The following is a 144,179-nucleotide window of genomic DNA, read 5'->3' on the forward strand; positions in this document are numbered from 1 at the left end:
GATATAAATTCTATCATTGACAACAAACATGTAACCAACGGTTTCGTTCTGTTTTGATCCATCAGTGTATCGTACTGCATTTTGGGAGAGAATATAGTGAAACATTTGCTGGAAGACACTTTGTGGTGTTGATTCTTTATTGTATATTGTAAGGTCAAACATAAAATCTATAAGATTGATGTGAACACGGATATATTAAAAAAGTAGGTGTGTCAACACCTAGAGGTACAGTACGTGGATGGACCTTCCTAAATTAGAATTCCCAAGGACTGAATCAAATTTTAAAACAATTTATTTGTTTTGTTTTTTTCCAATTTACTTGTCCTTCAGATTTTGTTCAATTAATTTTACTTTTGTAATTGCTAATTTTTTACTTGATTTAGTGATGACATACTGATAAGGTTTTATACGCATGAATATTATTGGAGATACATTCATTTTATTTTAGAAATAATCAGGATAAAACATTGCCAATATTTCCCATTTCATTATAACTGTCACCATCATTTTATTAGTTTTAGGAAGGATAGAATTACCAATTGTGTGAGACTATGACTTTGTGTGGAGTCCATATGTATGTAAACTTAATTTTGGATTGTAGTGATCGCAACAAAGCCATCCTGAAAATAATCAAGGTACTTTCTCTCTCTTGGGAAAGTCTGCATTTTTTTAGTTCTTATTTACAGATAAGAGCATTCATCATTATTAATGATGAAATGATATTTTATTGGTATATATCTATGCAATAAATTAATATTTAATTATTGTATCAAAAATATATTTACTTTAGTTACTTTACTCTACTACTGTAAGTGAAGATACCCGAGGAAAATTTTGTTTGTAATAATATTTTAGTTGCAACACTGCATTGAAACCTTTTCTACCCCCTATATTTCTGCTTATTGAGTGTGGGTTTAACCTTGAAATTTGAAGGTTATTGTGTAACTAGTCATAAGGAGGATTTTCAACCAGTGTAATTTTTATGTACCTGTTTTTTTTAAACGTTTTACATATGCTTAAATTGTTTTTGAAAATAAAAAAATTACTGCTGAGGAATTAAGTCATATTAATTACATCTGAAGATGGGCTGCCTTCAGCTGATGAAGGATCTGTACAAAAGATAACCTACCCTGTTTTGGTAAACTCACCAGGTTGGTCTAGAAGTGAACGCATTCCCAAATCAGTTGATTTGGAAGTCGAGAGTTCCAAATCATGTTGGCTATGAATCTGATGATTCTTCGTCTTCAGAATATTCAATTGCATACGAGGTTTCTGATATTAGGCCTGAAAAACCTGAAACAATGTCAAATAGCTGGTTCAATGTTGAAAAAATGTTTTGATACCGAAAAAAGTATCAGAAGGAAAAATGTTACACTTCGTCAACTTCATATCTGTGTGAAAAAAACTGCAAAACACAATGTTGTTAGATCACTCCTAGGTGCAACAGGGCAAATAAACACTACACTTTATTTATTTAGGTTGTCTGTGGACAAAAGAATGTATTTACAGACTTTGAAATTGAAAAACAACGAAGCAATTACACCTTCTAAACAATGCTGGACTCATGATTTGACTGTTGTCTTATTAGTTTCAGTGCAGAATGCACCAACTATTTGACTAACATCTAGGAAATTTGATGTAATTGAATATGACAATGAAACTAAAAGAGTCGTAGATATTTTTGATCAGATGTGTAGTGCAAATTTTAGTAGTAGAAGATGGAATTAGCAATTTTTAATAGGTACTAATGCTGCAGCAATTAATACATTTATTATATGGTCATTTTGTAATGCAGCTGGACGGAATTTAAAACAAAATAGATTTGGTTTTTTCCATAAGTTTGAAATCTAACTAGCCACATGCTTTATGGAAATAAGATTGATTACTAAATCTTTAAGGCCTCCAACAAAAATAGAATTGGTGTTACATGGAAATGGAAACCTTCCAAAATCTGAAAGAAACAAGGAAGATGTACATAATGTAAACAAAGTGACAAAAATATGCTCAAATTGTCATAATGAATGTAGAGATTTAATTGGTAATACAAGTAGATATAAAAAATTATCAATAAATCACATGTTCTTACATAATAATTTCTGCCCTTTATAAAAAAAAAATCTGAAATATCATTGTAATCCTTTATTTCATTTTTACTGATATGACAAAATTTAACTTTTTTAGAATAATATTTTCTACTTTGATTTTTTTTTAAAACATTTTCCTAATATTTCTGTAAAATAAATATTTGTGTGCAGTCATTGTTTTTGTTATAAAATTTACTATTTTTCTTTTTAATTAATAAATTTATGGCCATTTCACAATTAAAATTTTTGAATGTTAAACAGTAATCTGACTGAATAAACTCCAATTTAAGGTAAGATATGGACATAAATAATATTCAGTGATGACAAGCTTAGTATTTTATTGAAATACATTAAAAAAAAAAAACAGTTTAGTTTCATTTTGTATAAATGAAAGTAACGTACAGTTGACCCCACATAATGGCAAGCTTGTATGATCAGCCCTGCATGTCACTGCTGTACTATTGTTCTCTGAAACATTGACACACCATGATTACTCATCTCTTAGTAGCATAAACATGGTGCAACTCTGCCATCATCACACTCCAAGCTCACCACTAATTGACGGCAACTGTATATCTTAGAAGAATCTATGTTCTAACAAGATCCCACAAAGCTCCTCTGCAGGATATATTTATTATCATTGGTAATACTTATCACACAATTTCTGTGAAACACCAACTTTTATTCCAAACACACAAACCCTTCTGCTTTGTGATAAACTGAATACCAAAGCGTTAAATGCTACTTTTTATGTTTTTGCAAAAACTGCTGTCTGGAAAGTTGTTGCATAGTTCCAAACATAACTAAAATCAATTATAGCTCAAAGCAATGATGAAAAAACTGAAGTTTTGGATACTTGCCTACCAAATCTAAATAATGAAACATTTCTGAACCTAAACTTTATTTATTTCATTGATAAAAGAACTTTATCATAGAAGCATTTTGAAAAATCTTAATTTGAATATACAGTTTATCTTACAGATTATTTTTGAAAGATTGTATTTTGGCTACTTCTGTTTAATGAATTGCATGTAAAATATATGTAATATATTATCTGTGTTATCATTAATCAGTGATATGAATAAAACTAAGATGGTGGTTTTACTAACCTTATTTCAAGTAAATAAAATAACAAGTATGTCGCATAGATTGTTTAGACATATTATTTAGAATTGCTAGTAACCACTAACGTTGTGTGAAGACAAATAATTTTGAAAGGTTACATAAGAATAACTTGTCCAATCCAAATTGGCACAGATCTAATCTAGGCAATGGTTGCCTAGCTAGCGTGAGGCTACAATATGCTACTTGTGGAAGACAGTATAATACATTTTACGGTATGTAAACAGTATAATTTATTTTTACCACTAATATTAACTCGCTTTTGAACTATGTATGTGAGATTCATGGTACAGAACATTTCAGTCTAACTTTGAAGCACTTCGCTTATCCATTTGCTCTGAAAATTTGCGTACAGGTTTGCTCCTGATGACAACAAATTTTAGCAACATTTTCAAGTCGCTAAGATGGGCTGATTAGTAAAAAAAAATGCTCCTTGAACTTATGCAACCTCATTTACATGCATATTTTTTTAGTGAAAGATAACCTACACTGTTTTGGTAAACTCACCAGGTTGGTCTAGAAGTGAACACGTTCCCAAATCAGTTGATTTGGAAGTCGAGAGTTCCAGTGTTCAAGTCCTAGTAAAGGCAATTACTTTTATATGGATCTAGACATTTGATCATGATTACTGGTGTCTTTTGGGTTTTAATTAACCACACATCTCAGAAATGATCGACCTGAGATTGTACAACACTACACTCATACATATCATCTTCTGAAGTAATACTTGAACGGTAATACCTGGAGGCTAAACAGGAAAAAGAAAAAAAGAAACCTGTTTCGTTAAGTTTGTGTCTAAAATTCACAACCGAAGTTTTGGGAAAATTAAATACTTTTTAAACGGATCCAAATTTCGGACGAAAATCTCGAAAACGGCCGGTCCTAGCTCTCTGAAGAATTTTTTCGACCACTATGAACGATAACCCCAACCCGTGATAATATTTTTAAGTTCCCGCGTAGCGCCGTTCGGAGATTGGAGAGGGGGTGCCTATCTCGGCAACCGCTCATCCGATTTTCACGATTCAAATGGGATGTGGTATCAGCAGGTCGAGCGCTAACTGTTTAACACATCGGGTACACTCTTGATCGACCGTATCTTGGTTATCCGGAAATTAAATCGTTTAACCGTATGTTTTGATTGCACTCGCCCAACGTAAAACGTACCGATCCGATCTTTCACTAAATACTCTCAAAATTGTGTGCTAGCGCAGCTGTAAAGTATAAACTTATGAAGACTAAAAAGTAGAAAATAAAAAATATGTAAAAAAAATAAATTAAATTCCACTTAAATAAAACACACTGAGATAAAAAATAATTTTAGGACGGTATGTCAGAATGAATTTGACAAACAAGCTTTAATGCTAATATATAGGATTATGTGAAAGTCATAGCTACAAATTAAAAATTTGATGTTTTTTCCAATTTTTTCATATGCGTGATGAATGGCCTAAAGAGTGGGGTAGCGATTTAATTTTTGGATAACCAAGATCCGGTCGATGAAGAGTGTACCCGATGTGTTAAGCAGTTAGCGCTCGACCTGGCGATACACACGCCGTTTGAGTGGTGAAAATCGGATGAGCGGTTGCCGAGATATTACGGTGTAATAGGTTACGAAGTAACCTATGTAATAGATCATTATTAGGAACTAACATACCTGTAATAATCTTCACAGTAAATGTTGAAAATGGCCTCTACCAACAGATAATAAACACTTGTGTGCACGGTTTAACAAGTTCAGGTATATCTATGACAATTCCACAACGTTATTACTACTAATGCATGCCCTTCAGTTCATCAATTGTGTGTGGATTGTTTTGATGCACTCGTCCTTTCAACATTCCTCATAAATAAGTCACATGCTGACAAATCTGGTGACCACAGGAGCTATAAGCTTCTACTAACTACTTGCTCAGCAATAAACAAACATTCATGAACATTAGCAAGTGACCTCTCAGGTCACGCCATCCTGCTGAAAAAAGCAGTACTCGCATTCTTCTTCTGTCAGCTGTTGAGCAAAGACATCCAAAATGTTTGGATAGACATCTGTGTTGACTGTGAAGATGAAAAATATTGGGTCAATAACACATGGCTAGCACAGCCCATCACACACCTATCTTCTGGACATGAAAGGGTACTTTGTGTATTAGGTGCAGATTTTTGAGCCCAATACCTGCTTTTTTAGGCATTTACATATCTTGATAAATAAACCATCATCAATTATCATGTCGATATGATATTGATATAATACTCAGTTTATTATTTAAATTCAAGGCTGTAAGGCAACATAATCATGTTAATTTTAGTTATTCTGCAATTAAAATCAGTGCCGTGGCCAAAGTTTGGAACAAAATATTTTACCGCCTTGAACTACGTCAAAGATTATATGCCGAGAAAGCAATAAGTGACGTTTTATTTGAAGGTGAGATTGATAATTTGAAAAAAATATTCGGTAAAAATTAACGAGCCGGCCACATCAATTACGTGTAATACGAAGCTACTTGGTCATCACCATCTGCAGCAATATCTACCGTTGTTAGTTCTCTTTCCCTCATCGGCAACGCAAGGCAAGATGAAAATATTACCGTTTTATTTTCTTCGTGTACTGAGTTCAATTAATTTTTTTAAATTGAAATTTGTTCTTATTAATTATTCACAAACTACAAACATTTACTTACATAAAATTAACTTTTTTACGTTTTTTACAATTTAAATTGATTCATTACTTATATTTTATCTTTTGAATGACTTACATTTGTAGCTGTGTAGTTCATAAATTAATGATTCCCATGTTTAGGATTGCAGAACAAACGATGGTGGTATAAGAGCTGAAAATTTTAAATCTTCGAAATATCTTCCACTAGGAAGTTAATGCTAATCTTTTATGTATGCCTAAACTGTTTCATTGCGAAATAATATTGGCGTAAAAATGTTTTCACTCATTCGCAAGAAATTACGGTAGTCTTCCTTTTCATTTGTTACTTGAATTTCACGCAATAAGCGAATGTGAGAATATTCATCTCGCTTTTTTAGACGGTCTTTAACACAACGTTTACGTTTAACTGATTCTTTAGTCGCTGGTGCTATTAATATCGTTAAACAAATTTTATCACCTATGACCGCAAACCAAAATTAAACAGAACACTACTGCAGAAAGTAGTAAATATAAATATTCTCGGCATTATTGATCGTTTAATGTGTAGCAAGTGTAGAAACTGTATTGATTGTGTAAGCTCCCCTTGAGGTTCAAATACTAGTAAAGGTTTTTTTACAGATTTGAATACTAGATCGTGGATACCGGTGTTTTTTGGTGGTTGGGGTTTAGTTAACTACACTTCTCAGAAGTGGTTGACCTGAGACACATTATTCACATTCATAAACATCATCCTCTGAAGTAAATATTACGGTGTTTCCGTAGGCTAAACAGAAAAAAAATTGCCTGAAATAATAGTTACTATGTTCGTTGTTAGAGGTAGTAGTAGTACCATCAAATGCACATTGCTTATAAGCTGACTTTTAGTGGTGTAGGATAGTTTATGCGAGTGTAGTACTTTGGAATGCGTTTATAAGTTCGTTCTGTAAGTTCTATTAAATATAAAATGTTGTTACGGCCTTTTCTTCAGAATATTAAGACAATTGCCAATTCTACTCTTCCTAGTCGTGCGGCGTTATTTTATAATCAGGTAAAGAGTTGGGTATTATGCATTTGTATTTATAGGTTAAGTTGAAATGTATATTTTCATAAATTAATTTTGTTTTGATAATATCTCAGTTTAGTGCATGCTTATAACTGCTTGTTTTGGGCGTGTTAAAAATAATGTAATTGTCAAAATTTTTTCAATGTGTGTTTTCAACATTTTCTTCTTGTGTGGAGTAATTATCTAGTTTTGCATATTTGTAAAGCTTATTTTTCGTAAAAGATGAACTAAGGTAATATGTTCATTAATAATTTTAGGACTAAAAATACAGCTGATGTTAAGCAATAAACTGGTAAAAGTCTATGTGTGATGTATTGTCAGGTAAAACTTTGTCAATTATTGCCACAATTTGCGTTCTAACCAGCACCCAAAAGGTCAAAGCCTATGATGATAATCATACGTTTTAGGTTTAAAAATTCAAAAATTTTCAGTCTGAGATTAAAGTAGACCATCTGATGCTATGGTTACGTTGATTATATAACACCTGTTGTGAGATAGATTTACATACATATTGAATTTGAACTACATATTTTTATGTTCAAAATCCTTTTGGTCATGGAAAATTTACATAAATTATCATATCTCCTTGATTTATGCGTTTTGTTCTCATATCATACTAGAATAGAAATGTTATAACAGAGAAGAAAAAGATTTTAATAAAACTTGCTGCATGATCTTGTTAAAAAATAGTTTTACAGGATTCACTTGTATTCACAGAATGCTGATTCTTTATAATGTCCTTGTGTCATATATTCAATATGTTACAATACATTAATGTAATTTCAATTCTCTCAATAATTCCCCTATGGTGGGTTGTAACACCTATGACCAAACTATTCACCTAAGGCTCCTATCTGTTTCAGTTTTCTAACAAGGCCAATGATATGAGATAATATAAGAAAGTTCCATGATATTACTTTACAGTGAAGCTAATTAGAACAGTTTAGTTAAACTAATTGATAATTAACTTATTTTCAGTCATGAGTTAGGCAGTTAGTGATGTTGATAAATTTCATTTATAAACTTGAATTTTTTTTTGATTTTGATAAGTCAAAAGAATATTCTTCTTCATGAAATGAAGGTTTGTGAGTGAATTTTTTAATCCCAGTAGAGTGTCATTATAAACCTATGATCATTTCTTGCAGTAACTACCAACAAAATTTTTGAAAATTTAGAAAAAATTTGAGAATGTTTTCACAAGGATGTTGCCAAGCAATCCACAAACTTTGTGACAGAGTTGGAGGTAGCTATAGGGTTTACCAAGAAAATCCTAACTAAAAACTTGGTAATTTTGAGTAATTCTTGGCAATACTTAACATAATCTCATTGAAAACTTGGTTGAATTTATGTTTAAATGTAAGTATAGTCAATATAAAGAGATAGATAGTCAATACCACATGTTCTGTGCTATTAGTCATGTGTACGACAGATCACCTTACGAAGAGTACCATCAGTTATCTTCAAACAGCTGACTCAAGAGTTCGACTGTGATAATCATTAAGGTTAGTTTATTTGTCTCTCCACAAAACTAATCTTAACTTAAGGTCTCACTGTAACCTTTCTCCACAGAATGGATTAGCATCTAATAGGCTTGATAATGCACAAAACTGATAGCTAATTGATTAGAGTACTGGTAATGTGGTGTGGACTTTGACTTTACCAATGGGTCATCTACTCTCCAAACCTCTTTTCCAACATTTAGATCTTTCTTCCTAATTCTAAGTATATCTACTTTGGTATATTAAAGTTAGAACAAAACTGATCAAGGAATTGCTTAGAATTGCTGATGGAGAAACAATAATTGTCTTTAGAACTAAGTAAATTTAAATAGGAAAATTCCAGTCATTAATGAATTACGCTCTTTGTCAATGCTGCACAGTGTTCTCATATTTTCAGGCGTACCTTTATTTATCATTAAATTTGATGGTACTGTAATAAGGTAGTCAGTCTTATGTTATGTACGATATTACTATTAACTGTACCAGTCATGTATTATTTCTATACAAAGTCCTTCAGAAAGGATGACTATTTTTATGAATATTAGATAATTGTATTGTAAAATATATTTAATGTGTTTTATTTAGACTTCAACTAGAGAGAAAATTACATTATTTGATGAAAAATATTCAAGCTTATCAATATTAAGTTGTGTTTTTAATATACGATATTCAGTTATACCACGTCTACAGATGTCTAGTGGGACTTGTGCTGTAACAGGGAATGGACTTGTATTCGTTTGATTAAATTTTTTTTTTCTTTTAATGATGTAGGTTAATGTTTACTGACAATTACCTTGCAGGGCAGAATAATTTTTAATGGATCGAATTTTGTTACTCTTGAATACAATAATAGACTGTTATTAATCATATATAGTGATATCTAATATTATATTTAAAAAATGTACACAATAGGCTCAGGCAGACAGTTCATTAATAAATAGCATTAATTTAGTACTGTACACAGTATATATAGATGTATGTTTGTATATAATGAAAATAAAATTACTTTAAACTTTACATTTAACAGAAACATGTTTTATGTTTTCAGGAATCATACTTTGAATTTGCAACTTGAAAAAATCTCTTTGACTATAGTTTTTAAATTCCAGTAACTCTACAAAAGTACTGCAATTTCTAAAATCCCTGTTCATTGAGGGTTTTTTTGTAAAATTTACCTAGTAAAAATTAACACTTTGTATTGAATTTCGTTGCAGTACTTTCACTGAATTGATGTTTTGTGTATTTAATTTTTTCTCTAAAGTTATTCAAAATCAAATTTGTAATGTAGAAAAAGGGGTACTTACATATTAGTGCCACCGCAGCTACAGCTGCTGTTTAGGTTATGTTGGCTTCGTGTGCTGACAAATCGTACGTATATCAAAATAACCTAACTAAATATAACCTATGCTCGCTTCGCTTGCTAACCTCTTACGTATTAACGCCACCGCAGCTACAGCTTTATTTAAAAACAAAGTAGTCAATCTGATTTCGGTGGATTAACATTAATTGGATTTCGGTGCTATAACATTAAGGTTATATTATTAATAAGTTTTATATATTATGCATATTTAATGTTAATTATAAGAGTTTAGCGAGCGTAGGTTATATTTAGTTAGGTTAAACTATAGGTCAACATAACCTAAACAGCAGCTGTAGCTGCGGTGGCATTAATACGTAAGTACCGAAAAAGGTGTCTTGTAGAATATGCATGTTTTCATGAGAACATTAAGATAACATAATTTAGCCATGGAGCATCGTATTGTTATTTTTCTTTAAAATCAGTTTAATTTTACAAGAAAATTTTTAATTATGTTTAATTTTTTGTTTATAGAAAAGTCATTACTCAGCTTATGGAGCGAGTAAACCAGAAGGAGATCCTAAACAATATACAGATTATGAAATAATTAAAAATCCTGATGAATGGAAGTACGTTGAACGTCTTCTACCAATATCCCTTATTCCTGAACCACCTTTGAAAGAGAATTACCCATCTGGTTGGAAACCAGCCACTGGTATGTATGTTGGCTATAGTTTTTAGATTTGTCCTAGTTATTAATTTTCTGTTATAAATGAACCTTTAATAATTTTTGGGGAAAGGAATTGCATTGCTTGCAGTCAGTTTTGGTGCTGAAATGCTGTTACATAGATGTACCAGCTACATTATTGAAAAAGTACTTTTAAATATAAAACATATTTTTTAATATATTAAAGTACTTTTAAATATAATAAATTTGTATTTTTGGTTTGAATGCTGCTTGTGTTATTTATTTCAGTCATTTTGGTTTCAATTAATGGCACTGTCTCATGAATTGTTTATTTGAGAATGGATAAGAACTGTTGTTAATTTGTAATTCAGCTTCAGTATTGGAGCTGTGTTGTTTAGAAATAAATACAACTTATCTTAGGATAATCATGATTTCATTTTAAATAATACTTACTTTTGAATAACTGTTATTCAGTCTTGAAGGAGTGTAAATTTTACCGGAATAAAGAGTAGATATGTTGCTAGAAAACAACTTCACTAAAGATGTCTGTGAATATGTGAGTTGGATTAGTTGTTAAATGTTTGTGCTTTATTATTTATTTTATTGAAATAATCAATGAAGGGAGCGAGTGATTATTCCATATTTAATCAGTGGTAATATTATATTTAAAATAACTTGTAAGGGTCTTTTGTTCCTGTGCATCAGATTCATTTCTTTTAATAGATGACCACAATCTTCATAATATTATTTTATTTAAACTGTTTTCCTGGTTTTCAAGTGATAGAAAAAATTCCACGTTATTTAGCACTGAAGTTTGGAACATTCAGTATTGATCTTATGCTTCTTTACAATCATTTTCTGTAGATTTATTCTCTCATCAAAGAACCTGTGAACAGTTTTTCTCATATTAATTACTGGATTAACTTTTATTACATTTGAGTTATACAAAGATACTTTTTGCTGTCATTTGTTCACACCCAAAACTCTATTTATGGTTTTCACCAAAAGAGCTGTATTAATTTAATTTGAATACGTTGTTCTTCATATTAAGGTTTAGCCCATATTAATGTCTAATAAAATGCTTTTCCTTAGTCTAAAAGTGTAACTAGTTTAACATATGAGTGCTAGCAATTAAAGGTCTTATACTTCTGGCTATTTTTTTAGTGATATTAGAGCTTTGTAAAATCTTTTACTTAGAAGTTTAGTATTACCACTCAGAAGTATGATATTTACGTAGACATTTTCTGTTTACGTAGAAAAGTATAATATTACTTCTTGCTACGTGCATCCAACATCATTCAAGCTGTCGACATCGACAGCTTGGTGAATCTTGTACATTTCGCAGACATTTTTAGAAGTTTATGCACTTTCAAATAATGTCAGTCCATGTTCCAGTTTGATCCAAGACCATTAGATATTCAATCAGATCTCGCTTTACTTTGTTATCCTTGCTGTAACTGCATTCGAAGATTATATGTTTAATTGTTTCCACAGCATCACCACATCTTTCACGTATTGGAAATTCAGTCAGATGAAACTTGTATAAATGTTGTTGTATAATTATGACCAGTTGTGATTCTGGTCGTGAACATCTGCACTTTTCTTGTCATTACCTTGTAAACCATCAGATTGTTTCATTCCTTCTTTATGTTATAGAGTGTTCTGGCCTTCAAGGAGGATTTCCACCTTTCCACCCAAAGTATTTTTTGAAGATTCTCTTCTGCCTTGGTTCAAACCCATTGTCATTATTTCCATCTTCTCTGGCTTAGGTACTAGGGTTGATGCGATTGCAGCTAATTTATCTGCCATCTCATTGCCTGCTACACCATAGTGTCCTGGAATCCACTGGAAGCTTATATCTTTTATTTGTTTTGTGAAGCAGGTCATATATCTCCTTAATATAGCAGAAAAAAGGTGAAGGCTTATAATTAGAGATTGTGCACAGGGATGTTTTCGAGTTGGTCAAAATGCATATGTCACCCTGATGCAGATCACAGCATATCTGCAGCGCTGTGAGTACAGCCGTTAATTCAGTTTCAAGACTAGATGAAGACAAAAAAGGGACCAAATATTGCATATTTAGGTGTGGAATGTAAACCCCAGACCCTAAGAGACAGTTATCAGCCCTAAATGAGCCATCTGTGTAAATGTGAAGAAAATATTTAATTGTTGATTTTATCATTTCTATAGAGCTTTGTGTTAATAATTCAGTGTTCTCTTCCTTTGTTAGTTAGTCTGAAAGCTCATTGTTGGTGTTAGGTCTAGTCCAGGACCACGGAGGGGTAGTATTTGCTGGCGGAATATTCTCTAGATCTGTGCTAATGAGTTTCTTCATAAGTACATCCAGGGAGAAGCAAAAGGACTCTACATGCCCCTCCATTAGGTCGAAGTTATCTCATGGGGTGAGTGTGTGGGTACGTCTTGTTGCTCAGGAATTTTGTCCAGGTTTATCTTTTAATGAACGTCAATGGTTCAATATTGAGTTTGATCAGCAATGCTTCAATGGAAGTAGTCTTGGGGCATTGAAAGCAGTAAGGTCTCATGTCTGAATTTTACAGTGTCTAGTGGTTATCTGCGCACTGCCCCCACACCTCGCAGCCGTAAGTGATTTTGGGTCTTATATATTGTATGTACAGTTGTCTCATACTTTCTGTGTCACCACCCCATGATTTCCTGGTTACCGATTTCAATAGATTAAGTCTGCCAAATATCTGTTCCAGCACGGTTTCCACATGTCTCTTCCAGAGGAGTTTTTTGTCCATAGTTATAACTAAAATTCTTGGATTGCTATTATATCTCATTTTTATATCATTTAGCATTAGAGTTGTACAGAAATTTTTTAGCTTATATTTTTTTGTAAACACTAAATACTCTGACTTTGACGTTGATATCTTGAATTGCCACTTGCCAGCCCATGAACAAACCCTGTCTATGGCATTTTGCATTGTTGCCACCACTACACATTCCTTTTTTATTCCTTATTATTTATTCCTTAACGCAGAATATAATGACATCTGCATAAAATGACAGATTGGTATCCAAAGGGAAACTTGATTCCAGGTCATGCAACGGTATATTGAAAAGAGTCGGATTAAGCCCTGAACCTTGTGGTGTGCCGTTATTGATAATGCAGCTTTCAGAATTGTACTAGTTTATTTTTACCTTAAAGAATCTGTTATTCTGAAATGAGTGTAGGAACTGCAATAGTTTGCCTCATATGCCAATTTTTGCATACTGCAGTATTAAAGCGGTTGGTGAGACTATCAAAGGCAGCTTCAAAGTCGATCATTGCATCAATTGTCACTCTTTTGTTTGTTTATGCAGGCTTTGTCCAGTACTTGTTTCCTTGTCTTCTTAACGTGATATGTGATCATATAACGATTTATTGATTTGTTTGCATGCATTAAGTATTAATGCTTATTGTACATTATATTTTATTATTGTTGTTGTTACAGCTAAAGCTGAAGATTATCCATACTTTGTGGAAAGAACAAAAAACCATTTAGTGCCAGTTTATTTAAAAATTGACAAAAGAGGTACAAGGAGATTAACTAAAGTAAGACGTATATCTGGTGATATATGGCATTTAAAAGAACTGTTGGTAAAATATTTGGAGCATGTCAATAAAAAACCGGTTGGTGTAAGGGTGGATGAAATATCTGGTGTTATTACTTTTAGAGGTGATTATTGTTCTGATGTTAAAGAATGGTTATTAAAAAAAGGGTTGTAATTTATTTTAATTTAAACCAAAATTTATGTAAAATGTAGTGTTTTTCTTTATTTTATTTCAAATTAACATTTGTAAGTAAATCTTATGTAATTGTGTATGTTTATTTTTTTTTTGTAATTTCACTTTGTTTTGAAGTCTAGATTAATAGTGGTGCATAAAATGTCAGAATTACAAAAAAAATATGTATAAACTTGTTGAAATTTGGTTAAATTTGAAAAAAAAATTGAAATTAGATTTTTTAAAATCATTTTACAAGCCTTTATGCTTTAATGGGACACCCTATCTAATGAAAAGTGGTGCAAAAATCAGTTGCTTTGGAAAATTGTACAAAAAGGTGTTATGGGAACTACAGTAATATGAAATTTTTAACAAATAAAGTACAACTATTCTAATTTGGGTTGGAGTGCCAAGGGTCCCCCACCAGATTTGTGTGCTGAAGACTACACTAAAATTTAAGTGACATTGTAACAGCTTAAGAATTATGTTTTCTTTATTCAAATGAGATGAGAGTATATACAGAATTGAATATTAGTTTGTGATAAGTGGTTTTAGTTGAAATCTAGATCTGTAAGTGATTAGATATTTTAAAAATAGCCAACTTATTTCTAAGATGAACAATATTTAGGTGTATAAAAATTGAAAAAACTGCAAAGGAATTAAATCGTAACCAATGTTTCTGCATTTTCAATCCTCTTCAGGTTTGATACAGTATCTTTCACTAGAATTTAAAATAATGTATTACTGATTACATTTCGTTGATGCAGATAGATAATGGAGAGCGCATCCTTATGAATTACAAGATGGCATCCTTATGAATTAATCATCGTAACAGAAAGTTAAAGAATAAATCGCAACTCTGAATACAGACTGTTTAAAATTTTTATGAATAATAATAATATAGAAATAATTGTTACAGTCTTATAAAAAAAAAAAAAGGGCTTTGGGTATGCTACGTAGAAGCACGTATTTTTTCATGCTATTTTTTACTAACCAATAATATGCTCTATAGATAATTCACCATGTAAAGGTTCATTAGAGCCTTCTACATTATATGCTATGTAGTGTAGCAGTAAACACTTTGTAAAGGTATAATAATGTAACAGCTTAAGAATTTGGTCTCTAACATCTATATTATCACCAAGACCATTATTATATTACATGGAGATGTAATATAAACATCTGAGATTTCAACTGAGGTTTTCTCTGCCTACGATTAATGGTTTTTGGGACATTTCATCTGTCTTTCTATTTTAGAAGGGTATTATACAGTAATATATAATTTTTTTTGTCAGTACATTTTTATTTCCTTTTATGAAGTAAAGGAGTATTGTGATTGTGAAAAATGTAGGTTTTCAGATTTCAGTGTAAATATGCATTTTGACCATCCCTGAATCCATTTTGACTAGTTTCGGCGCGACGTCTGTGCGTACGTACATATGAATTTCACATAACTCGAAAACAGTTAGCCGTAGGATGTTGAAATTTTGGATTTAGGACTGTGTAACATTTAATCACGCACCTCCCCTTTTGATTGCAATCAAATGAACCAAAAGTTTCCAAAAAAAGCCCAAAATCCAACAGTTTTGGATTTTTTCTTAACTGCAGTAATAAGTCCTTATTGAGAGCTCTTCAATGATATATCGTAGGTGGTACTTATTTTCATTGGTTCCAGAGTTATAGCCAAATATAATTTTAATTAATAAAATATTTGGATCTTAAAAGGGGAAGGCACATCGATTTATATTGATTTATTAATATTATTAACTTCAGATTGTAAAAAAAAGTTTTACAGTAAATAATAATTTAATAATAAATAATAAAAAATATCAGAAGTTATTAATGAAATAAAATTACTTTTCATTTAAAAAAATTTGTATATGTAATTTAATAGACTTCCTTTACAAGGAAGTCACGTGGTGCCCACATCAGATTTTTTCTAAAGGAACATTTCTTGTATAAAAGAGGTGCTGTTACTAAATGAAACAGAAAGCCGTTGAAACTGGGTACAGGCATTTCCAAAATTATACTACTAAACACATAGAATTAAATAGAAATAAAATTAATTGTAGATATTTATTTTAAAAATTTTAATATAAATAACGCTGTAAAATTTATAAATATATTTTACAACAAAACAAATAAATAAATTCATAACACATAACTAAACATAATATCTAAATAAAAATGTAGTATCACATTAAGTTAATATTACAATGAAAACAAAACAAAGAAATAAAAAAAATTGCTACCAAAACAGTGTTACATAAACAATCACATGAGGACTATAAATAACATTAATTGTAATTAAATTAAAACAAAGATTTAACAAATTTTCTTATTGGTACAGCAAACTGAAACTTCAGTAAAAGATATAAAGAATATTTATAAATAAAATTCGATTAATAAATTTTAATAATGAAAATAATAAAGTCATGAATTTGGAATCCTAGATAAATAATTTAAAATGTATAAAATTAAATTTATGTAAATTTTAAATAATTATAAAATATATTCATTTAGACTTGTTTAAATATTGTATGAATTACAGTTCACAAGTTGATAATTACATGAATGAATCAATAATGTGGTTTATGGGAACCTCATCTCCAATTATGATGAAACTTGAAATTTTTGTTATTAGGTAAAAAGAGAGCAATACAAGTAGTGAAACTGGTCATCTCAAACATATATTATTATTATTATTATTATTATTATTATTATTGGTTATCTATATAATTTTCTGGAAATTATGTAAAACTCCTGCCTCATCTCAAATTTAGAATTTACTAATTATTATATTTACCTATTAAATTTAAATATGCATTATGTAATATCAAAATAAAATGTAATAATACAAGTCAGTAACAAGTAAAATTCAAGTCAGAAAAATTCAGGTGAAAAATAATCATTATAAAATGAGTGTAATGACAGTGAACATAGAGCCGAAAGTGACTGATTACGATTACTGTCATCTAAATAGTCACATTCAATCACTTTTGGCCCTACATTCACCGTTAAGAAAAGAAGAGGTTAATATCAGTACAATGATCAATATTTGTTGTTTTAATGAAAAAAATATTTAAATCAAATGAACCAAATATTTTATAAATGTTATTGAACTCTGTGCATGCATATGTTGCAAATAAACAGCATGCTTTTAACTGTGAGTTATATTTTGGTGCAAATTACTTTAGTTTTGTACTTTTTATTGTTTAGATATTTTATTAATTATTATTTTATAAAAATTATGGTAGACATATTTTTAAGAAACAGCTGACTATTGAATTCAAAGATGAAATTTTACTAATTCTGATATTAGACAATATGTATGATCATTTTGTTGATGTAATGAAGGTTGGGTAATTTTTTTTTTAAATTTAAATTAAATTTAATATTTTTCTTTGAGTCTATTTTTCAGTAGGTTTCAAAATGTTTTAGCAATTAGATGTATTAATTGAACAACAGCTGATGCATTTTATATAGTGCACTCAAAATATGTAAGTAAAAATTAAAACATTTAATCATTATTAAAGGTAACTCAATATTATTTTTTTAGCTACACTGCATGATAAAACCAAGCTTGCAATGTGCAGGAAAACTTCCCTCAATATGATGCATTGTTTATGTTTCTTTTTTATTAATATCATCTAACTGGCATTCTAAAATATTATCAGTTTTAACAATATTTGTTTTTATACAATTGTTAATAAATTTACCAATAACATTTTCTAATATTGCACCTAATCGGTCTTTTTTAAAGACTTCGACACCTCCCTCTTCTTCGCTATGTGTCCTGTAAAAATTATTTTTAAGAATTTTAGAAAAAAATCAGGTCTATAGTCAGTCATATTGGTATAAAAGAATTATTAAATAGAATACAATATAAAAAATGGTGGTAAAACTTTTAATTCATCTACAAACATGCAATCAATCACATTAACATACTAATTAGAAAATTTCTCAGATCAAAAATCATAATTCTTGATATCAATACCCATGAAAAAGGTAGAAATTTTAAAAATTTTATAAGAATTGTATGTTTTCCATTACTGTTAACTTAGCTACTTATTTTTACTGAATTAGAATCAAACAACTTTTATGAGTAACATCTTTTTAACTAAACGAGTAATCACTACTAGAGGTAACAAAGTGTAAACATAAAAAATGCTGTTTTTATAAAAAAAAGACTGATGGGATAAAACTGCAAAGGATGATGAATAATGTAATAAATATAGCATAAGCTGAATAATTAGCAAATATTCTGGGAATGAAAGATTATCAAGTAACAAAATAATTAGGGACTAGTTAAAAAAATATCTTTTTTTAATAATAATTGAAGTAAATTAAATATTATTATTATTATGTTTTATCTCACATTTTAGTCATCAAAGTTAACCCTATTTGGGAATTTTGTAACCTGTAGGCAGCCTAATGTAAGTGTTTACAAGAGGACTGGTAAAATAAGATGTTTTTTAAAGATGCTAATACAAAAATAAAAATTATAGCTAGATTTTAATAAATATATACTATACACAAATATATGTACATTTTAATTCCTCATATTCATGAGAGACAAAATAATGGATTTTAACTATAAAATCCTGCATCCTGAGCAAGAAGGTAAACTACTCCAATATATTCTAATGGGAAGACTATCCTTTTTCACTACTTATTTCTTCATCCTTAATCCTTTCTTCCCCATTATAAGTTCTACGGATGTAGAACCTATTAGGCTCTTCATGGTAAGGATGCCAGTATAATCTGTTTATTCAGTGTAATACTGAAAAGCCAGTTTAACCTGGGTGGCTGTTTGTGTGTGGGGGGGGGGGAGCCCCTTGTTGACCAACTCAAGAGACTTTTAGTGGCACAAAAGGCCTAACTGGTTAAGTGCATATCAAGTAAAGCTGGGTTTCCTTATCTCCCTTCCAATAACATGTTTTTAAATTAATAAAAAGTAAATAAAATTAAAAAAACTGCATAATAACTTAAATGACATTACCAGTCGCTGTCATTGTCTTTGGAATAAGTAGATGCCTGCCATATTTGTAATAAATTATCCAGAGTTACATTACGACATCTGTGCCAATATCCTTGCTGATTTTCATCGATCCAAAATTCTTCTTCAAAATGAATCTCATCTACATTTAGGTTATCTATCTGAAAACAATTTAATTGTATTTAGCTATAATAAATATATCTTGAAACTTTTTTTGAGAAATTGATCATTTACACTTGACCCAACATAGCAGTTGTCCAATAGTGATCTACTCCAGTCTTAAATTTTAAATGCGACTCCTCAATAGAAACCAATTAATATAGATACTTAGAACATTCAGTATGCAAAAGATAAAAAATATTTTTTTTGGAATCATTTTAACAATACTATCTTTCCAAGAACAAATAACAAAAAATATTATACAATTCTATTCACTTTGTAAACCTTCTAATGATTCTAAAACAGTTGTGTTTCATGGAATAAAATTTCCAATTATAGGAAGTTCATGTAACTAGAAATGGAACTGTTTTTAATTTACAGAAGACAAATGTTAAAAATTTTAGATACGTGGCAATAATGTTGCTTAACTCTTTGGACATCTACATAAAGCTTAAAATCAAACTTATATGCTAGTGATTAACAAAAAAACTATTTTTAAATTATTATTTTCATTTTTTTTTGTTCTAAAGGATATTTATTCTTTGATCGTGATTATTATAAAAAATGTTCGTGACTAATGTTTTAAACCAATTTTTTACAACTTTAACACAATAGTATTGCATCCTAATGTATCAGAAAATACACTTAAAAAGTATATAATATGATAATATTTTGGACTGTTCAAACGAAAAACTGCTTTTTAAAAGAATTAAAATATTAAACACATATGATGAATATTAACAATGCACCTTAATAATAGCAAAAAAGAAAAATATTACAGTTAATTTGTTAAAATTTAAAAACACAGAAAAACTGCTATTACGAGTATTTTAGATTTTGGGTGTTTATTTTCAACATATTAATAAAAAACATGAATGAATAAAATTTTAATTCGGTGCAACATCTTTTGAGTTGCAGAACAACCTCATTCGCAGGATAACAATAGTAAATGATCTATTTTGAATCTGGCTACACTGATTATGCAAAAGGAATTAAAGGTAATTTTTTTTTACAATTTATGCATGTTCTGGATTTAGTAAATAAAATAAGAGGAGCATTCACATACTTTTTATAGTGACTTGTTTTATGAAAATTAAAACGAGAACAAATTCGGTGAAATGACTGAATTTTTGTTTGATCATTTCAATGAAAAAAGATACAATTATTTCACCTACTGAAATCATTTCAGTAAGTGAAATATTCCCAAATTTTTATTAAGTCTGGGAATACATTTTCTTTGTGTCAAATACTGTGCTCACACATTTATATCAAAACTGTAAACTTTATACTATCATTTCTGCTCTGTAGTTATATTTAAAGTCACTATGTAGTAAAATCTTATAGAACTTTTCAGCTCAAAACTGATACTTCGTACTATTGGTTGTATGCACCCTTCAGAGCTTTTATATAATTGATGTTTGAATCAAAACTGGTACTTGATGTATGATGAAAATATACCTAACAGCAAAGGAAATTAATATTTCTAAATTTCATTGGCTAGGTGTAGGAAACAATATATTAATAAAGGAAAAAAACAAGTTAGTTAACTGCATACATTGTACTTAAAATATTATGAAATACATAAACATGCTCAATAAGAATACACTAAATAAATAAGTTATAATTCAAATTCAACACATTTTTTGACGATCAGAAAACTGCATCAGCACTGATGTTGACTACAAGAGCAACTGATAATATGATACAAATTTTGATAATGTTATATGTTTATTAATTTGGTTCGATTTAAGAGTTTCAATTAATCTTTATTGCTGACCATGATCCAACCATAGCAAATATAACCAAACTGTCCGCAGAATTTTTGAAGAAGTGGATGATGGTAACTTTCATAGATAAATTCAAATTAAACAATCTCATTCTGTTCTTAATTGAATAAAAATTCATTTGGAAGATACCAGAAATGTTGCAATATACAAACCAAGAAAAAAGCAGTAGAAAGATATATGAAGCAGTGACCAATAACCCAAACTATGAAAAGAAATTATGTTTTTATCTGTTAGATTATTTCAGCAATATTTTCACCAACCAATATATAATTGTGAAGATGGTAATTTTTAGAAAAGTGATAATTTTTTGCATTTTTATTTTGCAAATTTATCCTTAGTAAACAGTCTACTTGTATGTAATATTTAAAAAAAAAATGAAGCTAGTTTGTATCAGAATAATATAGTAAATAAATGGCAAAAAAATTAGTTCCAAAAAGTCAACGTGAAAAATAAACAACACACTAAATTATTAAACTGTCATTATTTAATCACCTGTCGTAATGGCTCAGGGATAATATTCTTCCAGCTTGTTTGTAGAAGGATTCGTTGACTTCCATCTACTGGATCTGAAAATTTTAATTTCATAACTACAAAATAAAACCTAACACCCAAAAGAAGTTAATATTCAAAGTTAATGTTACCGTCTTGTAATAATGAAAAGGCATTTAGTAATTTTAATTTTGTACTTTAAATTAGTTAAGGGAATTAATACTTAAAATTTGATTAAAGACAATATTTAGCAGTTTGGCTGTCTAAGCAAAGGCATACATTGTATGTGTGTATGTTAGATGCAATAATCTTATGATTTTAAATGAGATTAACATTTGACACCATTCAGTAGTAAAAACAGTGCACCCATTTTCAAGATCAAGCACCACATGCTAAACTTGAATGGTTTCTGTCACTATGTTCATTGAGCAGAACATATTGTTGGTCATCTTAATAAACCTACCAAAATTAAAAAGATACATACAGCAAGTTTATTGTAATGACTGAAGTCTTTGCTGCCACACATTACAAAATCATTAATTTTTTTCAATAAAAACGAAATAGGTTGTCTATCCTGAGTTACAAGATCACCATAATTCATACACACAATCAAAAATTCACACAATGATTAGAATATCATAAGCCACATGGCCAGGAAAATAAATAAAATTACTCTTACCAGGTGGCATTCAATGGATAAACTTACTGGTTTTAAATTGTATTTGTGTATATAAAAGTTTACACTATTTTTAATCAATTTTTAAATCACTTAAATTTTACTTAGATAATGGAATGTAGTTTTTTTTATTTCGGATATACAATTGGTGTAAAACAGAAATTATCACAAATTTAACATCAAATCATTCAAGCAATAAAAGTACATAATTAAAACAATACATATTCTTTTTCGGTAATAACTAAACTGTTATATCCATTGTAGTTTAAAATAATGGTTTTTAGAATAGCAGAGTGAAACAATAACTTATATACATTCAATTTAAAAATTAATTATACCCCGCGTTTTTTCAACTACTCGAACGCTGGTCTTATGCGATTCGTTAATTTCAAAATGTCTGTTCAAATCTGTTTGTAAAAATATTTGAAACGGACAGCGATAAACATGAGTGTAATGATAATGATACACCATCTTTTACATTACAAATATAACCTTACTCTTGTTCGTTTTTTTGTATATCATTCAAAGTTGCACAACTCGCGAGTTAAAACAATTTAACGTAATATTTCACAGCCAACTTGATCAGCCAGGAAATTGCATTAAATGTATAATTTCAGTTACCTTGCTACTTAAATCATATTTATTACATATAATTAACTAAAAGTTTTTATTTGAGCAGTTTAGTAATTATTTACTATAGCATCGCTATAATTATAATATCAATATGAGTTATTATGATTATTACAATATGATGTGTGTGAATAATAATAATTATTATTAAAATAAATTGCCTTCATATTGTAGAATATTCCTACTTTAAAAGTAGTAGTTTTTTAATTTTTATGTGTTATTGGTTAAGTAAGAAATAATCCTAAAGCCTAATAACGTCATATTGTTCTTAACGAACTCTTTAGTCTATTAAACGAACTATCGCTTGCGGTATATGGCACTTGTTTAGTGGGCGGGATGGAAGCTGTAGGGGTGAGAAGTTTGTTAGTTTGTTATTTATTGTGATAAACAAAAACGTAAGGTATTAATGGCTTATTACTCCCCAAGGACGACAACGAATCTCGTACTTGCTTTTTGCTAAAACGGCCAGTCGGTCTTAACGACGTGTTACAGTACGTTTCCACATTGTGCAGTTCACGCCGGCTAGGGCGTATTGCACATTGACAAGCTTAAGCGGTTGTCCTACTTGGCATGTTTTAACGTTAATCTTTTGATTTTAATTGTAAGTGCCTTCGTTAACGTAATACATCATTATTATCTGTTTTCACGTATAATCGTTGAATGTCGATATTTAGTTTTGTAATGATTTTATAAATATTTCAGAAGACATTCCATTTGAGTTAACCGATTATAACCTGTCAATCGCAGAAACGTGTTTAGACACTGTCGTAAAAATGAAACCTTACTATGACTTCGTTTCTAGGAACTATTCGTATATGTTCAATTTTGAAGAAGGATTTGAACATCAAGATACTAGAGTATGGATGACGAAAAATTGGACTTACGGTTTTTATTACTGTGGTATATATATGTTAATAGTTTTTGGTGGGCAACATTTAATGCAAAACCGCCCTAGATTCCGACTTAGGGGTGTTCTGGCTGTTTGGAATACGTGTTTAGCTTTATTTAGTATTATTGGTGCGTGTCGAACTCTTCCAGAACTTGTCTACGTTTTGAAAAATTATGGATTATATCATTCAATCTGCGTTCCTAGGTTTGTATTAACGTATTTTAAATCATTAAGTTTTCTTTTTGTATTATTTATATGGTTTATTGATGTTAAGAAGTTGCAGTTTTTGAAATCATTTTTATGATTTCAAAAATCATAAACTGGTTTTTATCAGCAACATGATTGAAGTAGCATACTGTATTTATCAATGTTATTTTTTTATTGCCAAAAATTTGTAGGCTTTTATTTGAAGTCATTTTTCTTTTTTAAAAACTAGATTTTACTTTCATTCAATTGAAATATTTACCCATTAATAATGTACTTTGCATGAATGCTGATAAAGGTGTAAGCCCTGAATTTGAGATGTTTTATTTTGGTTCACTAAAATTTTGTCATTTAATAACATTACCAATTTTTTAAATTTGTTTTTACTAGAATAAAAATAGTTTTAATACATGCTTAGTTATGATGATGAAATTACTGAAAATTTTTCTGTTAATTGTGGAAGACATTTACAATGAATTTTAAATTGAATGCATTATTTATCTAAAATTAAAATTATAGATGTTTGTTTGTTTTTTTTATTAAGATTTTTGAAATTTTTCTCTATTTAAGTTCTCTTTGTACGCCTAGTATGGTTAATAAATCGCATCTCTGTCGCATGGAAAATGAATGTTTAGATTTATATAAGAAAATATTTTTATTGCCATGACTAATTTAATTGTTCTCTTGTTTAACTTATTGTCTTCTAGTCTTCTGATAATCATTTCCCTTGTGTTCATTATTGTTTGTCATCTAGTCACATTTTTATTTTAATAAGTAATTTTGGGATTTTAACATTTCATTTTATTTAAGGTATTTAATAATTCAGTCATTCTATTTAATTTCAAACAGTCGCTTATGAAAAGTACACTATCTACCTTTATTAAAAAATTCAACAACATTGTTATCCAACAACAACAAACATGTAACACAGCACAATACTTTAGCATACGTGAAAAGAACTCGTTATACTTTCATTGCCATTTTTAATAAATCACTGACCTTTTATTTTCCCACCAGTTTATTTATAATAAAATTTTTTTTGCACAAACTGTTACTCCATTAATGAGCTCTTAAATCATTTTAATCAAATTAAAAAATGAATTTTTTACAACTTTATTTCATGTGAATAAATAACTCTGAAATGTACTCAAATAATTTATAGTTATGCCTTATTTCCATAATAGAGATTCCTTTTGTTTTGATTTTATTTATTTATTTAGGCCTAATTAATTAAAGAGGTTGTAATTAATTAAATAATTACTTTATTTTTTTTTAATAAAGATGTGAATATATATATATATATCAATCAGAATTTACTACTTTATTAATAGTTTTAATAATGTTTATTTATAGACATCATGTGGTAAATAATTTTTTGTCGTCATTTTACTATAATAGGAGATGACAGCTCCCTTTAGCAGAAGTTGATTCTAATATTTGCTGATTTTATGACAACAGATTTTCATTAAACTCTAAGACATAAAAAATAATGAAAAAAATGTTTCATTTATGAATATTTATTATATGCATTTTAACAATTTTTTTTTGGTTGATTATAACTTATAACATAAGCTTGGTAATGGAATGGAAATAATTCTGTAGTTATAGTTTTTAACTATTTTACCGTACTTTTTTTTTACCTATTAAAAATTTTCATTATTATAGATATTTACTTATTAAAAAATATTAAGATGCTACCGTAAGTAAAGTGTATGTTCAGTTGATATTTCTTTTCTTTTTTGATTAGTAATGTAATATTATGACATTTTAAATCGAATAAAAAATTTATTTTATTTAAAAATAAAATTCATGTGTTGTTTATGCCTGTAGATTTTTATTTATTGCATAAAGTTATACTAATCAAATGAAGATGAGTCTATTTTGTAAATTAATTCTTTTTTTTCAAATTTAATACCTTTTCTTTCACGTTATATTATTTTCAATCTGTCTGATGGTTTTGTCATTGGTCGTTTTACATATTGTGATCTGAAAAACTTATTAACTGCAATTGATTAACCCATAACTTTTGTATTTTATTAAAATATAATTATTATTCGATGCAAGTCAAATCATAAAAATCTACTATGGCTCTTTAACTGATGTGTACTTGTATTGCTCGTATTTCTTTTGGGATGCAGAATGTGCTCCTTCTTTTTTAAGAGTTATACTGCGTGTAATACATTATTTCATTATAATCATAGTGAGGTAAGCATTTAATTATAGCTAACTGTAACCATCTGAATTTTTCATGTTATTAAGAATGTTTTTTTTTTTTTGTTACATGATACGGTATTAATTTTATAAAAAATATGTTGTGACAAAGCATGTTTTATTGTTTCTAATGATCGTAAAAATTTCTACAGTTTTAAAATTCCTCAAATGAAAGTGTACATAAGAGGAAACAAAGTTATTAAATATTAATATTTATTCCACAAATTTGTGGTTAATTTTCTAAGTATTGATTCACTGTAAAAACTAAAATGGTATCAGATTCTTATTCTGTTACAAGAAATTTACAAACAGAACAAAAATAAATACGTAGCAGGCAACTGAAGCTTTGAAGGGGGTTTGTTTGTTTCTGTTGAGCAGACAAACATGAATAATTATGGTTTTTTTAATGATTTTCCAAAACATTTGTGCTTAAACATTTTAATCAGTGAAATCCATATATGTTGATACATTGAGTACGTAGTACTTATTAGTAAGAATGCATTTAAACTGAGGAACGGAATATGAACTAGGTAGGGTGTTCTGCATAGAGAAGAAACAAAAAGACATTTAAATAAGGGAAATAGTTTAATTTAATTTTTTTTTTTTTTTTTAATAAAAAATTCTTATTTTTATGGATTTGTGTGAAGTTAGTAATTCATGAGTTATAATTCTTTGGTTGATTTTGTTTATTCACATTACACAAGCTATTTAAAGTTTTCTTGCAACAATAAATAAAATTGTGTTACAGTAATTTATACATATATATTTCTTTACAGAAGTTAGTTTCTGTGTTACTACGTGTCTCTATAATACACAGCTTTTTTTATTTATAAATAGTTAATATTTTGTGATGATTAGGTATATTAAATTTATGAGAATCAATTCTTATTAATAATTAAATAATTTGTTTTGTTGTTTATATATTTTATATGCCATTAACATAGTATTGTTTGTATGTATGCCTTGTAACTATTATATATTAACAAATGTAGTGATTACTTATAAAAGAGAATTCTTGTTTTCATGTGATTGTATACAGGTTGTATGTGTGATTGTGTTTAATAGATCTCCTTTGTTTGTGTAATTTTATATGAATCTCTATTATATATTATTCATTAATTCATTAGTAATTAAGAGTTGTTTTGTAGTTATAATAATTAAAAAGTTATTAATTATTTTTTTCATTTAATCATTTATATATATTTTTTATTATTCTTCAATATTTTTGTCATTTTCATTTCAATGGTCGTCAGCCATAAAGATGGTTTGACATATTCATTGACTGTTGTACAAAATGTAGTCGACACCAAAGAGATGCCCTCATCTAAGAACTATGGTGTCGTATCTAGTTCTCTCTAAATCAAAAGAACATTTGTTGTAGGCTAATAATTCGCTAATAAATGTTCATAGAACTGTTTTACAGTTATTTTGTTTTGATTAATTTTTAGAAAATCCTATGTTATAAATCTTTTGTTGTGAATAAAATACGTAGTTATTAAATTTTTATATTTTTTTTTATAAGAATATCGTAATGTGGAAAAAAAATAATTTTAAAGCGATCTTTACATCTTCAAATTTTTAATTTGTATGGTATTAAGTATAACAGTCAATAATGTTAAAAATTTCTCTAATCATTATTCACTGAATCAAATGATGAAATGTCACAAAAGCTTTCTAATTTTAATAAGCGATTCTTATGTAGATTTATTTTACGTGTATCAACCATTATACAATACCGATAATTAATTGAAGGTCAACGATAATTTCAAACTGTAGTAATATTATAATTAAGTTTTTTTTTAATTAAAAAATAAAAATTATTTTTCTCATTAGTAACTTTTAGTGAAAACCCACCGGGTTGGTCTAGTGGTGAACGCGTCTTTCCATATCAGCTGATTTCGAAGTCGAGAGTTCTAAGGTTGAAATCGTAGTAAAGGCAGTATACGGATTTGAATACTAGATCGTGGATACCGGCGTTGTTTCACGGTTGAGTTTCAATTAACCACGCATCTCAGGAATGATCGAACTGGGACTGTATAAGACTACACTTCATTTACACTCATACATTTCATTCTCATTCATCCTCTTAAGTAATACCTAACTGTGCTTCCGGAGGCTAGACAGAAAAAAAAATTAGTGAAAGTTTATCTTACGTCGTATGTGGTATAATGTGTTTATAAATCATAAAACAATTTTTTTTGTGGACAATCTATGGATCGCATTATAAAAGATCCTTTCGTTCTTTCACCAACTTCGTTATTCACTCATTTTGAGAAAATTTCTTTTCTAGTGTTCATAGGTTTTCCTGAAAACCCTTGAAATTTTATGTGTAATGCATTTTTAATTAAACGGAAGATAAAAACTAATAAAAATTATTTAGATATGTCTCATATAAAAAAAAAACAAAAAAACGGCTTTAATCATTTTAAACGATCCTAACACCTGATGCAAGTCGCTTCTGAAAACGTCATAGCCTATCGAATTTATTACTCTACCGATTTTAAATAAATAATTACTCTATGAAATTTGTTAGCTCATAATAATAAAGTATTTTACTAGCTTTATTTAACTGAAAAGAATTTTTTTTAATCTGAAATAACTTACTGCACATAAAACTAAAAGGTTGATATCTAAAATATTTTTGTCGAAGTATTTTAATGAGGTATTGACGATTATTTTTAACGAAGTGTTTTACTTCGATTTTTGTAATTTAGCGTTATGTAATTGAAAATAATTGTATTCTTATCTGAAATAACTATTACTACACATAAAACTAAAAGGTTGATATCTAAAATATTTTTGGTTCAAAATACGTCCTCAAATTATTAAAAGATCTTTTAAAGGATCCTTAAGTTAAAGATCGTAATTAGTTTCCAAATTCTTGTTAGAAAGTTAACAAATATATATATATATGTTTTATTTTTTACACTTTTCAAATGGGTGACAAGTCGAATTAGTTTAAAAAAAGTAGTCTAAAAGAAGAGTATTATTCATTCTTTATTATTTTTTTGTTGAGAAAAATTTTTGATATTTAAATGGAAGGTTCTTTTACGGAATCCCACAGCCAGTTTTTTCAATTTTTTTCTTCCAAATCGGTGGGTATTTGCAGATAAATTATAAATAAATTTAACCAGACTTTTAACCTACGTTCGCTTCGCTCACTAACCTGTTTTTATTATTTCTACTCGTCGATTTTAATTCAAATATGGAATTTCCAATTGTACCTGAGAGAGGCCCAATATAGCATTGAGCTTACAATTATAGTCTAACCAAACAACCTACCGCTCGCTAACCTAGCGACCGTAGTTAGTAGATATTGTAGTTAATAGATAAGTATTCAGGACTATATTAAAAAATCTTCGATTTTTTAACATAATTGTTATGAAGGGATTTAATTTAGTATTTTTATTGGTAATTCGATTTTGTCATGCGATTTGTAATACAACCCGTGTAATTTACACGTATTACAACAATAAAAATAATTGAAACTGATTTTTTTGGGAACCAAAAAAATAAATTTTGTTATAATAATATATAAATGTTGCAAATACAACTTGCATTTGGTAGAAAAAACGTTATTGTCGAATTAATAATCATTTGGTGTTCTACCTGGCGGCAGTTTTCTTACGCCAGCGCTGTCTTCATCCATTTATGGCTCAGGGCTTTTCCTTCGTTTTCTTGTAATTTCCAATCTTGTTCTTTTAACTGTATCCTCTTCCTGTTTTCCTTTCCCCTTTTACTGTAGTTTGACCAAGATTCCACTTCATCTGATCAAACCATACGTCCTAACCCGTTTCCTTTTCTTTTGGGTACTTTCCGCATAAGTGCTCTGTTTTTTTTTAATCTTGTTCATTACTTCTTTATTGAACTAAAAATAAACGGGTTCAAAAAAATTGATATTTTTACGAGATAAAAAATGTATTCTCTTTTTCACTACAATATCGGGAAATGTCAGAAAATAACCAAAAATATTAGAAAACTTGTACGTTACTTGTCCTAATCTGACGTTGTAGCAAGCGACCTGACATGAATCGCTTCACTTCCGAAGATGGCTTAGCCTTCTTCAAGAAAAAACAAAAACACCATTTCAGGTTTTCTAAAGAGAATTAGGAGGGAAATGGTTTTCCGTGGTCTGCGTTACCGAATAAAATGTGTGTTCATATCAGTACGTCAAGATTTCAGAAATGCAGTTGTTATTTAGCACTACAAGTGGCACCTCCATTCTGTTAACCTCAGGGAACATGACTACGTTCAGTGAAAGGAACTCTTGATGGTACTACAGGTGCTTTACATGTACCACAGTCGAATAACAATGACTGGGACAGGAACAACAGGGTGTCCTATATAAAACGCAACCCAATCTTATATTGGTAGGTATTGAAATAATAAAAAGGCATGTGTAAACGTAAATGTAATTTTTATTATTACCATCCATTACCTTACATTTAGAGTAATTGTTGGAAGTGGCCGCCATCTTCTTGAATACAAGCTTCAATTCTTTTTACAGCGTTTCTTGCAACTTTTTTCAAAGTTTGTGGCTGGATATTTAATACGGCTTGTTCAATATTGACTTTCAATTGTATCTGTGAAAAATAACGAATCCATAACATTAATTCCCTCACGGAGAAATCGACGGAACCGTTGACAATATTGTAGCCGTTTTTCTTTGTCGGGCTCAAGTTGATGAACCGTTTGAATGCGATAAGGTCGTAATTGTAATCGTTTGGTCGCCCGATGAACAGTTGATTTAGACAAATTAATTTCAACAGACAAACGTCTGATCGATTTATTTGGCGAGGCGAGTAATCGGTCTTTGATTTCAATGACTGTATCTGTATTCAACACTGACGCAGATCTTTTGTGTTCCTTGTTATTAACAGAACCAGTCTCTCTAAATTTTGCAACTAACCTTAATACTGATGTTTTGTTAGGAGCTGTTTTATCTGGGTACTTATGGCGAAACAAATCTTGCACTGCAACCAGTGAATTACGGTTCAACAATGAAAACACCATCTTGTCTCTAGCAATACACTGAACGTTATGATTGCATTGTTGTTACTATCGGTAGTGTTCTACTGCGTCGCCGCGATGTTCTGATGTTGGACGAGTCCATTTCAGTAACGAGTAGGGCAGTAAGCTTGACTTTTGAAATTTCATGGATGAGTGATTGATGGGTGGCGTTTTATATGGGACACCTGTATAAAGCGACAAATTAAATTATTACAAATTTTTGTTGTGAAACTTTATTATATAGATTGTTCTGACTTTGCGTAGGATTAAGAAAATATATTTAGAGTTCAAATTTAAAAATAAAAATTTATATTTAGGTTTATTTAATATTAAACAATTCTTATCTAAGCTATTTAATAAAAGGTACAGTTACTTCATTGTCGAATTTAATTGAAAGTGCTATTTTAAGAATATTCAAAATTTTAGTGAAATATTTTTAAAATATTCGTTTTATGTAATAAATAATCAAAGAAAACTTTATTAAAATTGTCTTTTCGTCAAAATAAAAAATGTAACGATTTAAAAGAAGTTTAATTTTTTAAATTATTTATTACGTGAGGGTATTGTTATGCAAAACGGAAATGGAAGAGGGTTGGATTTAGTGACAAGTTTAAAATCAATAATATATGCTTGTTTACTTTGACCTAGTACCTCTTGTTGGTGAGTGATCTATTTTACCTGAACAGTTCATTGCTTGAAGTATCTCTACTAGATAATATCTATTCATGGTGTATTATGATACGACAGTATTTTTGTTTGATGAAAAAAAAATTAATAAAAAGTAAATGTTTTTATTTATTATAAACGATTTTAGATTGTTTTGTCATTATGTTTAAGGTTAATTGATATTATTATTTCTTTAAATTTTCGCTTTCTCACATAAAAAAAAACTTATCTATTGTATTATTTGTTTAGTGCATAACCGTGCGATAAGAAATTTAAAACTGTATTAAAAGTAAAAAACTAAAACCAGACTATAATATATATTGTCATTTAACTAAAATAATTATGTAAAAAAAAACTATTTTTCTTTGTTTGAGTTGCATTAGAAGTTTAACTGTTACATAATTCACTTATTGATTGATCTGTATTTTTTTTTTTTGGCAGTTAGTGTTTCTGTATTTCATTAACTTGGTTGCCTGTCCCAGTGTCGCTTGCTACATATAGCCTAGATACTATTTAAGAGGTATATCTGTTTCTTATTTTTTTCCGGCATTGACTACCAGCTATTCAGTTAATGAAATAACCGACAATTAAATTAAAATCCATTTAATCTGTATATTCTTCACGTATTTTTATAAACAATTTTTAGTTTCCAAACTTCTTGATCGGTAGATTAAATCTATACTAGTCGCGCTGGTTTCTTTGCCTGTTCAAAAATAATTTGAGATTATTATTTTCTTATTTTCTCTTTAATTTATTTTCTGTTAACCTAATTAGTTTAGAAGTTTTTAGACTTTTGATCCTCCGATTAGTGGCAGTTTTTTTTTTCAATGTTAGTTATTTTAGTCTGGATGGTTTAAAAAAAAATAAAATCTTAAGTACAATCATTTTTTAAATAGATTTTATTGTTTATTTATTTATTAGTTGATGAAATTACACAGAAGATTTGAATCTTGTACGTGGAATACGGAATTGGAATTTCTTGTAGGGTATTAAAAATGCTACGCCTGACCGGAATTGGAACTCTGAATCTCCGGATAAAAGGCCAAGACACTACCACCCCGTCTCAGAGATTTTTTAAGTCGATTTTCTTTAAAATTTTTATTTTTATTTAACATACGAGTAGGTTTACAAAAACTATAAAGATGAAAAACTTAATGTCTTAATAAAACTAAGAGAAGGAATATATATATAGTAACTAAATAGACTGCTATTGAGCGTAAGATAATCTTTTGTGGAATATAGGGATGTATTTAGAAAAAAAAATACGTTAGGTTTTTTTTAACTAATCTTTTTGAATTTTCATCGATAATACTTTGAATATTGGAGTGACGTTAAGCTATATCTATATATTAATCAATCCAAACAGAATTGTAATACAAACTGTTTTGTTTTGTCTAAAAACCTACATATCCGGTGAAATAATTATTTAGATAAAACGAATAACTTGGCCGCAAGTAATTATCGGTATTAGAAAATTAAACTCTTATCTTCCACTTGGTGCCAGACTTAACGGAAGCTGTCCTTTGCATTGTTTTTTCTCTCACAAATAGGCTATTTATATTACATACGTAAATATTTTTATCGATCATTTTGTAGTCATTTTATGAACAAATATCTTTATGTCAACGACCGTTCTATACGTAAAAGTTTCATATACATAGAACTACAGAATAAGTAAAAAAAAAACTGTGTTTATTCACTATTGCAGAAAAGTTACGTATTGTTTCTGAGTTAAGGAGCATGGAAATTGTATTACAAATAGAAAATTTGTGTCGTGAGTGGCGAAAGAAAGAAAAAATAGTTCTCGTAGCCGATAAAAACAAAGGCCCTTTTCGCCGGAAATTTGGTTAATTCGGTTTTTTACGTTATTCTTTTTTATTCTCTGGGTGAATAATCTATTTATTTCTTGACTGTCTTTAGAGAAAGAAGACGGTTACTTTGTACATTTCGTTTGATTTCAAATCTTATTTTTATTGTAAGTTCAAGTGAACTCTTTGTCTAGCGGATCGATTTCAGTGATCATTTCTTTATGTCGTAGTGGAAATTTCTCTCGTGGTCGCATTGTATATATATATTTTTTTAATTTCAAGCGGATGAGTTTTTTAAACTAAATTACACTGTTTAAATTGCCAAATTTGAAGATAATTAATTAATGTGCTTTTTTGACGATATAATTTCTCAATATTGGATTATTATTGATTTAAAAAGTAAAGTAAAACATCTTCCGGCATTATAAGAAGCTTTCCCTCCTATGTATCATTATATCGATTCTTCGCATTTTATGTTTTATCAAGAAATTTTTTTCTTTTGCGTTTCTTGCGTACGAGTTTTTGTCATACAAGCTGTATTTTCTTTTTTTTAGCCGAGTGAATAAAGATTTTAACCTCGAAAAAATTTACTACAGCAAATAAATTATTAGAATGGGTTCGGGAAAATATGTATAATAAAAGTGTGTCCTAGTGGACATGGATTAACTATTTAATTTTTTAATTAAGAAATTAAGGATAGTTTTTCGTCAATAGCGGCTTAATTTTTAATCTTTTGTAAGTATAAAAAACTAATCGATAGCTGAGAAAATTTTGCATAAAAAATTACCCGGGTACTTTTTTCTATGAGCAAATTTAAGGGCGCTATCGAATTTTACAATAAGCACCAAAATCGCTTTATAGCTATCATACGTAGCGTAACTGGAGGGCGCGCAATAAATAAACTTCCATAACTCTGTTCCTGTTAGAGGCAATTAAAAAATGTGTGGATTCATAAGACCCAAGGCTATAAATTAGCCAAATTTTCGAAGTATTTTTAATTTCTGATTGCCCGTTAATCCGGATCTACTATGAAAATTTGCAAGTTGTTGATACAACGACAAATAAATATACAATACAAATAAAACAACAAATTGTGAAAAATGAAAAGTCAATATACTGTTCTTGATCTTATTACCTACTCATTCCAAAAGAGGTATCTCTATATATTATTTAATAGTTTACCAACATTTGAAAATTGCATTTTTTTTTTTTAGAAAAAGCGTGTACCTTGGGTTAATTAATTCTGTTTTTTCAAATATAAAAATATTTTAATTGTTATTTGTAAGCTAAAACATGTATGTACTTAAAGATGGCAGAGATGGTTTTTCAAAAACTTTAATTTTTCAGTGAGTTTTTAAATGTTAGCGTACTTCGTAAACACATGAAAATGAAATAAATTATAAAAGGTTAATGAAAACAGATATTTCTATGCAACTTCGTATTTATGTAAAACTACTTCATTTATAAAGAGTTTCCCATATATTTGGTTGATTTTGCAATTTTTTTGTTGTTTGTGGATAAAACGTGTTTTTTTAAGAAAAAAAATACCTAGTTTATCGTCAATATTTTATTTTTTATGTTATGAAAAACATAATTATCAGTAAAAAGCCAGAAGACAATTTTGTATAAAAAAGCTCCTGAACACTTTTTATCTTCGAGTAAAGTTAAGAAATGATGGGTAAATTATTCATTTATCCATTTAGTCTTATTGTATACAAGGTATCTGGTTTCCAAGCTAGCCTATACAGCGCGATTTTGGTGCTTACTGTAAAATTCGCTCGTAGAAAAAAGTAGCAAAGAGGTTTTTTATGAAACATTTTCTCAGCTATCTATTGGTGCTTTTTATTTTTGCATGCGATTAAAAATAAAGTTACTGTTGGCGAAAAACTAAAACATTTTTTCTTAATTTGTTAAAAAACAAATTAAATAGTTATTCGTTCATGTCCTCTAGGGTGCACTTTTATATTCTACATATTTTTCCAAACCCATTCCAAAAATTTATTTGCTGTAGTGAATTTTTTCAAGGTTAAGGTCTGTTTGACTCTTTGTTGAAAGTAACAAATAAAAAGAAAAAAAAACACAATTTAAATTTACATTTCTTGAAATCTGTGTTAAATTACTTGTTACAAAAGACTTTCTTGCACGTACTTCCAGAAGTCGAGAATTCAAGAAAAAATGAAAAAAAAAACTTTTTTTCATTTTAATGCATTTTTTAATAGGTATTTTTATCGAAGATCATTAAAATCTGTGCTCACATTATTTCTGGCAGTTTTAATTGTCTATAATTAAGTACTTACGATAGTAAGTACTATTTTAAGTACTTACTGTCTTAACTACTTAATGTACTCAGTATCAAGTACTTAGTACGGATAGCATTTGTTAAAAATTACTTATGTTTCGTATTTCTGACGTTTTTAAGTTGCTTTTTCTTTTTTTTTTCGTTAAAAAATCTGCAACCAGATGCCCAGCAGCCCGCGTTACTGGGTATGTGGGGGTTTCCCGCACATAGTGCTGGGACCCACTAAACAACTCCCCTTTTGTACAGCAACCCGGATACCTTTTTTTTCTTTTTCCTGTTTAGCCTCCGGGAATTACCGTTCAGATATTACTTCAGAGGATGAATGAGGATGTTATGTATGAGTATAAATGAAGTGTAGTCTTGTACAGTCTCAGTTCGACCATTCCTGAGATGTGTGTTTAATTGAAACCCAACCACCAAAGAACACCGGTATCCACGATCTAGTATTCAAATCCGTATAAAAATAACTGACTTTACTAGGACTTGAACGCTGGAACTCTCGACTTCTAAATCAGCTAATTTGGGAAAACGCGTTCACCACTAGACCAACTTGGTGGGTTAGCCCGGATATCTTCTTTCTTTTTCCTGTTTAGCCTCCGGGAATTACCGTTCAGATAATACTTCAGAGGATGACATGTATGAGTGTAGTCTTGTACAATCTCAGTTTGACCATTTCTGAGATGCGTGGTTAATTGAAACCCAACCACCAAAGAACACCGGTATTCACGATCTAGTATTCAAATCTGTGTAAAAATCACTGACTTTACTAGATAGCCCGGATACCTGCCTTACAGCATAACTCACAGGCTGCTGTATCGCCTGCGGGTCTTCTCAGCTTTTTAAGTTGCCTGAGTTAAATAAAACGTTCAGTCACAAAATTCGATTAAAGTTATTTGATGAGTTATACTTTGCCAATATTCGTTATTCGGTTTTATTGCTCTTAGAATATTTTAATAACTGTATTTGAGATGTAAGAAAATTTCTTCACTTGTACTCGTATTTTTCAATTTTTTTTTTTTAATAAACTTTATACTTTACTTCATTTCAAATACATTTACATTTTTAAATAAATGTTAGGACATCGATATAGTTTTATAATTTTAATTAATAACGGTTCAGAAGAAGGTCGTGAAGGATATTTCAGTATAAACCTAATGTGATTTTTGTCAGTTTAATAGAAAAGAATAGTCATTTCACATTGAAAATTACAGTCGCTTCGCGTAAGATTAAGCGACTGTGGACCACAAATATGACCCACCGGTTTGGTCTAGTGGTTAACGCGTCTTCCCAAATCAGCTGATTTGGAAGTCGAGAGTTACAGCGTTCAAGTCCTAGTAAAGCCATTTATTTTTACACGGATTTGAATGCTAGATCGTGGATACCGGTGGTTGGGTTTCAATTAACAACCACACATATCAGGAATGGTCGAACTGAGAATGTACAAGACTACACTTCATTTACACTCATACATATCATCCTCATTCATCCTCTGAAGAATTATCTAAACGGTAGTTACCGGAGGCTGGCTAAACAGGAAAAAGAAAGGACCACAAATATGAAACCAACGGGTTGGTATTGTGGTGAACGCGTCTTTCCAAATCAGCTGATTTGGAAGTCGAGAGTTCCAGCATTGAAATAAGCTTTTATACAGATCGTGGATACCGGTGTTCTTTGATGGTTGGGTTTTTCAATTAACCACAAATCTCAGGAATGGTCGAACTGAGACTGTACAAGTCTACATACACTTCATTTACATTCATACATATCATACTTATTCATCCTCTGAAATAATACCTGAACGGTAATTCCCGGAGGCTAAACATAAAAAATGACCACAAATATATCCATTTATCGAACTTTCCTTGAAACTATGTGAATTATTGACTGTATTCTTTTCTAATATATCACAAAGATTCTTCCTACTCATAATTCAAATTATACCTGAACATTGCTATTAAAATCCCTAGTTACGTGAAAAAAAAATTATCATCCTTAACTCGATCAACAAAGTAATTAAACAAATAATAATGGCTGACATATTGAAACCGATAATACTTTATTTTTAATGTATTTTAATAAGTGTTTCTTAGTTGACATTAAATGTTTATGTAAAACATTTCTATGTTTGTATATTGGATTAAAACTTAGAAACCGCGGAGCCGATTTGAATGATTTTTATATTGTTATTTTTATTAAATATTAAAAATTGTCTTAGATAAAATTTTTCCGGATAATTCGTTTATTTGGTAAACAGTAAATATATAAAGGAGAGATTATTGTATTTTACAGCGTAATTTTTCGTCTAATATTATTTTGACTCGTTGACAAATTCACGTTCTGTAGAGAAATTTTCATGAGGGAAATTTGGAAAACGATTGGTTTTTTTTTAATATTTCAAGTATATAAGACGATGTAACTGTTATCGAGATGTAAATGATTTATTTTACAATTTCATAGTTAAAACAGAACTCATTTGGTTGGCATGAAGTAATTTCCTTCGTTGTAAGCTCTATTTATGTGTCGCACATAAAAATAGATTTTATGTTTCTAATAAAAAAGCTACATTTTGTGCAAAGTTGAAACAAAATAGCATTATAATTTGTGTCAGTTGTTTCAAATTACGTCTATTTTATTACTGTATACGAGTACATGATATCAAGCATCACTTGCTTAACCTGGTTTAAATTTTATATTTGTAGTTGTCTGTATTTTGCCAATTATTCACTCAGGATGCTTAAACAAAAAAAAAAAAAAAAAAAAAAAAAACTAAAATAAAGATTAAACCAGTTTTTCTTTAGTAATACAAATAACAAACATTTTATACTACTTTCCCACGATTTTAAATTTTTTTATTTCAAACTGGTTATGGGATTCCACCCCTGATGTCATAATTGTGTTTTTTTTTACAGTTTTTGTAGCGACGTGTTTTTCCTTCTCCTCCTTCCTCACGGGTTAATCTTTTAAAAATATTTTCTTGCTGGGGTTTTAGTTTTTTCGATTGATAAAAATTGAAGTAAATAAAATTATACAGTTTTGGTACAAAAACATTTTTGGAATTTTGATTTGTAGTTTCTTTATAAATAATAAACATAATTTTTTTTTTTACCAAGGAATATCGGATATTTTTGTTGTATCTCGTAAAATCTTTCCATAAAGCGGTTTAGTAGCTATGTTTTTTAATAACCCAGGCTTTACTTTAATATTAATTGACTAAATAAATTAGAATTATATTTTATCCTTGTAAAGAGAAGAAATAGGTTTAATAATTAATTATTGTATTTTTTTGTTGTTGACAAGGTTTGTATTATGATGAAGTGTATAGTAGTAATATAATATGTAATACATATTATATGTAATTTCATCGATTATTTGGAGGAATTCATTTACTGGTAGAGTCAGTAAATACTTATTCTTTCGTGGTTGCGTGGTACAATCTATAATAACGGTATTGTAGTGTTGGTGGTCATGTTATCATTATATTAATTGAGACCACTTTTTCTTTTCTTATAACACGATTTTGACCCCATTATTTTTTTTTTCGATTTTTCTCGGAATGTTATTAAATATGTGATACTTGTAATAAACTGACCTAAATTCACATGAAAATATAATTCCAGAAAAGAATCATAAATATTCAATCGTCTAATAAAATTTCCACTTGTAGAACTTGAAACTAATATATTGAAGAGAAATGAGAGAAACTTTATATGAAAATATATGAAAGAGCAATATTGAATATTATTCGTATACCATTTCGGTTTATATTTTGCTAACTTTTGGCAACAAAGCACCACTGCAAGAAAAAGCAGTTTATCAGATCAAGGTAAAATCCTGATAAGAATAGCATTACAGTTTATAATATTATATCACTAGTTTATATATTATAAGTAAAAAAAGTGATTATAGTCCATATCTAAAAAATAAAAATGTAATTGTTCGTTTGTTCAAAATCTTAAATTTCCAAAAGTTCTTCACCTATTGCTGTGAAATTTTGACATAACGTTGTATTCGAATACGCGCGTGTTTTTGTATATCTACTTTTTATATACCTAAGATGTCACATCTGTGACAGGTAAACAGATAAAACAGGTATATACCTGTAAACAGGTAAAATAGCGTTGCGCTATCTGTTGTCATAAAAGCAACACACACTATACTAAATACGAGGGCTATTCAGAAAGTAAGGAACGTTTTGGAATTTTAAAAAACCAAGTACAAGAAAAACTTTTTATTATATACATGTGAAAGAGGGACTAAAATACTACTTTTCAACATAATCACCATACAAATTCAGGCAGTTATCATAGCGGTGAACAAGCTTTGAAATTCCTGTGTCATAGAATTCTGCCGCCTGTGATCTCAACCACTCAATGACGCACCCATCTTGCACAAAATTTGTGGTAGGATAGCTTCTGTGAAACAATTTCAAACAATAAAGTCCGTGAAACTTGTGGGAAACAGAGAAAGCTCAGTTATTGTGAAACGGTGGTTTTCACGAATATTTTCGTCAACTTTGGAGACCAGATCGTCAGTCACAATGCTTGGACGTCCACTCTTCTCTTTATCGTGAACGTTTGTTCGGCCATTTTTAAACTGAATGCACCACTTCCTGACAGAACTCTCTCTCATTACGTTGTTCCCGTACACTTCACACAGTTCCCGATGAATTTCTATTGGTTTTAAGTTTTTTGCCGACAAAAAACGAATCACAGACCGCACCTCACAACTGGCGGGATTTTCGATTGCAGCACACATTTCAAATTTGTATATAAAAAAAACGGGCAGTGCGGAGATCTTCCCGTTGTCACGGCTGGACGCTGACTGAGGTGCCGAGCACGATCACACCAATATATACGCGATTGGCGTGCGCCTGGCGGTTTCAGGTGGAAACGTTCCTTACTTTCTGAATAGCCCTCGTATTTTACGGTTCCATTTCATTGTTTGCGATATGTGTGTCCGCTACAGACTAAAAAAACTACTGGACCGATTTACGCACGGGGAAAAGGGGGAAATAGAGAAAAAAGGGGAAAACGGAGAAAAGGAAATGTAAAGGGAACGGAAAAAAAGAAAAGGGGAAAGGGGAAGCAAGGAAAGAGAAATGGGGGAAAGGGAATATGGTAAAAATGAAAATGGGGAAAGGGCAAGGGGGAAAGTGAAGAATGGAAAGGTTGAAGTTCCGTAATGTTCATTTTGTTAATATTTTATCAACTTTCAATTGTGTTCATTTAATCTACATATATACTCAACTCTAGCATTAGCGAAGCATTGCCGGGTCTGCTAGTCTATACATGAAAGTAATTATTTTGTAAATAAGGATGCTGTAACTGTACGAAGTTAAAAATACGGGACATGTGTTTGTAAAGTAAGGTCCGTTTTGAAAGAAAAACAAAACTCAAAATATGAACAAACTTTATTACTTACGCATAAAAACTATACTTATTTAATATTTTTCTATATAGCTGCCTTCAACTTCAACACATTTTTGATACAGTTTCACTAGCTTCTTCATTTCCTCCTCAAGAAATTCCCCACCAGTGTTCGTCGTATTTATCAAATTTTTATGATGCAAACCACTATTTAAGGTGAAGAAAAATAAAATAATCGTTGGGATCTATGTCAGGGCTATAGGGTGGATGTTTGAGGATTTTCCAATTAAATTTTCCCAATCGCCTTATTGTGGGCGGGCATTGTCAAGAAAAAAACAAAATCCCGTGGGATAGTCTTTGTTTTTTATAACCCTTAAGATTTTTTACCTATCGGCATTCATTGTAGCTTCGCGATTACTAAATTCGTCAAACAAGAAACCCTTTTTGTTAAAAAAAAAAACAGTAGCCATAAGCTTTTTCACTGAACCTTTTTGTTTGAACTCGGTCCAGAAGATGAATGGTGCCATCGCATTCACTGATACCTTGTCTCTACATTCGAATAAGAAATCCAGGTATCTTGTCCGGTACAAATGTGATCAAATAATTGTTCTTCATTTTAGAAAACCACAAAAATTCATTTACTGCAGCAAGATATTTTTCTTTGTGTGTATCGGTTAACATGGCGCTCATGTTCCCACAATTTTTTTATAGCCCAATTTATCAGTCAAAACTTCATAAATCAAAGATCGTGAAACATAAAAAATTGTCAACTTTTTCAAACGAGTTTTCCTTTATCACTGACGGCTGGCCGAACGTTTTTCTTCATGAACGATCGTTGTCCCTTTTCGTTTGTTCCTGTTGTAAATGTTGACATTTAGAACATTTGTAAATGTCACAAATTCGCTTGTCAATTTCAGCAGCAGAATTGTTTTTTTTGACCTCACAAATATGATTATTCGGACTTAGCACTATGCGGGACTACGAATTGTAGCGTTCATAAATGGATTGAATACAAACAACTAACAACAAAAGATTAAACTATTGTCCCTTATATTGATTGAAATAAGAGATAAGCAAGCGCAATCTATTTCCATCGCATATACAGGCGGCAGAGTCAGAACTAACCTTACTTTAATAGCACGCCTGATATCTTACGGTTCGTTGGATTTAAATCTGTTGTTCAGCGTAATTTTAGACAGGTGTACGGTGGAGTAGATGTAACATACCATTTAATTACTGGATGGTTTCAAAAAAAAAAAAAGTATAAATCTTCTGAATGATCAGTATATCGTATATTAGATACCTTTCTTTTTCCTGTTTAGCCTCCGGTAACTACCGTTTAGATAATACTTCAGAGGATGAATGAGGATGATATGTATGAGTGTGAATGAAGTGTAGTCTTGTACATTCTCAGTTCGACCATTCCTGAGATGTGTGGTTAATTGAAACCCAACCCCACCAAAGAACACCGGTATCCACGATCTAGTATTCAAGTCCGTGTAAAAATATCTGGCTTTACTAGGACTTGAACGCTGGAACTCTCGACTTCCAAATCAGCTGATTTGGGAAGACGCGTTCACCACTAGACCAACCCGGTGGGTTATATTAGATACCTAAACCAGTGATTCTCAACCGTTTTAGCTCCACGACCACCAAAAAATAAAAAAAATATGTGTGTATATATATATATATATATATATATATATATAATTAATATTTCATTACCCCCATCAGCAACCAATTGAAACCTTGATAAAACTAGCTGTGGTAGTTAAATTTAGCTGTGTCGATAGCGACGAATATGAACATGCGTGTTTGAAGTGTACAAATATAAGCATTTGAAGGTTATAACTTGATTTTTATGTGCCCCTTGTAATTTGGTCTTCTTGCACAATATTCGCTGTGAGAGCTTCATTTTCTAACATGCAAGTGATACATTTGAACACGGTCGTACTTTCAGTAGTATAGAAGCGACATAAGGGATTGCAGAACGTCAGTTTAGTTACGAATGAGAAGCGTGCGTCTGGTGTTTTTAAGATTTTAAAAGCACAGTTTATTTGAAAATAATAATTGAAATTTCGGTATTAAATATGCGGTTAAACGTTATAACTGTTTTTTTTTTCATTAGATTTTTATGGAAAATGGATAAATTTGTGAAAAAACGAAGGTAGTCGTCTAACATCCAGTGAATCCATTGGTAAAAAGACAAGATATTATATAATGACAGTTATTTCAATTATGGTTTTACTTATTGGATGGAAAACCACAGTGCGTTGTTTGCTTTCAAGTCTTCTGCGATGAAAGCATGAAACCATCAAAATTAATTCGACACTTGGAAACTATACATCGGAATAGTAAAAACAAACCCTTGGGATTTTTCAAAAGAGATTTACATACTTTGAAAAATCAAAAAGCTTCTGTTTGTAAATCAAACTATATTGATAAAAGTACAGTTAAAGCATCTGATCTCGTAGCATTAAGAGCGGTTAATATGTCAGAATCCTATACGCTCACCTTATACTCTCACGGATATTTAATGTCAGCAGAAAATACACCACTTTGCGTAAGATGAGACTGTCGTTTAACTGTGCGCCACATTCTGTTAAGATTGCGTATGTTTTGCGGCCTTACGTCGCAAATTCAAATTATCCAGAAACATTCTCCCTATTTAGGCAATGACAAGCAAGTGATAGATCAGGTATCTATTCCTTCGGAGTATAAATATGTTTAACAAAATATAATATGTCCCTAGTTGTAGTATTGTTAGTTTTTGTAGATTAGTTGTAGTTTCTTAGAACGTTAATCTTTTTTATCCGTGAGGGGCTATTTGCATCCCTTATGGATTTTGTAAAATTTTTTTAGATAAATTTATTTTATTGTTAAGATTCTGATTAAGTTGTAAGCTGTACGTGATATTAGTTTTAAGTTTTAATGATATTATCAGTGATATTAGATTTAAATAATTTTTTAGCTTTGTATTTTTTCCCTTGAATGTGATATTAGGTTAAGTTTATATAGGGTATTAGTTTTTAATTTTTTTCTTGTACTTTAATTTTAATTTAGTTTTGTTCTGTTTTTAAATTTTTACCGATCAAATTATGTTTGATCCGGCAATGATAATGCGAAAGCGTTTTTCGCCTCCAAAAAGAAAAAATATGTATTGTCTGCTACAATTGATGCGGTTAGTGTTTTAATAGGTGTGGAAGAAGCAAAAAAATTGAAAAGATTCTTTCTAACGACACATTATCAAGGCGAATTGATGATACGGCTGCCGATGTTCGCGGTCAGCTAGCGAGTTTTTAGTATTCAATATGATGAATGAACAATTATGGCAAATATTACTCAGTTCTTATGTTTTGTGAAATATGAATGCATTAGGGACTGGTCAGCCAAAGAAAATATGTTGTTTTGCAAATCAGTGTTTAGTCATGCAGTAGGACAATTTGTCTTTTTGATGTTTTTTATGAAGCTACTAAAAACTATAACATAGATTGAACAAAATGTATCTCAGTATGTAGTGTTTGTGCAAAGGCGATAACGGGAAAGAACAATAGATTTCTGAAAAAATTAAAAGATTGTCTTATACCAAGGGCGGAATGGATGCACTGCTAACGTCACAGATTCTCTCTTGTCACAAAAAATATGGCGGAAAATCTCAAACAAATTTTTTGTAAAGCTGTAAAAATGATTTATTTTATTAAAAGATGACCATTAAAAAATAAACTGTTTGCTAAACTTTGCAATAAAATGGGCGAAAAGAAAATTTCTTCTTTTTCATGCAGAAGTAGATGGTTATCGTGGGGGGAAAGTAATAACCCGGCTGTTGGAATTATGGGATGATTATTTCAGGATAAACAAAGACCATTCTCAATGGTTTTACAGAATAATGAGTATATGACGTTGGCTTACTTAGTTGATGTATTTTCTCATTTGAATGAGTTGAATGTAAATTTACAAGGATGTGGTAAAAACTTTTTATTAACGACAAAGTTCACGCTTTCATTAAGAAGCTTTGGTGTTTGAATTATTTGCCTTGATAGCAAAAGTCTTGATATGTTTCTATTTACTTCTAATTGTATTGAGAAAATTTTGGATGAAGCGTTTGGATGGCATGACGATACATTTGCGTGGGTTAAAAATTATTTCTCGAAAATATTGGTACTGAATCTAGTCACAAAACCTTGTTGCAGCTGCTACTTTACCATTTGAAATTCATGACCATCTAATCGAAATGTCTGCTGATAAAACTTTACAACTACAATTCACATCTGAAGATTTATATACGTTTTGGCTTCCTCGTCGAAGTGAATATAGAAATTTAGTCACGGAAGCTTTGAAAATATTAACCCCTTTTGCCACGTCGTATCTCTGTGAAAAGATTTTTCGTCTGTGGTTGCGCTAAAAACTAAATATAGGAATGGTCTTTTATCACTTGGAAAACAATTTGCTTTTGTGCGTTTCTAACTTAGATCCATGTATATAAAAACTTTTAAATGAAAAACGAACGCAATCATCTCGTTAATCTATTTTCTTTACATGTAGAATTATAAATGTAACTAAAATTTTAATAATAAATGATTTTTTTTCTCATAAAATGATTTAAATTTTTTTTTACGTGTAAAATTGGCTAATTTCGTGACCCCCCCTTTCATATCAATGTACCCTGGGTGGGGCTAGCGACCTCCAGTATGAGAAACGCTAGATCGTGGATACCGGTGTTCTTTGGTGGTTGGGTTTCAATTAACCACACATCTCAGGAGTGGTCGAACTGAGACTGTACAAGACTACACTTAATTTACACTCGTACATATCATCCTGATTTATCCTCTCAAGTAATACCTAACGGTAATTCCCGGAGGCCAAACAGGAAAAAGAAAAAAAGGTTAAGAAACGCTGACCTAAAGGTATCAGTCATCCGGTGTAGATATTAGTAAATTTATTTTACGTGTTGTACGGATGAGCTTTACATTCATAAAAACTTAAAATTTAGGGCATAAAATCAGGCCGGGTGATTGTCTCTAACAAGTCGTCATTTCAAATCGTTTACTTTTCCCTACAAGTGTTTTTGAAATTTTTTTATAAAAATAACTAAGAAGCACCATGCTTTTTGATATGAACGATGTAAATGTATTAATCCTTTTTCTTCATTATATTTCTGTTACCATGGCAACAGGAATATAATTAAGTAAAATTTCTAATCATTTTTTTTAATGAATATCTAAAATACTTAATATTCTCGGAAACATAAGATAACGAACGCTTCTGGAGTACAGGAGGCAGAGCCCTAACCGGCTAGTATATATATACATATATGGGTGGATTTAATAGTATAATGAAGTACAATTTTTACTATAGTTGTCAATTTCTTTCAAAATACCTACTGCCGTTGGAGAGTGAATAACTTTTTATTTTATTTTATCTCTGTTGAAAAAATTCATCAAATATTTCGGAAATCAAAGATAATAATTTTTAAATATTGCTCGTCAAATTTTAGAAAGCATAAACTCATAGATGCTCATTAGTTCTACCTGGAATGTTAAAGTGAAGTTAACACTAAACGTAGTAAGAGGTGGTTGCAAGAAGCTAGTTGCCGGTCTAGTAATTTATTCTCACATGCGCATCAACGAAGATCTCTAAACTTTGACGAGTAATATAAATCTACATTTTGTGATGATGCTACTGTATAATAATTTATGGGGTTGGAGTAATACATCCTTATAGATACTATATGTCATTAATATTAGACCGATAGCTTTTTTAAATTAATTTATTTCTTTACAATCCAGTTATAAATTTCAATAATTTTATTTTATTTTTAAAATGTTATACTGAAATCTGAATTGGTTTTTTTAGATTCAAATAATACCACAAGTAAATTTTATTCACTGAAATGCGAAATTCATTTATGTGTATATATAAACAACATGGACGTTATATAAAAAAAAAACTTTCTTTGAGTTAAAGCTTGAACAAATTATTGAGGATATTTTGATTAATAAATACATTAAATTTCAAATTGCGTGTCAAACCGGTTTTTAAAATTGACATTTTAAAAATTAAATAAAAGATTCTAAATAACAATTTTTTTTTATATCATATTTTTTTTTAGTATCAACAATTTTTTAGTTCTTAAATTAATGAGAAAGAATTATCACTTCATTGATTTATGAACAAATAATTTTAGATTCCATTTACGTCTATTTTTTCCCGGCGATTTTTTTTTTTTAATGTTATAGTTTTCACAAGTTGTAGCTTAAGCGATACGTATTATTTTCAACGCATCCTAATCGCGCGTGTTTGTATGTACGTGCAACCTGAGTATTTGTCATATATGTATATATATATTATACATGTGTGTGTGTGTGTGTGTGTGTGTATGGCATGATGTATTTACAGTATAGAATTGTGATTTCAAATTAGGTCGTACGGTAGGTTGTGACAGTGACGTCGCGCTATTAAATTCTTTACACGTCAATAAACCACATTCACGTACATTTTTACACATACACGTAATGGGTACCACGATTCGACTTTCCGAAAATTTCGACATATCTTCGCGTTTCACATTCCCCAGACCCCAAAACTACCGTCAGTTCAAAAATTTATGTTTACGTTTATGTATATATGTTTCACTTTCTTGTGGACACAATCACTGCCGTAATTTTGCGCTAATCACTTTGAAATTCATACATAAAATATAACGACCCAAAATCTCGGTCGAGTTCGTTAATGGGAAAAATCGGATCGTTGGAAGGAGGGGGGGTGCTTTTTTCGAAAAAAAAAACAAAATACCGCCGTAACTTTTTTATTAAGTAAAATATCGTATTCGTTCAAAATTCCTACTGTTCTTTGGATAAGGGCCTAAAACTTATCTAAGTAAAGTTTTTTTTGATATCACCTACCATTGGCCCAGGGGATGGAAAAAATGGGGTTTTGAAGACACAAAAAATCTTATCTCCCTTCAGAGGCACAGTGTCTAATCGTTTTGAAGTGGTTGTTAGTCCTCTAAACGTTACCTAAAACTTTTGTCTGAAACAAGTTATGATATGACCAACCCTTATGACAAGGGACGACCAAAATGTTGCTGGAATTGTAAGAAGATGGGGGTGGTCGTATGCTAAATATGTGTAACTTTTTTCACATGTAATTATTGTTGTATTGAGTAAATTTGAAGTTTTTCTTAACCTTAAGGTGGAAATCTTTTTTATCCCTTACTTAGCACCGATGAAATCTACCTCCGCTTTCCGGTGTACCGAAAGGGATTTTTTTAAACACGTATGCGCGCGGAGATTAGTTCTTAATATTACATATGTTTATATATATTTTACACAGTATATTTTTAGTTTAAAATGTTAATGTAATTATCTTTAATAGAAAATTAATAATAAAACTATTCTTATTTATAGCTTAAAAGTTTCCTTTTTAATTTGCATAATTTTTAAACAAATAGGCGTAGCCTATCGACTGAACAATTAAATTTTTTAATTACGAAGTTCTTTATCTAAAGAAATTGTTTAAAATGAATTTTATAATGCATAAAAAATTAATAACCATAAAATACAAGAATAAATTAATTAATAAAAGTAATATAATAAGGAAATAATAAATAATACGCTTTCCAAGTACTCTGAAATAAATAATAAGTAATAAATACGCCAATTAAATAAGAAAAGTTATACGTTTCTAAACATAATTGTGTATTAAACTAATAAGTGTATATAAAGGAAATTGCATAAATAAAAAGGAACTGCGTACAGATTTAGGCTGTTATCAGATTAATTTTTATTTGGAATATAAAAAATTATAATTTCATTGCCTATAAAATTAATAACTGCTGTAAAATTTATCAACAGATTGAATTACGTATGCATGAGTTATAAAATAACTTATTATTTTAATTTCCTAATCCTGATAATATATATTGATTAATTTTAGTTAAAATAATTGGAGCTTTTATTAATATAAGAAATTGACTGCTATTTTAAAATTCGCACTAATATTTTCCCAACAGAGTTTTAATTTTGATGTCATAGCCAGAATCTCTTCCTTTGTTTATCCAAAAGATTTAAAAGATGTATTTTTTTTCTTATATAAATAAGAAAAATGGTTGCAGGATATGAAAACAGTCCAGGTCATAACCCAATCATGAATAATGATTGCATTACTTGTTTTGAGAAATCTTCATTTTTTGAGTTTTAATGGACCAATTTTTTAACTTTGTGTTGCTCGAAACGAATTGTTAAATACTTATTTCAGAAATTCTTGTCTTTTTTTGAGTAGCAAACTATTTAATTACATAACTGTTGAAGATATCGAATTGAATTTTTTTTTAATCGGCTTCCTGATTTAGAAAAGTAAAGAATATTTTTTTACTAAAATGTATAATCCATTAAGTTTATCGCAGATTTCAAAAAAAATATTTTTAATTCATAATGCTATTATGAATTATTATTATTATAGTATTGTCCTGTTGCTATTAAAAAAAAACAAAAGTTTTTGTTGAACGGGTAAATCTTCTCATTTCGTATCAGTATCCTCTCCCTTTTCAGCAGATTCACATTCCAATCAAACTAGTACTAGCCAAGAAGTTAAGTTCTACAATTGTTCGTATACTTCTGTACCAGAAAAAAAGTGCTTGCGCGCGTGTTTGTATATATGATTTCTTGTATAAAGAAATCTTTCAACCTGTATGACTGAAAACAACTGTATAATATGAATGATAAATGTTATTAGTAGAAACCTGGTACAAAAATAAATTCTTTAAAACGTGTAACAACGAAAAAATTGATGTACATGCATGAAAAAAAAATGTAAAAACGCATGAAAGGGGATCGATGTTCCATTTCGTGGGTGGATTATCTTGCAAACGATTTAAATTTTTCAGTAAGAAATTGTCAACAGCAGTTTTCTAGAACCGATTACATTTTTCATTTTTTATCAGTAGGCATATTTTTAATTTATCAATAAATATAATTAGTTATCCCTGCAGATAAATAAAGTAAAGAAAATTACTTCAAATTATAAAACGACCTAGTAATGAAATATATATATATAATTAAATTACTAAAATAACTAAAAATAGGAATAATATAATTTATAAATTAATTACCCTTTTATTTGTAAATTAGTAGTATACAGAAATCTTTTTCCTCTTTATTGGATTTAATAAATAGGGCCAAATTTATGATTTTGTAATTGCTTTAATGTTTTATACATTCATTCCGTTATTAACAACAGTCTTACTCCAATTACTTTTTTTACGGTTAGAAATGAATTTTGTAACGTGAACAATGTTCAAACTGACCCGGATTCGAACTGAAAACCTTCTAGATGAAAAGGACGAGAAACTACCACTTCGCTACAGGTGTCTGTAAATACAAAGATTTCAATTTAAAAAAAAACAAAAGAAACCGATTAGATGTACCAATCTACGGTTCAAATAATCATTCACACGATGACCTACTTGAATCCTACATCAAAGATGTTTACATGAAAACTAGCCGGTCAGAGGGGTGGGGGCAGTTCATTAAACTTACTCGTGCTTGTGAAAATAAAAATTAAACCCCCAATTTCTTCAAAGCAACACTTTGGTCAATACAGGACCCAAACCCGAATGATCTGAAGAATGCGGGTTTCAAAGCCTCCATCTTAAAAATAGTAGTTATAGTTGGTTCCAGGCAGATTGTATTTTACTCGGTCCTTAGCGATATCTGACAAACACCGCTTGGAGGGGACCGTACTTCGTTTTTCAATTTTAAAAAAAGTTTTTTAATTTTGTAATTTTTAGTCTGGTAACCGAAGGCAGGTGCAGCCAGTCGCGTCGCACCATACAGTTACGGTGGCTGTGTTGGTTGAGGCGCCGTGACCGTCGCACCTCTTAAGAAATCGAAATTAAAAGCAAAAACGAAATGAGTTTTAGATAATTATCTGAAGAGTATTTGCAAGCCCAAATCTAGTGAATATTTCATTTATTATTGTCTGAAATAGGGAAAATTCACATTCATTCTTCAACAGTCTTTTATCTTTCTTCACCCCCTTTTAATGTTGAATTTCGAGAAATCTAAAAATTTGTTTTTAGATATTCACATGTTATCGAGAAACTAAAAAAAAAAAAAAATAGTAAAATTGAATGTTTACCTCATTTTAACCCTTTAAATTTGAAATTTCAAAAAATCCTTTCTTACTATACACTTACACCGTAAGAAGAACGTGTATACAAATTTTCATCAATTTATCTTCAGTAGTTTTTGGCGGGAGTTGTATTAAACGGTTTAGATATCTTGTCTTATAGGTACAGATTTGGATAAAAATTAACCGATTGGTAGTTTCTCATTTGTCATTGATCATTTCTTAAGATGACTTAAACGACAGTTGACTAGATATTTATTAGTAAAAAAAAAATAATTATAATGCGTTCATAGTTGTAGGTAATTATTTCATTAAAAATATATACACGTCGGAGTTTTATAGCTTAGTTGTTCTCCATAAACATCTTCTACGTCATTCTTATCTTCCATAACCGGTATTTCCACTAATAAAAAAAAAAGTTGATATGTTATGTATTTAAATAAAGTAAAATGTATTTAAATATCTAAAATATTTGTGTTATATTTATTACCTCAGCACTCGTTAAATCATTAAAAATAAAGATTACTGAACGAATTTAACATATTCATGTACTTGCACTTGTTTTTCCATGTAATATTTATCTACAGAAAAATTGATTTTGCTAAGGGGAAAAAACTGGACTTGAACTCTATTAACATGTTTCATGTTTTTAAAATCGGCTTTATACGTATTAATTTTTTTTGTAATTTTTCCTTATCGTGTAAAATTTATTGTAAATTCATATTATTAAAAATTACCAAAAAAATTAAAATTTGCGGAAAAAACAAATAAAATTTATCAATTTTTATATTAATAATATATTATTAATATTTTACTTATTAATAATGAACCAGCTACCAGACAGCGATGGTATTTTAATTGTACATTCATGATGTTTTGATTGATATTCTGGTTTTTTTAATCAATAATTCGCACTGCGAGGATCTTTTCAACCGTAATAAAATTCTATATAAATATTTTGATTAAATATAACAAAAGGATTGAATTTATCTATGAAAAAAATAGTTTAAATTTAACGATCTGTACACAGATGAAAAGAAGTTAGAAATATACTAGAAATAGTGTAGCATTTGAAAATTCTATGCTTAGCTAAGTGTAAACGCATACGCGCGCGGGATCACTTATGTGCGTGTGTATATACATTTTTTTTCACTATTTCCTGCATGACATTATTATATTTCAACCAGTTTTTCCAACTTGCTACCAGATCTGGGTGTGAGTATAGGCAAATTCAATTACTGCTACCGGCTTGCCGTGCCTGCAGCTGCAAGTGTAAACGTACCGTAAACATGTAGTCCTGAACAGACTCAGGTCGACCACTTTTGAGACTTGTGGTTAATTGAAACCCAGCCGCCAAAGAAGAACGGTATCCACTATCTAGTATTCAAATCCATATAAAAGTATCCTTTACAAGGACACGAATCTTAGAGAACTCTCGACTTCGAAAATCAGCTGTTTTGCGATGACGAGTTTAAACCACTAGATTAATCCGGCGGGTTTTCTGCTTGATAATAATGAAAATATTCAAATAAATATTATTTTAATTATTAAATAACATTAAAGCCTATATATTTTATTGTTTAGCGCTTTCGTTGGATAGTCATCATTTCCAGATCATCATTAAAGTAATAATAATAATCATTAACATGGAAACGCTGAGTGGGAAAAAAATCATATGATTTATACAGCTTAAAAAATAATGAATTAAACTGGAATTATTTTCGTTTTTTTTACAACTTTTGATATGGTGATAAAAATATATTAAAGTAGAAGAAAGGATTAATTTTTGTTTCTTTAATGATTATTTTTTACTCCAAGGGGCTAGGGCCTCGATCTACGGCTTAAAATCTTCCGCGGGATGACAGGAATGTATCCTGAAAATTTGAAAGCCCTCGGTTGGTTGCTTCTCGTGTCATGGCAGGATAAACAGACAAACGTTTGCATTTATAAGAGTATAAATTATATTTCTATTTAAAATAGAAATCTTTTATGTTAACTGTAGTACAAGTATTCTTGAAATACCTGTACTATTTTAAAATAAAATAATCCTTGTAAATTATAAAATCACACGCGCACGCGCATATATATATATGTGTGCGTGCGCGTATATATACGCGCAGATATACTAGCAGACCCGTCGCGGTTTCGCTCGCGGTATATGATTATTCGCGTTTCCCGTCGTCGTCAGAAGATGTTTAGCCGGTCATGGTTCGCTTCATTCGCCCTTCCAATCTAGCCAGGCGCTCTGCCGCCTGGACCCTCCTTTGTTCATTAAACTAATGCTTGTAAGAATAATAATAATAATAAAAAATAAAAATTAAAGCCACTTCATTTTATAAAGACTATCGGTGTATTGTAATATCTTCACAGCAACAGTTTGGTGGTCAGTACATGACCCGTAACTTTGAGAGATCTGGGGGTTTCAAAATAGTCGGCCTCCATCTTAAAAATAATAGTTATAGCTGGTTACCGGGCAAAATGTATATTGCCCGGTTCTTAGCGTTACCCGACAAACACCACTAGGAAATGCCCGTACTTCGTTTCTCATTAAAAAAAAAAAATTTTATGTTTTTCGGTCAAGTAACCGGAGGTAGATGCAATAAATCGTGCCGTGTACAAACAGTAACAGTGACTTTGTTGATTTAGCCGCCGCGCCGTACACCGTCGCATCCGTTAAAAAATTGAAATCCAAAAAAAAACCCCGAATATGGTTTTTAGATATTTAACTAAAGAATTTTTGTAAACCCCAATCTAGTGAATATTTCGTTTAAGTATAGTCGAAAATGGGGAAAAATTTCCAACCGTTGTTCAAATTTGTTTTACCTTTCTTCACCTCTTTCAAGGTTGAATTCCGAAAAATCTAGAAACCGGGTTTTAGATATTCACATAAGATTACACACACCAGAAATCAAGTTTATATTTTCATTTATTACCGAGAATTGAAATAATAAAACAGTTTCAAAAAAAAAATTAAAATTCATTCTAACCCTTTAAACTAGGAATTTCAAAAATCTAGAAGTTTGTTTTTAGATATTTACGTAGAAATTACACACACCAAAATCATGTTGAGATCTTTATTTATTACCGAGAAAATATAAAAATAGTAAATTTCATTGTTATTACATTTTAACCCTTTAAACTAGGAATTTAAAAAAAATACTCTTAGTGTTTATTTACACTGTAAGAAAAACTTTATACTGGGCGTTGATGAATCAGGAAGGATTTGTTCTTTTATATATATTGGTGCGTGTATATATGTATGTATGTGATACTCGTAAACGTAGTTTAAACGAAAATATTAAAATAATATTTTTCTTTTTTATTAATATTGTTATAAAATGTGTGTGTACGTAAGTTGTTAGCCGGAGACTGATGTTACTTTCACCAATTTTAAATCGTCTCTTTCCCCTACTTTTTAGATACAGTATTTCCTTGTTTTTTTTTTTATTAGTAAGTGGTACATGAATTTCTTTATTTCTTACTGTCCTTGGTAGTCATTTTTATACTCACTTCTAATCATCTAATGTAAAATATACACCATTCAGAATAATAATGTAATATACATACAGAGTGACAATGGTGAACGGTGTATAGGTTCCCTTGTGGTGTTTATCAATTTGTGTTTCGGTTGGCGTTGTATACTGATTTAAAATAACAATTTGTCGGATTCAAATGAGTGTGTGTTAACCAGTTAACATTTAATAACTTTCCCTTGGTAAACCAGGCATTGATGAATTTTTAATGTAGAGATCGAGCATGGTATTTTCGGGAGTGATTTGTTTCTTGTGTCAGGTTATTTACATCCGTTTGATTACGATGTGTAGCAGATCGATATAATCAGTTGTATGAACTGCAAACAGCGATAAAAGTGTAATACGTTCTAATCAGTGTTTGAAACAAAAAAAAAAAACAGAAAATAATAAAACCATTAATTGAAATATGGTAAATTTCAAAGTTTTAAAATATAATTTCATTGCATGGAGATTGTGAGACATTGAATCAATTGTTTAGATATCTTTGTACTTTGCATCTCTATACTATTTATCCTCTCTTCCTTCTCTCTCTATATTTCTTCTAACACCATTAACTTGTAAGCAAGTTAATGGTGTTTTAGACATAGGATAGGCCTGAGGGGCTCCGCTATAGAAATTTATTCTAAAAAGGATTCCGCGAGACAGAATGGTTACGAATCTCTGCTTAACATATCAGTTTCCAAGCCCATCGAAATTCATGTAAAATTTGGTCGTAAAAAGTGATACATCCATTATGCTTATTAATAAGGAATGTCTTATTAATAAGGAATAAGGAATTAATAAGGAATGAACGGCAAAAAAAATACTGAGTTAGTGCTTCTTGTTTTACTATAATATATATAAACCCAACTATAATTAAAAAACTGGCAGATATAGAACAGGAAGATACAATTATATATTCCTTTCTTTTGTGATGCAGAACGGAACGTGATAATGGTTTATTAATTTTATACCGTGAACATTTTTGTTTCATTGGTCGCTATTGTGTCTTTTCGAGATGGAAAAAACGTTACCCGTTGCCGTATGACTTGACGGACACTTTTCTAATCTTTTGAGCTTTTTACAAGTTATTGGTAGAGTTGAATTTGTTAAACGTGCTTGAATAAAGCACCATAGTTCCAATATTTGCATGTAAAATTACATAATTTGTAATTTTACATTATGCAACGTTATTTATAACTTAATTCTATGTATTACGTTTTTTTTCCTTTTTATGAAACGCAAACATTTCGCGTACTATTTATTTTGTCTTCGATTAAAAAAAAACAGTATTTACGATTGTATACGTCTAGATATTTTTCTTCATTTGTTTTATGTGTTTTTATTAAATCTATTTTTATACGATATGAAATGTTTTACAAAGATGAAATCCTTGATATCTTCCGGTATAAGTGATCTTGTTTATAGTCGGAAATAGAATATTGCAGTTTTTATTTACATCTTTAATATACGTTGTCAGTTTATTTTAATTACTACCTTATTTATCCATACAATGTGCGCACAAGTATTCCTGGAATCGAGATTAGAAATGTATTACGTGATACATAGGACGTTGATAAGCTTTTTATAATTTTTAAAATACTATTATTATATTTTTTCTAATTCTGACTTTCTTTTATTAGTAAAACTGCTGCTTAACCTCTATTACAAGAAACTCTCAATTTAATTTAGTTTTACCTGGATTCTTATTTAGGCTATATTGTATAACAATTCAAATATATGCTGGAGGCATCGTATACATTGACTAAAACCTTTCTTTTTATAAAATTTTACAGTTTAATTCAAAATCACAGTTTATAAATAATATTAAATTCTTCTATAACATTAAACTTATAGTGCTTTAAGTTACAAAAAAATAAATGAAAGGTAATTCAAACATTTTTTTCAAAGTATTTCCTCAAATTATGTATTTTTTCCCCCTGTTTAGCCTCCGTTAAATCACCGTCAGGTATTACTTCAGAGGATGAATATGGATTATATGTGTGAGTGTAGTAAATGAAGTGTAATCTTGTACAGTCTCAGGTCGACCGTTCCTCAGATGTGTGCTTAATTGAAACCCAACCGCCAAAGAACACCGGTATCCACGATCTAGTATTCAAACCCGTATAAAAGTAACTGCCTTATACGAGGATTTAAACATTGGAACTCTCGACTTCGGAATCAGCTGATTTGCGAAGACGCGTTCACCGCTAGACCAACCCGGTGGGTCAGATGATGTTGTTTAATAATAGATAAGATTTATATGAATATAATAATGATAAGTTTACTTATTTTTTTATAGCTACGTACCCGGCTTCCCCCAGGTTATCTTTCACTTCTGTCACAATTATTGCTATAAATTTTTAAAAGTTCTTGTTAAATCGGACTGAAGTTTATCCCTGGTTAATTTTTGTAAGGAGAGTGTTTTATGCGAGATATAAAGCTGTCGTCCAGTAATTTTTGAAATTCCTCGATTTTTGCGGCTTAGAGGATTTGTTGGATTCGAAATATAGCAATCAATAATTTAGGTTATACTTAATACGTATACCAGAAATAAGATCAATGGGTTGACTAGTTTTAAAATTTTACATTTCCCACTTTTTTTAAGAGTCCGTTTTGTTATTGTTAATTTACGGAATAATATTTTTAATACAAAATAACGCCATGACTGTTTTATTTGTATTAATATATAATTTTTATTTAGGTATTTCTTAATAGATAAACAATACACGAAATAAATGTCAAAGAAAACATTTTTTTTACGATGATAGTTTTGGAATGAAATTCGTACTGAATGTTACTCGAAAAAAATCTGTATACAAAAAATTTTCGGTGTTTGGAATACATTGTGTGTATATTCTACGATGAATGTTAGGGGAAAAAATTCTGATTATATTTTTATAAAAAAAAAATCTGATACGTACACTACATGACTTCCTTTACGCCTATTAAATTACATATACACATTTTTTATACAATCGGAGGTTAATAATTATTAATAAATTATTATATTTAAATGAAATAAAAAAAAGTTAAAAAAAAGGAAATGAAGTCGGATTCGAACCGATGTGCCTTTCTCTTGTAATATCCAAATATTTCATTAATTAAAATTATATTTGTCTGTAACTCTGGAACCGATGAAAATAATTACCACTTATGACATATCGTTGAAAAGTTCTCGATGAGGGCTAATTACTGCAGTTAAGAAAAATTCCAAAATCAAATTTTTTTTGGATTATGTCCTTTTTTAGACACTTTTAGTCCAGTCGATTGCAATCAAAAGGGAGGTGCACAGCTAGATGTTACAACAGTCCTAAATCTAAACTTTCAACATTCTACGGCTAATCGGTTTCGAGTTATGCGAGATACATACATACGTACGTACAGACATCACGTTGTAACTAGTCAAATTGGATATTTTCGTTGAAATTTAAAAACTAAATTTTTCGCGATCATAATACTTCCTTTACTTCTTACCAGGAAGTAAAAATAATTGAAATTTAACAGAATGATCCTAAATTATAATAAAATAAGTAATTCAAACTGTTTGGAACATCATAAAAGTGCCAAATTATCAACATCAAATTAGTGCCATTTGGTTATGATCAACCGTGTTATGACGAACCCACTGAATTGGTCTAACGGTAAACACGTCATCGCAAATCAGCTGATTTCGAAGTCGAGAGTTTTCTGGTTCAAATCCTAGTAAAGACCGTTACGCTTGTACGTAACGGTCTTGGACCGTTACGTAAGATTTTGGATATCGGTGTTCTTTGGCGGTTGAGTTTTTCAATTAACCACACGTGTCAGGAACGGTCGACCTGAGATTGTATACTTCATTTGCATTCATACATATCATCCTCATTCATTCTCTGAAGTAATACCTTACGGTGGTTATGATCAACTGATAATTTTTTGAGTATTCATTCTATTGTTAGATCTCATTACTTTAGACCATGCACTTAAGAAGGTAACACACGTAATGTGGTAGTATAGTATTACAGTATCCCGTTTGTTTTTTTTTTAAATCGTAAATTATATAGATACTTTCTGTTCTGCGTATCAATCGGTGCACAAGAAAATAGTTGGTTTTTTTTCATTTCGTAATCACAGTGAATTAGTAATTCCTTTTTTCTACTTTGTTTTAGTAGTAGGTTTTAATTTCTTTATTACTTTGGGAGATTTAATTGCAGTCTGTTAGTAACAGCCATAATATTACGTTTTGTATAATCATAAACTTAAAAAAATTAATGAATTTGATAGTAATACATTTATTTTGAAAATAATTCAATAATAGATTTAAGTTACTGCAGAGAATTATTAGAAATATTTATTACTTAATTAGTAATATAAATAAAAACAAATTTTATTTTTTATTTTTTAATGAAGTTAATTTTATAATAACCGTATCTCAAACCGATTAACCAAAATATTATTAAATAAAAACATATGATTAAATTAGTGAATTAATTAATTGTACACATTCCGCCGCTACTGTGGATTTTGCAGTAGTTTATTTCGAATTTTCTCTATTATCATTTCCAATATATGACGTTTGAGATATGTCGATTGAAAAGTTTCCCATATACAAACTTTTCCGTGTCACATTCAGAAAATTGACAAATTTAATTCCAAAATTCTCTTCGTTAATAAAACAAAGTCTATATGTCGTTTGTTTTTATGTACTAGGAGACCTGGCAATGCTTCGTTATTGCCATATATATATATATATATATATATATATATATATATAGATTAAATGAATACAGTTGAAAGTTTGATAAAACTAAAACAAAAATGAACAAACGGAAAACAAAATGAACATTACGAAACTTCACAAAATTTAACCTTTCCCTTTTTCATTTTTACCATATTTCCTTTTCCCCATTTTCCTCTTCCCCTTTTATCCCCCGTTCCCTTCCTCTTTTCTTTTTTCTCCATTTCCTTTTCCCCTTTTTCTTTTTTTACATTTTCCCCTTCTTCTCTTTTACCTTTTCCGTTTCTTCCTTTTTATCTGCGCGTAAATCGGTTCAGTAGTTTTTTTTATTTTATAGCGGACACATATCGGAAACACTGAAATAGAATCGTAAAATATTTAGTGTAGCATGTTTTACGTTCAACAGATAGCGCTGTTTTTCAAAAAAAGCATGTTTTTACCTGTAACAGGTGTGACATCTTAGAATATAAATAGTAGGTATATAAAAACACATGCGTATTCGAATGCAACGTTATGTCAAAATTTCAAAGCAATCTGTGAAGAACTTTCGTAGATTTAAAATTTTGAGCAAACGAACATTTACATTTTTATTTATATAGATTTATTTATTTAAACCAGATTACACAGTAACAGCACAGTGACATGATGTCAACAATATTATGCATAGATGCCAAGGCAATTGTGCGCAGTCTGGCGTGTAATTGTAAATTTACCGGTAAATGTACAGTCTTGAACAAACTCAGGCCCACCTTTCCTGAGATGTGTGGTTAATTGAAACCCTACCACCAAAGAACACCGGTATCCACAGTCAAACATTCGATTCCATATAAAAGCAACTGCCTTTACAAGGACTTGAACCTTAGAACTCTTGACTTCGAAAATCAGCTGATTTTACGATGAGGATCAGTAGACAAACCCGGCGGGTTTAATTTCCCTTTTCTGAGATGTATTTAAAAAGTATTTCATATTTTTTTAAATGATATTAATTTATTGAATAGTTTAGAGATTACGTTATATTTAAGAAATTTATGTGGTTTTTACTAAATAGTAATTTAAATAGATTTGATATTGGGTTAAAAAGATGCAATCTTTGTTTTATTAAAATGTTTTCAATCTGACCGGAAAATTTTCGTGATTAATTTATGCCAGTATTGTTGTATACTACTATTTATTGTTTATTTGGCTGAGTCATTCACTTTATTTGTCATTTAATTTTATTCAATTTAACTGTATTTTATTTCAATGGAGTTGTGGGTTTCGTTTTCTATTGTTACCAATTTTTGTTGCTGTCCGTATTGTTTTTAATTTTATTATAAAAATGAGGGCGGTAAACAATTGACTACGTGAATTTATTACGTATATAAATAATTTAATACAATAAAGTAGATATACTGAATTATTTATTTATTTTTTTTGTAAGGTGATGTTTAATTAAAACATCACCAGACAATTTTAAGACAATTTCCTTCGTATTTTTTCTTAATTTTTGTCGTAGGTTTGATCCTGTTTGGACCGATTAAGATGGAGTACTCTGAATTAATAAGTTTTATATTTAATTTCCATAATTTTTGTAATATTTGAATATATCTTTCAGTTATTGTTGTATTTACGATAGAGGGTCAACTTCATTATGTAAACTTTACAGAAAGACTACATAAAATAGGTGCTGTGAAAAGAAAAATTATGATTTCTGATGGAATTATTCTCTAGCCTAGATGTGTGGGTATGAAATTTATCTATCGAGGTTTTCTATTAATTAGTATGCTCGTAGGGTTGCTGTAGAATTGTTAATAAAGTTTGATAACTTATTCACAAAACTTTGAAGTTGTATTTATTTATCTATTTTTTTTTTGTACGTATATACGAGTATACACGTACAAAAAAGTATATATATATATATATATATATATATATATGTATAACGTAATCCTACAATACGTATACAGTGCTTATAAAGCTATAAAATTCACTTTTTATACTCATTAATTTGATTTCTGTTACGATAGTATCTAATCAGTTTATAAGTTGAATGTTTAGGGGTCTGTTAAGCCGCTTCCCAATTATCCCTTCCCTTTTCAATCTGCCTACTATTACAGTAATTTCTCTTTTCCTTGTAATTTAAAGCTACCTAGTCTGTTTAAGTGGATGTCTCACCTTGTAATAAGATAGTTAAATGAAAACTCACATTCTCGTAGCCGTAAATTGCTATTGAATTTGTGTACAATTACAATAGCAGATTATTACGCTGTTTTGACTACTACTAGTATGCTTCAGGCAAACATTTGTTGAGATAATAATATCTCAATTGCAGATCTTTATTTTAAGCCGGGATTCGCATTAATAAAAATTTATGTTAAGTGTTGTATTTGACGGAAATATTTTCACAGCCAATTTTTTGAGATGTGAGCACAAAAATTTATGGTATTTGCCGTGCAACTTGAATTTGATTAGTATTGATACATTTACTACTTAACAAAGTGCTGTATTTAATCTTTCTACTCATTTTTCAACATTGGTTTATTGTCTGATTTATTTAGTGAGCTGTTTTTAGGGATGTTATGCTTTACTAATAATGAGTTTGAATGAGGAAGATATGTTAATAATAATGTAAGAATTCTGTAAGCGTCGACTGGTGTGGGATTCCAGATATAAAACGATGATTAATAATACTATGTGGTATTTTTTATTGATAGATTATTAATAAATATCTATTTTCATAATATTTGATTTTATTATAGAAAAAATGGAGGAAAAGTTTCTACTGAAAGTTGATGGTATAGCTTGTGATTTTTTACTTGCTTTATTTTAACTTACAATGTTTTTCTTTTTCAGTTTTTCTTTCATGTTTGTGCTCAAATCTTGCATGCTTAATTTAAACATACTTCCTGACATTGCCGATTGATGAAATTTTGCACAGTTATTAAGGTCGGGTGACAAGTGACAATACAATATTCCACCATTAGTTTTGCAAACATCCCCCTCTGTACAGGGGTAAGTTTGTAAAATGTATATAAGCGACAAAAGAAGTTTTGTTAATTTACAATTGTGCTTCAATAATCAAAAACAATTTCGTTACTTTGTATAAAAAATGTTAGGTTGAAAATTTTTTCCATATTTTATAAATAAATGTATTAGAAATTTCAATATATTATATCTTTTGAAATCCTAATTAACATACTAATTAAACTCATGCAATGTATGATAATAATTTGATTAAAGTATGACTAAAAAATATAAAGCATGTTTTTAAAATTTTCTGTTATTATATTTATTTTTATTTTCGTGTTGAAGGCGTATTAATAATAAGCACATAGATTTTGGTTCATCGCTTAAAGGTATTAAGGAAACATATCTTGCATGTGTTTAAAATGTACTTCTAATAAAAATACATACTTGTGTATGTATGAACATTTTGAAAAAGTTACTTAGTTTTTTCGTAAACGATAAAATCTGTAATTAGCGATAATTAGGTAATCTACAATAGCGATTCATTTGTAACATTTAGAAAAAGTTACGTAGATTTTATTCATTTAATAATTTAATACTACAAAATTTCTTCATTTAAAAAAATGTAATACATCGTTTATAATGTTTGTATGTTCTCTAGTGTTAACAATGGGTGTAAAGTAGTTACGTAAATATGATTGTGACTTTGTCAAGTTTTATGTATAGCAAGAATTACATGAGCGCGGTAAAGAATAAAACTGGTAACTAATCTATCTCAACATTTTTAGCAACGTATGTTTTGTAAAAAAAAAATATGGTAGGTTTAACGTATAAGAAATTGTATAAAATGCTTATGTATAAAAAATGAATAATCACATTTTGTTAGTAGCGACACTTGAAAACAGAGTTGAGATGTTGAAAGTACTATTTGTTTTGCTACTGAAGAAAAATTAATAAAATTTGATTATACTACTAGGAGAAATATATAAGTTTGTAAGTTCGTACAAAATTAACTTAGTCTAGAAATTACATAAGGTTGATATAATAAAAATTAAGTTCGCCACATTTATTTTATATTTATTTAAACTGTAATAACAGGATTGTGCCCGCTTACGGTTACCGATGGATAATAAATGAATCTTTCCAGCGTGCGAAAATGCTATGCTTCACCGCGGATTCGAACCTGTGATCTCCAGATGAAAGGCGAAACGCTACCACTCGGCTTCGGAGATAGGCATTTTATATATAATATTTTTTTTTTTCATAATTCTACATTTTCATCCAGTTTTAGTGATAGAGTTATTCATAAAATGTAAAATTTATGGAGGAGGATATAAATTGAAGATTTAAAATGTATTTAATTTGTTGGAGTTAATTAATTAGGACAGAGCAGAAATAACGTAGAATGGTATTTACTCAAAAATAAAAAAAGACAGTTTGCATTTTTTTCGTAATAAAAAAAATTATTGTATTTTTTCGTAACATTGCAGGCATATCAAAAAAATTTCTACGCTTATTAGAAGCGTAAATTCATTGAAAAAACTTTGTATTATATTTTATTTCATTTAAATACATCTACGTTAATTTTTACTCCTCTACATTTATTCTATTTTAAAGTTTATAATTTTTTAATGAAGGTTATTTCAATTTTTCGTTTGAAAAATTGAAGTATAATATAAATAAAAATTAATTAAACTTAATGACAAATCTGTAACAAATAACAGATGTTAATACGTAATTGTTTAAATTTCAGTAAAGTTGCCAAGGTGTACTACTAGCTAGTGACACGCTCTTATTTGTAAATAAATAACCTAGCTGGGATAAACAGAAAGAAGCTGAATGGATCTAGTAGATACGTCAACGGGATTTCCAATGAATTTCCTGAAATAATTGGACCGAAACAATCAATTCATTGCTTCCTGGAAATTATAATTCCAGTTCTTAATTAAAATGCGTATCCTATTCGTAAATCAGAAAAATAAATTGATCGTTTAAATATAAATTTGTTAAAAATTAGAAATCATCTAGCGAAATCGGTAGTCTGTAAAATCTCTACCTGATATTCGCAAATATTGTCTGCCGTTACTGTACTTTATTTATTATCGAAGTTTTTCAAAATTTTAAATGTTTCCTGTTATTGAATATAGTTTCTAGTATACAAGTATGCCCACGATGTAAACTCTTCGTGGGCATACTTGTTTTTAGTATCCGAAAATCTTTCACCGTGTCCTCGAGTCAAAATATTTACAATCTTTCCGGCCCCGTCATGAGTTTCAATAAACTTATGATTAGCCAATGATTGAACAAACTTTAGCAATGACGTATGTTAACGAATTGTTCTCTCCGTTCATGTTTTTTTTTTATTTCTTAAAAGTGGATGAAGTTATGCGATGTTAACAAATTAACAAGAACAGTTTTTTTGTTACAAGGATTACATAATTTTTCTCTTTTATAGTCCTAGTAATTATATATTGTACCTGTTTGTTACTTTTTGTTTTTTAAATTTGCTTACACAGACTTTTTTATCAATTAATTATACATTCTAATAAAATGCGTAGCGCTTCGCAAAAAAAAACTATCGACCTAAGGAGTGACGGTTTGTCAAAAAATATACCGTAGTGGTTAAAATACTAATTTTTATTCCTATTATCTGTTTACAACCATATAATTTTTCTAAACGATTTCGGTTCCGTGGTGGGATACTAATTCCAAATGAGATTTAAATGCTAATTTAATATCCAAAATTACACCCACTACTTTCTATCTAATATTTTGATCGTAATTTGCATTTGTACACGCACATACACGACAGAAATAAAATTGTCCTTGTAAATTAAAAATAAATTATATAATTTTATCCAGTCAAGTGATAAAATCGATTCTAAAACTCTCACTAATGTTGATCAAGTTAATATGGATTACTGAAATTTCTGATAACAAAATTCTTGGGGATTAAGCTTTTTTGTTCCTTCATCAAATACATATTGCCGACCATGTATTTTTGAACATATATCTACGTAATTACAAAAGGTCTGTTTATTTGAGTGCCTATATTAAAATATTATAACCATTAAGAATTGGCATTCCTCTGTTGTGTTAAAGGACTGTTTTAATATTGAAGGGTGGAAATTTATTGCTTTACATCTGTAATACTTGTAAAAAAAAAACACTTGGAAGTTCAAGAGGCATCAGTCACAATTACTTTCTTTTAGAGTAATGATGTGTTCACTGTACAGCCAATAAATTATAAACTGTGGTGAATAGAACGAAAATAACATTTATAAATCAGAATATCATGGAAACTACTTAGTTCTTTACATCCTGTAGTATATCTGATTGATATTGGATGCTTGTTCTTGAAAATATTCGTGTAATTTTTGGAAGTGACATTCTTCGTTTCGCCTTATATAATAGCTGCGGTTATTCCATTCTATATGTATACAAATACATAATAAATTGCTGTTACTAAGATATGAAAATACAGGTGCGCAAAAAAATATATATCGTGGTTCTAAAGATATTTAATATCTCTTGACAAAAATAAGGAATCGCAAATAAAGTGAAAGAGAAATTCTTGCAATTTTTCTCTACAAGTGTTCAATGGGAGCATCTGTCGTCACGCGCACACATCCAACCGATAGGAGGGCTCGACCCATATTTTAACTATTATGTCTAGAATAATATAAGCGACAGCTGCTTCGTCCTGTGCATCAAATCGGGTAGATCAGTAGGTAACGGAAGCATATACACAAGATAATGTATGAAACCCCAAAAATAAAAAAAAAACATATGGGATCAGATCGGACCGCAAACAACTTCCGTCATCGGGCTCATGCCAACCGAACCGTCGGTTGGGAAAAACGTCATTCAACCGATCCCGTATTGAGTTATATCGCTGAGAAGACGCACCTTATTGCCAAATAAAATTCTCTCGTTCATCTTGCATTTGAAGGAAGAGTACGTAGAACATCCAAATCATTTATGCACCATATTCAAATGGCCCGTAAATTTGCCTTCGGGAAAGAAAACATTTAATTTTGAATCCTTTCATACTATAAGACTTTATGGGAATTTTCTTTCGTAAATTAAATGTTGACTTATCAGTGAACATAATACGATCCATAAAGTCGTCAATCTTTATGCTGCAACAGTTCGATCGCGAAACTGGCACACACTTCGTCGTCGGTAGGCTTCAAAGCCTGTAATAGCTGTAAACGTTGTGGACACATTTATAAGTATTTCTGTAAAATATTCCACCGGAATTAGTAGTCTGCGGTTACCCTCCTAACAGATTTCTTTAGGAAAAACTCCTTATCGTGTTCAACATTTTTTTTTCAGGCACCCTTGGTCTTTCTCACTTTTTTCACAGACATCCGATCGTTTCAAACCGATTATACCATGGACGAATGTTATCAGTTTGTAGATCAAAATTAAACTTGCTACGGAACGCAGGTCGAACTGTAATTATAGATTTAGCAAACTGCAAAGCACAGAATGCTTTCAGGATTACCATATTTACTAGATGTGCTGTCAAGCGTGAAAATTGTGAATAAATCTACGGCCAAGTTCGCAACCGGTACGTTACAAATTTTATTTTAGCAATTTTTTATATTTTAATTTTTGATCGTTTACCAAAACGCACAAAACTTTTTTAATATTCGAAAATTTTAACTATTGTAATATTCAGGAAAATGTACGAATAATAAAAGTTGTGTTTTAGTATAAATTAAGTAATAAGTTTATTATATTTATTCATAAAAAGTAGGTATAGCAAAAGTTTTTACGTATAAATAATATTTATATGGGTTTGTTTAATATTGTTATATTATGTAGGAAATTAATACGAATAAAAATAATAATGAAACATTTAACGTACACATGCGTGTATATATTTACATTTTGATATAAACGTGTTAATATATAAAAAGTTGTTTAATATATTTTTATTTTAATAATATTTATCATTACTATTATTATAATTATCATAAAAGTAATAGAAAATCCTTACACCGTGTTATTTCCGTAATTAATAAATATTTACTTATTAATAAGTTAATTTATGATGATGAAAACTATTATTTAAATTACGTCAATTAATGGATGTTTATAAAAATAATTAAGACGCAAATTTATTAAATAATAATAATAAACATTTTATTAATATTATTAACGATCTTCGTTAAGGTGTGGTAGTGCGTCTACTTCTCATGTAGAAGGTACTGGTTTCGAATCCCGATCAGGCTTGGCATTTTTTCATACGCTACAAAATTCAATTTTTTATCCAATAAAAAATATGGTAGTTTTATTTGGGGGACAGTCTGCAATTGCAAACTAAATAAACAAATATTAATTATTTTTATAATTGTGTGTACGTATTTATAAGCTGTCAGACCGAAGACTGATTTGACTTTCACCAATGTTACGATCAGCTGATTCTCCTACTTATTCGACTTGTGTACGTAATGCATTGTTTCTTTGATAGAAAACGGTACATTAAGACTTTTTTTTTGCTTCATACTGTATTACAGTTATTCTTAATTTTTTTTTTACGTCTTTGACACATATATATTGTATCTTAAGTAGAAGAGGCACCACCTAGGTTTAATGATGCTATCGTTTTAATTTGTAATGAAAATGTCGCCGAATATAATCTTCATCTCGATAGGAGTGAATTCCTTTTACTTATACATTGATATTACGTGAATAATGTAACGGAAAACTATTTCACTTCTCATTTTCCTTTATAAGATGGGATGAAAAATAGATCTTAAGGATTATGCGCGTTGAATTTTATGTAAAATTCCAAAAAACGTTTCTTTTTTTAAAAAAAAGAAAGTAAATTGGATTAAAAAGAAGTTATTCTTCCTGATTATTGTCAAATTTTATTTAACAGATTTGCTAAGCGTACTTTTAAACAAAAATATTCTAACCGTGAAAATTAAATAAAATAAAAAGTTATACAATTTTCACAGAAATTTCTGTAAAATTTCTAACGGGGTTCCGTTCTTCTATCTTGCGGTGATTAGGGAAACATCTTTTTATGAATTACACGGTGTGATAAAATTTTATTTAAAAATTACCGGAGTGATAGTAATAAAAAATAAATTAATTAATAAATGTCTAAAATAAACCAAATATTATATGTAAATTTATAATAACATCATAATTCCAACAATCAAAACAATAACTTGTTTTCAAAAGTAAAGAACTCCTCGTTTTTGTGAATATTAAAATTTTGAATGATAAAATTTTCTTTGGTGGATTGTCAAGGTCCTGGATCTTAGCGCAATAACAAAAATCACCTTTACGTTTTATTATGTTATCTTGATAGTAATGTAAAATATTCATAAATAAAGCAAAGTTTTTATTAATTAATTGTTACTAAAAAAAAATTATTGGGTTTTTTTAAACGTAGAAATTATTTATAGTACAGTCAATTTGTATTTTTATTTGAAAATCCTTACCTACCGATTGATGTTTTTTCCATATGTTAGGGGTGATGAGGGAAGCTTAATACCAGATTTTTAACATCCCCCCTCCCATAGATTTTTGAAAAACTCAAAACGTTTTTGAAATGCGTTTTTCTCTGAATCTATGCATTTTAGAGAAAAGTTTTACAAACAAAAAATGTAGAGGACATTCTCCTCTACAATTAATATCTTTGAAGTTATGCCATATAATTTGAAATTGAAATACTAGGTGGCGCTTAAGTTGTAAAAAACATGTTTTTTCGATATTTTCACCGGAAAAAAATTGTTTTTCGTCTGTATTGCATTTGGAAAAGTTGTTAATCTCAAAAAAAAAACAGACAACTTTTATTTAAACAATTTTCTTGTACGACTTACCGTTTAAGAGCTGTAGCTTGTGAAAGTGTGAAAATGTTGTGAATTGGTCACGTGTTCGAAACCTGTCTACTCGTTTACAACATTTTTTACAACTTCAGCGCCACCTAGTATTTCAATTTCAAATTATACGTCATAACTTCAAAGACATTAATTGTAGAGGAGAATATTCTCTACATTTTTTGTTTGAAAAACGTTTTTCTAAAATGCATAGATTCAGAGAAAAACGCATTTCAAAAACTTTTTGAGTTTTTCGAGTTTTTCAAATATCTATGGGAGGGGGATGTTAAAAATCTGGAGTTAAGCTTCAAAAGATCAATCGATAGGTAAGGATTTTCAAATACAGCCTATTTTGATGACAAATTGCCTGTACTATTAGAATATGTTGGAAGATTTATTTCAAGTATGTTACGGGTATAATAAATCATTATATGAAATATTATATATAGCTTTTCATTAAAACGTTCTTATTAGATTAGATTGTGCTTGTTATATTTCTAAATATTCAGAGTTGTGAAAAATAAATGAATTCGATAAAAATGACATTTTAAATTATTTTTTCTTAGATTAAAGAAAAACAAATTACGTATTAGATATAAAAGCATAAATGCTTATTTTATTTTACTGATTACGGATTTTACATTATGTAATGTATAGTTTTCATATACCCGGACGATTAACGAAACGTTTGCGTTAATTCAATTGCGATTTTCGTTTGTTTAATGGTAGATTTAAGTACAGGGTGTCCTATAAGTTTTCATACGTAGAAAAATAAACAGTTTTTATGAAAATAATTTTTATATAATATGATATGCTCTACATAACTACCATTGTTTTCAAAATACATATCGATGCGTGTCCTCCATGTCTGAAGAACACGTAATACCATTAGTTTCTATAGATAGGAGAAATAATTTTTTTTTTTTATGAAGGCCTTGGTGGTGTATCAGACAAAAATACAAAACATAAATCATCTGAAGCATATAATACAGCTGGAATTATGCTTGAAACAAAATACCACCTCCCCTTTTTTACGTAATTGTTTAACTCCAGCAAAACTAAAACTCACCACACCTGTGGTGATTTTTATTTTGATCTGATTTATGTTTTTATATATTTTCCTGATACCTGTGGTCTTAGATCAAAAAATTATTTATTTTTCTTATGGAAACTTATGGGACAATTATTTATGGAAAATTACGGAACACTCTGTATTTATTTGTTGTATATATGTGTTTAAGTATCTTCTCAAAATTAGCTTAGAACAACAATTTAACTTAGAACGAAATATAATACGGCTTACTAAATCAAGAATTATAGGATAGTGTTCAGTTCCGTTAATCTCCATAAGATTGCTTGAAATGATTGATTGCATTCATTGATTCGTATGATATTCCGGAAGTTTTCATTTATCTAACGTAGCTTTATTGATTCAGGGCCTTTAGGCAGTTGCATCCCTTGTTCGTGTAATTAGTTTAAGTGGTGAATTAGCTGGATAAAAGTATATACGACAAAATAAATATGATCCAATTAATGATAAAATTTATAAATAATTATTTTAATTAACATATATGTATATATATATTTATTAGGTTTATGATTTATTAAGTATTTAAGTTAGAAGTTTATGCATGGGAATATGGAATAGAGATTTTGTTCGTATGAAAAATGTCAATTGTGACCGGTTTTCGAACCCAGGAAATGTCGAATCAAAAGCTTCTTCTTTTTTTTCCTGTTTAGCCTCCGGTAACTACCGTTTAGATAATACTTCAGAGGATGATATGTATGAGTGTAAATGAAGTGTAGTCTTGTACATTCTCAGTTCGACCGTTCCTGAGATGTGTGGTTAATTGAAACCCAACCACCAAAGAACACCGGTATCCACGATCTAGAATTCAAATCCGTGTAAAAATAACTGGCTTTACTAGGACTTGAACGCTGTAACTCTCGACTTCCAAATCAGCTGATTTGGGAAGACGCGTTAACCACTAGACCAACCCGGTGGGTTCGTCGAATTAAAAGCTGTCGCTACCATTCCGCCACAGAGGTCGAAAAATTTGTCCTTAAGTGGAACATGGAGTTCGTAAACTTGTTCTTATGACTGATCTCGAATTATTCATTAATTTAAACGTTTAAAAATTATTTAGGCTAAATGAATTTGCCCAATAAATCATTTAGATAACAGTCTTGATGGAGCAGCTACAAGCCATTTGTACATTTCGGTCCATAAATTAATGCAGTTACTTTGTTTCTTTAAAGAAAAAAAAACATTTATCTTAAGCAGTTTTATGACGCCAGGAATGCGCCGTTTCTGGAGTTTTCATTCAACAATTTTGATTTTACATTTATATGTTAAAGTACTGTTTATTGTTTGTAAATTCGGAGTGAAAGGTTAACTTTTTTCTCGTAACATAATGTATTTTTTGCGTAACGAAACGTATTTATCATGTATACGACTATACATACCGCATAATTAATTACGTATTTCCTGTGTCGATTTTACCCTATTTAAATTTTATATACACGTATACAAAAAAACAACTCGCTTGATAATTTTGTGTGATAGAAATAATATTCCCATGATTAGCAAAGTTATGAGAATAAATTAGTCAAACAAAAAATGACACGGTTTTTTTGTTTTTGCTGGGCTATACGTGTTTAACATTACAGGATATCATTTTTTTTATTTGATAAAAAAATGAGATATAAATATGCATAAACACTTATTTCATTTTACTGATTACTAAATCGTTTTCAATATAAAAACAAGAGCTAATAGAAATTTTTTTTGGGTTGTTATTAAATAAGTTTTAAATATGTTTATATATTGGTTTTTTTTTAAGTATGATTAACTAGTTATGTGAACTTGCCTTGGGAAAGGAAAAATTTCATTCTTGTATAATTAAATAAAACATAACAGATTACTAAATGAAATTTGGTGGAGAAAAATTGTGTGACCTGTAAGAGAAATTAAGATATAATACTATAAATAACATCTATTTAAAACGTTACGACATGATAAAATAATTACAAGGCAATATACGTTACGAATTCGTTTCAGAAGTTCGATCAGAAGTTTACGTGTCGTGTGATTGTAGGTTACAGAAGGTTAATCAGATTTTTTTTTTCAGATTGTGAAAAAGAGTTTTTTTTGTCTTCAGTCATTTGACTGGTTTGATGCAGCTCTCCAAGATTCCTTATCTATTGCTAGTTGTTTCATTTCAATATACCCCCTACATCCCTAACAATTTGTTTTACATATTCTAAACGTTGCCTGCCTGCACAATTATTTCCTTCTACCTGTCCCTCCAATATTAAAGCTACTATTCCAGGATGTCTTAATATGTGGGCCTATAAGTCTGTCTCTTCTTTTAACTATATTTTTTTCAAATGTTTCTTTCTTCATCGATTTGTCGCAACACCTCTTCATTTGTCACTGAAAAAAAGTTTGAATTTAGTTACTAATTAATTAACATTGCTTGAGTTAGAAAGAAGGTCATAAGTTGTCATGATTTCAAATTACCGTTTTCTGAATGAATTATAATTAAAATAATATTAAAAACTGATATGATTTCAACAATTGACAAGTAAATAATCGTGTAATTTCCGCTCCTTCTACTTAAAAACTGTAAACAATGTCCATATTAACGCAAGCAGGTACAAAGCTAATTATACTAAAACGAAAAAAATTATTTGTTTCAGATGTGTTACTACGAAATTAATTATCTACGTCAACGACATTTTTAAAAATTTTTTTCCGATTACGCTTTGTCATTATTCTTGGAATTTTGTTCGTCATTTAGTTATTTCTGTTTACCGAACTTTTATTTGTTTTAGTTAACGTATTTGTTTTATTTTTTTTTTTCTAGAAAAAATATTGATCGAGCAAAACAACAGCTACTTCCCGCTGATTTTTTTTTATTGCTAATGCTAATGTTTTAATATACGGGGTTCTCTCATTTTTTGTTTATCCTCCGGAACCGCCGTAAGGTATTACTTCAGAGGATGAGTGAGGATATGTATGAATGTAAATGAAGTGTAATCTTGTACAGTCTCAGGTCGACCGTTCCTTAGATGTGTGGTTAATTGAAACCCAACCACCAAAGAACACTGGTAGTTTCGAATCCTAGTATTTTTCTTGGCCTTTCATTCGGAGGTCTCTAGTTCGAATTTCGATCAGGCAAGGTATATGCTCCAAAATTTCCATTTTCATATTCCCACGCACACGCTTCGAACTTATTAGGTGAATTAATTATCAACCACAAAATTTTTTTTTTTTTAAATCTTAATTTAATTGTTGGAGACGCATTGACGAAATCAAAGGGATTTTAATGTATCAACATTCCTCTATTTATAATTGTCACTTCTTTAATTATTTGTTTAAAAATATTATAATTGGTAGTAGCCAATTTAAATATTTAATAATGATAATAATAATGAAGTAATTAAATTAATGGACAAATAGAACAATAAAATAGTGGAAGAGGATCCAGTTTAGATTATCTTAAGCTCATCAGGGCTAGGAACGGTGGGGATAACCCACCGGGTTGGTGTAGTGGTGAACGCGTCTTCCCATATCAGCTGATTTGGAAGTCGAGCGTTCAAGTCCTAGTAAAGTTAGTTATTTTTACACGGATTTGAATACTATATAGTGGATACCGGTGTTCTTTGGTGGTTGGGTTTCAATTAACCACACATCTCAGGAATGGTCGAACTGAGACTGTACAAGACTACACTTCATTTGCACTCATATATATCATCCTCATTCATTCTTTGAAGTATTATCTAAAAGGTAATTACCGGAGGCTAAACATGAAAAAGAAAGTAAAGGAACGGAGGGGGTGGTGTAGTGGACGGGATTGTCACATGGCGGGTGTCTTTCCTTGTCGGGGGTCAAGATTGTGATCGTGTTATCTACTGAATAATAACCAACTCACCGTGACCCGATGAGATGATGACAATATATATAACAAGAAAATGAGGTATAATCTTGTACAGACTCAGACCGACCATTCCTGAGACGTGTGGTTGTTGATTGAACTCCAACCACTAAAACACATCGATATTCACTGAATAGTATTTATTCAAATCCGTTTAAAATCAATTAAACTTTACTAAGATTTGAACCTCAGATCATTAGTTTTTAAAAATCAGTTGTTTAATAAATGATTTGCTACGACCAGTTAACCACTAGACCAACCCGGTGGGCTATTGAGGCGATTTTATTAATCTCTTATATTGCGGGAAAGGAAATATATCGGAATTTAAATAACTGTTGATTTGTCTGTAGGTTAATTTAAATAATGAATAATCACGATTAGAACTGGAATGTAGAATGGAAGGAATTGATTTTTTACCATATGGTGATTAAGCATATTACAATTAACATTTTAAACGAAAGTAATGAATTGTATAGAAATAACGAAGATGGATTACTGAATGTAAAAATAGTAAAGATTAATAGAAAAGATTATGGAAGTAGAAGAATTTTTTTATTTGGGAAGTAGAATTACAAAAAATGGACGAAGCCGGAGCGATATAAAATACCGAATAGCACAAGCTAAACGACCCTTCAGTCAAAAATATAACTTGTTTTCATCAAAAATTAATTTAAACCTCAGGAAAAGATTTTTGAAGGTATATGTTTGGAGCGTTGCTTTATATGGAAGTGAAACTTGGACGTTCGGAGTACCCGAGAAGAAAATATTAGAAACTTTTGAAATGTGGTGCTATAGGAGAATGTTAAAAATGAAATGGGTGGATAAAGTGACAAATGAAAGAGGTGTTGCGGCAAATCGATGAAGAAAGAAGCATTTTGAAAAATATAGTTAAAAGAAGAGACAGACTTATAGGCCACATACTAAGGTATCGTGGAATAGTCGCTTTAATATTGGAAGGACAGGTAGAAGAAAACAATTGTGTAGGCAGGCCACGTTTGGAATGTGTAAAACAAATTGTTAGGGATGTAGGAGATACCGAAATGAAACGACTTGCACTAGATAGGGAATCTTGGAGAGCTGCATCAAACCAGTTAAATGACTGAAGACAAAAAAATTAACATTTTATTGGGGTTTTTTAAAATTAAAATTGTTTTCTTTTCCTTTTTTAATTAGTTAATTTATTGTAATAACCGTCACGTTTTTTTAATAGTTGTGTATCTTATAATTTATTATTTATTATTTCATTTTCCTACCACGTTTTGTTCATATTGATTACAAATATAAACTTGTTTTATTTATAGATGAATGGCATTCATAAATTTAATTAGCGCCGTTAAAAATGAGGTTTGGTGTTTTATCTACTATTGTGTTTTTTTCTTATTGTAAAAAAAGTTATTTCTGTAGTTTTCATTTTTTGAAGTCTAAAAAATATGTTTTGCTGGGCTATCGGAACATTAGCAAATATGAGATCTATCTTGTTTTTTCTTTAAATGTAAATTTGAAATAAATTTTTAAATATTGTGTTTCTCTGCAGTGACGTTACGCGTCCGAATAGAAAAAGCGGATTGCTGAGCATCTTGTCTTACCGGTTCAGCTGTACCTACTGTAGGGTACTTTTTTCAAACTTTTATTTTTTAGCGTGGATAAAAAAGTGAACGTTTACTGTACTTGTAGTTCCATTTTTTGTCGTCGTTCATAAATTGTTTTAATAGAATTACCATTCAATCAATTTTTTATACCACTTAAAACAACGTACCAAAATTTTTAATTAACTCTTAAGGTTTATAGCTTCATTCCAGTTTATTAATTTCAAATATTAGTAGGTGATCAGTACAAGGAAAGCCGGTTTCATTTTTTCATTTAGCAGCTTTTTTTTCTGTATACTTCTAAGTTATTCTAATATAATTTATAATAAATTAGATTGGAAGATTACATTAAGTTGTATAAATTTAACCTACGTACTTCTAGACAGCGGGAAACCACTTGACTCCTCGTTTTTTTCTGTTTTTTTTTTTAATGCTTTTGGCGTTTGTTAACTTAAAAATAACAATGCTGATATTATGGTTATGTCATCTAACACACGTACGCACCCATGCGCGCATATGCAGAAAAGTTATATTTAAATCTTATAAGCTTTCACTTTTTCCTTTAGAATTTTTTTGCTGAAATGCATCTTGACTCTTTTGAACTGAATTAACGGTTCTTTAAGATTGGAATTTATATTTTTAAATATTGAAAATTTTCATCAGAGATCCTGATCAAAAAAAAATTTTGAGTTTTACTTTTTTAAAAATGTACATATTAGAGGTGGAATTTGAATGAAGTTTTTCCTTTTAAGTAGGTTGCAATGCTAGTGAATGGTTTTTAAGTCGAGACACAGTAATTTTAATCGGGGTTAAAATAAATTTATACAACCTTCTTTAAAGTAAGTTTGACTGTTCTTGCATGATATGTAATGCAAATAATATATTTATATATATATATATCAGTAACATAATGAAATATTTGCTTCAGTTTGCCACAAAGTAGTAAAATATATAAAAAAAAAAAAAAGTTTTTGTGAATTGCCAGGGAAAATTGTAATTTACAAAACTTATTGTAACTTAGTCATACCCTAATCCTTGTCATGTAAGAAAAACCTGGTGTTAAAAAGATATAACTTACAAAACATATTGTTAAAAAAACTGGGATTTATATGATATATTGAGTTTTTTCTTTTATGTGTTATTATTTAGAGTTTCCGTTTATTTGAAAGAAAATCTGTCAGGATTACAGTGATTGAACATAAAATTTATTTTTTTATCTTTTTTTTTACATTTTTTACTCCTATTACATAACTTTGTTAAGAAATTGTGTAGGAAACAAAAATATATAAAAAATTTTAAATGTTTTTCATATTTTTTTTTACAATATATTTCCAGTAATCGGTTTCAATATGGCAGCCATTACAAAATTTGTATTTTGTTGTTATTTTCTTTGTAGTAAATATTTTAATAACCTAGCTTATGTATTGTTATAATTTCATTCAGCATCGGGGTTTGGGAGGGGGGAGAGAGAAAAGGTTGAAAGGAAAACCCTTCTTTTTCAAACTGTGGTACAGCTCAACTGTCTCTTAGCACTGTCTTCACATTAGTGCAAAACCACAACTGTTTGCTTATTTTTTTTCTTGAAGAGTACATACTCTCTTGACAGATTGGCAAGATACAGAACAGTTTTAATGGAAATAATTTTTTCTTTCTCTATTCTTTTTTTCCATCCTGTTTCTATTATAAGATTTTATGCTATGTGTACTGTATAATGATAAAACTCATAGTTCAGTAGAAAAAAAATTCCTATTTTTACTGAAAGTGATAAATTTATTTGATCCTAATTGCTACATATTTTCTTTTAATGAATTGTGATTCATAACAATTACACAAAAGAAAGATGATAAAGTTTTAATACTGTATGAAACGTATCCATCAAGCACTTCATGAGATAAAATTTTAATACAATATCTTTCTTTCTTGATACATAATACAACAATAATATTTAAAATAAAAATATAATTTACATTTATTAATCATTTAATTGTTTTTTATGTCCATATTAATCTTATTTTATTTCTCTGATGTCATAAAATATACGATTTTGCTGTACTCATTGATATGGTGTGTTGTCATCACATTAAGACCATTATAATTCAGTATAGTTGGTTTTCCTTCCTGTCTTCTTTGTTCGTACTTTTACAATTACAGCTCCAGAGAGCTATCAGTATTCATTTTATTTTTATTATATGCTTTTATTATTTTTTTTATTATTGTCATATGTGATTGAATGACGTTGTCAGTAAGCTTTGAAACTTAATAACTTATTTCATAGTTGGTGGGTTGACTATATTCCCAGCATCGGTTTTCTTTAATGGTATAATTTCATTTTATTCGCTGTAATAAACTTTTTAAAAAAAATCCTTCACCAAAAATTAAAAAAAAAAAAATTGTTAAATTGTTACTTTTAAAATATGGTGTCAAATTAAAAATTATTCTTTATAATTTTATAACGTTTTCTTTATAGACTGAAAAAAGGTATAATCAAAATTTGTTTATTTGGTTATAATTAAGGCTGACAAGATTAAAAAAAATTTAATGTGGACAATACATGACTTCCTTATACGCCTATTAAATTATATATACATATTTTTAAAAGTACATAAAATTTTATTTCATTAATAACTTTGATGTTTTTTCATACCTTTTTTTTATTATTGAATTATTATTTTATCGTAAAACTTTTTTTACAATTAGGGGTTAATAAGTACTAATAAATCAGTATATTTAAATTTAAAAAAAGGTTAAAAAAAGGAGATGAAACAAAATTCGAACCGATATGCCTTTCCCTTGTTAGATCCAAATATTTAATTAATTAAAATTTTATTTGGCCATAATTCTGGAACCGATGAAAATAAGTACCACTTACGATATATCGTTGAAAAGCTCTCAGCGAGAGCTTATTACTGGAGTTAGGCAAAATTCCATATTTCAGATTTTTTTATTTATTTTGGGCTTGTTGTGGACACTTGGTTCAGTTGATTGCAATCAAAAGAGGAGGTGCACAACTAGATGTTACAATAGTGTTAAATCCAAAATTTCAACATCCTACGGCTAATCGGTTTTTAGTTATGCGGGATACATACGTACGTACGTACAGACCTCAAGTCGAAACTACTCGAAATGGATTCAGGGAGGTCAAAATGGATATTTCCATTGAAATCTGAAAACCTAAATTTTTCACGATCACAATACTTCCTTTACTTCGTACAAGGAAGTAAAAAAATGTATTTTTTGAATAAAGAGCCTCCTTCCGTTTTCGAAAAATGTTCAAAAACTGAATAAAGGTTTTCTTTTTTTATTAATTTTTAACGTACTTGACTTTACATCCATATGAAATCCATATAAAATTTGAAAATATGCTGTAAATTGACTGATAACTAATATTTTGTCATTGCTGTTACTAAATTTCGCGGTATGTAAACCAATACATTCCTAATTACTAACCATTTTACTTGCAAATATTTATTTACTCAGAAATAATTTTTTTTTAAATTAAAAAAAAAATCGTACGTTCATTTCCTTAGCTAAATAAATAAATTTATTTCATTATGGATTAGTGGATATTTGTAAATTATAATATTAATTATTTTACGTCAGAGCAGGTAATTTTTAAAATTTGAAAAAAAATTAATAGCTGCTTCTTTGTCTTACAAGCAATAGTTTATTATCCATTCAAGTATATGCCGAGAAATCTATCAATTCAGTTCGGGTGAATCTAGACTATTCGCCCTTCGAATTTTAAGAACTTATTCTATTCGGGTTCTCCATCAAAAATTAGGGGGAAACGTCTTTTGGGAAATTTCGATTGAAACATCGGAGGACCCTCCAGAGGAGATTGAATTTCTAAAATTACGCCCTTCCGAATTGGTAGATTAATCCATCCCTCATCTACTTGAATATAGTACTTGTTCAATCAAATACAAACCCGACTTGATAGATTTTAACATTTATTATTATAGATTAAAAATACAAAATATATTTCTTGCTTTTCTACATAATTCTGTGAAGTTCTACACATTTTTCCCAGTGAGTTAGAAAGCTTTCTAGATTTTTTCTTCATAAAAAGTTGAAAAAATTTCCAGGGAATTTTTTCACGAACTTCTCTATTTCATTTTCGCTCTGGAATCGATTTCTTTACAGAGCTTCCTTTAATGTCCGAAATAAGAAAAAACCCAGGGGGGATAAATCTGGGCTGTTTAGGGATGTTGTAAGGTTTTCCAGTAAATTTCGTGAAGTTTATCCCGAGTGCTAACGGCTGTGTGAAACCTGGAATTGTCGTGTAGCAGTCACATCTGGTTGGCTGAGGCACTTTTTATTCCTTTAGGCGGCGGCTTTCACTTTATCCAAGAGCTGGGATAAAGTGAAAGCACGATTCACAGTATGACTTTTGTAGAAAAAATTGAGGAGTAATACGCCTTTTAAGTACTGAAAGTTGCCTCTCTCATAGACAGCTGCGAGGACTTTTCCAGTTGGCGGTCTTGTTTTCGGCTTTAAGGCAAAGCCCTCTCCTTTAAGCCACTCCGAACTCGCCAATTTCGATTCAGGAGTGTAGTGATGATCCGTATCTCATTACATGTGAATATTTGACGCAAAAAATTATTTTCCTCTTGTCGAAGTCGATTCAACAGCCTTTGGCAAATTTCCTGTCGGGCCTGTTTCTGATTTTGGGTAAAAAATTTTGGAAGTTATTCCCACAAACTTTGTCGAACCCAAGGTGCTTTATTATAATGGTATGGATGGACACTTCCTTGACCGGTACCCACTTCCGAAGTAATTTCATCAGCCGTAAGGTATTAATCATCTTCAGTGATGTGATGGATCGATCGAATGTTGTTGTTCTTCATACTTGCCCTTGAATGCCCATCGTAATTAATTTTATATAGCTTTACTCATTTTTTTTAATTTGCTAGTTCACTTGTACATTCGTTTACGTGACAGTCATACCTGTAAATTGCCTTTTTGGACTGGAGGGGGGGGGGTTTGGATGGCCTCATTCGTGAGAAAGTTGGAATTCTCTTGTTCAGACACTACGTTACTGACTCGAGTACCGAGGTGACTAGAGCATCTAGTCCTTACCTATATCTTCACTGTCAATGTCCCTGCGTGTGCTGGCCTACTCATGTACGCGAGCCCAAGACAAAATTTCGGTTTATATTTGGGTGACCTTCGTAATTGTTTTGTTGTGTTGTGTTCAATATTTATTCATCTCTGAAGTTGTTTTTTTAAAAGCCTTTTCAAATACTATTTCACTACTCCATCGGAATAATAGTTACTTGGCACATTTACTTATTCAGTTTATCAAAATAAACATATTATTATTTTTGTTTTGTTTTTTTTTTTAATAATAGTGATAATAATCATTCTCAATTGAAGTATTTATTGTTAAATTCTTGACTACTGGTTAAACTATTGGTTCACATTGGGTGAAGGCAGAGAGGAAAGATTTATCAGGTACTAAGGCTTCTAGTATTTTTTACTATTTCATGTGGATGTAAAGTGGAGTAAAATTAAAATGTAGTTAAGAAAAGGGTGCTTTCCTCTATTTATTTATATTTTTTTTGTTGAAAAAAATGGTTTTTAATAAACTAGTGATTATAAAGCTTTATATTCATCAGTAAAAATGTTACTATAAAAATACATTTTCATTTAGTCATTGTCATATTAAAATGATACTAAGGATTTGATCATAAATACATTTAATCTATTTAAAAGTGATTTCCATTGTAGTTTAGTTTCAGAATTGCTTATTTAAGTGTTAAATGATTTATTCATTAATTTTTATTTGGATTGAGCCACTGAAGAAAAAAAGTGTGCCAAATTTATATCTTAGTAGTAAAATTTTATCTTCATCTGCAAAGATTTCTTTTATTAAAAACCTAAATTCTCTTAACAAAAATGTTATAATTCCAGTGAAGCTTGCCATTTTATATACACTACAAAAAGTTTATGCCAAAATTAAAAAAAAAATATCTGTTTATGAAACCTGGTTATTAGTATTTCTAGTGTTAAGATACGTAATAAGCAACAATATCGTATGATTATGATTATATGTTAGATATACAGTTTTTAAAGTCCTTCCTTTCTTGAAGGATTTGTTGTAGGTAAAAAGTTTTAAATTTCAAAATATTATTGTACATTATAATTAACTTTTTTCTTTTTTTTTCAAAAAGCGTAGTTTTATCTGGTGGTAATTTTCTTTTTCTTCAATAATTAGGTAATTGGTTAATAACAATAATGTTTGAATAGTAATGGATGTTATTCTCAACATCCTTTATTCTTATTTTGTTAGTATAAACCCAGTGAATATTATAGTAGAAAGATTTATTATATTTAATGTAATTGCATATTTGAGAAAACTCGTGTTTCTACACTCCCTTCGCTTTAATTCGTGGATAGACCCTTTTTTTTATATATTCTTGTTATTATTAATCTTTAAATAGGTTTTTCTTATGTTAATACACAATTAGATGTTCAAGGTTAATTTTTTGTTGTGTTTTATTTTTATGATGTCATTCCTTCTGTCTTTCTTATACTGCTCCATTGGGAATTTGGTAGTTTTAAAGCAATTGTGGTTCTGCTCTCTTAAGTCATCATCATTTGAAAGATTAATAATCAAATTTTTTTCTCTTAATAAGTTTAGTCATTCAGTTGTTGAAGTACTTGGTCAGTTCATATCCGGTTATTTATTTAAATACAAATTGAAGAACAGTGTTTGAGAGATAACATAATCAAACAAAATTATTCAAAAGTTATAATTCTGTTGTTTACTCTTAAAAAAAAAAAAAGCGATTGAGTATTGAGCTAAGTACATTCTGGTTCAGGAAGTTCTGCATTGTAACACTCCTTGTTTATTAAGCCTAGATTTTTTAAATCTATTGATCGATTGATTTTTTTTTTAAGTTTTACATTCCTTTGAACACTTTGGTTCAAATAATTAGATTATTGATTTCCCAATATATTTCCCGAGAAAATAATTTTCTTCTTTCATCAGACAAAAATAAGAATTTAAAATCTTGTTATATAATGTACAACGTTAGATAATAGGTAACAAAATACAGATATAAGGCAGAAAATAAATTTGTTTTTCGGAATAATCAGTTAATAGTTGTTATAAAAGGAAATGTTTTGTTTATGTTGAAAAAGTATATGCATATTTAATCCTAAAAATTATAGGAGAAATATTCCATAGAAAAATTAAATTTGGATGACCAGAGAAAAGGTGGGTGGAAGGTCCAGAATAAAATAATGGTATGACAGATTTTTTTACTATGAAGGAAATGAAGAAGAAGGAATAATTTTAATTCCTGCAATTTTTTTATTTCATTTAATTGTTAAAAAATTTACCTGTTAAAACATAGTATAATAATTTTAAATTATTCGTTATCTTTTATTTATTTTTTGGATATTTTTCAAAGGTCCTGGTTTTATTCTGTCATACAGTATTATTTGTTTGTGTATTGATCATCTGTTTGTTTGTACCCATTATTGTGCATATTTGTATGAAATTATATAATATTTGTATTGAATATTGGGAAAAAAAATTTGCAAGTCACTATTTAAAAAATATTTTCAAGGATGTAAATCTAATCACATCGCTAACTCATTTAAATAAACATTAATTAATAATTAATGAAAAGCATCTAGTTTTTAAACTATATTTATCTCAATGTTATTTAAAAAATATTTAGAGAAATATAATCCCAGAGGCAAATAAGATATGATATTAGTCATTCCTTAATATATGGTCAAAAAAGTAGAGATAAATTTTCTTAACTTTTTATTTCATCTGTGATATCTCATGGATACAGACACCAGAAATAAGTCAAGATGATCATAATAATAATGGCTTTTATCATTTTATTATCTTTTTAAAGAAATGTACATATCATGAATAGACATGCACTAATGTTTTTAAATTGTAACTTTTCGAAGGCTCTGAATTAATTTTTAGTAATTTACTTTTAGTGTTTTAATTTGCTGTTAACTCTTAACTCATAACATAATTGTCTATTTTTATTTGTCAGTGGGTTTTTTAAGTTAATATTATTATATTTAAAAAAAAATTAAACCCTTTTACGTGTTTTCAGTTTAATTTTCATTTAAATAATTAGTTTGGCCAATGAAAAACATAGAACCATGTAAGCAAATAATTATATTGGTAAAATATAAAAGGAATCCCTAACAGTGTAATATAGACTGCTAATGTATATGATTTAAAACTTTCTGGCATGCAAGAATTTGTATTATTTTTTCCCTAAATATTTAGATTAATTTTCATGTATTTTTAGATGAAAATACTTGAAATATCAAAGTAACATCAATATACTTGTATATACATTTATCATCTTATTCTATAAAAATTTGTTACTAAGTGGTGATGGTGACAAACAAATGAAAAGTTTTTTTTAATCATCCATGGTGACAAATTCTTTGTTTAAATAATTTTCCACTTAATTTACTTAGAACAATTTTACAACAGGATTGCAAGTGGTACATTTAGCAAATTTTAATACGTTCCACCTTTAATGAAATTTTGTCAATAAAACCCTTATTATCTTAGATATACCAGGGTTGTTCGGAAAGTTCTTGGACTGGCACAAGTATGACCAAATTACTTGGATATTTGTCAGGTGTGATCTTTTAGATTGTGTGCTACAAAGTTTTAGATGTGTGTGTTTAATTGCTTGTTTGTGGTGATCTTGTAAAGCAAACAAATTTTTACATTTTCTGAAAAATGGATAAAATTGAAGTTTGAGTTGTAAAGGTTAAACCCTGATGAACATACAAAAAGAGTTAGATTTCACTTTAATAGATTCTTCCCCTTTGTTTTTTACGGTGCCGTTGAATCTAAACATGGTTGTACATCCATTCAAATGAAAACTTGAGATGTCCAAAAACTGTTATGACAAAGAAAATTGTTCCAAAAATCTGTAATACTAAGTATTTTAGATGATTGCTGACTGAAGGTATTTGCTAACATCACAAGGTAAGTTGCTAACATCACAAACCGTATCCACTATATTCGCATATAGCAATGTTTTGCCTATTGAAAAGCTTTCTGCTCAATGGATGTCACATTTGTTTACAGTCAATTGAAAATAAATTTGACTGAACACTTCTCAAAGGTGTCTAGAATTACTTAAACGTAATTCTGCTGAGTTTTTTGTGTTTTATAACTGTAGATGAAACATGAATTTACCAGAGAACAGTGGGTGGGAGCAGGTAAAAGTGTGCAAAAGAAAACAAAAAACAGTTCCATCTGTAGGAAAGTCATGGCTGTGGTTTTTTTGGGATTCTTGTGGTGTGGTGCTTATAGACCTGAAAAAAGGCAGGATCATCACTGAGAAGTATTATGCTTCAATTCTGGATCAGTTGAAAGGTACTATTAAAGTAAATGTCTAGCCTAAAAGAAAGTGTTCTTTCATCACGATAATGTGCCTGCATGTCTCAGGTTGTTGCTGTAAACCACTATGAGCTATGATTCAAAGAGCTTCCATATGTGCCAGAATTTGCTCCTAATTATTACTTCCTCTTCCCAAACTTGAAGAAATATCTTACAGGAAGAAGAATCACTTCAGATGTTGAGGTTAAAATCGAGACTGCTTTTTTGCAGAGTTGGACAAATCGTATTATAATGTGAGTATTAAAAAGTGGGAAAATTATTGGTCTAAATATATCACATTGGTTGGTGACTTAAGTTGAAACAAAAAAAAACTTATGAAAATCTTGTTTTCTTTGTCAGGATGAAAATTTTCAAACAACAGTCATAGAACGGATGCAATATAGAACTCAAGAACAAATGTGTGGTATTGGCAAATACCATGAGCAATTCGTGAGATTGTGAAAAAGATTAGAATCAACCAGATTTTAAACAACAAATGGCTTTTTTCGTTTTACCGTAGGAATAGAATTTGTCTTTCCATTTATCTACATATTTTGTCAAAGTACACTCTTCTAGTTACACTTAGGCACTGTGTCATGGGAGTTAATAGAATTGGAGTGGTTAGGAGTTAATGGTCATTCATAAAAATTTTATATATGTTCTTATATCCAAGAATCTGATTTGTGATTTTTTAATAAAGTGTTTTGTGTTTGTGTGTTCTTAAAACTAATTGATCCCATCATGGTTTGTTATGCTTTTGATAAAAATTAAAAATTTTTGTATTTTTTTTTAATGAATTAGTCTCTTAAAAATATACGCTTGTATAAAATATTTTTTTTTTTAATTACAGACTTTTTTTTTATGTAACAGTTATTCTCTGTAACATATATTTAATAAGTGTGATCTGTTGTATTGTGTGTGTGTGATGTATTTCTCTTTCCTTGATTATAAATTTTAATTAGTATGTATTTTTAGCAATATTAAAACCTCAGTAATTTTATTTTTTAATTAGTTAAAGAAAGTAGCTTATGTGTCTGTGATATGCGAATATTGTAGAATTGAACATTTCTATTATTAAATTTAATTGTTGGTGTAATTATTATAGCAGGCAGTATATTTTTACTGTTCATTATAATGGATTTAATTATTATGCAGATTATTAACAAACTTTATTATGAATGAATGTTTGTTATCTCAAATCTTTTCTATTGTTTATGAAGAAATTATTGTAGATTCATATTCCAATCAGGCTTGACATTTTTCATACACCACAAAGTTCATCTTATGATAAAAAAGAGTAGGGTGACTGTAATTGAGCATTAAACTGTTGTCAATCCAAATAAATATTTTTATTTTTATTTTGTTGTAATAATTATAAATTATCGGTATTTATAATTATTAGTAATTATTATCATAAATTGCAATAAATTTTACATTTTTTGAGTTTTAATGACTGTAACTTACATCTAGCAACATTAATTTATACAATTGATTGCTATTTCATGCTTCTTTTTTTCACGTCTTCAGTAATAATACATTGTGGAATTGTTGGTGGGAGAGAAAATAATAAAAGAGTTTTTTTTTTAAGGTAGCTAGGATATTTCGGTTAATTTCGAGTAATATATTTAATAGTATATATATATATATATATATATGGCCATTGGGTGTAACCGATCTAATTTGATGGATATATTGACTTTTCTCTCATTCACTCCTTTTCCATATCTTTGATTCCTTTTTCCCATTAACAGTCCTTTGGCTGCAAAATCTGACTCTTGCTAAGCTCTCCAAGATGAGGATCCTGGCAACTGAAGTGCTAGTGAGAGCATCATTGGTATCTGATAGGAAGGAGACTTCCTATGGATTGATTCGGAGACTGTTTCTCAAATAGTGGCAGCACAATTAACTTATTAAAACTGGGCCTCCTAATCTTCAAAAAAAAAAAAATGATTTGTTCACAGTTATCCATTAGGATCCACATAAAGGATTTAGTACCTATTTATACTTTATATTGTTTTACTTTATGTAATCTATTAAATTTCCGTATTAAATACAATATACCATGTCTGTGTTGTACGAGATTGAGTCAAAAATTATTTATACTTTCATCATAATGCGCTTTCAAGGTTGTCATATTGCCTTCTGCACAAGTTTGCTCTGAGTTGGTACGATTGCAGTCACATGTGTAAAATGTGCTGATTGCGTCATTTGCCTTCTGACTATTACAGTATAAACATGTATGTTCCGCTAGCAGTTTGCACCAAGGAGGAACAACGAGTATTGAACCAATTTCTCTTGTCGGAGGTTGTGAAAGGGGTTGAAATTCTTAGACTTTTACCACAATAATGGGGACAGTGCTTTATTACGAAAAGCAATGTTTCATGGATCGAGAAGTTTAAAAGTTCGAGAAGTTAAAAGTGATGTATGAAGAGGGAACAAGATACCCATCAAACTCCAGAAGTTGAATTTTGAGATACTAGAACACTCTTCCTAGGGCTCAGATCTTGTTCCTTCTGACTTTCATCTAAAGGATGCTTTGCAAGGATTTTTCATAGACTTAGTCATGCAGGAAATGAGGAAAAGTGACTTTGCGACCAACCAAAAATCTTCTTCTTGGAGGGAATATGCAAGCTTGTCAACCACTGGACCAAGTGCATTGACAAGGGAGGTGACTAGGTAGAAAAATGATTTTATATTGAACCCCTTCCTTTGTGTAAATAGATTGTAGAATGAAAAGTGTAGATAATTTTTTATTCACCTTCATACAATTGAATTTTTGATCAGCAAAATTAGACTAGATGTTACATTTTGTCAGCAGTTTTTTAGTGTTCCAACTAGTGTAAAACTTATTTGTGTGATCTGTGTAAAACTAGGAAAATCATTTGTGTTCATACATGTTAGAAGACTCATATTAGTTGTAGAGATTTTTTTTGCTTCTCTCTCTCTCTCTCTCTCTCTCTCTCTCTCTCTCTCTCTCTCTCTGTGTGTGTGTGTGTGTGTGTGTGTGTGTGCCCGCGCGCTATGTTTAGATAATTTTTTTGTTTCATTTAGTTTTTAATTTTTTGAAATTATGCAAGTTTTTGGTCGGGATCAGTAACAGGGTTCAGTTACTATACTATTAAATTATAAAAATTCAATGGTTCTGGAATACATCATGGATGTATTATATATATAAAAAAAAGGATGTATTATAATCCTTTTTTTTAAAGTTATTTTTATTTCAAAATTTTTTTATGGAAATGCAGTGGGAACATGTAAAAAAGGTATGAATCAAAACTGTTTGAAAAATATTTAAAACTTTTGCCTGTGAAAGAAGAAAGTAAGAAAAAAAAGTATAAATGTTTAGCCTGTTAGTGCAGATTAATGATTTCAATCTATTAAAAGATTCATTTGAAGAAAAAGATGTAACATAAATTCTTAAGGTCAGTAGATATCATCTATAATGAATCATTCCATCATATAATGACCGACTGAGAAATCACAATGGATACAATAAAAAAAAATGACAAATATGTTAGCAATGATGAAGATTAATACTATAATGAGGCAATTGATGTTCGTTTCGTCAGCTTAAAAATTACGTGATACTCTTAGATTAGAAGTAGCAACCAAAATATGAAAAGATCAATTGAGTGAAAGTTTTTTGAATGTTTCAACATAATTCAATCAAAGGTTGATTATATTTACAGTATATAAAAAATAAAATAACAGAAAAGTTATTTTAAAAGAAAAAAAGTAGTTGGTGTTAATGTATATTGTTTTTACCAAAGATTAAAAAATTGTCTACTATCAGAATAAAAAAAAAACAGTGTATATATATTATGTAAGTATATTTTAGTTAAAAATTTTGAATGTGAATATTAATTAAACTTTATATCATTTTAAGATATAACTTGGCCAATAAATAACATTAATTTTTTTTACTGAAATATTCATGATTCTTAATTATTCTGCTTATTATTAATTTTTTTTTATTAATTTTTTTTTTAGACAGAGTATCTAATCCGATCTCATAGTACACGATTATGTCATGTTATTTCATAAGTTATAAAGTACTTTCAGGTATAAAAAACTTTTCTATACCGTATGTATTATTTATTTGCACAAAAAGTAACCTACATTCATTATAGAGTGAGAAAAAGCATTTTATACGATAAACCTTTCAAGGTCATTTATTCCTGCTACACTGCAGGTTTGACTAGAGTATAAGTCTTGCTATTCCTTTCTTTAGCATAATAAAACCTGGAAGCATGAACCACTGACACATGAGACTACATGATCCAAAAAAAAATTCATGTTTTCCACTATACCAACACTTAGTGAATTGTATGAATTATCCCGCTCTCTTATACCTCTCTTGTTACATATTGAAGCATTTTTAATTTATATTCAACAAAAATATAATTAAAAAATTATATTTTTTTATTTATTAAACTTTTTTTTGCTGCAATTATATAAAATATGTTACAATTTAATGTACCTTCCAGGTTTTTTTTTCATAGTTTGTACTGATTTACAATATTTTTTCTTTCTGTTACAGTTTTATCATGCAAGATAGAGTATCAGGTTTCTGGTCCTGGTTATTTGTGTTATCGAAATTACCAGAACTTGGTGACACGATCTTTGTAGTTCTTCGTAAACAGCCGTTAATTTTCCTTCACTGGTATCATCATATCACCGTCCTGCTTTATTCTTGGTTCTCTTACACCGAATACACAGCATCGGCACGTTGGTTTATAGTAATGAATTATTGTGTACACTCGATTATGTACGGTTATTATGCATTAAAATCGCTTGGTTATTCGCCACCAAAAAATATCGCTATGCTGATTACATCGTGTCAGTTGGCGCAAATGATTGTCGGTTGTTTTGTTAATATTTGGGCCGCCCAGTATTTACAAAGTCACCACGATTGCCATGTAACAACGACTAATGTTAAAGTTTCTATCGCTATGTATTTTAGTTATTTTGTACTATTTGCTAGATTCTTTTATAAGGCTTATTTGAATCCGGATCGGAATTCGAAAAAACAGCAACAGGAAAGCATTCCTGGTAATTATACTAGTAATAATACAAGGAATTCAACAACAAATAATGTTAACAAAAGTAAAGTACAATAATTAAGTTATATGATAATTACAATTTTTAGGTTAAATACTAATGTATTTACAATTTATTATTATTAATAATTAAGAGGCGAAAATTAAGTTTTTAATTTGGCCTCTTCATCAGACAAGTGATTCTTATTTGCCCGTATTTTCTTTTTACTGTATAACTCTTTGTGTTAGGTATACCATTTTTTTTCAACGTAGTTAAATTTATACTGAACAACTTTCAGCAGTTTAACTTGGACTGAATTACTTTTATTATTTATAAATTTAATAAAAAAAAAAGAATAAAATTACATGAGGGATTCTATTTACTGACATTATTTAATATATATCTTTATTATATATTAAAAATAAGTTTAACAGATTTTATACACATAATTGGATGTATTTTTTTTTTCCAAATTACATAAAGTAAAGTATTAGCAAAATTATTATATTACATTTATAGCAGTGCTCACCTTTCTGGTTTTGTGGTCTGTTATTTGTTTTGTCTGCCTGATATGATGATGCATTAATTTTTTTTCTAGAAGTAAATCTACAGAAGAAGGTAAAAGAGTGTCTTTTGTTTATTATTATTATTAATAATAATAAGGCGTATCTTCTCTGTTAAAATACATGTAAAAACATGTCTAAGATAATGATAATATAAATAAAAATTATAATTTTATTTATTTATTATTGTTAATATCGATAGGTAGTCTTATTTTTTTTCTTTTTTCCTCTTAATGAATAAAAGAAAAAAATATATCTAATAGGTAATGATGATAGTGGGTTTCTGATTTGTTTTTGTTTTTTTGCAATGAACAAAACATTTAACTTAACATTACCAACTTTTCTGGAGCTCAAATCAAGCATATTTTAGTTTAAAAAAAAAACCTTCCAGCCATTATGAATAAAAGTCTTCATGTAGATCATTTGTAAAAAGTATTAAAATATTTCTCTTTTTGTTTTTATTCACTTATGTCATCTATTAAAGTTTCTAGTTCTTCCATCAGTTTAGTTTATTCTCTGAAATTTGCACATATAACAGCTTTTAAAAATGACCTACTTTTTTCCATAGAAATAATTCTTCCTTCTACTTGTATATTATTATATTTTAATAATTTTTATTATGTATATAACATTTTCCTAAGGATTTGAAAATGTATTAATAAAAAAAAAGTGTTACCACCAATTTTCTTGTTTAAAAACATATTTTTTAGTGGAAGGGATGATAGCTGTGCATTAAAACAATTTAGTTTTGTATATAAATGCCAAAAATATTATTTTAACTGTGTAACTTGGAGTATATCATAATTTTGAGATCAGTTTTCTTTGGTATAATATCTTTTTTCTTTCTGAAAATTTCTATCCACATAACTGGGTATATATTTTGTGGTTTCATAACTGTAAAAAAATTTTCGAATTATTCATTTTTATTTTGGGATTGACTACAAATATGATATATATATATATATTAATTAGATTTTTGTAATTGATATTTTAAAAATATTTATGTTAGGTAATTAAAATGTGTAATTTAATATTTCTGTTTAAATAATTGAAAATATTTAATTTTGTAATGAAAAGTTGGTAAAATAGGTTACTGTATTGTTAATAGAATTATTTATTATTACATTAGTGTGGTTTTTATACAAGTGATAAAATTCAGAATATTATACAAAATAATGCTGTATATACTAAACATAAGTGATATATTTAAGTAATTGATTTAAATAAAACATGCATAATATATTTGTAAACTTTTATATGGAGTAATATATTTATATATACATAATTATAAATTTTTTAAGAGTACATTTAGTTGTTTATGCCTACATGTACACAAAAACATGCGAGTATATAATTATGTAATACTTATTTCATTTACTTTTATCTTATATTGTGAATATAAGAAAGGCACAAGTTTTTTTTTTTAGTTTATACGTTATATTTTAAAATGTGAATTTTTCATTTTATTATACATTATAATATTAGATCTACAAGTTAATCCTAATTGTATTATACAGTTCTTATAAAACAGTAAGCTTTATAAAATACTTAATACTATGTATTGTTATAAAATTTGTTACTACTTATTCAGTTTTAATAATACTTCACTTATAGTATTTATTATTATTTTTTTAAATGTATTTTATATTGTGAGCACTACATGAACTAATTGAATTAGTTGAAACTAATGTACTAATTATGATGTTTAATTTCTTATCTATAATATACAAATGCCTAAACATTAACTCTCAAGAGTTATATTACATTTTCAGTTTAATTAGATTTAAGAATATCAGTTATGTTGTTTTTTTTAATTCATTGTTACAATTAACTTATTTTTTTTTATCTGATTATGAATCCAGCCTTCTAGCTTATTTATACCAATGTATGTTGGTATCTTACTTTTTTAAGAATTTAAAAAAGTTATCCGAAAAAATTGAAATATTGATTTTTTTAAAAATTGAATTTAACGTTTTTTATAATGCTAATACTTTGTGAGTAATTTATTCCGTTTTTCATTTAAGCTGTTAAGTTATGCTTTTATTTCTTAGTTTATTTGACATATTTGTCAACAACCTATTTTTCACTTATTATTGCTATTATTTTTATCTCTGTTCTTCCAAAGACGTCTTTTCTTCTTATTTCTTTTTGTTTAAGCTTTTTTTATTTATATTGTATGTGTAAAAAGATTGTGTACAGTTGTTCCCTTCTGTTCATAAATCTGGCTGAGTAATGGTTTTTATTTGGATTGTAGTGATATCTATGTAAGTTTATTTTTGTGGTTGTTAAAATATTTGCTTATTTCTATTTATGAGGGGAAAATGATTGTGAATTTAACATTTTTCCTTATGCATCTTACTGGATATATTTAATTAGCTGTTAGGCCACGGACCATGTATAAAAAATACTATTCTTAGTCTTGTTATCCTATTGTCTTCCATAAACTCTCATTCCCTTTTTTGGGCTTTTCAGCCTTTAATTACTGTAATGATTTGAATTATAAAAATTATTCACTCTCGTAAAAATATTAGTTTTCTCATATTAACTGTAAATAAGTAATTATTTTACATAATTACTATCCTCAAATTCTCAAATATTTATTTGAGATTCCAGACTCAAATTTTACATTAGTATATATGAATTTTTTTGTTAATTTGTATAATCATGTATTCAGTGGTAGGTTGTACTCCTCTACCACACTGTCCATTTTGTTTTTGTTTTTTAACTACCTGTAGTGCAGAACAGGGTGGTCACATTTTCATTTGTGATTCCAGCAATACAGTTTCCAGTCATTGATGATTTAGCCACCATTCTTTAGTAAGAATAATAATTTGGTTGTATGAAATTTAGTATCTGGGGTTAATGATCAAATTGTTTTAAACGGTTGACAATAGATGAAAGATGTGAAAATAAATTTTGATCAAGTCTTCCATTGTTTCTCACCATGGCCTCTAGTCCCTTCCGTTCTCTAAACGGCTTCTTCATGTTTACTCTGACTTTGCTTGCTGCGATATGGTTTCTTTTGGTTCTTAGGTCGGTCAGAAATTTGAGTCTTCTCCATAATGATAGGTAAAACTATAGTTATAAAATATTCCTTAAGAGTATTTTGATAATATTAGCACATGGAGACACCTGCGAGTGAAAACCTAGTTTCTGGGTAATATTTGAGAAAAGTGTTATTTGTTCCACCACTAGTAATTATTGTGTTAACACCTACAATTGTAATAAGTATATAGTAAATATGTATTTTTAGGAACTCCTATATTTTCCTGTGTAATTACTTGTAAAACTGTAATTTAGCTCAGAGCAAAAGTGGGTTTGTTATATATTACTGAATTTCACTGCATAATGGTCACACTTTTTGTACCCAAAAATTTCCCATCAAACAAGGCTGCAACCATTATTCATTATGTTTTCATAGCCTACGTGAAAATTGAGGATTTTTGAAAAACCTCTTCCTTGAATAAGAAAAAATAATTTATTTTCATATTTGTGTAGTAATATTAGACAATTATCAAGCAATACATTTTATTATTTTACTAATATTTTTTGATCAAGGAATTTTTATTTGTTCTTTATGTGATTTCTAGGTGTGTTATGAATTGTACTTTATCACATAATGGTCACACTTTTTGTACCCAAAAATTTCCCATAAAACAAGGATTATGCAAACTATTTTCATAGCCTACGTGAAAATTGAGGATGTTTGATAAAAAACCACTTCCTTGAATAAGAAAAAATAATTTATTTTCACATATGTGTAGTAACATTAGATAATTATCAAGTAATACATTTTATTAATATTTTTTGATCAAGGATTTTTTATTTGTTCTGTATATGATTTCTAGTCAGGTTGTCATTTTTTTTCTAACCTGGAAAGAAACAAAAGAAATCCCTATAATCTAAAATTTTATTGTTTTGGTTGCAAGATAAACGTTGAAGTTAGTGTTATTATTTATACACATAAAAACAGATTTATAGTTAGTTATCTGTATCAGAATATTCTTTCTTATCTATATTGCTGCTATTGAACAATAATTGTGAAACTACTTCAGCTTCGTTAAAAGTAGTCACTGTTCCACAAAGTATCATCCTCACAACTGTCCAACGCATTTGAAATTTCAGTTTTTTTAAAAACTATTACGTACACTTACCATTTTTTTGGAGTCCCACTCTTCCTATTCTGGTACACAAGAGTTCTATTGAAGAATGCTTAATTTTACCACTTGGGTCTATCGTTCTGATCCAGTTTGCATAGATTATGTAAATTGTCTTTCAATGGCTTGTTCGCACATCTATGGGTTAAAGAGTGGATATAAGACCACTAGGGATAATTATGTGTTCTTTTCTTGTAAAAGTTGTTTAATTATCAGTGGTGTATCAAAGTGATGTCACTTTAATTTATCTTAAGTACATTCATTTGCAACAAAATATTTTAATACCATTTTTCGACCTTAAGGATTAAGGTGCAACCATTATGCAGTGAAACATGGTACTTTTATACTTTTTTTTTTTTATGAAACCCACATTTCAAAATTGCAATGTGTTTATCTTTAATGCTTTAAAATTGTAATTTTGACATCTTTATCAACTATAGCATGGTATAGTCCATTTGGCATTGTCTTTTAAACCGTTGTTTCAGGTTGCGTATCTAAGAAACTTCTGTCTGTTCCTAAGTTATCCTCTCACTTTCTACTTCGCTTAAAATATAATATTTTAAGTATGATTCATTGTAAGATAAAAATATTTCTAATTTCGCCTTTAAATAGTTTTTACAATGTCAAACTTTAATTACAGTTATCATCGTGTTATATCCCTTAAACACTGGTTTTCTCCAAGGATTCTTGTTTATGTCTGTTATATGTTTTTAACTTAATCTAACAGTTTAAATTTCTTCCTTCCTTTCCTTATTGGTTTCTTTAAAGGCTCTTTTTAATAATCCTTTCTCTCTTATAATTTATCTTATTTACTTTTCTGAATTGTATTACTTAATCTCTTTAAGAATATCTTTGTAACATGATCTGTTACAGAATCTAGAGTACGCATTAATAAATTCAGCTTTCAAAAACCTTCAGGTTTTTATTCATGTCTTGTGTTACAAATCTATAACTGTACTCCTTATAACACTTTTAAAAAAAAACCAAAGTATTTTATTAACGTTAGTATTGCTTAAAGGTTAAATGATGATTTTATAATGGCTGCTTTGGTTTTTTTTTTCAATTCTACAATATTGATTTTTACAATTTGATCTTAAAGAAGACTGTAAAGTTTATTTTTTGTCTTTCTTATCAGAAATCTTAATTTTGAGATGTTGACACATTAGACATTCTGTTGGCTGTTTACTGTGTTTCAATTCTTTTTTATATTCAGAAAAACTATATTTTTATTATTTACAACCTTTTCTTACATTTTTACCTGATATAAACTTCACCACCAAGTACATAATATTTATGTGTGTCTGATATATTTTTACATTGTATTTTCTGCTTTCTTTCTGAATTTCCTCTTGTAATTTTATGTAATATAGTACATTGACATACCTGTTTTGCATACCGTAAGTTCATAATATTAATTCCTAGTACCTATTAATTCTCTTAAGTCTTATTATTCTGCATAATAAGTATTTAAATCTATTCTATATGGTATTAATAACATGTTATCTTTAAAATTTCCTTATTTACCTATTTCATTAAACGTATAATATCTACTTGTTCAATCTACAGCGATTGTATTCGCCTTGATATAATTCAACCTTGACCTGATTTCCTTTTCAGTTACGCTTCATTTATTAAATTATTTACTGTATTTCCTAACTGTTTATTTAAATTGTTTGTTATGTTTAAATATTTCTAAAGTGTTTTTTGTGTATTTTTTTATTTATATACTAAAGTTATTTTATTATTTTAACTATTGGTGTACTATATTGCATTTATTCTATTATTTTTATTTTTTAAGTCTGATTGTCAGTTCACTTAGTCGATGAAGCAGTGATCAAGTTATTTGCATTTACTGATTAAAAATATAATTAAAATATTGTAATCATTTTTTGGGGAGGGGGAGATTTGATTAATGGAATTTTGTTTTATTTTATTTATTAATATATTTGTTTACTCCATTGAATAATATTCTGCCTTTTAAAACGCACATCTTATTTATGTGATTTAGTTTTATTTTACTGTAGATTCAGTTATTATTATTTTGTAAAAAATTTTAATTGTGTGGTATTTATTATATCCTTTATATTAAATTATATTATAAATAGTAGTATGACTGTTGTTTTATGTAAACTGTAAATTATGTCTGTATATTTGTATTGCATTTAAATTGGAAATAAATTATTATTTTGTAAATTGTTTTAATGGTTAAATAAATTGTAATTTTATTTATTTATGGCAAATATAAATAAGTCTTCTTATCTTAGTTTCTTCATATTCTTAGTGTATGTCTATACACTCTTGATATTGGGTTTTGTTATAAATGATTTTTACTGTACCTATAATTGCATTTATGATGACATTTTTATTGACAATTGTCCCATACACAGTGATTATTACAGCCTGATGAAAAATTCATGTCATCCAGACAACATTTCTAGAGATTATAAATTGTTATATGAAATCCAAGTAAAAAACTTTTTCATTTTGACATTATAAAATTTATTTTTTTAAATAATTTAATCTGGATATAATTTTATAATAGATTTTTTAATGATTGAAAATAATTACTTAGTATACAGACAGTTTCTTTTATTACCTTTGGTCATACCAGAATTCATAAAATGATTATGCTTATCAGATAAAAAAAATTGTCCATTGAAATAGATCTAAAGTATACCTTTCTGCCTACAAAAAAGATATGAATATTTTGTAAAAAAAAAATTATAAAGGGTGGCCAAAATGTAATGCACTGTCGCTTATAACTCAACAGATTAAACAAATATGGCATAAAAATACATTTTATTTGCTACAAAAACATAGATTTGTTTCTTTACATAATCTCCATTTACAGCTACACATTTCTTCCAACTGTGAACTAGTTTTCTCATTCCATCAATGAAGAATACTGGCAGCCTTTCCTTGATAACTTGATAATAACTGCATCCTTCCATTCTTCATCCATGATGAAATGAGTACTCTTGATATTTCTCTTTAGTCGTGGAAAGAAGTTAAAATCATAGGGCGCCAAATTTGGTGAGTATAAAGGTTGTGGCGTAGGTACAAATTATAACTTCACAAGAGCCGTGGTTATTGCATGTGATGTGTTTGGTGGAATATTATTATGTTGTGGAATTATTGGCTCCATGAATTTTCAAACGCAGGACACATGCCTCATAAAGTATTTAAACTCTTTACTTATCATACAGAATATACAGTCAATGCAGCTTCCAGGAAGCCAGTCATGTACACGTGTTTGGAAACCCATAACACTGTCGAGAGAGTTATATTTTGAATTTTTTTGATTGTGGCCAACCGTAGTGTCTTTATTGGTATGGTATTCCATAATCCACCGGTTTTTTTTCTAGGTTGTTATGATGCATCCAAGTTTTATCTCCTATCACAATATTGAAAAGGAAATCAACTCTCTTAACATGATAATATTTCAGAAGCTGTTCACAACATTCTTTTCATTGTTGTTTGTTCTGTTTTGTGAATTTATGTGGCACCCCCTTTTTTTACGGTAGCCCAGCTGTGCAACAATGAATCCTACTTGTTCTTTCGATATCTCTATTTGAATGAAAGTTTGTTTTGTGTGAAATACCCTACAAAGTTTTTAAGGTTTAAGTGGAATTAATAAATATATTATGCAAACTCAGAATTTTAATTTGATGTGCTGCATGTTGTGTGTAAGTTGAAAAGTAAATTCTGTATAATTTTTTAAGAAACCCTGGATGATGCCAAAATTCCTACCAGTTCTAAATATCATTGCCGCCAACGTAGGATGAAGTTGCACAAAACATACCTTACTTCCTTCATTAGTGTGACTGTTCAGTATATATTGTAAGCTAAATAATCATAACTGTAAAGCTATTGCAGAAAATTAGCAGTCATTTTGAATAATAACAACATACTATCTTATCTAAATGCACAGATGCATTCAGATTTACAAATGACACTATTCTGTACCCTTCTGCATTGGATGTACATTGAACATCATTATTTTAAGATGTAGAAATTCTGATTGATCTCAATTGTGCCTCAGGTGCTTTACATGAGCCACAGGTATGAATAAATACTGCACAAATTACATAAAACAATAAATGATTTCTTTCAGCCATAAAAAAAAATCAATTGTATTTCAACTTTACAGGAAATGTAATAGATGGTTAACTAATTAATTGGCTATAATTATTTTAACATTCCAGTCCAAATTAAAATGACTGACATAATTTTGTAAGAAATAAATTCCATTTTTTCCTACTTATTTGGTCAATGGGTTCCATTTGGCCAAAATCAAAATTTGTAATAATAAAAGGTTATTTGCTCCTGTGTTGGTGCTATATGAATTAAAATTTAATAAATTGTTTTGAATCAGATTACTGTTTATATCAAGATTTATAGTACTTGGTTATTTGTAGTACAAATTATTCATTATATATTTTTTTTTTGTTTTATTTATTTAAAAAAATAAATATTTGTAATTATTTTGTAATGCTGTGATTCAAATATAAATTATAAAATCTAATTTTTTTTAAAAATTTATTTGATTATTCTAATAATTGTCTTATGATGTTGTGTTATCTTTTTTTATTTGTGCTGTAACGCATTATTGTTAATATTATGAATTAAAAATTCTAAATGAATGAATTTTTATGCATTTTTATTTATTTATTTTTTCAGTTTGGTTTTCTAAAAAAAAATTATCTATTCAATCAATAAAACTATATAATTATTATTTAAATCACAGGGTAAACATGTGAGAAGTAATAATAATATTTTCAATATAAGAGTATAAATATTATGCTATCCCCACCATTAGTTATAGCGCTGTGAAAGGTTTTCATTGTAACCAGGATTATAAATGTCAACCTAAAATGTAAGTAGAAGTATCCTTTAATGAGAAAATGTTTCTGTAGCTACTTTAAATAAATTAAAAAAATAATTTTTTAGTTTATGAAAAGAGTCTTTTTCTATAGAACTGATTCAGTTGATGAAACTGAAAAGAAGTAATATAATAATTCAGTGCAGAATAATAGTAAAAATTACAATTAATAACTAAATAATGTTTGAGTAATAATTTTTCTTATTGTTATATAGATTAATAGATAAATAAATAAATAATAGATTAATAAATACATTAATATAATACAGACATACATTAATATTCACATTTAGATTAAATTAAAAATTTTTGTAATTTAAGCTTAGATTATAATTTTCATAATCATAAATTTATTAATTAAAATAATTTATGACCGACAAAAAGGGAACAAATACAAGGGACATTCAATAATTACAGAGACAAATTGAAGTAGAGAAAAAAATGATTTATTCAATGACAATGAAACTTACATTACTTTTCAATATAGTCTCCAGCCACATTTAGACTCTTGTCCCGCTGTTCTGTGAGCTTTCTAATTCCCGCAGCATAGATGTCTTTACTTTGCTGTTTGAACCATTTGTGTACCACTTTTTTTTTAATGCTTTGTTGTCATCAAACTTCTTACTATGTAAAAAATCATTGAACAAGCTGAACAAATGAAAATCAGATGGGGTTTGGTCTCATAGGATCTAGAAAGTTTGTTTGAACCTTCCACTTCAAATCGTTACTTGAGCTTGTGAATCTGAGTGTTTTTATGGGCTTCAGTCAACTGTCTTGGAACCCATGTCGAACATGTTTTGTGATAATTTAACATGTTATGAATGATTGAATGCGTGGTTCCAACACTAATATTACACAAACTTCAAAAAACTCTTCTCTTTTAGTGAATAAGATTATTCACTGCAAAAAGTGCGGCAGTCAATACTTCAATTGGTCTTCCAGAGTGATAGAGATCAGTCATACTTGTTCTGCTCGAATTAAACTGTTCCACTCATTTATACATGGTACTGTTTAAACACTTTTCACCATACTGTTTCAACATCGTTGAGTAAATTTCTGCCAGTTTCACACCTTTTGATAGCAAAAATCTTATCACTGAACGTTGCTCTTCTGGCATACACGTTTCAAGCGAAGCTGACATTCTGAAATCAACAAAAGACATTATGTTTGTATTAATTATGATTGAACAGCTGATAAAATGTGCTCCTAAGAATGCCAACTTGACTCTCAAAAAGTTTTCTTGTCAGTGAATGAACTGTTTTTTCTCTACATCAGTTTGTCTTGTTAATTACTGAACGTTCCTCTTAGCTTCCTGGGTTTGAATTTCATTCAGGCATGATATTTTTCACATTCTCAAAAATTTCAATTACAAATATGTATATGTACAAGAACATAAAGTTGAATTGAGCCTGTTCAAACTGAAATTATATGAGTGTTACCTTGTGTGACACATATATGAATGTGTGTGGCGCACACATTCATATAAACCAGTGGAGGTGAATAATTTACACCTTGTGTAAATTATTCTTGCTTCAGTGCAGTATATTTTATTATTGCATTTTTTTAAAATTTAAAATTCCTTATTCAATTGATCAGTGGGTTGATGTAATGGAAGCTTATGTACATACTTGATCCTTTCAAGAAACACGTTGAATATTCGCAGAAAAATTTCCAAATGCCATTATTCCAGCAACGAGTAGCATACTTAATTTGGTTAAAAAATGTTGTACAACAAGGTCGGTTTCAAACACAAAACAAAACGTAAGACCTTTGTCAGGAATGCAGAAGGCCATAGCCAGTATTCAAAGAATAATTTCTGCCAACCTGAAAAAATCTGTATGTAAGTTATCACAGCAGAGACGTATAAAATACACATCTTGCTGTAAGATCTTACATGATTAAATTTGGCATATCATGTTACAATTGTGCAACAATTTTCTGACAAACTGAAACATGTTATTTATTGTGACTGTTTTCTCAAAAATATGTCGATGGAAAGATAAAACATGCTTTATTTCATGTCAGACCAAGCATAGTTTCATTTTTCTAGGCATGTCATTCGCATATCATCAGATGTGCTTTACAAATTGCTCGATTTAGTTTCAGTAGAGTTTCACAGATTGAAATTCGATCGAGTAAATTTTTTCAAGTCAAATCCTGTGGCACCCAAACATTGAGCTTTTTTTGTAGCCAGCTTTCTGCAAAAGGATTTTTTTAATGATTTTTTGCACATTTTATAACCATGGTAGTAGTAATCCTTTGCTTTCTTATATTTATATATTAAATATCAGTAATTTGGTATACTTGACGCCTCCTACACATTTATCTGTGTATAGTTTTTGTGCAATGGTCAAGCAGCTATAGAATAAAGAAGTATCTGCAGGTGAAACCAGTGGTGGCTCGTGTATAGACACTGTGGAACTGCAGCACCACTGTTTCCACTCTATATTATCGATAATATAATGAGGCCTTTTTTCTTTATACTTGTAAATAATACTTAAGCCCGCTTGTACTTAAGAATATATAATTCTTAAGTACAATATGTAATACTTAAACTGGGGGATGACTAATGACGCAGTAGTCATTTCCCCAGTTTATGAAGAAGCTAAAAAAACTTCATATGGAGCTGTTGTACGCTTCATAGTTCCAGTGGCGTAGTGTTTGGCTGTTGTGCGCATGCGCACATAGGAAGTTGCACGCGAGAGAAAGAGAGCACTGTCGCTTCCGCAGTGCCGACCCTGGGCATGCTGGTGGAAGATTTTTTTTTTCTCCGCGTGTGTTGTGCTTTAAAATTGTGTACCATAATCTTCAATGTGATAAAGTGTAGAATTAGATTATTACCCTGCTTCCTGCTATTCTATTTTATACATTTTTTTTTTCAAAACAAGTGAATGGATTTCATTTTTAAATGTATAGCCAAGCTTGAACTGTAACAATTTAGGTTAAAGTATGAAACAAATATTTGATTTTATTCTATTAGAATTTTATCAAGTTTCTGAGTAAATTTTCTTTTTATACATGTTGTTTCCTTTTACACAATTTTAAAACGAAGGCTAAAAATTTTCTGGTGCAGCACCCCCACTAATTTTAACTAAGAGCCGCCACTGGGCGAAACTGTTATACATCATTTAAAGAGCTTAGTCGCTCTTGTGTAACTTTGAAAGTAACTCAATTGTTTTCATTTGTACATGTAGTGTGCAATTATATTATGCCTTTCAATTTCAATTATCCTACCAAATAACGTTAGCAGGCATATATATATATATATAAGCGTCCCCTTGTGTTTTTTTTAGAAGGAATCTTCTGCAGCATCACGTAATTCGTTCGTGTATATTGTGCAGATACGTGTGCCTTGTTAATACACCGCGATGAATTATGCGGTGTGGTAATTATGCCGTTAAGATACACGGCTGATTCAACAACGTGAAAATGTTCATTTAAAAATTCTCCAACAGAGAAGAAATTATACGGTTGTTCTCATCCTGTTGAACGCAAAACCGTCCCATGATAGTATTATCTTGAAGCTATGATTTGATCCATGTTTCCAGTATATAAATAGACTGCGTGTTTACAGATCCGAAATATAAGGATCAAGCAAATGATGTGATGTCATCATATTAACATCTTGATATTTAGTAGATATTGTTTGCAATACTTTCATGAAATGATGATTTTATTTTGTCCTGAATACATTTACATATTCCGAACTTGTGTTCATCAGAAAAAGGCACCACTAGAAGGCATAATTCATTAGGAAGTTTTTTCTAACAAAGCACAATAGAACCCTGTTTTGAATTCCGTGTCTATGTCTGAATTCATTCAGGAATATCGACTTAATCTTTTTTAAATATGACTTAATCTTTTTTTTTTATTGAAGTGTTGCATTTTAATCGGGATGTAAAGTTTAACTGTTCCTCTTTAGTTGATTTCATACGGGATTTTTCAGTAAAATCGACAACAACAGAGCTGGATTTGCATTCGTCTTCTGCGAGGCTTGTTTTTAACCATTGAAAAATAGGCTTATCTCAGGTTAATTTGAACCAATATCTGTTTCGGTTCCGCTTAGCAGCTATTGAGCTGTGCATTTGCGGGTAGGTCCAGTCAAATGAACACCTGATGTTTGACTACTCTGCTCTTGGGGGGGCCAGAGACAGGACCACCCTGGAACATAGAGGTCAAGGGGAAAATTGGCCATTCACAAGCGGCGAGAGCTTGTGACCTTGTTGGAGTTTCTTGATGCGGTTGCATCTTAATTGATATTTTGTGAAAATAAAATAACCGTTGTTTTTTTCCATAACATTTATAAAATTACTGTTAGTGTTAAATAAACCTCAGAAAATTAAGAAATATAAATATGATTTGTAAAGTAGAAATTATATTTATTACATAAGAAAAAAGTAAATATATAAATATAAAATAGACTGAAAGATATCCTTGCCCAAAGGATTGGGAGCCTAGCTGCGAGCATCAGGGCACGTCCCCAGGTTGCGGTTAGGGGAACGGCCATCAGATATGGTGGTTAGCTGCGAATAAAGATATTCTGAATAAGCAGCCGCGGACAGGCAGCGACAGTGTCCGAGGTTATGGTGGGGTACTGTCATGAGGGATGGTCAACGAACCTATAACATGCTACAAGCTTAAAAGGGGACACTATCAAATGGCGAGTATCGGCCGCCATTAAATAAGTCAACAGACTTGCACTAATGGAAAATTAGTTAAAACAATGGCAGTACGCCGGAATTTAGATAGAGGAAGGCAACAGAAAACCACCTCCATTATTTTCTAAGATAACCGTATCAAGGAGCATGTGTTTGTAAAAATTCACTAGTGGGTTCAAATGCAAAAAAGAATTATCTGGTATAAAATGACTTCAAACCGTACTGTTTTGCTTTGAAATAAGTTTTTTCAAGAAAAAAAAACTGATGTGTGCACCATATGACTTTTCTTGTACGCCTATTAAATTACATATACACATTTTTGTAAAACGAAAAGTACATTAAATTTTATTTCATTAATAACTCTGATATTTTTTCATATTTTATTATTATTTATCGTAAAATTTTTTTAGTCACAGATTATTAATTATTAATAAATCAATATATTTAAATTAAATAAAAGGAGGTGAAGTCTGATTCGATCAGATGTGCCTTCCTCTCGAAAGTTCCAAATATTTCAATAATTAAACTTTTATTTCGCTATAACTCTGGAACCAATGAAAATAAGTACCACTTATGATATATCATTGAAAAGCTCTCAATAAGGGCTTACTGGAGTTAAGAAAAAGAACAAAATCCAAATTGTTTTGGATTTAAGGCTTTTTTGGACACTTTTGGTGCAGTAGATTGCAATCAAAAGGGGAGGTGCATAACTAGATGTTACAGCAATCCTGAATCCAAAATTTCATCATCCTACGGCTAACGTGTTTGAGTTATTCGAGATACATACGTAGGTACAGAGGTCACGCCGAAACTAGTCAAAATGGATTTAGGGATGGTCAAAATGGATATTTCCGTTGAAATCTGAAAACTGAAAGTTTTCGTGACCTTTACTTCGTACAAAAAAGTAAAAAAGTAGGCTTCAGATCATTGTTTGGTGTCAATAAGTATGAATTATGTAGACGGTTATCTAGAAATAAAATATGTTAATTTATTATTACGAGTACTAGACAACACAACTGTTTTCGTGTAACTCAATACAATATTTCAATTTATAAAAGAAAGAAGGTTATGATTGTGTTGCCATTTTTAATAATTATTTAAACAGTTTAAAAAAATCATCCCATCGATTAAAAATAGAATTAAAAAGTTTTCTTTAATACAATATGTAGAAATAATATTCTATCGATGAATATTTAAATAATATTAATTAAAAAAACAAACACTTCTATAAATATGTGTATTTCAAAATGAATATCAGGGTTTTAAAGTTGTGTTAGATTTATTACGTTTTATTTACAATGATAAGTAGTTATACATGTAATGAAAGAGCAACTGAAACACTTCTTTCTATAAGTCTTCATTGCAAACACTATTCGTCACACGGCATACATCCAGCCGATAGGAGAGTTCAACCCATACTTTAATCAAGTCTAGAGTAATTGATGCGAAAGCTGCTTCAATCCTGTGTATCAAATCGGGTAGGTTAGCTGATAAAAGTTGATCTTTTATAAACCCCCAAAGAAAAAAATCGCACGGGGTCAGATCGGGTGAAGGTGGAGGCTGCGGCAAACAAGATTTGTCATCTGGCCCCCGGCGATCAATCCAGCGGTCGGCGAGAATCTGATTCAATAAATCACATACAGCGTTGTACCAGTGAGAACGTACACCATCGTTTTGCCAAATAAAATTCTGTAGTTCGTATTGCAGTTGAGGAAAGAGCCATAGTTGCAGCATAGCCTAGGATTTCCTAGGACTACGCACAAAAGCTCTCTTACAAGTTCAACATCGTCTTCGGACACACTCGGTCATCCTGTACGCTTCCCTTTACAAATACAACCCCGACTGGAGTCATTCTTTAAGACTTTGGGGGTTGGAGTCCCCACAGACCTAGCATCTGCAGCTTTTCTTCCCACTACACACAGCTGCAGAACACTTTATACTACACCAAGAACACTACACAGATTACAACATATACCCTTACACAACAACATCCAACATTATTTATTAATACATTTACAATCGGTGGTGTTGTGAAACGCAACCGTAACCCAAGGTGAAAACCATTGTGCCGATGGGTGAATGGCTATACGTAGTTACTGTCGAACGATATCCTCTGGGCACCTGGGCGAACCCAGTTGTATTTAGCTCTAATTCCAGTACGCGTGCGCTCTGCTGGAGTGGTCTGTTATATCGCCGGTTCTCGTGGGAACTGTATGTCCGCCCCAATAAATACTTCTACAGTGGTTATTGGTCCACTTGAAAAAAAACGGGGGTTTAAAGAGCCTACGTTCGACTTCATCGGTCGTGGATTTAATGAGGGAGAAGGAGACAAGATGTTACGGAGATTGGTATGGTTTCTCGTTTTAAGATATAACGGGGAAGGTAAGTTCTTTTGAAAAGATTTCACCCTTGATAATAAATAGGAGCATCGTAACAGCTTGTGTGTCTCCAAAATCTGCTAAAAAGCTCAGGAGTGGTGCTCTGCTTGTTGAAGTTAACAACGAAGAACAATGCCGAAAACTTCTAGCCCTTAAGTTTGTAGGGACAGACAGAGTGACTGTAGTGCCTCACATAACGCTAAATTTTAACAAAGGAGTGATTTTTTGCCGGGTCTTGGCTGATGTAGAGTTTCCAGTAATTACAGAAGAATTCCGTAGAATTCTTCTTTCCTGTCATCATAGTGCTAGAGCTAAGCGGCATGAAGAAAATGTGGTAACCGGTCAAAAAATAGAGTATGGTTTTTTTTTCATTTCTGATGTTTCATGACCCAGGGATTCCCCCCCCCCCCCCAAATAAAAACTGGGAGGGTAATGTACATACTTAGTACGATAAACCGATTTTAATGAACCTTTGTACAGAGACCCGTATATTGGGACAATTTTTAAATTTTGGCACAATATCTGTAATTTTGATAGGGTAAATAGTTTTTCGGGGCCAATTTTATCAATATTTTGCAAATATCACACCACTTTATCTTAATCTTAATATATATATGTATGCTTATCTTACCATTTAAAAAAAATCTCCCCTTCCTAAAAAATAAAAAAAGTTATATTTTTATTTATTGCACCTTCTTAACCGAATGTTTTAAAAGTTTTCCTAGGCACAATGATAGTGCAAGCGACTCCCAAAAAATAATACTTGAGGGGCAATGTTGAGGTTGGAGAAGCCGATCAAAGTTTAAAAATATTAATTTTTTGAATTTTTCAAATCTTTGTTGGGTTTATAATAAATGTTTAGTAATAATATTATATCATAAAATCCACCCCACCCAAAAAAAGAAATTTTCGATAACTTTTTATTGGTTGTACATTTTTCAGTGGATTTTTTTTACTTTCTTCAATTTAATATATTAAACACAGAAAAATAAAAAAATTCTTGAAAGGTGATTTTGGAGGGGAAAGCAGAAAAAATAAAAAATATTGTTATTTTTTTAATTTTTAAAACTTTTTTTGTTTATTTAATCATAATTATAATAATAATTTTACAATAAAACTTCACCCCCCCCCCCAAAAAAGAAAAAGGGTAATTTTTTCGTGAATCATTATTTTTCCTCTATATAAGAATAAATAACCAATGCCAGGAAATACAATTTTGTTGTCAGATTTTTTTTATGTGGTAATTTTGAGTAACTCACATATCACTTTCTGTAAGAGAATCTGTTCTCAACAAATGAAATTTAGAAAAAAAATATGTTTGTTTAGTATTTAATTTATCAGAATCGGGTTAAATATTTTCAAGATACCAATTAGTAAATTCGTAAAACATTTTAATGTTCATGATTTTCTTGTAATTATATAAAATGATGAGATTTTTCGTATTAAGCACTAAATTGTTCTAATTAAAATATTATATTGTGAAATAATTGATAAGATGATTCTATTTTCATGTTATCTTTATTTATTATACAAAAATAAAGTAGAATAGCGTTGTTTAACGCAATTTATGCTCTTTATCTCGATTTTTATACGTTTTACTGTTTTTCAAGGAATTACACGTGCATGATAAATCTGTATTAATATGACTGTGTATTAAAATTTTGTACAATTTGCATGATTGAAATTTTATCAAGATCTTTTTTTACTTTATTGTACGAAGTAAAGTATTGTGATAGCGAAAAATTTCGATTTTCTGATTTCGTCGGAAATATCCATTTTGACTATCCCTGAATCTACTTTGATTAGTTTCGGCGTGACGTCTATACATACGTACGTGTGTATCTCGCATAATTAAAAAACGATTAGCCTAGGCATCTCCCCTTTTGAGTGAAATCGATTTGATTAAAAGTGTCCAAAAAAAGCCCAAAGTCCAAAAAAATGAATTTTGGTATTTTTCTTAACTGCAGTAATAAGCCTTCATTGAGAGCTTTTCAACGATATGTCGTAGGTGGTACTTATTTTCATTGGTTCCAGAGTTATAGCCAAATAAAATTGTAATTAATGAAATATTTGGATCTTACAAGGGGAAGGCACATCGGTTCAAATCCGATTTCATTTCCTTTTTTTTATTTAACTAGATTGATTTATTAATAATTATTTACCTCTGATTGTAAAAAAAAATCAATAAATAATAATTCAATAATAGCAATAAAAAAGAAAAAATCAGAAGTTATTAGTGAAATAAAATTTTGTGTACTTTTAATTTAAATTCAAAAACTTTTACATAAGTTAATAATTGATAATCAGTTAGTAAAAATGATTAAAAACAGATGATAATTAGAACTGGAATAATAAAAAATACTTATATGATTATTCATGGTTCTGACTAATTATAAACTGTTTTATTCAGTTTGAATAAATGTTTAACAATAGACTATCTGTTTTTAATCATATTTACCAGATATTTTGTAATGAATAAAAAACCTAGTTTATCTGAAATTGATATTTTTATTTGAAAGCCGCCATTTTGTTTCTATAAGTCTTAGTAGGTTGAAATTTTCACAGAACATTTTTAGAACTTTTGTTAAAAGGTCTGTAAATTAAAAAAAAAAAATCAGTGGGGGAATGGGCGAGTAATAATAAAAAAACGTACATCTCTTCGTGGGACACACAATATGTAAGAGCCCGTGAATTTCAGGCACACGGAATGGTTGAAATGTAACGTCTAGTTACTCATAACTCACAAAGAAAAAAAATAGTCAACTGAAACAAATTTAGCAAAAAAAAAAAAAATTATATTTGCTACAAAAATGTTCATTTATATTTACACATAGTCACTATATACAGCTACCTACACATTTCTTCCAACAGTGAACGAGTTTTCTCATTCCGTTAATGAAGAATGTTGACAGTCTTTCCTTGATCCATGTCCTCACTACATCCTTCAGTTCATCATCCTTGGTGAAGTGAATAACCTTAATATTCATTTTTTACTGAGAAAAGAAATGAAAATCACAGAGAGCCAAATCTATATATGGTGTGATTAGGTTCAGCTTTTAACTTCACAAGAGCCTTCGCGGTTGCATACGATGTATGTAGTCGAGCATTATCGTTTTGGATAATTATCGGTTCCGTGGATCTTCAAATACGGTACACATCTCCTAAGGTATTTTAATATGTTTTTACCTTCTTTTGGTCCTTCTCATCAGTCATAGAAACTGATCGACTACTGAAGAAGAAGAAGAAGGCGGAAGAAGTTCCCTGGGCGGCTCAGCATGGGACCTCCAGGCGGATTCCAACATCCCGGCCGGAGCAGCAGGCCTGGCCGGCCCGCCGAGGGAGCCGCTAAACGCGGACGCTACCTCCCGCTCCAGCTCACGGGGCTTCAATACCCTGCCCGGCGGACTCAGCAGCAGGAGCCGGCCCAGCGTAGAATCGCTCAGAGAGAACCGCCTCAGCCGCGCCGGCGAAGGACGACCGACGGCGATCCGATACTACGGGGCTGAGGGGACCCGCCTGTATGCTACGCCTATTTGGGCTCACTGCATGGCTTTTATGTATTGCACCGACATTTTGCTGCGGGCCCAGCGACTCCTCTTGTCGGCTGTTATAGGCGGGCCACCACTGCCACGCTGTAGTGGGGACTCAACAGGCGCTGAGGGAAGGCCCGGTCTGACTTCAATGGACGAGCCGCAACTCCCTGACTTCGCCGGAGACCAGCTTCTGGACCCAATAGGTCTCTCAGAGCTAACGTAAAAACTTTTCTTTTCATGGCCATCACAAAGTTATGAATTACGAGCCGTCGAAGACATTCGACGACAGCAGCCCTTCTCAGGGCTACCATAAGGTTAGTAAGTGCCACATGCCATCGAAGTCATTCGGCGACAATATATACGTGTATATATATATATATATATATATATATATATATATATATATATATATATAAAATTACTTTTTCAATAAGTGACTGTTTGCAAATTTTTTTATATTACACTCACTCATATGATGAGAGTTTGTAGGGCATGAATTGTAGTCCCGAAATGTGAGTGTACTGCACGAATTGCATTTGCTCCTACTCATTCGGTACTGTTTACCGTGAGTCGGTTAGAAATATTTTCTTTCACGTCATTCTATTTAGATTAGGATAGAATTAATAGTAAATTATGTTTAATTACATTATTTCCTGCATTTTTTTTCTATTTGCAGATACTAAATAATTTATGTTAAATTTTACTTAAATTGAGAGATAATTTTTTTCTTTTTAAATTTATATTCATCAACCAGTTTCAGCAGTTATCATCAACAGGAAGTATTTTATTTATTATTTTTACAAATTTCCCACATTCTATATTCAAAAATATATAAATATTAAATTATAAATGAATAATTTATTTAAAAAAAAAGTACTATCCTATTAGCAGAAATCGGTTGACCAAAGCAATAACTGATACATTATTATCATTATTTATTCCTTCGCATATTTACTTCTGTTCATTAATCAATTTTTTTATTATTACATTTATAAATATAAAGATACAGATCCATTATACATACATACAGATCCATTTAAATTTTTTTTCCCCTATGTTTATGATTATTCTTTTCAAATTCTAGAGATCATGTTTATTACTAGTATTAATAAAAATAATGAGTATATACTAGCCTTGTAAATGTTACTTTAAAATATCCATTTTACTTTCACGGCTACGGCAATATATGCTGCGCTATAGGGAAAGCACATACAACAACTAGGTTGGCTTAGTAGTGAACTCGTCATCGCAAATCAACTGATTTCAAAGTCGAGAGTTCTAAGGTTCAAATCCTAGAAAAGGCAGTTACTTTTATAGGGATTTGATTACTAGATTGTGGATACCGGTGATCTTTGGTGGTTGAGTTTCAATTAACCACATATCTCAGGAATGGTCGATCTGAAACTGTACAAGACTACACTTCATTTACGTATAGTCTTATAAAAGTTGAAAACTTATTTTTTTGAAATTGTAGTGTATATGTTATACTAATATTACAAATTTTGGATATTGATTTACTTTTTTAAGCATCTTGACTTCAAAAGTTAAAAGATTTTAAGTTGATCAAACAAGTAATTTTTTATTTAATTACAATTTTTTTAAATCAATAACATAATATTACTTATGTAACGAGGCTATAATGATAGCCATTAATGCACATGTGCGAAGTAAGTTAAACTTCGCTAGAGTGCATTAATGGCCATAATAGAGAGTTACATATCGTATTTTCACTACGGCTGAGAAAATATTAGGATTATTTATTTAAATCAATGATTTATGGAATATTTTTTTTTTCAACAAATACAATTAAATAATACATTTCAGTGACAATAGGTTTATTAAGCATAAGCTCCGCCTTTTTCTTTAATATCGATCGGTGTTAAAAACATTTATTCCTCAGAATCCGACATAATTAACAAAAGGATAAACAGTGTAATATAAAAACTTAGTTAACTATTTGTGTAGTTTAAAATTAACTTATGCTTCCTAACTATTTTTCTGTTTAGCCTCCGGAACCACCGTAAGGTATTACTTCAAAGGATGAATGAGGATGATATGTACGAATGCAAATAAAGTGTAGTCTTGTACAGTCTCAGGTCGATCATTCCTGATATGTGTGATTAATTGAGACCCAACAACCAAAGAACACCGGTATTTACGATCTAGTATTCATATTCGTATAAAAGTAATTACCTTGCTAACTATTAAATCGGATTAAAATCTAAGTAAATAAAACAATATCCGCTTCTGACTGGCCAGTGATTGAAAAAAGTAGACTTTTGATCGGTTGAAAACTAGTATCATACTGACCTTTATCATGATACAGGTTCCAGCCGCGTAGTTACAGCGTTCAAGTCCTAGTAAAGCCAGATGTTTTTACATGGATTTGAATACTAGATCGTGGATACCGGTGTTCTTTGGTGGTTGGGTTTCAATTAACCACACATCTCAGGACTGGTCGAACTGAGAATGTACAAGACTACACTTCATTTACACACATACATATCATCCTCATTCATCCTCTGAAGAATTATCTAAACGGTAGTTACCGGAGGCTAAACAGAAAAAGAAAAGGTTCCAGCCGCGTAAATCAAACGCTATAATACCGGGTGATAAAAAGGAACAAATTTAAAAGCATATAAAATGTTTTTGAGATAACTTGTAAATTCGGTTGAGGTCTCATTTCATAGAAAAACACATCAAGTTTATCATCCAATATTCATTTTGGTTCGATATGGCTTCCATTTGTAATGCGACCTACATCCAATCTGAAGTCGATTTTATTCCAGATTGTAGCCAGCATTTCGGGCGTTATCTCTGCAGCTGCGGTGTTAATTCGAAGTCTTAGCTCAACAAAATCAGCAGGCAAAGACGGTACATAAACCTTATTTTTAATGAAACCCAACAAGAAAAAATTTAGCGAGGTCAAATCTGGGGAGCGAGTTGGCCATGCAATTGAATCTTCACGACCAATCCACTGACCCGGGAATCGAGTATTAAGAAAATCTCGGACTTCTACGCGGTAGTGAGGTGGCACCCCGTCTTGCTGCTATTAATGACATCCATCTTGTTCATCATCGTCTAACCGAGAAATTGGAAAATTTTGAATTGGAATTTTGAATTAGATAAACGATACCATGTATGGTTGCCTCCTAGGAGAAGAATGGTACGTACAGTCTTTGTTTGCTAGGACAAAAAAAACATTGACCTTAGGGTTACCACGAATGTGCTGCAAAGTTTTATGAAGGTTTTCGCTACCTCACATTCGGCAGTTATGGGTCTTCACCGTTCCGCTGATGTGAAACGTTGACTCATCACTAAAAATTACACTGTCTAAAAATATATCGTTGGCTGCAATTCTTTCCCTCATTTCCACACTAAACTGCAGCCGAGCAACCTTTTCGTCATCTGTTATGTGTTGAACCACGGTTAGTTTGTATGGCTACAACTGCAATCGTTTACGTAATACGCGCCAAACCGTCGTTTGTGGAATGCCAGCCTCACATGACCATGTCGAGTTGATTTCTTCGGTCTACGTGCAAAGTTTTCTCTGAATTGTTCAACAGATTCGGGGTCGCGTGGGCATCCTGGTGATTTTGTATGTTTAACATGTCTCAACGAAGGTTTGGTACCAAGAGTAAATTATACTCTGGATACAGTAAATGTATCAATTTTTAACAACACTGATGACAACGCTGGTGGCCGAATTCTATACTAATGAACTACGCGAGTCAAAAGTTGATGTATTTTGCTGTGAAATGAGACCTCAGCTGAATAAGTTATCAAAATAAATTTTTATATTTTTTTAAAGTTGTGAAGTTTTTTTGAATCACTCGGTACAGCCGTAGAAAAAAGATTTTTAGGATACGTGCATTTTAATATGTCGTTGAAGAAATAACTGAAGCTGGCTAATTGAAATTTTTTTGGTAATATTTTGTAACATATTCCGTAAGTTTTATTTTTTTTTATTTATCCCTGATATTGAATTTTTACATTTTTGAGTTTGAAAATTCTAATTTTTTCTTTCTTGAAAATTTACAAAACAATAGTCCCATTTTTCAACTTTCATTAAGTTTTCCACAAGTATATAAATAATCAGGTATTTTTTATATTTATTTAATTATATATCATAAAATTAGAAATAAATATTTTCTTAAAAATTTGAAAATCAAGGATTTATAATTTTAGTTGTTATTTTTTCAATAATAAGGAATTACCCAGTTCTTTTATATCTACCTAGTAATGATTGTTTGTTTGTCCAATTTATAATAATATTTTTTTTTAAATACCTGCAATTGTAAGAAAAATTAAATATAAATTATTTAGTATCTGAATAAATAATATTCTTAAGCACTAGACATAAAAAATTATTTAGTACACATTAAATATTACTATGCACCAATTTATTATTGTTTACAGAGTACTTTCACTAGAACTGAGGTATGCATGCAAAGTATGAATAGCCTCCTTTTGCTTCACTCCTCGTTATTATGTAATTTTGTTTTGATGCCTTTCTTTTTGTATACGTATATTATGTATTAAGTTAAAGTTATGGTGTGGGTTATTATGTTTTTTACTGTTACTCGACCCGTAGTAATTTCTCCTTCTTTTCCTGGTATTCCAGTCGTAGCTGGTAAGAATCTACCCCTCCTATCAATTACTTTTACCGAGGCCTTCTCTTTCCCTATGATTTTTACATGGTAGTTGTAACTAGTTATATTCTGTCGTTCGTAATTTGTATTACGATTAAGCGATTGAACATTGTGGTATATTAATTATTTTTATTTTCCAATAACTATTTTTTTTTTTATTTCTGCATTATTTTAATTTTAATTCAAACATATCGTTTCTTATTTTTTTATCTCCTGAATTGAGCACTGTATATAACCGTGACTGGACAGAACAGAACTTGACAAAAAAGAACATGAAAAAACAGAACATGAAGCAACAGAACATTGAAAAAACAGAACAGCGAAAGAACAGAACTATGAAAAAACAGAACAAGGAAAAAACAGAAAATATCATATTTACCTTTGTCTAATTTCGTTGATTAAAGAAAATACAGTATTTATTTTTTGACTATTGAAGGGAATAATTAGAGAAATACTTACTTATTCAAATAATCATAAATTAAATTTTCTAATGAAATTTATTTCGAATTCTTGACACAAAACATGTGTTTAAATAAACTAAAGAACATATAAGTAAAATTATATTACCTATTTATTTTTAAAATAAAGTAATTTATGTATTGATTTTGTATTTAATAATTAATATTTATCCCATAATGGAAGAACAGGGAAGAACAAATATCCATTAATTTATTTATTTTATCACTTTATTTCGTTTTTGTATAAATATTAAATTAATGGTCTCATGTCTTAAAAAGTAATCAGTAGTATCATTTCTCTGAATCTGATAAGTTATTTTATAAAAAACAATATTTCCATTAACTATATGATTTAAGTTTTTACTGAATCAAAATTGAAATATCGAACAGTAACTTTCATAATTTTTATTAAAGATTTAAGAAATGTACAATTATTATTATAATTTATTTATTATTATTTTTTTTTTGATAAACAAATGTACTTACTGAACATTTTTGCTACTTACTGGAACTATTTACTGAATTTTTTGTAATAATTCCTGATCTTTTGGTGATTATTTTTCGATTGTTTTATTATTATAACGCAAAGATCTAACCTAAAATATATAAATCTGAAGATGTGGCTAAACAATGCCGCGAAACGGCAGTAAATAACATAAATAAATAAATAAATGTGGGTTTTAATTATGCAGAATTTTTAATAGAATACGACGGTATAAAAATTGTAAAAATACCGTAAGTAGATTTTCTTTGGCCGGAGCTATTGTTGAATATTTTCGACGTTACTATACCTTTATTCAAATATTAATTAATCATTTTGTTCATTATCAACCGATTTTAATAAATGTAGGTTTTAATTATGCAGGATTGTTAATAGAATACGATGTATTAAACTTTTGAAAATGGCATAAGTAGATTTTCTTTGCCCGGGCTTATTGCTGACAATTGTCTATGGTATGATGACGAAATGAAAATTTAAAAATTCAAATTGAGAATCTGTGATGTGAAGTAATTTTTTCATTTCTTGGAAAAGCACATTAAAATCCGTGTAATGGAATTACACGGTAAGTGGAATTATTAATCCGTAATCTTTCTAATAGGATTTTAAGAAAGTTACCCGTATTTTATTATATTATTTTTTCAAAAACCAATCAAATATTTTAGTGCCTGTTAGTGTTTAAATTTTATAATTTTACTTACAGTTAAGTTTTTTTAACCTATAACATTCAGCAGGCCTCCGTGGCGCGAGTAGTAGCGTCTCGGCCTTTCATCCAGAGGTCCCGGGTTCGAATCTCGGTCAGGCATGGCATTCTCACACACGCTAAAAATCATTCATCTCATCCTCTGAAGTAATACCTAAAGGTGGATCCGGAGGTTAAACAAAAACTATAACATTCTACTATTATTTTGATGATTATAGGTAAAAGTGTTAAAATATTAAAATTAAATTTAAATTTATTACATAGTGTTTTTAGATTTAAAAGTAAACAGTCTATTTGTATTTATACTAAAACCAATTTTATCTCATTATTTCAACATTAGGTATGATTAAACAATGAAATTAATAATAAACATTTTTTTTCTTTCCCTATTCTGCGATTATGTCATAAAAATAAAATACATTATTTGTGTTCGTTATTTTGTTTAAACGTATGTTTTGTGTCAGGAATCCTAAATAAATTTCATTAGAAAATTTAATTATAATTATGTTATATAAATAAGTATTTCTCTAATTATTCCCTTCAATAATCAAAAAATAAATACTGTATTTTCTTTAATCAATTGAATTTAGACGAATGTAAATATGATATGTTCTGTTTTTTCATAGTTCTGGTTCTTTACTGTTCTGTTTTTTACATGCTCTATTTTGTCAAGTTCTGTTCTGTCATAAAACCGTATATAACACATTGTTTCACAACAGAAAATTGTAGCTTATTCTGTTGATATACACTATCTGTTCCAATCTTTCATTTGACTGTGACAAATGTAAAACGTGTGATACATCTGTTAGAGTAGTTTTCTCTAAAAGAAGTCATCACCATTCCTTTGGTGAAGATATTATCTTATGAGGTAAATATCATTTTCATTTCATTAGGGTTGTTAAATCGTTTACTTGATTTAATGAAGAAAACAACGAGAAATCGACTACTATAATCCCCATTTTTTCTAGTAAGTCTACCATAGAATGCTTGTTATTCTTAAAAATGTCTAATTCATTTCCGGTATGACTTTAACTCGTATCATACCATCTATAACCATTACATTAATAGAAATTAACGTACAATTTTTTATAATTACTGATTATGAATTAATGGTAGAGAGAGTGAAATAATTCACTGTTTCCTTTTTAAATCCAAATTCGAATTTAAGAAAAAAACACTCGTGGAAAATATTTTAAAAAGATAACAAAAAATATATTTTCTTTCAGTGTTGAAAGTTAAAAAAATGGGATTTTCTGTTATACTATAATTAAGTTGAATTTTTATTATTCAAAAATGTAACGAGAATCTTAGTATGACACAATGAAAGACATTTATGGAATATTATTTATATAGAACTTTCAAAAAAGGCAAAATGAATATTTTTGCAGAAGATCCTATATTAAGTTATACCAATTCTGGTGGAAAGATAAACTGAAAGTTATTGGTGAAACGAATGTACATTGCGATTATGAAATTTTAAATGAAATTCATAATTTCAGTGTATTAAATATAGTATTTCTCAATAAGACATGGGTCAATATAGAATTGTATGAACGATTGTTTTGTGAAATATATTTTAATCCAAATTACGGAAGCACAGATTAAAAACATATCCAGAAGCATAGATTCGATTCTAATCAAAATTTTATAATAATAAATTAAGAGTGATACTTAAGAAACAAAAAGATGGAATACGGACAGACTAAAAAAATCCGATGTGATGTTAAAATTTTAACTAAGGCATATCAAGGTAACAAGACAGTTCAAAAGGAAGTCAGTTCTTCCCATTAATAAAGAAAAATGGATTCTTATCCTTTCCTTATGTTCAAGTCTCTTAAATATGTGAATATTATAATTTCCATTAACATATTGTATTTTATAATTATAATATAGTATTAAAAATAATTTATCCTTATTCCAGGACTCGTCAGGATTTGTTGAAATAAATCGTTATTGCTGATATTAGTTCTGTATGAACTCTGTTAAATATAATTCTACTTGTCCAGTACTAGAATATGTTCCGTTTCTTCGCTAACTTTCTCGTTTTTTTTTTTTTTTTTTTTTTTTTTTTTTTTTTTTTTTAGTATATTGCTGTTTGTAGCTCGACAATAATATGTCTTGTTTAAAATACATGTTTTAGATTATCCTATCGGCTCACCATTTATAATTAGTAACGGTAATTATTTGTTTTATTTTATTAGTAACAGGAAACAAAGCTTCTGAACTACTATTGGCTACTTGAACTAGAAAACTTTATTTTATATTTCGGCAGTAACCATCGAGAATCTATTGCGAGGTAGACCTTGAACAAATATTATGTTAACTAAAAAAAAAATTAAAATTTTTTACTTGAGAGCAAAAAGTTTTGAGAAATTTAACGAATGTGAGTAAATAAATAAAATAATCGTCCAAGAGATCATTTAGAACCATTTTAAAAGTACCTTTAGTAACGTATTTAAATTCCCTTTATTCTGCGAGGAGGTCAGTGAAGAAGCGAATTTCTAGTGTGAATTAAGTTCGACGCGATTAAGGTGAAGTCACAAGTAATTCCAATGTGGAGAGTATATGAAAACAAGAAATGGTTCGGTGAGGTACTGTTAGACTATTTTAAAAGAGATAATTTACTAAAATTTCATTCATAAACTATTAGGGTAAAGCAAAGGTATTTGCAGTGAAAGAACTTTATACTTGTCTTATCTGTTACACTATTGTTGTTAGTGCACGACTAGTGTGGTTAAAATTGTTAAGACTAGCGGCCGTACTTTTGTCAATGGGAATGAATTCTGCTTTTTGATATTTAACTACTTGTGAAAAAATCCTGACGATTACTTTAAGATCTGTTTTGTATGAAATCACTGTTTATTATAATTATTATTGACATTTATTATTATTATTGTTTCCTATTGTCATTATTATTGAGATTGTGATTACTATTTTTATTATTTGTTTTTTTGTTATTGTTGTTTACTATTATTATTACAATTGTCACTATTATTATTGATTTGTATTGTTTTAATAGTTTTTTTAAACCAATAAATTGTATTTGAATAAACATTTTTAATTGTCAATCTCTCAATATATGATCGAGCCGCGAACACGTTACTATATATCTTTTATACATTGTGCTTGGTATATGTAACGTGTGACATCTAGCATTTATTATGTGATTAATATTTATTCCATGTTTAATGTCTTATTTTTAATGTTACCTAATATGCTTTTTACAACATTTTTATTACGCAAATCTTACTTGAAAATTTAAAAAAAAAAATTATTTTTCAATTTTTCTACGTTATGGTCTGGTTTTTGTTATTCTTAATTCTTGTATTATTATAATAATAATAATAATTATTATTATTATTATTATTATGCAACTGTCCAATTAATTTTAATTGTTAACCTGTTGAACTTGAATTTCTTTTCAAGTTTATCTTATATAATTTACAAAAAAATCAATTAAAATGATTTATAAAAATCTTTCCAACAGGATCATTAATTTCATACACTATATGGCAATGTATTTTTATTTTATACAGAAAATATTGTACAGTTAATATTAACTAATTTTTTATGATTTTGATTTATAAAAACAATATATTAACAAGTTATTCAAGTGAAAACAGGAGTTTATTTTTAAATTTAGCAAAAAATAACTATGTTAATTTGCCAATTAACAAAAAAAAAATTTTTTAGAAAATTTAATTGTGAGAGAATTAAAGTAAATAAATTCAATAAAAAACAAATATTACGTGATTTAGAAACCTGTGTTTAATTAAATAATTAATTTCGGTTATGAAAATATTATTTTAAATTGCTTGCACCGATCTAAGGAGTAAATTTTAGTTAAAAAGCAGAAATTAATGTTTTATTTTATCTTTAATTTTTAACTTTTAAACCAATTTATTCTGTTTTTTATTCTGTCTAAGGTTACACTTTTCCAAGAGGTAATTGAACCTTAAACCACTGCTTGCCGGTAATTGAATAATCTGTTTTTATATTACCAGCACAAGTATACGTAGAAAATAAAACATCCTTCTCGTAAGTGCTTGCAGCACTACAGTTATGTAGAATGTAAGTACTACCTTACCTTAATATTGCGTGCAGTTCGTGGATGAAGTATTACTTGTTTATCAGAAATTGTTGGAAAAATTATGTTAGTATATTAAGTTAAATTTTTCATTCATTTTTATCGTGAAACACACTGTATATATATATATATATATATATATGTGTGTGTGTGTATGTGTGTGTGTGTGTGTGTGTGTGTGTGTGTGTGTGTGTGTGTGTGAGTGTGTGTGTGTGTGTGTGTGTGTGTGTGTGTGTGTGTGTGTGTGTGTGTGTGTGTGTGTGTGTGTGTGTGTGTGTGAAATAAATTTAATTTTAATTAATTTTACAATAACAGTAAAAATAATAAATAATGATTGGCAAACAGATTAAGAAACTATATAAAACGAATATGTAATCATGTAATATGTGAAAAATGGTTTTAGAATAAGAGTAAAACATCTAAATATCCTCTGTCGGTTTATTTAATCCCAATAGATAAGGATAATCTATTTTAAAAATTTCTAAACTTCTTAAGCTGTCTACTCAACTACCCTTATCACGAGCTAATATACGCCTTGTATATTGGTTGAATACATAACAATTATCTCATTAAATACGAAGATGATAATTTTCTTTGAACAAAACAAAATGTAAGAGACGGAATAATCGTTTAGAGAGAGTTTCCTCATCAGTTCTAATTTGAGATTTTATATCTTCTTCAGTACATTTTTACAACTGAACTTTTTCTGTTCCACAAGGTATATTCATATTTTACTTTTCGAACTTTCTAAACTCATTTCTGTTTGAATGATTTTTCTGAGTTAGACTGAATTTTTTGCATTTCTGTTTTCATTCGTTTGATGTAACCTCGATGGGCTTTGTATTTTCAATTTTTATCAAAAATTTGTTAGTTCATTTTAAATTCATTCAACCTTGTAGAAATAAGACGTTTTCCAAGAAATAATTATATTATTTTACTACAATTTGTATCTTTTTTTTTGTCTTCAGTCATTTGACTGGTTGATGCAGCTCTCCAAGATTCCCTATCTAGTGCTAGTCGTTTCATTTCGGTATACCCCCTACATCCTACATTCCTAACAATTGTTTTACATATTCCAAACGTTCGTTGCCTGCCTACACAATTTTTCCTTCTACCTGTCCCTCCAATATTAAAGCGACTATTCCAGGATGCCTTAATATGTGGCCTATAAGTCTGTCTCTTCTTTTAACTATATTTTTCCAAATGCTTCTTTTTTCATCTATTTGCCGCAATACCTCTTCATTTGTCACTTTATCCACCCGTCTGATTTTTAACATTCTCCAATAGCACCACATTTCAAAAGCTTCTAATCTTTTCTTCTCAGATACTCCGATCGTCCAAGTTTCACTTCCATATAAAGCGACGCTCCAAACATACACTTTCAAAAATCTTTTCCTGACATTTAAATTAATTTTTGATGTAAACAAATTATATTTCTTACTGAAGGCTCGTTTAGGTTGTGCTAATTCGGCATTTTATATCACTCCTGCTTCGTCCATCTTTAGTAATTCTACTTCCCAAATAACAAAATTCTTCTACCTCCATAATCTTTTCTCCTCCTATTTTCACATTCAGTGGTCCATCTTTGTTATTTCTACTACATTTCATTACTTTCATTTTGTTCTTGTTTATTTTTATGCGGTAATTCTTGCGTAGGACTTCATCCATGCCATTAATTGTTTCTTCTAAATCCCTTTTACTCTCAGCTACAATTGCTATATCATCGGCAAATCCTAGCATTTTTATCTTTTCACCTTGTACTGTTACTCCGAATCTGTATCTAGTGTATTGATATTTTGATAAATTTCTTTATTTGATCTTAATGAAAAGTATTTGGCCCTTTTTATTTCCGTATATTTCTCTGAGGACTTCTTTTATATTTTTAATTTATTTTTTCTAAATAGTTAGAGTAAACTGTTTTCCTTTCATAAAAAAGGACAGGTTGAATTACTGTACTGCAGTGATTAATTTTGGCAACGATGGATAAATTTTTTGTTATAAAAAGTTTTAGTTAAAAATACCTCTTTCTCTCTTTTTCTGTTTTAGCCTTCGGAACCTTTTGTCTTTTCCATTAATGTTATTTATTTTTCCTAAATATTTAAAAGTTGTATTTGTTTTTACATTTCCAAATTTGGTACGGATTATTTGTTAATAACAATTTTTAATTTTTCCCATGATTTCTGTTTTAGTAAAAGAGATTTAAAAACAAGCCTGTTCAGCTATAATTATAAGGTTTTCTTCTGATCTGGTCATTAAAGCTAAATCATCAGCAAAAATTCTAAACATTCATATGTTTATCCAATATTGTTCCTTTGTTATTCTTCTCCCAAAATGTTTTCATGATTTTATCTGATATACAAATGAGAAGTGTGGGTAATGGACCATCTCTCCGTCTTAATCTGGTATTGATAGATTTTGAATGGTTTCTGATTTCTTCCCAGAATTTAATTTTGAAGGTTATATCAGTAACAACAGATTTTAAAAGATTAGCTGTTTTATAATTAATTCCATATTCTTCTAAACATATAATCAATTTTTTTTTGTCTATAGAGTTATATAATTTATTATTAACATTATAGAATAATTCTATAATTTCGAATCCCGATATTTGTGGTTTAATCCCGGTTAGATATGGAATTTTTTCACTGAAAAATTCCATCCATCCAGTGACTGTAATTAGGTGTCAACCTATTGTTACTGGAGAAAAATGTATATAATTAATTATACCTTATTTTTCATTTATTTATTTATTTTCTTATATATATTTTTTCTTCAATCCTTATTGGTGAAGGACGATTGTTTAGCAATCGAAATCACGATTTAGTTTTTTGATTTTGTGTAAAATTTTGTAAATGACTTTTGAGAGAAATATTTTTCCAAATTAAGTAAATAAATAGTGGCATCTGGATTTTCTGACAAAATTTTTTTTAACACAGATATTATGTATTAGCTGTATCCTCCGACGGGAAGTCTTATTCTTTAAGACTTTGGGGGTTGGCATCCCCTCGGCCCTAGCCTCTGCAGCTTTTCTTCCCTCTACATCCAGAGCTGCAGAACACTCCACATTATACACACACACTACACCAAGAACACTACACAAATTACAACATATACACTAACACAACTACACAACAACATCCTACACTGCTTTCTCTTATATATACATTCGGTTGTGTTACGACATCTTACGAAACGCATCCATAACCCAAGGTGGGAACTATCGTGCCGATGGGTAAACGGCTCTACGTAGTGAGTCTCGAACGATGTCCTCTGGGCACCAGGGCGAACCCAATTGTATTTAGCTCTAGCTCCAGTACGCGTGCGCTCTGCTGGAGTGGTCCGTTTTATCACCGGTACTCGTGGGACCAAAATTTCAGTCCCAAATACAAATACTATGATGATTGGTGGTCCATCTGAAAAAAACTACCAACCCTAGTCTTGTGAAGAGGCCTCGGTCAGCTTTGTCTGACGAGGATAAAAGTCCTATAGAAGAGAATTACAAATCATTAGACAAGAATTTCAAAAATATTCGATTCGTTGTCCTCTGAAATAATCAAGAAGGGGGCTCCCTCCAAAAGGTATCGCTTTTCTTGATAAATAAAGTTATAACAGGTGCAAGTGGTTCCCCGAAGAATATCAGAAAATTATGTGACGGATCGATTCTGATTGAAACATTCAGTGATGAGTAGAGTCGATTTATCTTACGTCTCCGTAATATGGGCAGTATAAATATAAGTGCGGAATGCCACAAAACCCTAAATACGTGTCGCGGGGTAATGTTTTGCCGAAATCTTATGGATGTAGATGTCGGTGAAATAGCTGATGAGCTTCGTTCCCAAGATGTTGTAGAAGTGAAGCGTATAATGAAAACGCAGAACGGAATGGAAGAATCAACACCTTCTCTTATACTGACTTTCAACCTTCCAGTCTCACCGGAAAATATAAAAATTGGTTATCTTTCAATTCGAGTACGACCTTTCATTCCCAACCCTCGACGATGTTTTAATTGCCAAGGGTATGGTCACACTACAACATCTTGCTCAAAAATAGAGGTCTGTGGTAGATGTGCCAAGGAAGGCCACAGAGATGCTAACTGCCAAGAACATGAAAAATGTGCTAATTGCAGTGGTTCGCATACTGCTCGCTCTCGAGATTGCCCAGTTTTTAAGAAAGCAAAGGCAATTCTCAGAATCTCTACGGAGCAGAAACTATTTTTTCCGGCGACACGCAGAGAATATAAAAAAAAAACTATTAACTCAAGGAACCTGGTTAAGCCAGACGTATCTTTTGCTACCGCTACATCAAAACAAGTTACTACAAATTTAAATAATCAGCCGTCCGGATCCTACAATGAGCTAAAAAACTTGTTCAGATGTTATCTGATCAAGTTGCATCCTATTTCCTGATCAAGTAACAGCCACTATTTCAGAAGTGACAAAGATGAACAAAAGTCTTCCGTTGCAGTTAGTGAATCCAACAGTGGGATCCGTATGAAAGTTCCTGTTTCCAAAGTTTTACCGGTACGGGCAGGAGTAATCACAGCTGACGGTAAGCCATCTAATAAGCTCCCTGTTAAGGGAACCCACGTAACCACCTCCTCTGGGATGTTATCTGCGGCATCCCATACTGCTAAATCTCCTCCTCCATCACCCCGTGTACTGGAAATATATGGTTGAAGAACCACCCGACCCCAGGGCATAGGAGTTCTTTAAAATAAAAAAATAAAAACCGAATCACATACAACCAATTTTTATAAATTTTCCTGAATTTATTTATCTATACTTATGAACATTATTTAATGGAACGTTAGAGGTCTTCGGTCTCGTATTGAAGATGCTAGAGTGTTGATGCGTTCACATGAACCATTAATAATGTGCTTCCAAGAAACTCATCAATTACAGCAAGATCTGTAACCCAGAGGCTATACATGTGAGAGATACGATTGTCTTGTAGATAGTTTAGAGAGTGCTGGTGTTGCTATTTTCATGCGGAATGAGGTGTCGGCTTCAAGGCTACCTCTAGCTACCCCCATTCCTGCTGTTGCTGTAAAAATCACAGTCCCGTTTAAATAGCATATTTGCAATTGTATCTCTCCCCGAACTCTGAGTTCAATGCTCTAGAAATATCAAATCTCCTCAAGCAAATTCCATTGCCGTCGTTAATAGTAAGAGACTGCAATGCCCACCATATTTCCTGGGGCTCACCTTTCTGCTCCGCTCGAGGAAATATGAGAAACAGAGTCAGACAAGACTTTAACCTTTGTCTTCTGAATGATGGTTCATACACATTTATGTCTTTGATACACATGTCAAACATCGACCTCTCCTTATGTTCACCGAATTTACTCCCTTGTCTTAATTGGTCTGCTTGTGATGAACTTCACGGCAGTGACCACAGGCCAATTATTATAAACAGTGGTGTCGACCGCAAAACGAATAAAAGGCCACGGAGATGGATTGTTGAAAAGACAGATTGGAATGTTACCATAAAGCTTTCCCATCACAGTATGACAATGGTGCAGATGCCCTTGACGAGCTTTCATCTCTTACATCTCTGATACTTGACAATGCTAATAGATATATCCTTCAAATATCGGGAAACCCAAGACGTCTTTCTGTTCCTTGGTGGAATGATGATTGCAGAAACGCTATTAGCAATTGACAACAGGCACTTCGAAAATTTAACCGCAGGCCTACAAATGAACACTTTTATACCATAAGGCTAGAGCGGTATGTCTTCGAGTATTCTTGGACGTCATGGAGGAAATACGTGAACACCATCTCACGCACTACTCCCACGTGTTCTGTGTGGAAGAAGATCCGTACAATTAGCTGATCACCAAAACAATCCATTCTCGGACTTATTCATGAAGAAGAACCCCTTACATCGCCTTCTGCACTGGCAAGTAACTTGGCAGATTCTTTCCGTTCGGTGTCTCTCACCTCATTATACAGTATTAAATTTCAGAGGTACAAAATACAGACGGAAGTTCTACTGTTCAACATTAGTGATTCCGTCGGTAAATTAAACGCTCTGTTTTCATTCAACGAGTTGTCACACGCACTAAAAAAACTCACGTGACACCTCCCCTGGACCTGAAAATTCCTCTCTATGATCTCGCACCTTCCAAATTCAGTGCTACAACAACTATTATATATTTACAGTGGTTTATTCGCTTCACAAGTTTTCCCTTCGGTCTGGTCAGAAGCCATTGTCAAACCGTGCTTAAACCTAGAAAAGACAAAGATAGCCCCTCAAGTTACCGCCCTACCTCATTAACAAGCGTCTTATGCAAAGTAATGGGAGAATGGTCAACCGCAGGCTTACATGGTATTTGGAGAGAAATGGCCTTTTATCTCCAGAGCAGTGTGGTTTCCGACAAGGTCGATCATCCATTGGCCATTTAGTGTCATTGGAAACTGCAATTCAGAACGATTTCCTGCTATGCCAGCGCCTCATTGCTATCTTCTTTGATATCACGAGGGCGTTCGACATGGCGTGACGACGTGGTATCCTAAATACTCTCAAAGAATAGGGAGTTAAGGGCAACATGCTGGCTTTTATCAGAGGTTTTTTAAATGACTGAACTTTCCCTATTCGTGTTGGAGATTCTCTATCGGGTAGTGTCACTTAGAGAATGGAGTCCCTCAAGAAAGTGTATTAAGTGCCACATTGTTCGCTATAGCCATCAACAGCACCCACCTGTTTCATGTTCGTTATTTTCTGATGTTTTGCCGTATGTATTACGTCCCGTTGAACAGCCACAGCAGAGAGACCACTACAGAACACAATATCTCACCTAGAAGCTTTGTCCAAGGTAACCGGCTTCACATTTTCACTAGAAAAAACAAAATGTGTAGTCTTTTCTGGCTTGCGGGTCCCATCTACTCCGCAAGTTTTTCTCAACGGAGACCAAATTTCTATCACTCTGATATCAAGTTTTTAGGTTTGATTTTTGACAACCGTCTTACGTGGGGTCAAACACATGAAAGAATTAAAAACAAAATGTTCCAAAATTTTAGATATGCTGCAAGTTCTTAGCAACACCAAATGGGGAGCCGATAGGTCATGTATGTTGCGATTTTATTACTGTTTAGTTCGTTCCCGATTAGATTACGGTTGTATCGCCTACTCTTCAGCACGTAATACCGCGCTAAAAATGTTAGATGTGCATCATGCTACAGGGGCTTTTAGATCAAGCCCTGCCACTAGCATACTTGTTGAGTGCGGTGAACCATCACTTTGGGATAGACGTGATCAACTTTCAGCATTGTACTTTGCCCGTCTTAAAGGGCAACCGAATCACCCGACTTTTACCGCAGTTCTTGCGAGTCCTGATTTACAAAGATATAAGGACCATCCACGATCCACTGCACCTATGGGTGTATGTATCCGGCGGTTATTACAGCTTTTAAACGTAGACATACCTGCTGTTTTTCCAATGTATCCCTGTTCGTTTTCACCCAGGAAAATTAGCCTTGTAACTTTTATTTTTGATCTCACCATATACAAGAAACAATGAACCGTCTTTCAGAAAAATTATCACCATATCCTTTCCAGAATAAACCCAGATGCATCTGTGTGTACTCAGATGGATCGAAACAGGATGATACCGTTGGATGCGCATTTATTGTTAATAGCAGAATCTATATGTTTGGTCTACCTAAGGTTACAAGTATATTTACTGCAGAACTGTACGCTATCAATAAGGCTTTAAATATCGTTAACCCAAAATATCGTTATATCCTTATTTGTAGCGACTCGTTTAGTGCACTCCAAGCTTTGGAAGATTTTTACTCTTGACATTCGTTGGTCATCGAAATTTATAACGCAATCGCCGAGAATTGAACCATTGGAACACACAAGTGAGTTTCTGCTGGATCTCTAGCAATGTAGGGATTTTGGGTAATGAACTCGCAGATTCTGCTGTTAGGGACGCATGTAGTCAACCTTCTTTTACCAATCGCGTTACGACATGTGATTTTAGCAATTGTGTAAAACACGCTCTTCGAACGAAGTGGCAAGGTGGCTGGACTGACACAGTAGATAATAAACTCCGATACATTAAAAACACTGTGTTGCCATGGGCTCGTCTTTTATAAAACTCCGTCGAGAGGAAGTAGTTCTTTGTCGATTGCGGTTAGGCCATACTAGTCACACACGGATGTCTAATATCAAAAGTAAATGCACCAACATCCGTACGATGCAACTGCCGCTTGATTGTGCGTCACATTCTTGTGGATTGTATTTGTTATGCGGCATTGCGTCGTAAATTTAAATTGTCCAGGAACATTTGTCAAATCCTGGGCAATGATAAGGAAGTTTTGGACCGAGTGTTTTTATATCACAGATGTATTAGTATTTTACATACCTTTTAATAGTATTATATGTATTTTTACTGTTATATGTTTGATTTTAAATTTTTATTTTCTTTTGTTATCCGATTTTACACTCCTCTCGGAATTCGTTATATTTATTTCATTTGTATTTGGTTTATATATATATATTGTTTTTATGTAGTTTTTTATCTGTGATGGTAGTGATATTTATTTTTTAGTAATATTAGTTTTAAGTTTTTTAGTGATATTTTTTGTTATTAGTTGTTAAGTTTTAGCTTTTTTTTTTTAACTAGGATTAGTTTTTTTTTTAAATTTCTAGTCTTCTCCTTATCCAAGTAGGAACTGTTTACATCCCTCTTGGATTTTTTTGAAACTCTCGTTATTTTACTTAAATTTTAAGTTTTTAGTTTTAAGCTTTCTTTAAATTTATATTTTACGGCTGTGATTTAGTTTTAAGTGTTTTTAAAAATATATTTTTCAGCTGTGATATTAGTTGTAGGTTTTTAATTTTTTTTTAGTTTTTAAGGCAGCTTTTTTTTAATTTTTTTTTTCATAATTATTCCGGGCGATGATAACGCCAAAGCGTTTTTCGCCCACCAATAAACACAAAAAAAATAAGCTAAATAATTTTTTCCTGTATATAAATATATATATATATATATATATAATATATATATATGTATGTATGTATGTATGTATGTATGTATATATATATACAGGAAGATTAAAGAAAAACAAACCAACATACTTGGCGTTTATAGACCTAGAAAAGGCATTCGATAACGTAACTGGAATAAAATGTTCAGCATTTTAAAACAATTAGGGTTCAAATACAGAGATAGAAGAACAATTGCTAACATGTACAGCAACCAAACAGCAACAGTAACAATCGAAGAACATAAGAAAGAAGCCGTAATAAGAAAGGGAGTACGACAAGGATGTTCCCTATCTCCGTTACTTTTTAATCTTTACATGGAACTAGCAGTTAATGATGTTAAAGAACAATTTAGATTCGGAGTAACAGTACAAGGTGAAAAGATAAAGATGCTACGATTTGCTGACGATATAGTAATTCTAGCCGAGAGTAAAAAGGATTTAGAAGAAACAATGAACGGCATAGATATGAAGTCCTACGCAAGAACTATCGCATGAAAATAAACAAGAACAAAACAAAAGTAATGAAATGTAGTAGAAATAACAAAGATGGACCACTGAATGTGAAAATAGGAGGAGAAAAGATTATGGAGGTAGAAGAATTTTGTTATTTGGGAAGTAGAATTACTAAAGATGGCCGAAGCAGGAGCGATATAAAATGCCGAATAGCACAAGCGAAACGAGCCTTCAGTATGAAATATAATTTGTTTACATCAAAAATTAATTTAAATGTCAGGAAAAGATTTTTGAAAGTGTATGTTTGGAGCGTCGCTTTATATGGAAGTGAAACTTGGACGATCGGAGTATCTGAGAAGAAAATATTAGAAGCTTTTGAAATGTGGTGCTATTGGAGAATGTTAAAAATCAGACGGGTGGATAAAGTGACAAATGAAGAGGTATTGCGGCAAATAGATGAAAAAAGAAGCATTTGGAAAAATATAGTTAAAAGAAGAGACAGACTTATAGGCCACATACTAAGGCATCCTGGAATAGTCGCTTTAATATTGGAAGGACAGGTAGAAGGAAAAAATTGTGTAGGCAGGCCACGTTTGGAATATGTAAAACAAATTGTTAGGGATGTAGGATGTAGAGGGTATACTGAAATGAAACGACTGGCACTAGATAGGGAATCTTGGAGAGCTGCATCAAACCAGTCAAATGACTGAAGACAAAAAAAAAATATATATATATATATATATATATATACAGGAAAAATTTATATATATATATATAAATTGAATTAATTGTATAGTGTATTATTAAAAAATCAATAGCGTAAAATAAAAGTTTTTAGAAATTATATGTTTTTATTGACATTGACTGGAATGTAAACAATAATATATTTACATAATATATATAATGTTATATAGTTCAGAATCATTATTTTGCTGATTCAGTTTTTCTTTTTCAATTTGCTGATCTAAGTTAATCATGTCTGTAGTGCTGTTTATGTGTGATTGTGTGAGTGTGAGCGCGCGCTTACTGTAATAAAATGTTCTTAAAATTACAATATTATAGATTCATTTATTTCATTCGGTGATGTATTATGATTAATTTATAAAATGGAAGAACCATTAGTTTAGTTAGTTGACTATTTATGTTTTATGATTATCAATCCATATTGATTTTGAAAAATAGAAAAAATTAAACTGGTGTTTTAAATATTATTTTGATTTCGATTTTAGGACGTTAAAATAATTTATTTTTCTTTAATTAATGGGTAATTTTCATGTATGTCATATCTAGTAATAAATAATTAAATTTCTAAGTTAATAATTAATTTTAAATTTATAACAGTCAATTATTGAAAATAAGTATGATTAAAAAAAAATTGAAGTGTTTATAAAGTTTGTAGCATGTAAGGTGACAAAAAAAAACTGAATTTTTGAAATACATAGTGGCAGCCATATACAGCTGGCAGTACTGTTTTATACAAAGGAAACAGGGTTGCCAATATGTGGGATTTTTTCCGAAAAACGGGATTTTCTAGTGGTTGCGATATTGGTTTGGGAATTCGAATTTTTGAAGGGATTTTTGCATTTAAAGAATTAAATTATTTATCTAAATATGATTTAATTTCAAATTACATTGACATAAGGAGTTCTTGATTTTTTCCGTAGTGGCAGCACTAAGTAGTGACTATAGTAGGTTTATGTTTGGTGGTGACAAGAACATAACACCATTTCTCCCCATCGTTCTACCAATGATGTTGCATTCCACTACTTCACTCTCTCTTTTTTTTTCTGTTCAGCTTCCGGAACCACCGTAAGGTATTAGTTCAGAGGACGATATGTATCAATGTAAATGAAGTATAGTCTTGCACAGTCTCAGGTCGACCATTCCTGAGAAGTGTGGTTAATTGAAACCCAACCACCAAAGAACACCGGTATCGGCGATCTAGTATTCTAATCCGTATAAAAGTGATTGCCTTTACTAGGATTTGAATCTTAGAACTATCGATTACACAATCGACTGATTTGCGATGACGAGTTAATCACTAGACCAGCCCGGTGGGCAGGTCCATGGGCTCCATGGGCAAACGTTTGTTCGCGTGATTGATATCCTCTTGTTTGGTTATATCGGATGGATTTGTTTCTACCTTGCGTGTCAGTGTTAGTTGGTACACTCAATTAAATATTCAGTTTTTAATTATTTTATTAATCAATGAATCACTTGATCGAAAACTATTTAAATTAATTCATTAATGTAATTTTATTTCATTATGGAGTAAAAAATTTTGAGTGGGATAAATTTGGGAATTATCATTTCTGTTGCGGAATTTCGGGATTTTGATGAGATCCAGATGGGACTTTTTGAGGTTTCTATTGGCAACCTTCCACTCGGACGTCATGGAGCAGTGGAACGGTCAGCAGCGTGCTTTCGCCATAAAATTGTTTTACAAAAACAACGGTAGTTTGGAAGGTGCACAGAGACAGTTTAAAATTTCCCGTTTTTTTTGTGTCACCTGTGTTTATTATTCATAGCACTGATATATATATATACATGTAAAATAGCTGTACAGATCTGTGTCATACTTTAGTTAATATAACAGATCTGTTAGAAACAAATTTAACAGAGTGTCGAGATTCTGACCGGATTTATGGAAAATCGTTTTTTTTTTACAAACCTATGTTTCATTAAGTTGTTTAGTGAATTTATGAAACTATAAATGTATTGTAATAGTACTGTTAAAACACGAAAATCTATGAAAAAAAGACATTTTGAATCTTTATCTAGAATAGGAAAAAGCAATTTTTTTCATGAAAAAAGTAGCCGCCATATTGAAACTGACCTTTGGAGGAATTAAAAAAAATTATCAAAAAATAGATAAAACCGGCCGGGTTAGTCTAGCTGTTAAACTTGTCATCGCAAAATCTGCTGATTTTCGAAGTCGAGAGTTCTATCGTTCGGGTTCTTGAAAAGGCAATTACTTTTATATGGATTTAAATACTAGGCTCTGGATACGATGTTCTTTGGTGGTGGGTTTCAATTAACCACAAACCTCAGGAGTGGTCGACCTGAGTTTGTTCCAAACTACACCTTTACCATTTACATTGCGTTCGTTTGCAGCTACGTCAGGACTGGCAAGCCGGTATCTGTGATTCTTATACACACATACCCACACCCGGCAATAGCTGGAAAACTGGTTGGAGAAAAACTCAAATGATAAATGAAACTTTTTTTTAAACTTTATCACACTAATTTTTTACTTCCTTGTACTTCGTACAAGGAAGTAAAAAATGTATCTCGCGTAACTCAAAAACGATTAGCCGGAGGATGTTGAAATTTTGGATTTAGAACTGTTGTGATATCTAGTTGTGAACCTCTTCTTTTGATTGCAATCGACTGAACCAAAACTATCCAATAAAGCCCAAACGTTTGGACTGTCTCTTAACTGTAGTAATAAGCCCTGTTTGAGAGCTTTATAACGATATATCATAAGTGGTACTTATTTTCATTGGTTCCAGAGTTATAGCGAAATAGAATTTTAATTAATGAAATATTTTGATCTTACAAGGGGAAGAAGGCACATCGGTTCAAATTTTATTTCATCTTCTTTTTTTAACCTTTCTTTTAATTTAAGTAAATTGATTTATAAATAATTAATAATTATTTATATTTATTGGACTAATCAATGTTAGATTTTGGCATCAAGTTTTCAAATTTTTCTTTTATTTCCATTAATATTCGACATAAAAGGCCCTTGTATCTTTTGCGCTTCAAGGCTTCATTCTTATTACGTGAAATGTTTTTGGAGAAAGGAAATACCTCCAAATAATTTTTAACTATAATTTTGTAATTTTTTATCTCTTTTTTCCAGTGAAATAAATGATTCAGTTTATTTTGCTATGTTATTCCTTTCCCAAATTTTTTTTGGGATCTAGGGCCCAACCAGGGATAAGATATAGCCTGATTTGGACAATGTTATACGATAATGTCAATATTTATTTTAAAAAAGGTGTATTGCAATTTTTTAGAGTTTATAAAAGAAGTTAAAAAAAAAATCTGTTAATTTTGTCATGATGTGCTGTATAAAATTAATGAACGCTTAGTCTATACAATATATATCATGCGTAGAAAAATAAGAAGATACTATGCTGGTACGTCTTTAATGATGAGTAGAGGATCCAACCATGGACTATTCCGGTCGTCCATCACCCCTACTGTTTCTAAGCTAATGGATATGGTCAGCAGTCCTTTAAAGCTCTCAAACCTTTCTCGTACACCACTGCATTTGCACTGGGCAAAGATGTCCTCCTTCAGCCTTCCTTGTTACCTCAGCTGATCTGCACGCAAATCAGCAGCTGATTCTCTTGTCTCCTCAGGTATTTTTACTCTAGTTACTGCGTTGAAATTTCGCCTTCTTAAAGACCCTTAAGACTTCGAACGTCACTTTTCTTATCTTCCTCGTTTCTTCTTACCGTCAGGGGTCTTCTTTTCTTCTTTCTTCTATCACCTAGCTTCTCAACTCGCTGTGTGTTCCGTTTATTACGCCACTACACAGCAAGCTATTCCATTAACTCTGTTTACCTCGCAGTTAAGGCGGAGTCGCGAGTTGTGTCCCTGACCGACACAACTTAAGCCCAAGATAAGAGTCCGCCAGGACAGATGTTTAACGCAATTACCAGTGCTCAAAACATTATTGGGTATTACCCAGTTATAAATATATCCCGCACCTGCTCCAAGGGGGACTATGCATATGGTGTAAATATCTTTCATACCCTCCGGCTTGGTCTAGTGGTGAACGCATCTTTCCAATCTGCTGATTTGGTAGTCGAGAGTTCCAGCGTTCTAGTCCTAGTAAAGTCAGTTATTTTTACACGGATTTGAATACTAGATCGCGGATACCGGTGTTCTTTGGTGGTTGGGTGTCAATTAACCACACATCTCAGGAGTGGTCGAACTGAGACTGTACAAGACTACACTTCATTTACACTCATACATATCATCCTCTGAAATATTATCTGAAAGGTAATTACTGGAGGCTAAATAGGAAAAAAAGAAAAAGTAGATAGTGCATAAGCTTTACTAAAGTTAATTGAAAATATTTCGATCCTAAATAATAAATACAGTGACAATTGTAGAAATAAGCTAAAAAATAATATTATTTGAAATGTGGAGCAATATGAAATATGTGCACTTCAATATTAAATGTGGAGGTAATAGATTTTGTCATTTTATTATAGTATTACAACAATTTTGCAGTCACGAAAATATGAAATATTGATGCATGTAAATTACGTTCATACTTGCTGAATGAACGCAATGCAAGTGTTAATATTGATTACAAATAAATAATAAAATGTAAAAATATAAAGCGTATTAACCAATCTAAAATTACAATTATATTAAATAATTATTGATTAGAAATTACAAAAAAAGTATATTCTGCATTACGCAGTATTTTTTAGGTTCATTTTAAATAAACAAAAGAGATCTCATTTTGAGTAGAATTGTCAATGAATTCTGTTTATTTTGGGGAAAAACAGTTTTATGAGGTTTACTATTTTAGGAAGTTTTATTTGAATTTTTTAACGAATTTTGTTTATTTCCCGTTTTGTTCAGAAAAACGTTTTCATCATTTTTTGTTCAAAATTTTCCGTATATGTGGATGAAGATAAAACAATCGGTGAAGTTCTTAGACCTTATGACCGAACATATTTAAACTCACCTGTAAGATTGAATGTATTGCTGGCATGATACAGTATTATTTCTATTTTTACATTATTCCACTCTTAAGCCTGAACCCCTGAGGTCGAATTACTCAGAGTTATGACCCATCCGGAAGAAAAATTCGTTCAAGAGTTTTGATCCTAGAACATTTCCTAAGGGCACAAGAATATTTGAAAATTTTCTGTCCATGGAAAGAGGGTAATTTGAATTTTAAATGTTTGGTGGGCTTGATTGTTGAACAAAAAAAATTCTTATTAATTTTCTGCTGCGAAACTACCGTCAAATTTGTATAAAAAAAAAGTAATATGCAGGGCTCTGCCAAGAATTTGATGAAAACTTTGTTATTTTATATTTACTTTTCGTTCGGAAAATTAGACTATTAAAGCTAATATTTATTCGTTCGATGAGAGAGTTGGATTTTCAGGAGTTATGCCTAACGGAGGATGTGTACACCAGTTTGATGAACAATACAAAATGGGAATAAGTGTTTTTATTTTTTTTTGCCCCAAGATTTGTTTTGAACAGAAAATTATGATAACTTTTCTTCTTTGGGAAGTGTATTCTAAAAATGCTCAGAATTTTATTGTTACTTACACAAAGCAGAAAAATGAAAGATTTTACTTTTAACACTAAAAAACTACTGGACCGATTTACGCGCGGTTTTTTGTAAAATGAACCGCGTTGTCTGGAGAAGGTTTAAAGCTATTGAAATCCTCGATCTGATCAGTAGAAAAAAAACTTAGGGGTATTTTTAACCGACTATTGTGTTTAGAGAGTAATTTGAATTAAATCCGATACATAATGTTGTTTTGACAATTGGATTTATTTACATTCCTACTTTTATAAAGTGGAAGGTTACATTTTTTAAACTTCCGTAATGTTCAGTTTTTTAATGTTTTATTTAGTCTATATATATTGTCGCCGAATGGCTTCGACGGCACGTGGCACTTACTAACCTTACGGTAGCCCTGAAAAGGGCCGTTTTTGTCGTCGATTGGCCTCGACAGCTTGTTGTAATTGCTAATCTTATGGTAGCTCTGAGAAGGACTGTTGTCGAATGGCATCGACGGTTCTTAACTCATAACTTTGTGGTGGCCCTGAAAAGGACCGTTTTATGCATTAACTCTGAGGAGAGTTGTTGGGTCCGGAAACTGGTCTCCGGCGAAATCGGGGAGTAGCGGCTCGTCCACTGAAGTCAGACCGGCTTCCCTTCAGCAGCAGTTGGGTCTCCATTACATCGTGGCAGTGGTGGCCCTTACGCTCATTAGCCAAGATATCTATTGACGCAATTTTGCAAAAGGAGACCGACTATTCGTTAATTTAATTTGGTTTTAATATCTTAATATCCAATATCTTTTTTTGATACGTGCACAAAAATTTCCGAGATTACTGTAACCTTAGGGGAAAATTTGTTCCTCAAAATTTGAATATTTCTGTAAGATTCGGATAGTGTGGAACAAGTAATTTCGTAGTTCATATCGTTTCTTAGTTGCATGTTCTACTATTACCTTAAAATAACTTCAAGAGCTGAGCGATATGACCCAACGAGAGAGCTTTTCAGCAGTAAATATGATCCTAACTTTAATTTTAAGTCTAAATTTAATACGGCAGCTCAAATAGAATATATAGTTTTCTGAAAAATATGTTTTACACTCTTTGTGAATGATGCATCCGATTTGGTAATTGGCTCTGAGAAATTATAAATTCTTTTATTTTCGTCATTGAGTTTTCTTGTTTTAGCAAGTTGCAGATCTACGCCTCACAGCTTAGCTCTTATGGGTTGTCTATTGTGCTTAGATTTTTTATTAAAAGAATTGTTAAGTTTGATCACGAAAATTACTAATGTTTTTTTTTGGCAAGTTTCATTTAATGTTGTTAAAAAGGGGTACATAATTTTTATTCAACAAGGCACTTTTGTAAAAAGTTATGGAATGTTTGTTACTCTTTCTTAGGATTTTGATTCTATTATTTTATATTTTTTCGTCTAGTAACATTGCTGTGCTACCATTATTTTTCTAGAATTACTCCTTTAGTGAGCAAATTTTTGGAGGATAGTTTTGAGAATGTTAAGACTTATGGGACAAAAAAAGGTCTTTTCCCTCGTACGCATAGTTTAAGGTATAAAAAAAAATCGTCTGAACTTTGTACTCTGGAGTGAACTTTATTTTTAAAATCCAGTTGAAAAATATCTATATTGTCTTGTGTAGGCCATTTAAATAGAAATAAAAATATTTTAATTCTGGTATCCAACTCAAAATTATAAAAATGTAGTGCTACCTGCGATCACTGTATCCACGTTTTTATGTTTCATATTCTGTGAAATATTCTTTACATATTATTAGCAGAAGCAAATCTGATTAAAACATCAGCCTTTGAAATACCGGTTTAATGTAATATGTTAACTAATATAATTGAATCAGAACTAGTTATATTAATGAGTGTTATTAATTAATAAGTGTTGTTTATGTATTTTACAATTGTCAAGAAGAATTGCATTTTAAAAATCTGTTTACTAAGTTTACTAATCTTTAAAAAAGGCTGAGAACACAGTTGTAGGACTTTCTCGTTACGCGGTTTTTTTCTGATGTTCGGCTTACACACACAACTTAATTTAAAATATTTATCATTTTATTTAAATATAATATTTTTTGTTTATTTAATTCAATGATTCTAACTAAAGCGCGCGCGAATACAGTATTTCATACGAGCGGGTGTGGCGGTACTAGCGGCAACAAATAAATTTTTACACTTTAAATATTGTTCATTTATTTAATTCTGCCGCTCACCTGTGACGTCACAACATATTGGATGACTACAGCAGCAGTCCGGTCGCTAAGTGAGATGTGGCGTGTGTGTGGCTAAGTGAAAGGGGAGGAGTGGCTGGGTTAAGATTCCACTTTGATGAATATATTTGTGGCTCCAGTGAGATGATAATAGAAAAAACTGCAACGAAAAACACCCACTGTACTGCCTTCTACAAATTTCAAAGTTATTATTATTTTTTGGAGTGGTGGTGCAATTTACCAAAAAATGTTTACACAAAAGATGTTTTTTTTTAATAATTATTCAAAAAATATTTTTTAAAAACTGCAACGAAAATCACTCTTTGTACTGCCTACATAACTCTTCAAAATAAAAACCATTTTTAGGGGTGGGGATGAAATTTAGCAAAAGATTTTTAATTAATGTGTGTGTATTAATATTCACAAAATGAACCAAGAACAAAACTGCAACGAAATTAATTTTTTTTTTTTAAAGTGCAGTGTCGGACTCGCTAACAGGTGCCGCGACTAACCGCCACCCCTGGCTATCACACTTCTTGGAAAGGCTAAAGAAGCATTCCTGCTGGAAAGGGGTTGCACGCCCACTCACACATTCATACGTCGTAGTGCAATCGCACCATAATAGGAAAATCAACAGAAATACATCAGTTACAGCAAACAGATACATCACCATACATCAACATACAGAAAACAGATTATGAAACTAGATACAGAGAAAAAAATCACACAATTTATACAAATACAAATCAAGAAAAACTCAAGAAAACGAGTCTTACAACAATATAAACGTAGAAAATCATTAAAAAAAACCAGCAAGAACATAAAAAAAAGAAACGCCTGAAAAGAAACATTCATTAATATTACACGTTCAGTCCAACAACACAACACTAAGAATGCATAGATCGGACACGAAAATCACCCGTTGTTCTGCCTTCTATAACTTTTCAAAATTAAAACCATTTTTAGGGGTGGGAGTGAAATTTAATATTTTTAGAAATTTTTTTTACAAAAGTTGTTTATTAATATTCACAAAATTATTAAAAAAAATCTTTATTATGCAAAATCTGGAGACGATTTCGTTTTCCCCTGTATCCCCCATCAGCTGACCTTTTGAATTGAGAATTTAATAGCATCAATGCCCCTACTATAAAAATATTATAGCTAAGTTTGGTGAAAATCGGTTAAGTAGTTTTGAAAATATAAGACAATTTACACGGCAACATATATATATATACGTACGCACATTTTGTCGCGGAAATTTCGATGACTTTTTCGGTTTTCTGATGTCCTTAGGGGCCAATTCGTCACGATTCGGAGATAATCAGATATGCCCAATTTTGGCCGATAACCATACTTTCCCTCCTATATAACTGTAGTTGCTATATAGACGGGAAAGTAAAAGGTGATTATAGTAAATGAGACTTAAGGAATTTCCAGTTTTAAATTTAAAAGTTTCATATATTCATTAATTTATCAGGGTCTCGTAAATCAGAATTGTGATTCAGATATACTGGAAAAACCATCTTATAGTAAAAAAGGATCGTACGTAAATATCAGTCTGTGAATAATTCATGAAGTTGGTGGGCTGGTTACTGGTTACTGGTTATACCCGTGTACAATATTCTACACTGTTACACGTGTCAAAATATATATGTGTGTGTATAATATTAAATGTTATTATCTTATATTAAGATTTCAGCTAAACCACAGCGATATGATCACACAATACTTTTTGCGTTAGTATAATCTATGTATTTGTTCTTTTGAGATTTATTTATATTTTTTGAAATCGTTATAAAGTACACAAACATGAAATTATGGTTTTCAGATACCTCTCCATCTACGTGAGATTCTGCTAGTTTTTAGTAGAGCCCTACCACAATTCTTACGTAGTCTGTAATTTTTTTGATGATAATTTTATTTTTTTGGTTTATTTAATTTTATTCGCTTCTTTTAATAAAAGTGCTCATTTTCCTTTTTTCCTTTTGTGATTCATGTTTAAAATTACGTTACGTAATTTGTATTAATTGTAATTTTTAAAAAAAATTTTTCTTTATGTCAAAAAATCTAATTTCTTATTATTTGTATATTTTATTGCTTATGATTAATTCAACCATTACATAAGTATTTTCAGATTTTAATTAGGCTAAATCTATAAAACTTTTTTTTTTAATTAATTTTTTCTATGTTTGTAGACGTAAATAATACAGAGGAAATATTTAATAAATAAATCCTTTATTTATTTTTTTTAATTATTCACTTTATGTGGATAAAAACAGAATCAAAAGTAAACAATTTTTAACGAATTTGTAAATTCTTTGACGTTTGGAAAAATATTACCTATAATTTTATTTCAAAATTAAAAAGTTTCTATAAAATTATTTAAAAATAGTTTTATTCTAACTAAATTTTTAGCTATAAAAAGTAAACGGTATACGAAGTTTTACTAGGGATCTTACGTAAGAATATTTTACATTTACCACGTGTAAAATGAAGTAAGATTTGTATAAATCCTGCTTACTTAATTAATAGACAAACCTCTTACGATAACTTATGATTAATTAGATATTGTGGAATATTAATTATTTCTCAATCATACATTTTTTAAATGATAAATTTGAATGTAATTTTATAATTTTTACTAGTGTTATCAGTTATCATAGTTGTTATATAAAATTAGTATTACTGATTTTGAAATTTAACCTTCTATATCCTAGCACTGAAAACGCTGACCTCTGAATAACTAGTCAGTCAAGATAAGAAGAGAATCCTGAGTGGGGCTAATTTCTGTAGGAGATGCTTGTATTCTTACATTATGTGACGTAACATGACGTCAAAGGGACAAGAACAAGTTATGATAACATTATTATTACTACTAGGTGTGGTTTTCCACATGTAAACTTTTATTATAGACATTCTCGTCTATACTGAAATTTAAAAACGTTTTTAATATATTCTTAATCATCGTATTATCGATTAATTCATTCAAAATCGATTTTAGATAGTTTCGTATCGTTAGTAAAATAAGTATTATATTTTGAACAATTTTCAAAAAGCAACCTAAATCAGAATCCTCCCATAATATCGCGGTAGTTTTCCAAATTAGTATGTTTTATTTTTGATGAAACAATACTTTCTCTGCGTTTACTTGTTCTGGATACGTAAAAAAATCTTTTTTTTATTCCCGATAATAATATCTTTGAGTTGGTAACAAAAAATCTGATCTGGACACCACATGACTTCCTTGTACGCCTATTAAATTACATATACAGATTTTTAAAAGTATATAAAATTTTATTTCATCAATAACTTCTGATACTTTTTTTTATTGTTATTATTGAACAAGATTTATTGTAAAACGTTTTTTACAATCAAAAGATAACAATAATTATTAATAAATCAAAATATATAAATTTAAAAAAAAAGTTAAAAAAAGGAAATGAACTGATGTGCCTTCCCCTTCTAAGATCCAAATATTTCATTAATTAAAATTTTATTTGGCTATAACTCTGGAAAAAATGAAAATAAGTATCACTTATGATAATGTCTTTGAAAAGTTCTCAATAAGGGCTTATTACTGCAGTTAAAAAAAGTCCAAAATCCAAATTGTTTTGGATTTTGGGCTTTTTTGGACACTTTTGGTCCAGTCGATTGCAATCAAAAGGCATAACTAGATGTTATAGCAGTCCTAAATACAAAATTTCAATATCCTACGGCTAATCGTTTTTGAGTTATGCGAGATATATACGTACGTACAGACATAACACCGAAACTAATCAAAGTAGATTCAGGAATGGTCAAAATGGATATTTCCGTTGAAATCTGAAAACCGAAATTTTTCGCGATCACAATACTTCCTTTACTTCGTACAAGGAAGTAAAAATAAAAAAAATAATTTTTGGTATTTTTCTTTTCAGGCATCATATCTGTACAACTATGCTGCAAGAAGGAAAACATAATAATAAGTAAAAAAAATTGGGAATGTTTTTTTTTTTGCATTTCTTGACGTTTTATGACCCAAGTTCCCCAAAAAACAAAAAACGTCGGGAGAGTAATATTCGTACGTATGTATGTACGTTTGTTGGCGTGTTTGAAGCTTAATAACGTTTTACTGGATTAACCGATTTTGGTAAAGTTTAACACAGAGACTTGTGTATATCGGATGATTTGTTGGTGAAATTTATGGGTCAATAATCCTGGACAATAATAAGGAAGTTTTGGCCCGGGTTTTTTTATATTTTAGATGTATTAATATTTTACATGCCTTTTAATAGTGGTGTTCTTTTTTTTACTTTTATGTATTTGATTTTTAATTAATTATTCTTCTGTTATCAGAGAAGGAGCCTTTTACACTCCTCTCAGAGTTCGAAATAAAATTTATTTCAATTTTATTTTGTTTATTGTATTTTGTTTGAGAGAGAGAGAGCGAGGGAGAGAGTTGTTTTTATTCATTTTTAAGTTTTTATCTGTGATAGTTTTTAGTTTTTTAATGTTATTTTATTTGTTATTAGTTGTTTAAGCCTTTTAATATTTAACGATTTTAACCTAGGTTGTTTTTTTTTTTATTTTTTTTTAGTCTTCCCGTTATCCAAGTTGGGGCCCTTTACACTCCTCTTGGACTTGGTTAAATTCTTTTTAGTTTTAGTTAGATTTTGCCTTTTTAATTTTACGTTTATTTCTAATTTGTTTAAAGACTGTGATACTAGTTTTAAGAGTCTTTAAAAAAAAAATGTTTAGCTGTGATATTAGTTGTTTAGATTTTAAGTTTCAAGATTTTACTTCTTTTAGCTATTTATTATTTTTTTTCTTCAATAAAATTTTGTACCCGGGCGATGATAACGCCAATGGGTTTTTCGCGCACAAAAAAAAAAAAACAAAAAAATCTTCGGGCGATGAGGTAGATAGTTTTTATGGGGTTAATTTTATCAAAATGTTACAAATATAACTTCACTTTATATAAGCAAATTACATGCTTATCTTACCATTTTAGAAAAAAATTTGGTGAAGGGCAACTACCGGAAAAATTGGAAAAACTAACTACTATGTTTTTATTTAATGCATATTTTTATCCGAATTTTTTTATGTTTTCCTTGTCAAAGTAGTAGTGCAAGTAGCCCCCAGAAAAAAATATTTTGGGGGTAATATTGTGGGTGAAGAAGCCAAACAAAGTTTAAAAATATCGATTTTTTTAATTTTAAAATTTTTTCCATATATCATTATTTCTTCAATTTATAAAAATAAATTAATAATGCTAGGAA

General features: G+C 30.0%; 4 protein-coding genes across 6 annotated transcripts; 3 read left to right on the forward strand and 1 right to left on the reverse strand.

Annotated features, from left to right (window-relative positions):
- The first annotated feature begins 6,533 nt into the window (after positions 1-6,533).
- On the forward strand, positions 6,534-14,212 carry mRpL49 (mitochondrial ribosomal protein L49). Its single transcript, XM_075377927.1, has 3 exons — positions 6,534-6,886; positions 10,232-10,412; positions 13,841-14,212. Exons 1-3 carry the CDS (start codon positions 6,803-6,805, stop codon positions 14,113-14,115), a joined length of 540 nt encoding a protein of 179 aa, XP_075234042.1. The 5' UTR covers positions 6,534-6,802; the 3' UTR covers positions 14,116-14,212.
- LOC142331806 (uncharacterized) lies at positions 11,121-22,773 on the reverse strand. Of its 3 annotated transcripts, none has more exons than XM_075377929.1 (4): positions 22,561-22,773; positions 21,550-21,623; positions 19,115-19,272; positions 11,121-11,271 (listed from the first exon to the last, which is right to left on the reverse strand). In XM_075377929.1, exons 1-4 carry the CDS (start codon positions 22,691-22,693, stop codon positions 11,187-11,189), a joined length of 450 nt encoding a protein of 149 aa, XP_075234044.1. In that variant the 5' UTR covers positions 22,694-22,773; the 3' UTR covers positions 11,121-11,186. The 3 variants fall into 3 exon arrangements, with proteins under 3 accessions (XP_075234044.1, XP_075234043.1, XP_075234045.1); XM_075377928.1 differs by lacking the exon at positions 11,121-11,271 and adding an exon at positions 16,175-17,908 and having other exon boundaries at positions 22,561-22,769; XM_075377930.1 differs by lacking the exons at positions 11,121-11,271; positions 22,561-22,773 and adding exons at positions 16,175-17,908; positions 22,226-22,530.
- Positions 22,774-23,159: 386 nt separating this feature from the next.
- Baldspot (elongation of very long chain fatty acids protein baldspot) lies at positions 23,160-99,768 on the forward strand. The gene is made up of 2 exons (XM_075376240.1): positions 23,160-23,945; positions 89,902-99,768. The coding sequence occupies exons 1-2, from the start codon at positions 23,626-23,628 to the stop codon at positions 90,479-90,481; spliced, it is 900 nt and encodes a 299-aa protein (XP_075232355.1). The 5' UTR covers positions 23,160-23,625; the 3' UTR covers positions 90,482-99,768.
- A 24,979-nt stretch (positions 99,769-124,747) lies between these two features.
- Positions 124,748-125,377, forward strand: LOC142331697 (uncharacterized). The gene has a single exon (XM_075377730.1). It carries the CDS (start codon positions 124,748-124,750, stop codon positions 125,375-125,377), a length of 630 nt encoding a protein of 209 aa, XP_075233845.1.
- Positions 125,378-144,179: the final 18,802 nt, after the last annotated feature.

The sequence above is a fragment of the Lycorma delicatula genome, chromosome 10 (genome assembly GCF_047948215.1).
Source record: "Lycorma delicatula isolate Av1 chromosome 10, ASM4794821v1, whole genome shotgun sequence".
Classification (NCBI taxonomy): domain Eukaryota; kingdom Metazoa; phylum Arthropoda; class Insecta; order Hemiptera; family Fulgoridae; genus Lycorma; species Lycorma delicatula.

Bases quoted from the DNA above. Each gene is read 5' to 3' on its own strand.
- mRpL49 (XM_075377927.1), top strand. From the start codon at position 6,803: ATGTTGTTACGGCCTTTTCTTCAGAATATTAAGACAATTGCCAATTCT. The intron at 6,887-10,231 runs GTAAAGAGTTGG...TTTTGTTTATAG, and splicing joins CGGCGTTATTTTATAATCAG to AAAAGTCATTACTCAGCTTA. The intron at 10,413-13,840 runs GTATGTATGTTG...TTGTTGTTACAG, and splicing joins TGGTTGGAAACCAGCCACTG to CTAAAGCTGAAGATTATCCA.
- LOC142331806 (XM_075377928.1), bottom strand. From the start codon at position 22,693: ATGGTGTATCATTATCATTACACTCATGTTTATCGCTGTCCGTTTCAA. The intron at 21,624-22,560 runs GTATAATTAATT...TAAAATTTTCAG, and splicing joins AGTAGTTGAAAAAACGCGGG to ATCCAGTAGATGGAAGTCAA. The intron at 17,909-19,114 runs GTAATGTCATTT...TAATTTTTACAG, and splicing joins AAAGACAATGACAGCGACTG to GACACATAGCGAAGAAGAGG.
- Baldspot (XM_075376240.1), top strand. From the start codon at position 23,626: ATGAAACCTTACTATGACTTCGTTTCTAGGAACTATTCGTATATGTTC. The intron at 23,946-89,901 runs GTTTGTATTAAC...TTTCTGTTACAG, and splicing joins CATTCAATCTGCGTTCCTAG to TTTTATCATGCAAGATAGAG.
- LOC142331697 (XM_075377730.1), top strand. From the start codon at position 124,748: ATGTTTTGCCGAAATCTTATGGATGTAGATGTCGGTGAAATAGCTGAT.